Genomic DNA, 144,179 nt, shown 5'->3' with positions numbered 1-144,179 from the left:
ACATTTTTATAATCATACATACTTTCCGGAGATAGACAGCATTTTTATTATTAAAAAGGACCATACAAATTCAATGTTTTCTATTCTGTAAAATGATCAAATAGAATTAGATTCCAATAAGAAGTTTGACTATAATTGCCTAGACTGCTTAAGAGGTTTATTAAGAATTCCAAACACTGCAGAAGTAATGTTCAAACATTTTGTTTCTGCTAATATTGTGATTCTTAAAACAGATAAAAAAGGTAAGTTAAAATATTTTCAAACTCTCTAAAAATTTTGTTTAATTTACTCCACTAAGTATTGAGCCAGCTTCCAGAAAAAAGTAGCTTTTTAGTGACTCTTTCAAAATGGGTTGCCTAAGAAGCCTTTGATATTCCCGAATTTTTGTTAATATTTAGATGTTATAATCCTGAACTTAGCAGACTTTGACCTGGGGCTGCTAAGACCCAGCATTGGTTTGTATCAGCAATGGTTTTGACCCCAGATGAAAATTATTAGAAAAGGCTGATACATCTTCAAATGATGGCAGAAACAGAAGACAGTATTACCAGCATTACCAACATTTTTAAAAAATAAATATTCTTGTAAATATCTCAGGCATTCATTAACAAAAGAAGGCTTTTTGCCATTCCTAGTCTTTTTCTCATATATATGATCCTCAAGAACACATGAAAAATTCTTTTGGCATAGAGAGAATACCAAAAGGAAATTTTGATTTTTTTAAAGATGGCCTATGAAAGATTCATTGCCTATTATGTTGCTGAGAATTCACTTATGGGTTATGTGGGTTCTTTAGCCCGCATTAGATTACTTGTTAGTTTTTATTTGCTTTTAATTACCACTTTGCAAATATGTGACTAAATGAAACTTTAACAAAGGCTCCAGTGAAGCCGTCAATAGAGTAACAATGCAGACATGTCTCTCCTTCCACACATGTGCAAGTCATTACCGAAGCGCTCCAGAATTTATAAAATTACATCTGTCTAGCCAGTTGGGCAATATTTATCTAAAGTATTCATTTCCACCATTTATACCTCACTTAACATGCATATCATGTATATATAATGTCTAGCGTTACAGTGATGAACATTATGAGTGCCCTGTAACAAACTCAGACGGGAGAACACCCAGGCTGCAGGTGGTGAACGAAAGGCAGAATGCCATTCGATGACTAAGCTCGGGGTTCTCAGCCCACTCTCTGTGCTCCACATCAGGGCAGTCACTTCTGGGACTCTGTAGGTCTCGGGCATTTACAGCTGGAATTTGTCTCTGCACATGAAGGAACTAGATGATAAAAATATCTCAAAACCTAGCAATAAAAAATGTATTGTCAAGACTAGAAGTTTAAACAGAAAATCTAGACCTCATTGGTAAATATTTTGGTTCCTGACCATTTTTCTTTTTTGGCATTTTTTTCCCTCTGGACCTCTTATCTGGTTTAAATTTTGTTTATTCCAGACTAGGCCAATGACACGTTCCCTGGCTCTAAAAGGCTTAGCTAGTTCCAGATGCTGTTTCTGTGCACTTCAGTCATTGATGTGTGAGGATGCAGCTTTAGCCACGTGTCTGTTTGTGCACCCGTCTTGCTTTGGTGGTTCTGATCGGGATGCTTTCTTCGTGTATCCATCCCTCATACCAAATTGTTGCCTTGGTGATGAGAAGGGGGTTTGCTCTGTGTGATAAAATAGATCTTCCTCAATTTTGTCGAAAGGTCAATATCTCATTGTGATAAGTTCAGTTCTTATAGAAAGAGAATTTACTTAGGGGGGGAAATTTTTGAGTTTCTCAAAAGTTACCCATCTTTTAAAAAAATTAGATCAGTTGTTTTGAACACTGGCTACACGATAGAGTTATCTGAGAAATGTAAAAGCAAGACCGATGCTAGTGTCTAGTTCAAGACTAAGTAAAATCTCTATTGGTAAACCCTGGACGTAACTATTTTTTACATATCTTAGATGATCTGATATGAAGTATGTATTGAGAAACTATGTTCTAGGTTAACATGGATATGTTCAAAGTCACCTGTGGATTTCATCAGACTATAGATTCCAACTCAGTCCAAGAGCCTGCATTTCGAACAAGCTTCTCGATGTTATCAATACTGCAGGTTCATAAACCACGCTTTCAGTAGCAAGGACCCCGATGAATGTCGTTAACTACTCAAGTATGTGCTTATAATTAATATAGTGAAGAATTTATGAGACAGGTACTGCTTAGATGAATGCCAGGTGTGTTCTTTGGGCTATAATAAACATCGTGGGAGCCTCTTTGTCTGTGGTCACCTGACACCATCATTACTTTTGATGTTGTCCTTGGTAAGTACTTGGTTTCAAATTCTCCTGTTGAATAATTATCATTCACTCCCCCCGCCCCCACCCCCGCCACAAGTGTTCAGGATTTCAAAATGCTTCTAAAAGAGAAAATACAATATGTTGGATTGGATTAATGTCTAAATAGGAAGGCATTGATGTGTGTGAGTGTGTGTGCGCCATGGAGCTTGGTAGGACTTGGCCCTGCTTGAATTCTCTCCACCTGAGGAGCCCCTTCCACTCTCGGCACTGGGGTGACATGGCTGTTCTGTGACTGCGCCGCTCAGGGGAGACTAATCTCAGTCTGTGATGAGCCTCGGTCTTACTACAAATCTTCTTTATTCTTTTAAGTATTACAGATCCCCAAATATCGAAGAATATAAGACGCATTGGAATTATCTGTGACTGTATGAGTGGGCGGTGATAAAAATATGAAACACGGTTAAAAATATCACATGGTTAAAAATTAGGATAATAACTACATCTTAAACTTTAAGTCTAGAGCTACTTTGTTAAAGGGGAAAAACACACAGGTTTGTTAATCAATATTAGGACTCACTACCCATTGAAATTTTTAAATTGAGATTCTTGCCCTGGCTGGTATTGCTCAGTGGATTGAGCACAGGCCTACGAAGCAAAGGGTCACAGGTTTGATTCCCAGTTAGGGTACATGCCTGGGTTTTGGGCCAGGTCCCCAGTAGGGGGCATGCAAGAGGCAAGCACACATTGAAGTTTTTTGCCCTCTCCCCTTCCCCTCTCTCTAAAAAGAAAATAAATCTTGTTAAAAAATTTAAAACAAAATTGAGACTCCTGACCACCCTAACTCAATCTTTTTTTAAAAAATATATTTATTGATTATGCTATTACAGTTGTCCCATTTCCCGCCCCCCCCTCACTTCACTCCATCCTGCCCACCCCCTCCCTCCCACATTCCCCCCCTATAGTTCATGTCCATGGGTCGTCAATCTTGTCCTTCTCTCTGCCATCACATAGGCTTCTCTCCTCTCTGAGCATCCTCGTTACTGTTCCTTGTGTCTCTCTGCTCCTTGCCACTTAGTGCCATGGAAATGATCCCAGCCTTCCCCTCTCCCTGAGTAATAATGGTTAACATTCACAGACTACTTACTCTGTGCCAGCTAATGTCCTAACCCCTTCATAGGTGGGAATCCATGTAGTCTGCCCAGAAATCTCGAGAAGTAGGTATTTTTTCTACTTTACTGAAGAGGAAACAGACACACAGCGGTTAAATGACTTCCCCAAGGAAATACGGCTTGTATTCAAGCCCAGGAGACCTGTAAAAGGGGTAATTACAGCCCTTCCTCATAGCATTACCCTGAGGACTGCATTCAACCCAGACAGCTCCCTGGTAGAACATTCCTTTATTTTCCATCTGTCCCAAGGCATAGTCTGCCACCTGGCCGTTAAGATGAAGGAAATTACCAATATATTTAACAATAGCTAACACTTAATGTAATGTTTGCTATTCAATTCCAGTCAAAACACTTCATGTGCATTAACTCAGTCCTTACAACAGGCCCTTCAAGCCCTTGGAGTTAGCATTATTTTTATCTGCATTGCAGGTGAGGAAACTGAGGTGCAGGGAGGCTGAAGAGCCCCCCAAGCTTACACAGCCGGGGGCAGGTAGTATGGAACCCCAGCTGTCAGGCTGCAGAGCGGGTGCTCTCAGCCCTGTGGCTGCACTTGCCTCGGGGATAATGAGGATAGGCGCACTTTCTCATCTTGCAGGTCAACCCGACTGACTTCTTTCCAAGGGAAAATGCACAGGCCCCCCACACTGCTACTTAGTGATTTATGGATGTTCAATTTCATCTTAGAATTTAGACGTTTCCCACAAGTAGGCCCCAAGGAATTATAAGATGCCGGTATGCATGCTGTGTAGCTTCTTTAAAATTTGGACCACATCTTGAAATATGGATCTAAGGTAAATAAAATCTCTGCAATCTTTGTCAGTCAACCTTGGGACCGATGAGCTGAATAAATATGTTAAATTACCATTTTTATTAGCGATACAAAATGTGACTGGTAACAGTTTGGAAAAGTCAAACAATCGTTGCAATGGGAGTGCCTGCCCATATGGGCAGCCGGGGAACTCACACCAACCCGGGGCCGCCATGCAGCCGCCAAAGCCATGCCACGGGGGGCCAACATGGCTGGTGTGCCCGGGGACCATCCTGGTAGTCAATCCACGTGCTGGCACCCAGCTTCACCTCACAGCTCTACAAAGGTGATGTTAACTGAGACACAAGCAATTAATCAAAGATCCTCTATTTAATTTTTTATCTGCACTCTGGTATGCTAATTTAAATAGGGTATAAACCACACCAGTGTATTGTCATACGCCTGGATGCAATATAGTGAGTTGAACATATTTTGCTGTTTCAATATTTTATTTCAAGAAAAAAAATAAATTTTAAGAAGTCTGAGATTTACTATGAAAGCAAAGTTGATTTAAATTGTATTTAGAAGAAATGAGATCCTTTGCTAAACTAATGAACTAGAACTACTTTTCTTCAAGATATCAGAATCTACATTTGAAAATGTTTGAAAAATTTGTTTTAACTAGTATGCCTTTTCTATCTATAATGACTTATAATCATATATACATTAAGATGATGCAGTTAATTATCCATAATAAACATTGTTTATCTTTGACATTTACCAATTTCAGGATAAAGCTTACTTGAAGAATAATAACCTTAATTGTTCAAAAAAGAATTATCCTTGAAAGAAGATAAAGGGACTAGCCAAAGAACATTATATATATAATATATAATATATATATTCGTAATATATAATATACATTATATATAATATACATTATATATTATATATATAATGTTTATTATGTATATATGTTTTATATATGTAAAACACAGACACAGACAACAGTGCGGGATGGCCAGAGGGAAGGTGGGCGGGGCTCAGAGGAGGCAGGCAGAGTGGAAGGAAAAGGGGACATCTGCAATGGTGTCGACAGTAAAAATAAAGACAAATATTTTTAAAAAGAAGAGAATTATCTTTACTTGCAAATAACTGGTACTATTTAAAAATTTTAAACTAATCAGATGCCGACATCTCAGTATCACAAGTTTGCATGTAAAATACCTAGTGATTTATGTTTTTACAGCAAATCATTGTGCTTCTTTAATGTTAAAGAATAAGCATTTTGTCTCAGCATTTTTCTTGAAGCCTTACTATACTTTGAACCTTGTAACTTATCACTCAGGCAAGTAGCAACTGCTGCTGAATATCATACCATTCATTTATTTACTCATTCCTTTCTCTACAGACTCCTCACATTATGTTGGTGTTATTTGGATTGCTTATATACCACAACCCCATGTGATGCCATAAGCCTATAAATCTGAGCCTTCTGAGTCTTTGACAATTAATATCAAAAGTCTTGCTATACTGAAACTCTCATCACACATAAACTCCATGATAATCAATATAACTGACAGGGTCTGTTTGCAGTGATTAAAATCCACGTTAGGGATTCACGAGATGAAACAGTTCTCTCAGTGAGGTGACGTCGTTCACCTATACCATCTCTGTAAATGGAAGAATAACAGCATTTCTCCCTAATGGCTGCCACATGTAGAGCAAGTAACATATGAAAAGTTCTTAGCATATCTAGCAAGAGCCCCCTGAAATGTTAAAAGTTATTTTTAAAAAGTTGATAGATGTCCCAGGAACTTTCAAATCATGATCCCTAATGTGTCTTAGGAGGAAGCCATCAGGAACCTTGGTGGTTGATATTGGGATGGCTTTTGTTGGTATTATAAATGATGGATTAAATTATCATTAAGAATAGCTTTAAATAATTTAAAATTATCACATAGTATTTACATTATTGCCTAGGTATACTTTTAATGCAGTACCATTTTGAAAAGAGGAGTTGGCAGAGGGAATCAGACTATTATTCATTTATATGTTATGTTCCCACTAAACTTGATTTTTTTTTCTTAACTGATTCCTTATAGACAGTCTAGAGAAGGCAAGAACAAATCTAGAGGGTCAATATAACAAAACTTAATTTTATCACAGGCATTTGAGTTACAGTGAGGTATTCTGATACTCTCATAACTTTATTTTTAATATGAAGTAATGCATTCAAGTTCTTGGAGTTGTTCAGCATAATGATCTGAGTTTCACTGTAATAATTTGCATACTGTACTTCATAGGGCCAAACTAAATAGAAACTGATGTCATGTTTTAAACTTAGGCCACGCCAGGTTTTCCATGTCGCCTCTCAGTGATGTTCTTGCCTTCTCTGAACAAGCTAGGTCCTTAGAACTGCCTTCTTATTGATGTCCTATGTAAACTATTAGAAATATACATTAACTGAAACTATGAATTAAGTGAATTCACATCAGAATCACATACCATGTTTTTATCCATAGGAGTCTGGATGAAGATAACATAATTTTCCTTTGATAAATATTAATGCTTATCAAGTGAAAATTACTTTCATATAAAATTTCAAAGTACATAACAAGTATTCAAATGTTCAAATTACTCTTTACGTCCTCTAGCATACAAGGATTATATGCTAGAGGATATAATTTTACACAATATCAGATTCTAGAAAGTAAGGTATTGAAACACTCAGTGGTTGGGAAAACAAATAAATGAAATCTGGACAGCAGTGAAATGGAGAAAAATAAAGAAATTCTAATTACCTAGCCCAGTTTGTCCAATGAGTGGAGTATGACAGACTCTCACCATAAAATAGTCTCTCACCAGAATAGTGTTATTAATACCAACACTTACAATATTAGCTATCAGAAAAGCAAAAATACCAGCTTCAAGTTTTAGAAGTAATTTTGTTCTCTGTGATTCTGCCTAAGTTTGGGAAACACTGATTCTTGATTCTCTCTAATGACCAAAGAGGATTTCTACTATCATCTGGAATAAGGCCTTATTGCTGAAGTGCACCATATTTTACAATTGTTATTTTTTCCTTTTATACTGCACATCTAAATTTGCCAACTACTCCCATAGTTAGGGAAGAACCTTTATAGATTATTTTAAAAATGTATTTTGGGGAGGCTAACTTTGACTTCGAGTCATTTCTCGTTGGCATGTTGATGAGATTCTTTCAATTTAATGGATCCTTGTAGTCACGCCAGAACTTGTTATTTGAATTCAGTTAAATAATTAAGAAAATTGTATTGGAAAATTTGGGTTGGATGTGGAAAGGATGTGCAACATCCTTTTTCAATATGAATAGACTTTCTAAATAAGACCATATGTTGCTAGCAGACCTCGGGTAGTATTTAAAATCTGTTGGCTATCTATAAACTTTACATTCTAGAAGACAACGTTAAATGCTTTCTTTTAAAACATCAAACTTAAGAAAATTATTACTTTTCATAAAAAAGTACTTTATCAGATCATATTAAGAACTAAACAAAGGGAAAAGAGAGTAAAGGGAAAAGAATGAGAAGTGCTGTGTTGTTTAGCACATACTTCAATAAGCAGAGGATGGATGGAGAGCAATGAAGATGAACTGAAGCCGAAGATGCCTGCAGTTAGGGCTATAATTTGGGGAAGGCTTGCTTGTTCATGTGTGCGGCTGGGTTTCAGAGGCTGGCGGCAGGACTGAAGTATCTATCACTTACTTCTAAGGAAGCCCAGAGCTGAAGAATTTGGGGTGACAAATCAATGAGGGGAAGTCTATTATGAAACGTCAGGGAGACGAAGAACACAGACTCTGCCCATGGAACTAGAGGGAGCATCCAGAGACACAGGAAGCTTGAAAGGGAGTTTGGGCACAAACCCAGTGAATCCCAGTGAAGTGGGCACGAGGCAATTGTTAGGAAGATCCTGAAGAGAACTGGGATGTTTTTTCATGTTCTAACGCTTGAGTGTCTCAGACAGGAAGACAGTGTGGGAGCAGGAAGGGGGAGGGGACGTGATGGAGCAGGTGGTGCTGGGGAGTGCACGTTAGCCTTCCTAAGGCAAAGACTGTCCTCTCAGAAGTTACAGAAAGAGAAGAATATACAGAAAGAGGAGAAACTTATTTACAAGGTGTGAGTACACTTATACTGGGAGGAAACAGTGTCAGTGGGAGGTGTGGGATAAGGTAGCCATCTTACACTTAACTCACATTGAAGCCAACTAAAACAAATGAGCATTTTTATACCTGCATTTTGATGATGTATCATTGAATTGGACATGGGTTTTGAGGCAGAACAATAAAGGTGGGTTTTCTCTTAGCTTTCTCATCTGAACAATTTAGTAAATAGTGATGAAAATGACACAAGCAGCCCTCAAATCATCCAACCCTGGATGTCCCTGAGACCCTTTAAGTGGCTCTGTGGAAACAAAGTCATTTTCATCATAATTTTAAGACATCATATGCCTTTATACTTCTCATTCTCTCATGAGTGTTTAGTGGAATTTTTCAGAAACTACTTATCGTGTGATAACATTATTGCTGTTGGGGATGTGTATTCTTGGGTTCGAATGCCTACCTAACATAACCACTAATTCAGTAAGACAACAATAGTTTATATAAGAGGAACTCTTTGTAGTCCTCTGTTATTTAAACCAAGTTTATGTATGTGAGTGCAGTCTGTAGATTCCTATGTGAAATACATAATTGTTTTGAAAAGGTTTCCTTTTTCTTCTAAAATCTCAACTTCCATTCAAGTTTCCTTGAAAACTATTCAGTAGATATTTGTTGGCACTCTTTCTCATTCACTCTGCGTTCCTTAAATTGTTCTAGTCTCTAATGAAGGAAACCCAGAAATCAGTGCACCCAGACACTGAACTGGGTTGGGCCTAGGATCCAGGCTGACTCTATCATCTTTCTCTCAAGAATTCAGGTTAGGTTACACAAAATATTTTTTAGACAATGTCCCTAGAATTGTAGAATTAGGTTAAGTCGTGGGTAGAGTTGGTTCAGTGTTTACCCACATCCTGTGGTGAACTAAAATGATGAGGAAACTGGAAGTAGGAACCTTGCAGACAAAGGTTTTCTAGAGAGACTGGAGGGACAGGTGAGCAGAGCTGGGCTGGCTGCCTGAGGCTCCAGCCTAGGGAGAGAGCGCTGCCTCCTGACTTCTTGGGCTGGGTTCTGGGAGCTTGCCTTCTTAACATGTGTCTCCCTTCACTTAGGAGAGCTGGTATGGTTTTGGTTCTTAGCAACCAAATAATCCCTAACTTCACCAAGACAGTCTACCCATCAGATAAAACATTCCTTAACTCCCCTCAAACTGTCTGACCAAAATACAGCATTAGACTCCTCTTTGCACTTCAGTCCTATTGTTACTACATTAACATCCTGGGACTCAGGTTTCATTTTACACTTTTCGTAAGCGTTCACAAAAAAAGGTATTGTCTGTCTTTCAGTATAAGGCGTCCACTACTTAAATACACTATCAATAATATACATATCTTTTTAAAATGATTACTTTTGTATATATAGGAAAGAAAAATGGATTATTTCTTAGAAATAAGGAAATAAGGATTCTGGTGTATGTGTGTGTGTAAATATATATATTGTCCATAGTACAGCTTCCTTCTCTTTTCCTGGTTTTCTCTTGCTTCAGTTTTATGCTTTCAAGTCTGCCTAGCTAATGCAGCACTTGCTGGGAAGTTGAGGTATTATCTGTGCAGCTTAAATATTTATGAGTGAAAAGAAACTGCAGGCTGAAGGGTGTGCCGTTTATGAAGGCTTTAATGGATGTAGTTTAGACCCGACGGAAGCCTGTTTGGGGAGCACAACTGCATTTGTTTAATGATACATGAAAATATTCCTCTGCACTTGGCACAGCATCTGCAAGTAATTGGAAAGCGGAAAATGCCAAACCGTGGTTGGTGAGACTTTTACTGCTGGAAGAAAAACTGCTATGATTATAGCAGAAGACTATGTTAGCAAAATAACCGTGCTTCTGGGGCCTACACGCAGGGAATATTATTGCACATGTGTCATGACAATGCAGTCCCTGTCTTATTAAGCGTGGGTTCGGTCCCACGTGGGCAGTGGTGAGCAAATACTGGATGGCATTGGCACTTGGCAGTGACACCTGCAAACACAGACGTCCCCGGCAAATATTGCACTTTTTCTAATTCAGAGCCACTCGGCTTCTAATTAGACTTCTGAGACGCAGTGGGCTGGGGGATATTCACAGCTTCCAATTAGACTTAGGAGAAAAGGGGGAACAAGCATGTAGGGAGATTATTGGGGTGAATTGACACATACTCTACCTACTCCCCCGCAACCCTGTTTTAAAATGTTCTTTTCCCTGAGAGACGAAGATCACCTTAGGCTGAGTGGGTCTCAGTGCTTTGTTTCAAGTGAGGGTAGTTCCTAGCCACAGTTGACTGAATTTGTTCCTTTGCATTTGTGGGTGGGTGGAAAGAGGGTGATGAAAGAGGAAGCAAACTCAGGACCATCCTGCAGTGCACTGAGGGGGAGAAGGGTCAGCTGAGATTCTCTGTGCAGTCTGAAGGGAAGAGATCCCCTCCACAAAAACCCTTTCCTATGGCCCGGGAAAATGAACACTCAAAGTATCTCAGACTAGAAATGCTGGATCAATTCGCGGCACTGTGTCAGCTTCCGGTCTTCTGGACCAAACTGAAGGCATGTAGCTAACTACAAAACATCTATTCTGAAAACAGCCCTTACTTCTCACTGAACAACACTAAAGCTCATCCTAATTATTTAGTAATTAATAATTAATAATTTAATATGTACAAACAATGATTTTGATTTGATCTAACCAAGCATTAAAAAAATCCATGGATTTTAATATATATGTGTGGTATATATGTGTGTGTATATATAAGCACATGCTGTTATTTTCTTTTCCAATTCAATGTTCTAGGCATTAAAAAATAAAATTATGGAAGTCATGCATACACATAGTTTCAAAGGAGTCTACAGAGTTGGAAAAAAACAAACAGTATCTTTCTTTCCCATCCCATAGTAACTCCCCACTCTCCTCTCCTCTCCTCACCTCCAGATGCAGCCATTTAAAACTTCAGTTGCTTCATTTGATATTCACCTCATTGTGTCTAAAAACATGCTAATGCTGCTCTGTGTTGATTCTTTTTATTTTGGCATAATGCTTCCCCCTGTGGAAGAGTAAGATTTATTCCTCCACATGCACCTGTGAAAATGGTAAGGACGACTTTTTTCAGGACTATTGTGACCACAGTGGAAGAGATCGGCCTCATCTCTGAATACAGTGAAGACAGCAGGGGATTTGCAGCCAAGGAGCAGAGGGAAGGGGTCGGTGGATGGAAAAGTACCAAGAGGACACATCAAGAGTAGGGGCAGTCTTGTCACACCAACTTAATTTTTTCTGAAGACAGGCCAGGGTGACCAGATATCAAGAGTGAGGATGAGGAATGCCGTCAGATGTCAAGAGGAGCTCTTGCTAATCTGATTTAGCAGGATTCTTGCTGGAATTTGGGCTATAAAGAGCCTACTGGAAAAGGGCTCAGAGGAGCCTGTCTAAAGGAGAGCCTCTATCAGGCCCCCTGCCCCACTGCATCTGAATAGCCTCCTCTACCCAGATGGCTATGTAATAGTCCTTAGTTCAATCAGTGGTCATTGTTTGCTTTATGATTTCACAAATATTGTCATCATGCACTTTAAGGCTCAGCTGTGTTGAATGGTTTATTATGACTATATTTTCTTTCTTTTACAACATATTGATTTCCCTGAGTTTAATAATTACCTCATTTATTTGTTTTCTATAATCAAATCATTCCCCCAATCTTCTTCATAAGTATAAATCTCCTCATTCAAACATACCAGACTCTCTTTCCTTCCCTCACTCCCTACCTTTTTTCATGCCCCTTTCTTCTTCGTTCTTTTTCCTCTTTTCTTTCTCTTTTCCCTACTCCTCCCTTCTCTTTATTTTCCTTTTCTTTACCCAACAGTAATGTCAGAGTAATGGTGCTGGGGATGACCAGGTGTCCCTAAGCCCTGTGTGGGCACAAAGAACAGGGACACTGGAACCTTGTTTCGTGGCGCCCAGCCCTGTCCTGATGGTTCAACAGGAGCTCAGTCTGCACGTGGTGCTGCACCTGTCCCACGTCATTCCCTCAGACACTTGAGGGTAAGGACCTCAAGCGTCCCTGTGATCAAGCATGTGCCCTGGACTTCTTGGACTCACAAGACCAAGGTGTGATATGAGGCCAAGTGACAAGATGGTCAGAGAAGATGAGCAGAAGAAACACTTGTTCTGTTGGGGCTGACCCATAAACCCTCCCTGGGCTTCCCACTGTGCCTTGACCTTTTGCCAACTTGACCCAGATAACCCTTGGAGGCCAAACGATGGAATTGATGGAGCCACAAGAAGGAAGTGATGTTGGCACCTGATTCTGCTTTCAAATAAGCTAGGTGTCCTCAAGTCCAGAAGTTTAACCAGGGGCCAGTCTGTTTTTCAGAGTGGTAGAAAGGCCTTGGCTATTGGAAGGGGGTCTGAGAAAATCATTATTACAGACTTTCAACTTTACCTAGAATTGGAAGCTTTTCCTTTTCTCCAAAATGCCTTTCTAAGGTAATGACACTACCATTTTTTGAGACTCTTGGAAATTCGGAATTGTTTATCAGATTAACTCTTGGTTTTTCCCACTCTTGGCTTAGAATTTATTTTCCCATGTCCTTTAAGGTGTTTGCTATATCTTTTTTAAAACTTAAAAATCCTATCGCCCCATCATTTCTTCCATCCTTTTTCCATCCCGTGGTTTTATGAAACGAAAGTGGCTTACTGTTATTTTGGTAGGACATGTTTGATATTTGTACCTGGAAGTATTATCCACCTTGCATGATATTCCTACTCTAAAAATAAGAGCTATGTAGTGCCTCTCTTCATGCCTTTGCATTAAATGACTTGCTGGTCTCCAAACTTAATGCCAAGGGTATTCCTATTGTCATCTTCTCATTCTCTCTCACTTCTGACTGTTGATCATCAGTGACTATACATACATAGATAGGGCTTTGGTATTGAAGTTTTTTTTAAGGATCCCATTGTCCATTTTCCCCTTGACTTATGTATACAGTAGTTTCTGGCTGCTTTCTTTGTAACACTGAAACTGTCAGTGGTCTCATGTTTAATGAGCGAGATTAAGTTTCACCTAACAATGCCATTTGCTTGTATGCAGCCCTTCAGATTGCATGGAAGACTATTTACTGAAAATATCTCTCTGCAGCTGAGGGTTTGTTAGTTTAATTATTGTCCCAGGTTTAAAGATAAGGAAACCAAGGCTTAGAGAGGGTAGGGGATATGCTCATCTTTGCAGTGTCCAAAGGACCTAGGTCTTGAACTCAAATCCTTTAATTTCAAATCACATGTCCTTCTACTTAATTGACTCACTTTTTATTGCTCAGCAATATGTCCTTATGTACTTGTTATTTGTCTGGCTAAAACTAGAGTATTCACACAATTGTCAATTTCTATGATCTAGTAGAGTTAATTTTCAGGGAGAGATAGATACAAATCAATGATGAGATAAATAATTTTTAAAAATATCATCAGAGAATTCCAAATGAAGGTAACAGTTTGAAGACATTCACCTTCATTTCTCCCTCCCCAAATTCCACAGACTACTCTGAGTTTTGTTGTTGTTACACTGTTTGGCTTTGTTTTAGAGTCAGTGAGGAGAAAGCCTCTCCCCATGGATGAACTGGGAGCTAAGACTGAATGTGGCCACTGGGGATGGCCTTTATAACTGGCACCACAGCTCTGGGCTTGAATTACAAGAACGATCTAGATATTCCAAGATGAAGAAGAAGCGTATAACTGGAACAGGGAATAGTGTTTGATGCGAAGGAGAAAGCTCTTACAATGTGCTAAGACACAAATAAGAAACGGGAGTGTCAGTGCGGCTGGGGCAGAGGGCAAAGGGAGATGTGCACAAGGAAGTAACGGTCCAGATCAGGAGGACGTTACAAGCGAGAACCAGAAGTTTATCCTAAGTAAATGTAAAGACTCTAAGCATGAGGTCACGAGTCTGTGTGATGATAAGAAGTCACTGGAATATCATATCTACACTGGGGGGTGTATAAATATATAATCTGGTTTAACTTTTTCCAAGAATACTCTGCCTGTTGGGTAGAGATTTGAGTGAAGGGAAACTATTTTCAGAACACAGTTTGGAAATTCTGTCATGAGATCTGCAAGTTGATAGAGTGTTATGGTAAGAAAAAGAGGAATCGAGAATGATGCTTCGGTGTTGGCTTGAGCATCTAGGTAGGTAGTAGTGATATCTACTGATGTATGGAGAAGAAAGCAGAAGCAGCAGGTTTGGGAGCAACAAGAAGGATTTACTCTTTTTTTTGTTTGTTTGTTTTGTTTTGTTTTTAGTTTGTTTTTTGGTTGTGTTGAAATTAAAATGCATATTTCCGACCCAAGGAAGAGAATTGAGTGGACCACTTGGAAATGAGTCTGTAGACTTCGCTCACAGAGAAATAGATTTTCAGATTATATAGATATTATTTTAAGTCATTACTATTGATGAGATAAATTATTTAGAGGAAGAAAATTTACTTGAAACAGAGAAAGGGGCCATTTGGGAATGATTTTAGGAGAAGAATGGAAGGTAAAGTGAAGATGTGATCAAAGACGATTTTTTTCACGTGGTTTTACTATGGAAAGGATCAGAGAAACACAGCAGAAGGTAGGAAAAGTGAGATTGAAGGAGATTTCACACTTTTTTAAAGCAGAGATTTAATGCTTGTTCCTATGTTAACTGAACTGGTAGAGAGGAGGCAGAGATCAAACTTGCAAGAAACAGGAGTTAATCAAGGAGTGAAATTCCTGGAGAAGGAACAGCAGATGGCACCCAGAGCAGACGAGGCTGACAGTTGAGAGGGGCCAGGGGGCTGAGCACATACAAGTATAAATGCGGACGAGCTGGGAGATTTAATGGCAGTAAATGAGCAAGTTTATGTTTGAGTGTTTTTATAACATCATTAAAATATAAGTGAGGTTATGGGGTGAAGAGTATATTTGAGTTACTATCTTCAACCTGAGAATTGGATAATGTTTAGAAGAAGAAAAAAAGCAGCTGAATCAAAATGCATTTCTCAGTATCACTTCAGCATATGCCAGCAATGAAAAATAAAGATTTATGATCCTTGAAATACACATCACTAACCATTAACAACTTTCCACTCAGAGATAAGTCCTGACATATTGCCTCTACTTACTTAACCCTACAGTTTTCATCTCGGGGTTAAAATATTAGCATACTGACGGTATAACCATGTTAAGTTACGATCACCCGTAGAAATATTTTACCTCACCGTACATTTTGTGTACCATGTAAATCAACATTTGCTCCTACTTCTGGCATATCTACAGCATGTAAACACCTTCCATGGCGTGTATAGGCAAGAATACAACAACGATAGAGCTCAATCTCTACTACAGCTCGTGTCAATCATCACTACCAACTTGTAGTTAATAAGTCCTAAGTGCCAGTAGGAGATGCGAAGCTTATAACTGTTTGATCCTATTTGAGGGCCTCTGAGGCATTCCATTAACAAGAAGAGAATAGATGCCTAAGGATATAGGGAATGATTTCCAGGCATCCCATTCACAGTATAGTTGGTTAGGATGCCAAAGCTACATGAAATAGAAGACCCTACAGAGCTTCAAGATTCTGCTAAGTAACATTTGTTTCAATGAAAATAGGCACTTACCCTTTTTTTTTACTGGTAATGTTTGTTTTAAAATGAAAGGGAGCTAAGACAAGTCATGTCTAGGTTTTCTACTAGGGAGGCCTGGTAGCAGAAAGTGATTTATTTTAATGAAAGCACACTATGGTACATAGCATCTCATTTATATTGTAAGGAGATAAATGAAGCCATTCTATTCACTTGTAGGAGACGTAGTCACCTCTATAATCAATTATTTAATAAATGTAGGTGTGGCCTTGTTTTTTCTTACAGATCAGCAGTAATCATCCTCAATGATAACATGCAGATTATCTTTTTGATGAAGTGAGTATGTTAGGTACACAGCTTTAAAATATGGTTCCTGGACATACAGATTTTTGCACCATGTTCAACAAAAATTATCATTTTGAAATTGAAGACCTTAGAAGGGGAAAGAGTTAGATAAACTGAGGCCACACAAAGATGAAATGCTTATGCAACATGAATAAAGAAGACCTTTTTGGATTATCTCCTTAGGCCAATCATTTCCATGCACTTTCATTCCAAGTAATTCTCCATTGCATTTTCTCCTTATCTCGTCACCACCAAGCATCCTTCCGGAAAATAAATAAAAGCAAAAAGAAAAACAAACAGATTGAACACATAACCTTCAGAAAGTCACTGCACAATGCACACACGTTGCTTAGATGCCTGATAAGCATCTCTCATTGACATTTGTCATGGGTTAGCTCGCTGAGTCTAAGTGTGCAGGTGGCCACCCCTTGGGAGCTTATCTTCTCTAATTACGAAGTGCGAGACTTGGAAAGTGTGATCTCAGAGAGTCCTCTGAGCTGTTAGCTTCCATCATGTCAATCACATTACGCAGCGGAGCCCCTGAGCCCTGACGAGATGACACACTGGCTAATCCAGGATTGATTAGGAGTGGGGGGGTGACAGCAGCAATCACACAGTTACAGCACTTGTCATGTCTCATTGCCGTTAGTCCATTCAGCATTTTGAGAGCTGCCACTCACTCCCTTGCAACGTCTTGCATGTGAGTACCACAAGACCTAGGGAATTCAAAAAATGCTGCTTGTATCAGGTGGGACTGTATCAGCACAACAGAGTTTTCCCAAACCGGAGAGGTCAGGCCTGAGGTTAGCAGGCCCCAGGGAGAGGAGAAGGCGCTATCATAATAAATGATATCATCAGCGCCTCGAAATGTTACTCTGCCCATCTAGCTACGGAACTGTGCTAGTCTAGCTACCGAAGCGACAACATCTTTTGAACCTGCCATGTAGATAGATTTAGCCTTGCACAGAGAAGTGAAGCTTGAAATGAGTTTTAAGTACAGACTCATAATTCTTAGAATGGTTATTTAAAATCAAGTACAGAAAATGTTGCTGAGAAGTAGCAGAGGTGAGGGGGGTCTGTCAGTTTTACTGTATACACCCCCATGCTGTTGGATTTCTCTCTCTCTTTTTTTTTTTGCAACATGTGTTTTTGTAACTAAATAACGAAGCTGATAGATGATTGATAGATAGATAGATAGACAGGTAGACAGACAGACAGATAAAACCAAGAAAGCAATCATTGGGAGCATCAGGTGAAGAAAGAAATCACAGAGGAGAAATGGCTTTAAGAACACTCATGTAAAATAGTTACGTTTTCATTAATTTTCTATCAACATCGTTCAGTTCCCTTTCTCACACCTCTCTGAATACCCTCATACCCTCGGGTACTTATAGCTCCCTCTTCTCCTGCAATTCTTTTTAGTTTGATTTAACGGAGGTGAGACCTGCGCACCTTCCTACCCTAGGGGGTGTTTGGAAACATGGTGTATGTGTTGGGAAGGGGTGTTTCCGTCACTGAATGACTACGGCTCGCTGCTGCTGTTTGGCAGTGGGAATGTCAAATGTCTTCCAGGGCATGGGAAAATCCCACAAATGGCAGAGCTGCTGTGGCCTCAATGCCAACTGCATGTCTGTTGAGAAACAGTGTGTAACTTTGTCGTCTTCTTCAATGATGTATTATCATCTATAGAGATCCAAAATGTGATTTAGATAAATATTCCTTTTTTGAAGTAACCTTAGGAATATCTATTACATTAGAACCCAAGAGTATTTTTCTCTATATATAAAATGTGCATCTTTATACCATGGTTATTTTGTATAATTAAAAACAAGTTTTATTGGCAGAGACTAATAAATAGAAACATTAAATCAAGAATAAATTTATAAAACCTACAGGCATTCCCCCATGCTTCCAAATTTTTGATCTTTGTGCTTCACTTAACATAATTCTCCTGTACTAACTATTACCTGTGGGAACCTACCACCTCTGGAGGTAGCATTTCCATTTAGTGCTCACAACTCTAGTTGCTTTTACGCCATGAGACCTGTTGTTCACAGCCACTTGGGAATATGCAAACTGCTCCGGGGCAATGGACTCATTCTCAGTTCTGTTCTCACCTTTCTCTATGGTTCTAAACATAAGAAGGATAGCATGGGAGCAGGAAGAGAGGAGGCACAGGAGGAGAGAAACATTTGGTTCTTTCCTATTACTATTTACAATTTATTTTCTGAAATGGCAGGACCACTGACCTAACATTAAATATAACTTTTAATTTCCTTTGAATAGTTTCTTCTTAATGAGTTCAAAAATCTAGTTCTCATCTATCTCTTTCTTGGTTCAATTAATTCCATTGACATTTGTGGTTAGGCCTCAATGCGTTCGCTTGATTTTTTTTTTTTTTGCTATGAGCTGTACAACTATAATTTGGCATTTACCAAACCGTCATAAATCCCAATTTCGCCATGTAGTAAATATGTAAAATTAATGAAGTGACAGCTTCCCAATGCTCTCACTTTATTTAAGAATTAAGCAGGCTATTTTCATGCAAATTCTGCTGGAGTTCAACAAAGCCAGCGTTGTTTTTTCTTTGTCTGGATGGTGCTATGCCAAATAACTGGCTAGACAAAACTTTTATTTTTATTCCATTTCTTGGCTTTGCAGGAATTCAGTTATAGCATACATCTGTGGTTGAAAATGCTTTTGCTTTTATAATTACAGTTTTCTTGAATTGTGTTGAAACTCATTCTTGACTCAAAGTATCACAATATGCGCTCTTCGGTTTTTCCAGGGGGAAAAGTACATCATTGATCTTGGCCATGATTCTATATATATGAGGAAATTTAAATTTAATGAACTTCACTTGAAAGTATATTTTGTAAACACAGACAACTCTAAAAAATCAGGAATAAATAAATTTAAATTTTACTTAAAAACCCTGCAAGATAAGGATAGCATATATGTGGTCTAGTGAATCGAAGCAGCACAGTTTTACAATGCAATGGATTTGGAACTTGGCCTCTCAGAACCCACACGCTCGGAATCTATCTTGCAGAGTTTTACACTGCTTAAAAATTGTGTCTCCTCTATCTTCACTATCTTGAAAATCCCCAAGCCACTTAGATTTTCCCCACCGAGTGCCCTTAATTCCAAGGCAAGTGTTGGGTGAAAATTTGAATGGGGAGTGAATAAATGATGAATGAGAACAACTAGAGAAACAAAACGTCACTGGGCAACTAGTATGCACGTAATGTGGGGAAAGACACCCAATTCATTACAGAGGCTTAAAAGGATGCCTAGCAAAGATAAATGGTCTAAACTTTGTTAAAGTAAAATCCAACACCTTGGGTCAAGTTCTGAATTTGTGCCTGGGAGTGAAACTGGAAAAGACACCGGTGTTCGTGCTGCCTGTCACATGCCAAACCCAGTAAGCAGAAATAGATATTGAATCTTTACGGGTGCTTTATTCAGTTGGCCGTCAATCTGAGAAGATGGCGGGTTCGCACTCTAAAAAAACCATCTTACATTTTCTTTCCAGGCCAACGTTTTTATAACAGGGAATAAACAAGGTGTGGTGAGGGGTTTTGAAATTCAGGGAGAATTAGGTGAAAGAAACTGCAGCATTCTTGTCCTGGGCAGTTAGCTGTTCCCAGGGTCAGGTGGTCATCTATCTCTCCCTGGAACGCAATGGCCCAGATGCCTCCACTTTTTCCCCAGGCGGTGGTCTTTAGCAGTGCCCCAGGAGGTCAGCTGTCTCTCCCAGGAGCCAGGATGGGCCTTATCTGTAGTTGCTGAAACAATGGCTTTAACATATGCATTACTATTAGGCTTGTAACTATTTACCTTAAACTAAAATTTTCCAACTCTTGAGTCCCCTGTCAGGAGAGATCTTTGGACAAAGTCAGATCCTTAGAGTAATGCTATCCTGTGGATCTTTTTGGTTATGTTGGAAATATTCTACATCTATGCTACCCAATGTTGTAGCCACTAGCCCTGTGTGGCTCTTGGGTGCTTGAAATGTGGTTTGTGTGACTGGGAACTAAATTTGCAGCGTTAACTAAATCCAATTAATTGTAATCTAAATAGACACATATTTGTCACTGCAGTCCTAGAGAGTTCCTTGTATTGGAAAAGATGGATGGAAGCAACAAAAATCCAGCCCAAAGTAACCAGTACTGCAAGTAAGCAGAAGTAACCCTCCTCTATTTCTCGTCGGTCATTCATTCCTTCAGTGAATACATAGTATTTACACAAGTATCACACATCATGTGCAATGTCAAGAGAAATCAGTTATTACATTTGCAAAGACTTAGAAATTGTGCCATCCATAAATATTTCCTGAAAAATGTGCATAATGGATACCTCAGCTAGGAGACAAATCAGCCTAATAAGCAAAGATACAAAGAATTTGCTGCTTCTAATGAAGCAAGCAGCTTCGCAACAATGGTTTTATATATAGTGATGAAACAATGCATATGCCCAATGAGCTTGCTTTATATTTATAACCAGAAGAAAACAAGATTGTAAGAGTTTAAAGTTGTGTTGCATTTTAGATACATGGTATTGGGCAAAATGAAGGCAGATAATTTTCGCAAGTTCCAGCACAAAACTCACTTCTAGGAATATGAAGGGAACTCCATCCCTATTAATTTTTTAATAGAATGAAAACATAACATTCTTTTGAAGTGTTTTCTGGTGCATTTAAAAATTGATTCTAATAACACCAAGTTTAGGAAGGCTGGCATTATTATTGTCACTATTTTTCTGTAGCAAACAATGCAGAGAATTTGTGGAACTCACCCAGTACCATATCGTTAATAAGGGGGGGGGCAGGAATTGAAATGGGTTCTTAGGATTTGAGGGCAGTGCCGTTTCTACTCTATATTCCTGGCCTTCTGTCCATGCTGAGGACGATGGCTAGGATACCCCTAGTGAGAAGATAATGGTGTTGATGCTAACTGTTACTAAGGGCCGTGGGTATTCCTTACTGGAGATCTACATATACCGTATGATTCTCAAATTGGAGTAGCGTCTTGATTGATTGCACAGTATTCCACTTGTCACATGCACTATATTTGAAGTTACAGGTTACAGGCTCCATTTTAAACTTTACGTCACAGCGAAAGGAGTTTTGAAGTACTGTTACATAATTTTTTCCATGCTATACTGTTTCCTCATTTATTCTGGTTTGCAATATCTCCCTTTTTTTTCTTTTTTACTTTCTCATAGTGATTTCTGACAATGATCTTAATAGAGAACTTTCTTGTTGTTTAAAGCTTAGGTATGGTTCAGATTTACAAGTTCTTAAAGTGTTCAAATATAGAATCTATGTCGAATGTTTTTGAAATCCATTCCAATTGGTGAGTTAAATGTCTAAATATATGCTGTTTCTTTAAAAATCAAATATGACTTGAACATATCAGTTATTGATGGGAATTAAAAAATACCAAAGCATATAATTCTCATGATGTCTATTATACTGATAATTATCTTTGTGATGAAGCTTTGTATCTTTACCACTTAGTTTTGATAAGATTTAACATTATTTTGTATTACATCTATTCTGACACAGCTTGCTAATATTAGTGTCATTAGCAAATTGAATTGATATAATTAAGGAATAGAGATTAAGTATTTTGTCATTATACTTAATAATACAATAATTTTCCCTGTAAGAGTTTCCCTGATTTAACATTTTGAAATGATTCTGAGTAGTTTTAAATAACCGTTCATTTCCTAAGATATCTAATCAAATGCAATTGCAAAAAAAAGGTGTATTTGTTGAGAACTTGGAAAATAAGTGTTCTAATTAGGTTTCACATAGGGTTTTATTTATTGAGTGTTCAACGTTCATATAATTATCAAATAATGAGAATATTATATTGCCATTTTCCATAGTGGAAATATTTATTTTGTTCAAAAATATTATCTTGAAAACACTTGAATGTAGATTCACTCTTCAATGGTTTAGAAATCATTAGAACAATATTAGTAAATGGGTTCCTCTGATTTACTTTACAAATGAAAGGCAAGCTTATATTAAGTTTAAAATATTTAATAATTAAAATATTTAACAAATAAATTTTTCCACCCACATCTAAATAGAGAAATAAAATTAAAAATGGGGGAAAAAAGTCCAGGAAAGTCCAGTGCTATGGAGTTGGTAGACTGAATTAGCTTCTATTTTCTCACTATAAATATGTATATAAATGTATGTATATCTTCCAAATATCACAAAATAACTAAACATAAGGATGTATTATAATATAAAGGAATTTCCTGGTGCCTTAAATTAAGAGGGAAGCCATAGGCAGAGAAGACAGTGCAGGAACCTGGGGTGGGGGGAAGATGGACCAGATGCCAACACTCATGGACAGAGCCAGAGCTTCGCTGCCTCCCCAAGGACCGAAAAACGGGTCATAGGCCCATGAAACGTGAGCAGCTAACCGTGAACCCCTTACTGAGACCCAGCACACTGGAAGAAGTACCCAGAGAGTGAGTAGGGAACAAAAGTCTAGAGAATCGCTGTCCTCTGGCTCAGGGCAGTGGCAGGAAAGTGTGTCTATTGTGGGGCTGGGGACATAACAAAAAACAGACGCCTGGAGTACATGACATTGTGCATTAAGAATTTAGAGTACCTCGAGGGAATCCCAAACCTAAAAGATTACCACCACCAAGAAAAGATCGAGCCGAGTTTGGGATCAACCCCCTAAGATACCCTATAGACACAAATGTGCACTGCTTTTCAAGGAAAATTCCTCATCTCAGGTTTTCTGTGACTCCCATAGAGAAATAAAACAAAACAATTAGTCCCTTTCAGGCCCCATAAGCCCCCTTACTTCTCAAACACACATTCATACAAAAACCAGCTGCTAATGAGCTAAAAGGAAAAAAGAGATCCATTCACTCTAAAAAAAAATGTGAGTGGCAGACAAAATAAATAGAAGTATTGGCACTCACCCCAAGAACTTGAGATGGTAGAATAGCCTGAAGGGACTATAAACTTCATGTTTTAAAGTGATCAAAGATATGAAAGAAGAAGTATAAACTATAATGAAAATAAAGCCCATTATGAAAAATAGTGAAAGATTTAGAAAAGTAGCAGACGGAATGTGTAGAAATAAGATAGGTAGTCACTGAAGTTAAGAACTTAGTGTCTGCCTGAATAACTTGCTTTAGGCTGAAGTAGACTATAATAATGTGTGCTGATAGCCAAACGTCTAAGGATGGGCACTTCCCTGCCCCTACACTCTGGGACTGGGGCCGTGTTTCCCCAAGGCCTTCCGCCCAATGGCCACTAGGATCCAGAGGAGACCTCAGCCCCACAGAGTCCGTTTGCCAGATGCATCCGATATCATCAATCATCCTCAAGAGGGAGTCGTGTTTCCTCCCAGCCATCCTGCCAGGCAGAGACCAGCACTTAGCACCATGTGGGGATTAAAACCAGGCTTCCTTAATTGAGACAGGACAGGTCACAGGAGAACTTTGAATAAATCTACTGTGTCCCTAGGAGAGAGTAGAGGGGACCTTGCATTTTGGGACCAAGACCTCTGCTAAAACCATTTCTTCCTAATCATCAGGGTCCAAGAGGGGACAGTGCATTTAGAGTGAACTCTGGTTTTCCCAGATGGCCTTACCCTAGGATAAATGTGGGGCTCATAAGACAGTCTTGGTTTAGGCTTGTTATCCCAGCGATTATCTGAGCAGTGCCTTCCTTGGGTCCCCAAAGTACCCAAGAGTGGTCAATACATCATTTTATTACTCTACCTAAACCTCATTGCACGTCCTCTGAATAAACCGATTTCTTCCCCAAAGGTAACAGGAGTGAGACTATTTAATGAACAATGGAAAGGTTTTCTTGTGGCGTATAACACCAGTTCATCAGTATTTTGAAGGAGAGAAATGTAATGTCATGTAATGTAATTAGAACTAGTTTATAGTCTCATTAATTTCTACAAATATACACATATAGGCAACTATACTCAAAGTAGCTATTATTTAGGTAAAGTTATAAGTTAATAGAAGGTCTCCATAATATTTTTGGCAGTTAGCTGCAGTTACCCTGTTTTACAAATCAGTTGTTCATAACACAACAAGACATGTTGAGAAGGAAAGTTAATATTATCTTCATTCTAATAGATTTGTCCAAGATGTCTTTCTGAGAATAAAGTTTCAACATTACTGCTTGTGGTGATGGTAGCGGAGTAACTTACATTCCCTGTGAGCTTTCTTGTATTTTGTAACATTACTTCTCCTTTTCTCTTCTTGCATTTAACACATATTACTTTTGTGATTAGAAAAATATTACTAGATATTCTATACTCACATTTCTTGTGAGCTTACATCTGGGCCTTTCTCCTTGTGTCTGGCTCCTTTCTAGTCCCACTTCCCATTTGCCATAACTTTTATAAGTGTCTGCCCCACCCATCTGCTGAACTGCCATTCTCCGTGGCCTGCAGCCCACAGGGCTGTCTCCTGGCTTAAGTCTTTGAAGACAGTGTCTGTGCTCATAGCATTAAACATGCTGATGAGCCCTGGTAGTTGGTGGGTTGACAACGTCCTGCCAACATCCATTGGCAGGGCCCGTGCTCTCCATCCTCTCGAATGGCTCCGCTCACCTCCCCACGCCCACAGGAACTGTCATTTGCACCCAGCCCCTGGTGCTACGAAGGGGCTGTTGCTGGCAGAAGTTCACGGGCTGTTTCCAGGCATTAATTTACGATCTATGCATCCATTTTCTTCACTCTGGGTTTGAGCCCTTACTTATCTAGGCAAATTGATTTAAAAAAACCACTATATTGGTTTTTAGCAATTTCTGCTATCTTGCAGTTACCTTCATAATAAAGGGTAAATGTATCTTGGTTTCTTTTCCTAAGTGCTCTCATTTTATTCGTGGCATTTGTTGGGTTTATATACAGAAAGGAGGTGTTTTTTTTTTTTTTTTTTTTTTTTGTGCCTAGGTTTATCTCAACAATAACACTGAATGACCGATAATAGCATTAACCCACAAAGGGTGGGGTTAGGGTCAAGATGCCACCGTTCTTGATCTCATCTGTTATTTTGTGAAATGTTTAGGGACCTGGAAAAGAAATCAAACTATTCTAGAAGAACCAAATCTTTTAGCAGTGCTTCACATTCTACTTAAAAAAACAAAACAAAAAAACTCTTTAGGAAATGCCTTAAAACATTACTAGTTGCTGAAGCAGTTGTTTATCATACTATGAACATAATAACATAAACACATGAGCTCCTTCTCCTTCTGTCCCCAGCTCCTCTTAGAGTACCTGTAGGCACATGGCAGATGTTCCATAAATACTGTTGATGTGAACTCTGGGAAGATACAACTATTTGATGAAGAAACGATATCAGATTTATCATTCCAAATTATCATCTCAATAATTCTCATGAAAAGCTCAGATTTCACAGAACCTTTGAGGTCAGAATAACTTTCAATGTCAAAAATGGGGTGTCAGTATATACTTTCTTCTCCTTTTCCCTCTCTCTTTTTTTCTCTCTCCCCACCCCCCTGCACACCGCCCCCTGTCACAGACACACACACTTTGAAATTCTGGATAAATACTTGAATTTTCTTTTTTTACTCATTCTTATAAAATAGATGTGTATGGAACCAGGAGAGATTCCAGCCACCCCGGATATAGACAGGAACAGGATGGGCAAAGCCCTGCCTTATGTTCTGGCGAAGAGCTTTAGGACGACCTTGGTGTTGAGGTGGAAAATAAAATCGTCCCGTTGAAAGTGATGAGGTAGGTCAAAGCCTCCAAAGCATTTACTATTGCTTCCTCGTGGACTCAAGGTGATGGCTACAAGTGAATGCTTTAACTGTCACCCGCGAGCTAGAATGAGATTACCCCACATACTCCAGTGACTTAATGTATGCCCTTCACGTGAGCTAAATGTGAAAATGAGATCACCCACAAATAGCTGTTTATCATGCTCTACAAGGCAAGAAAATCCATTCCCTATTAATAAAATATCTTAATGAAGGTAAGAATTATTACATTTTTCAGGTTAGCAAATGTTATTTAAATAATGGAATGATGCATTTACAAGCAGGATAACTTGGTAGTCCTATTTACTATGCCTCATAGGTATTCAAACAAATGTTTTGAATAAAATTCTGTCTGGCGTGGGGTTACTTTGTGAGAGCATGATTTTCCCCTACAGTCCTTCAGTACATTTTTAAATACAAAAGTCTGCCTTGCGGGTCTGCAAAATAATCAAAGCAAACAAAAATATTACTCTTTAGGTAACAACCAGATAGAAGAGGCTGTTTGGTGTGAAAAACAGCCCCCTCTATTCCCCAGCGAGGAGAAAAATACCTTTTGCAGGTGTAAGTTAACGTTGCCAATTTTAAATGAAGCTCATTTAAAGGCTGGGTTATATAACACCATTAGTATAATTAGTATAATAGAGCAATTAATACTTCTCCCAGGGTAGACGAATAAATTACTGATGTAAGACTTTGGAAATGCTGTCACTAGGAACCAAGGAACGTGATATACGTTACGTAAGCATATATCTGTGTGCGTGTGTGGGTGAGTGGAAACGTACAGATACGTACATATGCCACCTATGTCACTAGGCAGAGTTCTGCTCGTTCTCATGTGGTGACACATGGACAAGGATGGGGGGACACTCACTACAGTTTATTTCTTCTTGTGAATGGCTATAGTCACCCACCTTTTGAAAGTGAATGTATACTTTGGCTTTATCTGTCTAGTTCCATCATAATCTAAGTTCTTCCCCACCCCACATACATGTGGAGACGGCAAAGGCCAGCTGGCATGGGTGAACACAGCACCAGTGGTATGTGGGCGGGAGGATGCTGTGTCTGAGGCATGCAGACAGTGTGCCCAGTGTGTGGTGTGTGAGTGAGACAGCAGATTGCCGTCCCAATTCGTGCTGTGAGATTTTTGCATCTATTTACAGAGCAAGCATCTGGAAGTAGAAAAAAAAAAAGATACCTAGTTTTTCTAATATAAAATCTCAGAGGAATCATCTGTTTAACAGACAGCCTCTTATAGTAGAAAAATAAGACCCGGCATTTCTGCTTCCCACAGTGGGCCTCTGCACATAGCACAGGTGAGAGAGTGGGCTAGAAGAGTGAGGGGCTGCACAGGCCTGCTGGAAGCCAGCCTAGGAAGGAGAAGTGGCTCTCTCCAAATAAAAGAGAAAGAAAGCAATCAGTAAAACCAGTTGAAAGGTCTCTCCCTGTGGAGATGGTTAGTAGAGAGAAAAGCAGCAACGGTAGTATTAGGAGGGAGTTCACTGGATGAGGTTCGCTAATATTGCAATGATGCCTTAGGAAGGCACAATACCTGGGAAAGATTAATCTGAGCAGCATAATAGCCATGCTGATGACAACTTGGGGACTGAGAACCGTTGTAATACACAGATTGAAATAAATGTGAATTTATTTTTATCCCAAGCTCGCAAAATTATGTTTTGTTCACATATATGCACGACTCACCTAAAACACAATCTGTAACCCCCAAATTAATCTTTTTAAAGACTATTCTTATTTACTAATACTTGTATTCACTTACTGTTTTGACACGGAGACTTTGATTTGGTTTGTTGGTATATTATAGTTATCGTGAATAAAGGCGCCTTGCCTGTTTAGTCTTTTAGAAGGGAGAAGTGTTTGTTGAATGTGTGGCAATAGTTCGAGTATGTTGGTAAAATGAAAGTGAACTCAATCCCTGTTTCTGTTGGCAAAGGGAAAGGAGATCAGAACTCTAATGAAAGGAGTCAAAGAATGAACACAGGCTCAGGAGGAGGCCTGGGACTGGGCTCCGCAGAGGACGAAGGGGAAGTCTGACAATGAACAAGGAGCCCACATTGGCCACCATCTGGTAGCAGTTATTTCCCTTCTCTCACCTTGACATGCTTACCTTTCCCTGTCTGGGCCAATAGAGAGCGTTCTGTTTGACCTGTCTAGTACTCTCTCTTCCGCCTCGTGTTATGACCTGGTTTTCCCTTAGGGACCCACTCTTCTCTACTCTCAGGGTATGTGGCTTGGATGGGACTGAACTCACAGCCTGTCCCAGGGGCCAAACACATAACCTACATTTAGTTACAGGGATTAGTTTAGAAATGGGTCAGACAGCCCAAAACACAGAAGTCGGTTCTAAGACTTTTCCTGGAACCAGTGGGTTTCAGGCCTTCTCTTTCTACTGAGGTCCTTCGACCCGGTTGCATATAAGTCTGGAGCTTTGAAAACTGTGTGGAGAGAGGGTCCTTCAGAACAAAGCCTATGGAACAGAATCAGAGCCAAGATCTAAAAACTCCAAGAAAAACAAATTCCTGCTATAGTGGTTGAAGTTCACCCTGAATATTTCAGTACTTTGGCCCATTCACCTCCCTGTTTTGTTCAAGATACACTGAGTTGTATTTCTGTTACTTGTAACCCCCTAAATTATGCCAGTATACCAGAGAACTGACACACATAATGTAAGGTTAAAATAATAGAAATTTGTCTCTAGGTAAGCAAAAAAAAAATTAAAGACACTGAAAGTTAACAAAAAGCAGGAGGGAAATTAACCCTTGGATGAAGGGAAGACATAGGAAGAACTTCTTAACTTTGCAGTTTTTATTAGTAGTTAGAGGGTTTCCAGGGTATGCCATATAGAGTGACTAAATCTCTGTTGAAAAACCCACAACCTTTCTTATTTTAGGCAATCACCATTTCGGGAAATCGGGGAAAATCCCGGGAAAGATGAAGTCATAGATAGGGCACCTTACAGTCCGTGTATGAACTATGCTGAAACCTCTGGCTGCCCCTGAACCACGCACTGGTGGGGTCGACTTCAGGCAGCTGGCGCAAGAATTGAAACACTGAGGTGAGATTTGAGCTGCTGTCCAAGAGAGTTTGCAATTTGATCCCAACCAAATTAATTGATCATTAAAAGAACAACAACAACAAAACAATACTTTTCAGAACACAATAGAATCCACAATTATTGCCATATAATATTCACATTTACAATACAGAATTTGACCTTCAAATGAAATCACTGTGAAGATACAAGATTTTGAATTCATAGAGAAAGCCTTTAAAGTAGCTATTTAACTATGCTCATGATGGAAAGAAAAGTATGCTTGTAATGACTAGAAAAAGTAACAGAGAAACCTAAATTATAAACAAGAATTCAAATAAATTATGATGAGGGAGTAAGAGTAGGAGTTTATAAAAATAAATAAAAGATGAGCAAATTAGCTAGAAAATGCAGCATCTCTTACAGGACTGGGAAACATATCTTCTTTTTTGGCAACATTTAATTATGATCAGTTTATTCAGGTGATGAGTTTACTTTTGTTATTTCCTTCATTTAATGCACAGTGAGACCAGAGGCATTGAACACTTTAGTCTGTAAATGCACTCCCGACTTCTTAATTACCCTGGTGCAAACTTCACAAGTAAAAGTGAACTCACTGAAGTCAGAACTTGTTTTAATTTTTTATCACTTTCTAAGTTAATCTAAATCCATTTTGTTTTAAAGTAGAAGATAGATAAGTAAATATCTTAAAGTAACACTTGAGGAACTAATTTTAAAATATCCAAAAATATAAAAGGACATAGTGATGATGTAGTTTCTGTCTTATACAGTGTTAAAGCCCTTTTGCAATGTTTCAGAAGAAAACAAACTTTAACAATTCCATGGGAAAGGCAAAGTACCGTGGTTATAAACATAGGCATTAGAATCAAAGTTATAGATTTAAGTCCTGGAGATACTATTCATTAGCTCTCTGAACTTGGGCACACGTCTCAGCTTTTCTGAATTTCACAAAGCTCTTTCTCAAAATGAGAATTTTGACTATTACCTTTACTGATTTCTTTTTTCCTGCGTTAATGCTCATTATTTTCTCATGTTACTTAGAGCTACCTTCACTGCTACTGGAGGCTGTGTAGATTACCATCGCTCATGATATATGCCAGGGATGATTATTTGGGAGTATCTTATTGGCCAGGGATGAACACTATGTTATTCTTTATAAAAGAGGTTGATTTGAAAGTAAAGTAAGGCAAACATTTTTATCACAGTATATATTGCAAGCCACTTCTCTTGTACCATTAGCAATACCTTATTTTATTCTTTGTGGAAAAAATTTCACTGTTTTTTTCATTTCTAGGAGGTATGGCAAAAATGAATCCAGTTTCAGCATGGGGATTTGCAAATGTATACACTTTTTGCCTAGGTTTTATAATTATTAAAAGGATATAGTTCAGTTTGTATAATTCCTCATAATGTTAACCAAATCTCATTCCTTGTGTCCTTGAATATATGCCTTTCTTCTATCAATTTGATAAAAACAACTTATAAATATCCTGGTTCCATTTTCTCTGGGGATTCCCCCAATATGCCTCTACTTTGGAACGACTGACAACATTCTTTTCTCTTGGCGACTAACTTCAGTACGCTGCTACTCCTCCAGCTGCTATGGGGGGTAGAGAGCTGTTCTGTTCCAGAGTATTCAGCAGAGGAAAAGCCAAACACTCATGCCGCCCCCACACCCAGAAATTTTAAAGAAAGAATTATTGCCTAATGAAAATATACAAGCTGCTTGGGATTTCCAAAATCGTAGCCATAATACTGAAATGACATTGCTTCAATTATGTATGAATCATCATTTTTTTTGTAGAGGAGAAAAGGAGATGCACGAACAAGTATAGTACTTTCTCTGTGACATGACCTAATAGCTCAGCAACTCCCACATCCTGTTGGTTTCTGCATTAGAACTCTTCAATAAAATACAATGGACCGTTCATCTCTGCATTCACATTGGGTGATTGTCAACAGGGCCCTTGAGGTTTTCTGAGGCATCTCTGTGTGAGTTGGAAGCATAGGTGGCAATGAAATTGTCTCAGTCGTTAGAAGGGAAGCAAAGGTTGACATTTGATCCTAAGGAATGAATACTTCAACAGATCCCCTGACTATGAATCTGCGCTCCTAGGCTGGCTGAATTTTTGACAGAATGGTAATAATTTTTTAACTCATCGTGACAAAGCATTCCTTACAAAGACATAAAAGCATACAGCAGTAATTTTTAGAATATTTTTGCGTCCATAAGAAACCTCCTGTCTTAAAAACAGAGTTGAAAATATTTGAATCACACACACACACATATATGCACACACACGCATGCACACAGCGTGTGTGTGTTTGTGTATCAGCCAAGCGCGGCATCACGGGATTGTGCATCACCATTTTTTATGAGTTTTATTACTCAAGTATATTTTCTGCTCAATGACAGAAACAAAAATTATTAAAATATAAATAAGATAATTAGCTTACAGAATGGGCCCCAAACTATAAACAGAAGTATAATTATGTAATAAGTATACTCATAATTATAAAACTATAAATGTATATAAAAATCATAATTGTAAAAGTATGTTGCATAATTATAATGACTTGAAAACTAATGGTTTTACTTCCCTGATTATGAAAATTATTCATGCTTATTACCAAAACATTCCAATAATAAAGGATCTTATAAACTACAAGATGAAAACCCCAGTAATCTTTGACGCCTAAAGTAAATCACTGCTAATAATGCGATTCAAGATTCAAGGTAGTGGCGGACTAGGTAGATGTTACCCTCACCTCCTCCCAGGACCAAACTGGAATCACAAGTAAAAACACAGAACCGTCAACCTGAACACCAACTGAAGACCAGCTGAATAGAAGTCTTATAACTAAGGATGTACAGAAGAAGCCACGAGACTGGTCGGAAGGGTGGAGATGCATGAAGGGCTGGCCCTGCTGCCATGGGCAGCAGCTGAGGTTCCAGAGGGATACTTCAGCTGCAGAGGATCCCCCTGAGGAGCAAGGGGTTTCAACCCCATGCTGGGCTCTTCAGCCCGGAGCACCTAAGGCAGGAAGTGTGGCCTTTGTGTGAACTAAGTGCCAGGGTCGGTCGGAAGCTGGGGGCCTGCATTAATTATGCTCCTCATAGTAGGAGATCTGAGACGTGAATCTTAATGGGTGCAGGAGGATGCCTCTCACCTTCGTGCTGGTTGTATCCTGGAAAGTTGTGAAGGCCAGCACGCTCAAAACAAAGTGGCTGAAGTCAAAGCATCATTGGGGAATTGGAGTCTTAGTCGAATCCAATAACAAGGAAGGAGAAACAAGGAACTCCAAGATTGAACATATGATTGTTTATATCAGACAGCAGGTAGTACTCCCCCATTCTGGAGAAAAGTCTGCTGAAGACATTCATAATGGTCCCCATTCAAGCTTATATGGGTGAACTTTACAGAGGATGGAATTCAACAGGTAGCAATTGGCAAGGGCCACTGAAGGGCAGCTATCAATGTGTTAGTTCTGAATGCAATCTAGACCTAACTAACCTACTGGGGAATAATCCTATTCTAAATATTGTCTCTCCTGCCTTCTGGTGGAAACAGGTTCTCTTTTCATTCTTTCACTTGTGGTTTTGGAGCCATCAAAAGATATGGGAGCGGGAGAAAGGTCAGAAGGTTAGCCAAAAGCCCTATGCCAGTTCTGGGGTATAAGTGAATCCATCTGTCCCAGGTAGGGGTGGTAAATGGATCCGCAATCAAGGCTTGAATGGCTCTTCATAGTTACAAAGAGAAAAGTGAGAGCTACCTCTTATCCTGAACAAGCTCTCCAAGTGCTCTCTTTCCCTGCTGAGCCGAAGTCACTTCCACAACGCGAACGCCAGGACCCAGTGTTATATTCATAGGTTTAATTATTTCTAAAAAAACACAAAAACATCTGTGCTCTGCCATTTCACATTATATTAATTGAACTTGACAGCTTCTTGGATGACACATTTTTCTTGTTGTTGTACTTGCATGCTGTGCCCCATGGTGATTATCATAGACATTTTTTCACACAGGGTGGTCCACAGTCATTTAACAGCTAACATCACATTGGGCTCTCTGGTTAAGGAGTCATTAATTAGGTGGACAGAAGATAAATGTATCTGTAACAATGGCAAGGGGCCAAGGCTTGCTACTCCCAAGTGTTCTGAGAAGTCGCTAGAACCTAATCTATCTTCAGAGAATGAGTAACATGGGTTCAAGAGAAGAAAACATTGACATGAAAGAATTCTATTTTAAATAATCATTAAAAATGAAGGGAGGGGGAGTGGGAAGGGGGGGTGGATGAAAGAAAGTGAAGGGATTAGCAAAGTAACACATATGCATAACCCATGACACAGGCACCAGTGTGGCGATGGCCAGAGGGAAGGGGGGCTTGGGTGAGGTGTAGGGAGGTGGTGGGCAGAGGGGGAGGGGCATAGAGGCATCGGTCATAATGTAAACACTAAAGATAAAGAAAAAATAATTTTAAAATGGAGATGATTTACTTATTCAGATGAAATTTTTTTCCAGTACATCTTTCCAGAGAGTTCATAAGCAACAGTCTTGGAATATTCCCAAATTTGTGCTGATACCATTTCCTGGAGAGCCCAGTAAATGTTTTGGGGGATCCCATATTATGGTCGTTTTATTATATTTCAGGATCTAACAGTAATGAAGGTGGTGTTCATAAAATATGCTAGAACTGGCATTCATTTGGGAGAAAATTGGAGGGGCTTTTATGTCTCGGAAATGAAATTCTCTGAAGAAGAACTTATTTCCCTCACATGTTTCTCTTTACTGAGGTTCTTTATATGTCTCAAATAGTTGGCTTTTTATTTTTTAACTGTCAGTGTCTGTGATGTTCTGAATCAATTTTTGTTTGAAGATCAGGGCAGCCATGATTTGATTCATTCTCTATAACGGTTTTCTTTTTTAACATGTCTCTTCCAAATAAGGCTTTCTCATTACCTAGAGTAACTTGTACAGGAGGTGGTGATTATGAAAAAAAGTGAAAAATGTCTGATTGGAATGGTGGCTGGAATGGTGTACAAAATAAGGTTGGGGGGACTTTGTGAATTTGTGTATCCTGTAAACATATTCTTAGTCATCAGCCTTCCTGGAACACATTTTAGAAAATCAAGTTAGGTCACTACAGCGTCAGCTGTTGGGAACATTACGTCACTACCGGGACTGCGTGCCCCAGCAGGGCATGCACAGAGACGCCGGGTCGGGGGGTGGGGGGTAAAAATGCTTCGATTTTTAGGAGTATTTTCTTCTTCTTTACCTTACATTTGAGATACACACTAACACGATGCTGTTCAAATGCACAGCAATCAGACATTTATTCACATGCTGGCTGTGCAGTGTTTGAAACTGGGATGCGTGTTAGTGTCGAGGGTTATGTGTTGTATTGGCCTCTTTGTTTCAACTTCACTGTGTCTTATTTAGCCACCAAAATACAAACTGCGAAGGATTAGCACTTGCGTGCCCAACCCCATGTCTTCTCCAGGCCTCTGAAAACAAAACTACTCAAATTTTTATGGCTTGCCATTTCAGCACTTTTCAATTAACATATATATATATATATATATATTTTCAATTAATACATATATTCAATTTATATATTTTATCAGTGAAGAAGTAATATCAAAAAAGTCATGTTTAAAACTTTTTGAAAAAGAAATCCTAATTCTTTTTTTAAGTACTTCTGCCTTTTCCTTTTGAAGAGTTCCAAGTTTTTAGGCTGCTAATTTTCCTACCGAAGAGATGGCCTGGATTACACTGTCTTTGACTAATAAAGCGCATTTGGAAATCAAAGTGAGCTAGGAGATGGTCCTCAGATATCTTCTGCTTCAGAAACTAGGGAAGCCGTAGTGTTGCAGAAGATTGCAGAGAATCTGGGCGTTAACAGGAAGAAGCAGCTGCTTAAGGTTAAGGTCAATAAGAACTGGATTTTGGGGTACAAATACACACAATAGTCTTTTTACAATTTGTCATATATTCAACAGATATTTGGTGAACTCTCACCATGTTTCAGGCACTACGTAAGCATATATGTTCTCCAGTAATAAAATATGCACCATGGGATGAAAAGGGTTGAAAATCGCTGGTGTAGATGAATGAATGACACAATAAATGTGTAGTAAATCACAAAGATTTCCCTTTCGTTAATTGGGGCATTAAGATAAATTCTTTCTATAAATGTTGCAGATTCATTAACATTTAAGAATTACATTTGTTATTCATTATTTTCCTGAAGTCACTTTCCATTTTAAGTATCATTATGAAGTGTGACATATTTAAGTTTTCATTGTTAGTTTTACAAAACCATAATAGTTTAAAAAGTAAAGATCCTCTGATGAATTTGCCATGAAATTCCTACCAGAGTGACTTTGTTTGAATCTGTTTTGTTTTATATAATTAAAAACATATTTGCTCAGAGTATCAACCTAGGACAGCACATTTAAAAGAAAGGTTTCCCCTTGGGTCACATAAACAGCTATATGGATGGGATATAAATGTACCATCTGGCTTTGTTTCACAGAAGTATGCATATTTTCAATCTCTGACCAGAGTATAATATCCCATGGTTGATATTTAAAATTCTAATGTGTACAGTGCACAATTGTACCCAAGTACAATGACTACTTTCCCCCAACATGGATATCTCTAAGTTAATGGAATGGATTATATCATTAAAATAGAAATCCCACTGCTTTCTTTCCACTCCATCTACCTACATCCCCTGTACCTTTGAGCTCACACTGCTTTTTTGTTTGTTTTCTTGTTTAAATACAGTCAAGGTAGGGATGACTTCAAGTAAGTAAGTGAAGTGAATAGTTTATAACCACTGCGGCTGGTGGTAACTCAGATCTAACACTCAGATCTCAGTGTTAGTAATACTCAGTATCTCCTTTGCAAGGGTGTTTTACTTTTTCTCCATCAGCATAACATCCGGTTACCTTACAATACCTCTATTTATAAACGTCAAACCTCTTTGGGCTCCACATGTCTAAAACTAAAGCCAATGCCTTCCCTCAAATGTATCGAAGCTCTATTTCTTCTATTTTGTGTTCCCCATTCTGATTGGTAGCCCATTCACAATCCCTGGTCACAAAGCTGAACTACGGGAATCATTTATCTTAGTGAGGATGTCACTCTATAAGTTAGCTGCCATAATTGATAAAACCCTCAAACCTAAAGACTTAATTCAATATAACTTATTTTTCACCCTCGTCCCAGTCAGAAACAGGTATTCCTGGCTGGGAAAGCTCCTCCAGTGTTGACTCAGACGTTGAGATATTCTTGTATCTTTGGCCCCCAACTTTTTTCTCTCTCCCTCTGAACAATTACAATGGACACGGAATTGGTCTATGAAATGGAATGATAATAGTGTCAAGATTTCAAGTTTATTTTAAGGAAGAAAGATGATCCACGTGAAACCTTCTTTGCATATAACAGTGTTTACTAAATAGTAGCTACTCATTACAATCAGATTCCTCATCATTTGGTTCCCAGACAGACCAGGAGAAGCCTAAAGATGTGAACTTTTCATCACCTTTGTATCCACGATGGCTGATTGGTAAGACTTAAAGGTTCTTTTGATAGTGGACACAGCACAGTGACCCTTATGCAGGTGAAGGGCAGAGTTCCATGGTTACATGTCTCCAAACAAAAGAAGGCTGCTCTGTGTAAGGCCACACAGGCCCCAGCACCCCAGCACCAAGTGACAGCTACCTGGAAGCTTACAGGTACCAAGAGGGACGGGATAGCTAGGCTTTGAGGGCTCCCTATATAAATATTGTCTAATTTGAATAATTTTGGAGGCTCTGGGGAAGGGCAGCTCTCTCTAGTTTTGGGGTACCTGGTCTAGGGTGCCTGCAGGGTAGCCCCCAGTGTGAGATCTGTCCAGAGGAGTTTTGGGGGGAAGATTCATCTACTCCTCAAGAAGGAGAATTGACTGGTCTCTGGTCAGAACTTCAAAACTGGTCAAGGGGGAAAAAAACTGTATTTAAATGCCTTTTGGAGTCCTTGGTAAAAATAAGTACTTGTTTTATCTTTGTTCAACAGATTGAAATTAATGTCCTGGGAAAATATTGCTATTATCTAACATTATTTCTTAGATCTTGTGCTCTGTATTAATGTTGGGTTTTGGCTATCCTGACATCAATGATGAATTTAAATAGTTATTTCAATGCCTTTTATTACAAATCTATAAAGAGAGAGTGATATATTGCATGAATGTGTTTAATTTTTAGTACCTTTTTAAAACTCAGAAAGTTTTGAAAATAGCGAACTTTCAGGTGTGACCATAAGTTGACTCACATTTCTTTGTATCATGTGAGACACTGTCTCCAGATTCTTGCTTCCATCCTGAGATGGAGGCAACTCATGTACAAAATTATTGTTCAAGTGCATCGAATCCAAAAGAATTCACACCAGGTCTTAATTTACTGTGTATTTTGTTTCAGTGGTCATCAGCATTGCCCACATAGACACTTTCCGGCCTTAGCATCTGTGAAAATGTAATGGACATCCAAGAGGAAAGCTCAGAGTTCGTTTATTTTATTGTGCCCTGTGCATCCATGCCTTGACGATTCACCATTCTTAATCATTCGGGATGCTTTGCACAATTCCACCTGCTCTGCAGTAGAGCTGGCATGGTGCTCTCCTTGGATTCATATGTATCCCTATTATGACTTCCTCAGCTTGAAAGCAGAGAGAAGAGAAACCGTTTTCATCTCTCCCAAAGCCAGACACCTGCTTCCGATGTCTGGTGTGGGTCACACAACTCAGTTATTTTCAGGATTATACACTACGCTGGGAACAATTCTGGCAAAAGACAGTTGCATTTGAAGTACTTGCTTCTGGTTTCACTTTTGTATTCTCCCATCCACTCTCTTATTGCTGTCAGCTCTTTCCCTCATTAGTTTTTTCTTGTTAATTTTCATTATTGAATTACCTACATAAGAAGGAATGCTTTAAAGATTTCCTGGGTTCACACATATATTCTCTGTTCTGGTAATGATGAGATTTAACTGAATAGATATGGGGTTAGATTATGGCCAAGAAAACCTTGATACTACTCAGCAATTTCAAAAAAGCATGGCAAGCTATTAGCAATAATCTTGCATCCACTGGACTTCCCTCTGGTCATCTCTCTGTCCGAATATTTTCTTCTCATATGGCACCAGTTATATTGGAATTAAAGCCCACTCTAATGGCCTCATTTTAACTTAATTATCTCTTTAAAGGCATTCCGAATACAGTCATGTTCTGGGGTACTAGAGGTCAAGACTTCTACATATGAACTTTGAAGAATAACAATTCAGCCCACAAATGATGCCAATATCTACCAGGCATGTATACACCCTGGATCTAACCAGAGAACTTCTCAGACATCATTTCTTATCTTCCCAAATCTAGGAACTTCATTTGGCATTCCATTTGGAAACAGTAAGCATCATCATACTAGGATGCTATATATTATAGTGATTGTTTTTGAACAATATAATGATTGTGCATCTCTACAGAATTCTTTGGGTTTTTTTTATCCATTTTGCTTTGTACATCATTCAAGACAGCAGAATTTTTGGGTACTTTGAAAAATAAGTTCTGGATACTTAGAGAAGCCTTTATCTCTCTAGAGCTAAGCACTTTTACCTCTTTTTCCCTGGAAAGCTGATCCCTCTCATTTCCCTAGCAGAATCAAAATAATAAACAGATATTTTAAACTCCCTTAAAAACAAGTGTGCATGTGTGTGTGTGTGTGTGTGCCCTTTCTGATAGGATTTTCCTTACGTAAGGAAGTTAGCTAGTCTGCTTTCCACTCTGGTCTCATTAAAATGACAGAACAGGGCTGCTTAACCACTCCCCTCGGAAGACTAACAATTTTCTGCCGACTATATTTAGAAATTGACAATTTTCTAAATGAGGCCTCTAATCTTAAGGTAGTTCATGAAGTACTCCTCTTGCTTATTTTAAATATTTTCCTATTCTCTATTCCATCACAACTTTTTTACACTAAGCAACAATTCTCGTACCTGATATTTATTCCCATAACTTTAAGACTATAAACATTTATATCTTTTTATCTGTTAAAAATAAGAAAAGTTATTTGACCTTTTATGTCCCCTCTCAGATTTTAACCAGGTGAATTATTTCAACTCTTTTTTCTTATGTTTTGGATTCTAAAACTTGTCCAAACTGTTTAATCATTCCCTTTGTGAACCAAAACACTATCACACAAAGGTAACAATAAACTTTCAAGGTTACTGAGAGTGACATTTGCTTTGCATGTTTCTTGCTTGTTTGGTTTGTGTTTTATTACTGTATTAATCTTAGATTGATAAATTGAAGAAGATATATATGTTTCTGGGCAGGACACCGGATCTAGACTCCATACTAATTATTTTTGGGAGAATCTCCCAACATAACATAACATTAGTGGGAGTTCTATCCAAACTATTACTTCACCAAGTCACCCCTAGTATGTAGTGCATATCCACTATAACAGTTTTAAGTTTACTTACTTTGGACACCTCATATTTTTATAGACAGATGAGTTCTCATCAATGAATTGTGCAGGAAGAGCATTCTCAAGTGGAAAGCATCCTCAGAGATGCAGTAAGTTTCCTGCATTCCTGCCCCGTCAGCAGAGCTCCTGAGAAAGGAGTCCCTGTAGGTTGTCTGTTCTATTTCTATCAGTTTACATTTTCATGCTGCCTAGGGTATTGCTCAGTTCTGGAAGGACTGGCTTTTCATACTAGTTCTTATTTCCATAATATTGTGACAAATTTAATAGTAGGAGTTAGATATTTTTCATCAACTTCTCCAATTAGAGGATCTTAGGAATGCATTATATTGACTTCAAACTTCTCTTGTTATGGGTTTACTATATTGGATTTCCTGGTACAGAGCTGTTGTCTATTAGAAATGGAAACTCAAAAGGTCAGGAAATATTCCAGCAAGAATTCTGTCCTTTTGAGACGCTACAGTACAGGGTTTTTACAGATTGGGCAACAAAATCAAGGCAGTGGCATTTGTCTAGCAATTTAAATTTGAGAAGAAATCGTTTTGTCATTATTTCACCTCTCAGCTGAAGGAACTACATCGCAGATCACTGAAGTGAACTATTAACTATTATGGCCCTCCCCATAGAAGGGAAGAGCTGAGGTCGGAGACTGTTTCCTGGCTATTTCTAATACCAGCAAATTGAAGCAATTGTGGGAGAGGTAGAAGTATGCTAGGGTTGTTAATGAAGAATTATTATCCACTTTGTTATCTTAGGAATTCAGTCTCAAAAAATGATCATGTTAACCATAATAAGACCTTAACATGTTGACAGGAAGCTACTCCTTCTTAATTTCTCTCTCATGAAGGAAATGAACTGATGATGAGAATGGACTTAGGCCAGTTTTCACAAATAATGCCTTCCAGCCTGAGAGCGAAGGACAGTATTCTGAGGGTGGTATTAAATTACCAGCACGGCTCAGTGCATGGTGCAACTTCCAATCCGTTGTCAAAGAAATTGGTGTAGTGTCAGAACCCCTCAAAACCCTAACACAACAATTTCTCCCTGGAGAAACATACTGTAACTATTACAAGCCACTTTTAAGGTTTATTGATTTGGATATAGGAAGAACATCTAGATGTGAGACATGACAGAGATGAAGCACATTTCTCAGACAAGCATAATAAGCATGCTCCCAAGCCAGGGATCATATAAATATGAAAACAGGGCAACGCCATTGTCATACGTTGTACTGCACTGTGCTGGGTTATAAATACCCGAAAGATAGATGTTGCTTTTGAAGATGTTAGTGCCAATGTAATATTTGCTTTATCTCTGACAGGAAAATAAGACTGATAGTTTTTTGAAAGTCTAGGGATCTGATGATAAATCATGGGACAGCTTAAGGCATCTATAACATCATGATCTCAACTTCAGAAGAATTCAGTAACTACCTGCCAATTTCCCGTATTTGTTTAATCCCTATTTAGTGTCTTCCTAGAGGGTTGGACCTCTTTACTACATTTCCGGGTAAAGGTGACTATTGATTTTTCCTTGGGTAGAATTATCAATATAATTATGCTTGCTTACAGCACTAAAAATTGTGCCAGTGAGTACAGTGTGCTCTTCAAGATTCTCTGTTCAAGAATATGCTACTTCCCCACACAGTTTAAGTAGTGTCAACTCAAAATTACTTACTCAAATGTGAATTCTGTACTAAAATTGGCAAATGAAATGGTGACTTAAAAGCTCTCTTAACAGATAGACAACCACTTCCTAAATCGGGGATACCCATAGTATGTATTTCATTATGTTTCAATATTAAGAATATTAATATTTACTTTTTCAATATATATACTGATAATAATAGAAGAAATTTGATTCATTACTTTACGTATTTGTAAGTTCAAATGAAAATAGCATTACAGATGGAAAAGCATTCCAAAACCCTGGACAAAAAACCTAAAAATTCTAAAGATGCTAATTTACCCAAATAAATCCATATTATAGTGTACTTCTGAATGATATCACAACAGGACTTTGTAGGAAGATAGTTATATTTGAAGAAGAAAGATAGATATCCTAAATAGTTTTGTAAAAATGTAAACAGTGAAGTAGGTATATTTTCCAAGGATCCAAGTTTACTGTGAAATGACAGGAATTAAAAGAGTAATTACATTAAACAGGGGAACCCAGAAAAGAATTCTACAAATTGACTTGTCTATATTGAAAATTTGTCTCAAATAAAGGTAAGATTACAAACCAGAAGGAAAACCATTATTCAGTACATGTTCTTCTAGTTGTTCAGACCATGTAGGAAAGTCTAGATGGATTAAAAGCTAAATTTCAATTCATTTAGAATTGTGGTGTGGTTTAATATACATCAATATGTAAATATTAAGAGTATACAAACATATTTGTGCAGAGGAATATAATTTATAAAAATATTTTGTGGTGAAGACTTTCTAAATAAACACCAAACCCAGAAATCACAGAAAAGATCATTGATATGGCTACATAAATAATTCTCTATTGTAAGTGCTATTATATTCAATGTTGAAAAGTCTTCTACAAATTAACAAAAAATCATAAAAAGAGAGCTGACTCCCAGAATAAAATATGACATAGGTCAACATATTTATAAAAGTATAACGTAACACAATTATTAAGGGAAATTTAAATAAAGAAACACTGAAATGCCAATTTTTTCACTGAGATATTAAAATATCAATTTCAGGATGTAAATATACCACTACCTTGTTAATAATATTATAATTGGAATAGCCATTTTAGTGAACAATTTAGAAGTATCTAGTAAATTTAACATGTTCAAATACATTAACTTAGCAATTTCATTACTGTCTCATAATATTTCTGTTTTCTACATAAAAATCTATATAGCAAAGTCTTAACTCTTGACACACGTGAAAATAATTGTCTGGAAACTGTATTTTCACCTTCAGTGTGTGCTTCCATAAATGACAGTGTGCCCATACAGCGACAGAGTGTGGCTGGTCTCTGTGGGCTGACCTGGAATGCGTGCCACAGTATAGTGGTACGAAAGCAAAAGGACAGTGTATGGGTATAAGAAATACGTTCATTTATGCTAAATAAAACAAACTTAAAATATATAACTATGTATTTTATTTCAAGGAACATGTTAGAAAAGAATAAACAGCCAACTTTTCACTGTGGTTGAGACTGCAATGGTGGCACACGAGAAACATTCAAGATAATGGTCTTGGGAAACTGAACATCTAACTCTACTCATCTATTGTCTGATCTAAGAGTGCATTTAGGCATTTTACAATTTTTCTAAATCAAAAATAAAAGTTTGTTTAAAAACTGATAGAATTATAAGACCTGCAGTAAACTATGTATGTGTCAAAACTAAGGAAAGAAAGCTTTCTAAATTCCAGAAAAAAATTAGAAAATAACAAAGCCACAAAGATAAACATCGGTAGATGGAATAAAAGTAAATTAAATAAATCATTTCCCATTTTAGATAATAAAGAAAAAATTTAACAGTAAACAATAAACTAAGAGTGTGCTTGAGACAAATACCTCAGAGGAAATGGAACAATTTGAACAATGGAATAAGAAATCATTATGAACTCAACTGGCACGTAAACAAAGAGCATAAAGAGACATGATGTTATAAAAATACAAGGGGCATAAGGCATTAGTCACATGTGAAAGACACAAAAATTTAAGCAATACAATATATTTCCGGGAGAGAGAGAGAGAGAGAGAGAAATTGGGAGCGCACATGCAAGGGATGGTCCCATTCACTCTTCACCCAGTACCAGAAAAGCCTGGATCAGATAAGCCCAGACTCATTTGCATTGCTGCCTGGCCAGGAAAAACACTGCTAGGAACAGATTTCCAAACAACATGTGATAAAGCAGGCTTTACAAAACTTTTGTTTTGCTTTGTATCTTGTTGATGTTTCTCACAGAGATAAATTAGGCCGAGGTTGCAACCTGAGTGATTTTGGGCATAAGTTCTGGAGGGGTGGGGCACGAGTAGGTAGGATTTGGATGAAACAGGCCAGGCTGAAGTTACTTTCAAGTTTTGGGGCTTTTCAAGATAGTAATTTTCTGGAACATCCTGTGATTTTGTGTGTCCAAAGCCAATTGCGGCCTCAGAGCTTGTTTTTGCGGGTTTGTAGTCTGTAAGTTTTTGCTTTATTTCTCTGCCCTGAAAGATAGGATGCTGTGGGACAGAGTCTGTGTGTTGAGATCTCTCAGGAAAGAGTTTTGTTAGGCGGTGCTGGATCAGACGCCACTGAGTCTGCCCTAATCCTTGGGTTGCACGAGTTAACCTGGAGCCACAGACAAGCCGCAGCACCCTCACAGCTCCCACATCGAGCACCTGCCTTCTCTAGACTTGCAAGCTCCCCATGTCCCCGGGACAAACCTCAATCAAAGGGCGAATGGAGTCCCAGTGGCACGATTCAGACCTGATTTCTACAGTTTCTCTGCCCTCCTGGGACTAGCAACGTCGCCACCCAAGATGCGAACACAGCCACCTGGCCGTTCCAGGTCTTCACCCTTCTCTGTATGTTCACACAGCCGCTATCTTTATTCTTTTAATTATATACACCTTAAAAGAACACAATCTCCCTATCTCACCTGGGTAACTTACTTCACTGTATAACTCAGTTTTTGAATATATAATCTTTATTATATCTTTTTTTCATTACCATTTAGTCCCCTTATACTCCCCTCTCCTCCTGCAATTACTACCCTGTTGTCTGAGCCCATGATTCCTTTTTCTTTTTTTGCTCAATCCCTCTTCCCCCAACCTCCCCCCACCATTCGTTGTCATCTGTTCTCCACCTATGAGTTTGTCTCTGTTTTGCTTGTTAGCTCATTTTGTTTGTTAGATTCCACATGAGTAATATCATATGGTATTTGTCTTTGACTGGCTTGTTTCATTTAGCATAATGTTCTCCAGGTCCATCCATACTGTTGCAAAGGGTAAAATTTTCTTCTCTTTATGGCCAAGTAGAATTTCATTGTATAAATATCCTATAGTTGTTTTATCCACTCGTCTACTGATGGACACGTGGGCTGCTTTCAGATCTTGAGGTTGTAAATAACGCTGCAATGAACATAGGGGTGCTTATGTTCTTTCGAATTAGTGTTTTGGGTTCCTTCAGATATAATCCCAGAAGTAGGATTGCTGGATGAAAAGGCAGATCCATTTCTAATTTTTTTTGAAGTATCTCCATACTGCTTTCCACGGTGGCTGTACCAGTCTGCACTCCCACCAACAATGCAAAAGGTTTCCCCTTTCTCTACATCACAGGTGGCAAATGTAAGGCCCTCGGGAGGAATCCGGCTCTCCACCTTGTTTTATCTGGCCCTCCACCTTGTTTCTACCCGGTGGCAGCACTGAGCTCTCACTTAACAGTTAAGGAGTAGTTACATTTATACAGCCCTAAAATTACACTCGGCCCTTTGAAGGCGACCGTGAGACCGATGTGGCCCCCGGGGAAAGTGAGTTTGACACCCCTGCTCTACATCCTCACCAGCACCTGTGTGTTGATTTATTGATGATAGATATTCTGACAGGTGTGAGATGACATCACACTGTGGTTTTAATTTGCATCTCTGATGATTAGTGACGTCGAGCACCTTTTCATGTGTCTATTGGCTATCTGTATGTCCTCTTTAATGTATATCTATTTATTTATTTCTAATAAGCATTTAAAATTTTGTTTCTCAATTACAGCTTATATTCAGCATTATTTATAACATAGACTTATAAAAGAAAAGTATAAATATTCGAAGCTGCACATCAAATAGAGACACCCTAGTGTGGGACAAGTGGTGTCGTGCTCACGGAATTCCACGTTACTTTTGACTTGGCCTCAGACAGTTTTACGTTTTAATCAGATTAATTTTCCTCATCACCGAGTCACCTTTGGTGCCATCCCTCCTTCCTGTTACTGGACCAGGTATGTGTAGACCAGGTTCTTATCCTCGCTTAGTTCATCATCTTTAACTGAAATTTCTAGCTGGTTGATTAAGAGACAGAGGGAAGGCTGGCATCTTTTTAACAGGCCCTTTCTCACTGATGACTCTACTTTCCTTTTTAGGACCACTTTAAAAATTTTATTCCAAATTTGGATTACGGACTTGATAAATTTCTCAACAAGTTTTTATCTGTTGCTTCCTAAAATACTTTTTATAAGCCCCTGTTGAATTTTATAGAGGAAAATCAGGGGAAGCCAAAGGTGAGATTGAAAAAAAAATACAACAAAACAGACTACAGTTTTAAAGAAAAGGAAAATTAAAACCCTCCGGCTGACGGACAGTGTGGAAGGTATTTCAGTTCACCGCAAGCATAACAAGTGTGTGCCCCACAAGCCTGTTACGATGCAGATGAAGAAGGAAGTTCAAAGTGACGGGGTACGGGGGTGGGGGGCTCCATTAAGATTTCATAAGTCTGCCACCAAACTAACATCCCAAACACCTGGTGAACTTGCATATTTGAGGAAAGGTGAAAAGAACATCTAAAAAGGAAACAGAAAAACCTTTGATTGCTTGCAGGTGTAGCAACCACACTGTGAAATATGTGTGATTTTAAAAGTGCGCAGAATTCTCAGAGATTAGGTCGTCATTACTTTAATCATTTGGAATAGTCTAGAAGCTCAAAAATTTACTCAAGAAGTTGAGAAAAAATATTTCTTCTTTGAATTATTCTTACTAACTCTTTTAGCTATGTCTTGAGAATCATATGAATTTTGAGCCTGAATATTAAAGCACAAATTAGACAATGTTTTTGTTCTTGTTTATGTATTCTGGACAAAAAAAATTTTAAATTGAGGAAGACATCTACATACATAACATGTATTTAATATATCAATATTGAAGAATGCACAAAAGGTAATGTTTAATTTATTAATGAGGAAAAATCAATGTTTTGGGCTTTTTTGGCTCACATCTAGATATTTCTACAGTCATAAGAACATGGGCATTGGTCACCTTCTGAGAGTAATCCGTATCAGTGAAGTTTTTCCATGTTTATATTGGACCTGCGGTTCAAGGTAATTTCTCATTTCTGATGTGTTTATGCTTTTTATGTGTACAGGGGTGATTGATAACTGTGTTCTTTGAGATAGCTTCAAAATGCACACAGACTTGAACTTCAAGTAGCTGGTGTTCCTCCTAACAACTTATTTTCTCCCCAAATCAATATTTCAAACACAAGGAGAAGAACTCTTCTCTTTAAATATCAACTGTTTGTTTGAATGTCGAGTATAGTGAACTTTTTATCTGTCAAGACCTGTCTAGTCAGGGGCCTGCAAAAATTTACCCTGGCTCCCAATTCTTTATTTGAAGTATCTCATTACATTTCGTATGTATCTACCACCATTACATGTTCAATAACACTTGGAGGGTTTTTTTTTTTTTTTTAGATGGAGAAAGCAATGAAAAGAATCACTACTAAACAGTTGGAAAAACTTATTTGAAGAGTCTACCAAGAGATGTAAAAGGCAATATAACCAACTTGTTTTCAACTTTCTCTCTATAGTTTAGAGAACATTTTTAGATTGGAGTCATCACCCCATGAATCAATGGGTTTACTTATGTCAATAAGCAGTACAATAAATGGTTGTGTTACGTAGCTTACTCACGAACACTCTGCTTCTCATTCTTAAAAAGGAGAGAGCTTTAGGGCTTTTCAAGTTTAAAAGGAAGGTCGTTCTCATGCAACACTATGTTATGACTCTGCATTGTGACTTGGTATAATAATGCAGTGAAGCTTATTTTACATGGTTTTGGGGTCATAGGATGAAAAACATCTCTGATTAAACATTTGAACTTGGAGCTTCAAGTTCAACTTGATTGTGAACTTGATTTTACAACGGGGTATGTGTTTGCTGAGAATTACAATAGAATCTCACATATTACTGGATTACTCTTATTTCAGAGGAAGGGATTTTTTCTTTCTTTGATTTAACAAGTACATTTCTCAGTACATCCAAATGCATGGAGGCAGCCAGAGGGACAGCCCCATGGTATTCTGCTGTATCAAGAGGATCACATCTGTTCTGAGGTTTTTGTAACCTGAGTTGACTGAATGTGGTTGATTATGGAGGTGGAGGTTGGAACAATCTAGCATATGTTAGAAATGCAGGCACCCAATAGAAATATCCAGCCTTATAAAATCATGATTTTGTGTCACTACTGTTATTTTTCAAGTTCCAGTGTAATGGTTAGGAATGTTCTAGCCAAATGGCTTTGTGAACTTTTAAAAATTATTTACATGTAATGTCTCAGGTTCCACTCTTTTTAAATTGGCATCTGCTTTTAAATTGGAAGATATCTTTCTTATAATTGTGAGAATTAAATTTAAGCAACGTAGTATAATGCCTAGCATTTAATAAGAAGTAACACTCCATAAAAGTTTTCATTTTTGTAATAGCTTCTTCTTGTGACTGGTTTTATCATAGCTTTTAAAACTCTCTGAGATCATTTGGTAACTACTTTTATAGGAATCTATGATTCTGGAAGAAGGTTGCTATCATTTATATATTTTGTATACACATAATGTCAAGCATATTCTTGGCACATTATATTTAATAAACATTTGTGCAAGTGAATAATAACCTCAAAATTGCTTTATGCCTACCAGTTCTAGTCCTAGAATTAAAAAGGTTTATATCCCCTGGGGAAGAACTCATTTCAGCACGGATCTGGTCCTTGTGGTCTAGGAATAACTACCACATTAAAAAAAAAAAATAAAGCTATCTGTATTAAAAGAATTGAACATTGTCTCAATGGATAGATAGATTTTTTCAGAATATATTGCATTTGAAAGATAAGACAAAAGTTATTATTCTAGTTCAATGATTCAAACACTCATATGTACAAGAAGTCTTATGCTATACCAGCGGAGTGCGTTACGTGCTAGGCATTACATTAAGTGTCCTCTGCAGAGGCCTGTTGCTGATCCAGGGCTCCTCATCTACACATCCGTAGGAAACGAAACATAGGAAGCATTTTCAACAGGTCTCTTCTAAAAGGGTCGCTGCCTAAGCCACAGACATTCCAACAGCGAGAACTGAGTGAGACCTGGTGACGACACTTACAAGGACCCCTTTTGGATTTTGAGCACTGAATTCTAGGTGTTGTGTCCCCAGGAGAACGAGATTTTTAAAAACCATGTTTTGCTTTTTTAGCCTCTTATTAAGTGCTTCCTGCTTGCTGTTCCACCCTGTCTCCCCCCCACACAACCTCTGTCAATGCCCACAGGGATAATAACTTCAGGCAGAATGCTACACTCACTTCTCTCTGATTTCTTTTTCTCTGGGATCCTGGTCCCTCAAGTCTTCCCTTTCTGGATACCTGGTTGTTTTTCATGCACCCCTTTAAAAAAAATCTAGCTTTCACAGTTTTTCTTGGTTGGAGCCTTAGTTTGCATAAGATACTCCAAATAGCCTGCAGCAGTCCACTGGAAATAAGAATTTTTTTTAAATGTTAAACATAGATTTTATTTATCAGAGCAAGGCATTTAAAACTGGCCTTCCTGGTAAGATTCTGATTTTTTAAGGCCAACGGCTAGGTAAAAGCAGTCATTCTGATTATTGTTCTAGATTCTGGAAAAATAATTTTACCCTTGGCTATGCAGTTTCTCTTACAAGGTATTTTTTTTTCCTCTAAGTTTAGAACACTGCAGACCTTTAGGGAGGGTCCTCATAGTTGAGGAAAAAGTCTAATCTTTGTGCCCCAAATCTGCAACGTCTCAGTTGCATGGGCCTTGCTCTCCAGACGACTTGGTTCTTTGGAGTCTCCAGCACCCTGCATATTCACTCTCCTTCCTGGAAGCTGAAATTCCTCATAGAGGGACACACTTATGCCAATGATCTAGAGGGACACACTTATGCCAATGATCTGGGACCTAGGACATAATTTCATTACCTTCAGTTTATAGGGATACCCATTTTTTTTCTTTTAGTACCTACATTTTTATATGTTTATTTACTTTATACCAACTCCTTGGTATCAGCCTCTAATTTTAATACTGTTTCTGTGAGAGGAATCTGCAGTGTACTTTACAACAGTTTGCCTATAAAGCAGAGTCCTGGAATGCATTCAAATTCAAGATAGGGTGTGGTACCTATTTCAACCTATAAAAGTAATTTGCATCACCAGAAACACAACCTTTGTGGCCTCAACGTCTAGGACCTAGTTTTAGCATTACATTAGACCATGTTGCCCCGTCGTACAACGGAGGCGCTTCCTGCATAGGAACCGTAAAGACACAAATGGGTTTGGGTCTGTTTTTCCACTGTCAGGTTCGGTTGACAGGACATATCCTGTAGCTGCTCCTACCGGGCCAGCGAGGCTGCCACGGGTGCCGCCACGAGTTTTATGTGCACGGTGTGTCTAGAAGCAGGCATGCCACAGCTACGAGGACAAGCGTGCTGGCAAGGGTACCCCTATCCGAGGAAATTCTCCGTTGGGGTGAGATTTGCTCTGTCTCTGGAACCTGGACTTGTCCTCACCCTCCAGTGGTCCAATAATATTTCCCTCTCCATCAGCAATTATTTCCTGTCGAGATCATTTCCCCTATGAATCTCTTAAAGTGACTTTAGGTGGGAATTTGTTCTCCCCTCCTGTTTTTTTTTTTCCTACGTTAATTTGACTAGGGGGTTCTATCAGGACTTCATAAGGTGTAGGTCTGCCTGGCCTTTCCCTCTGATCAGATTAAATGCTGCACTATCTAAGGTTTCCTGAAGCATAGTCCTTTTATCTATTGTTTATAATTCTCTCTTTATCAATCATTGAATCTTTCTTTCCTGCTGCTGAGGGGTTATGAGCCAGATGAAAATTCCACCGTATATCTAGGTTTCGTACTAATTTTCAGACCTCACTGGCTGTAAAATGTGTTCCTGGATCACGTTCTATGATTCTAGGTGCCCCATAATGGCGGCACCTCCAGCTAAGGTTCAGACTGTCGCCTTGGCGCCTGCTCCACCTGCGCCTGCTCGTACATCTACCGTGGCGCAGGCATACTTCTTTTGCAGTCCTGCTGCCGTGGGGCCAATGAAGTCGATTTGGTGTATAAAGTTAAAGGCATCAGGTCTGTGTGTATCTGATGGCAATTTCTTTCTCTGTTGCTCACTAAACTGTTTGTACTCCTCCCAGTTTTGCAAGGCTCTCATTCAAATTCCCTTTCTCATCCCGGCCCTATCGTGCCTAAGTCCCTGAGTGCCCTAATGCCTTGTGCGGATCCAGGCTTACTCCCGGGGGTCTCTCTGCACAGGTCGTCTTTGTTTTAACAGAATACTTGCCCTCCTTTTTAGTTATAATAATGGGCGGCCCTTTGGCTGGATAAACTTCGTAGTCTTGAAATGTACAAGGTAATTTTCTGTCTTTGGGGAAGTTCCTTTGCAGGTAGTTCTCCCCTTGTTAGCTTATCTGCTGTATTATTGAAGATTGTCTCTTTTGAGTCATCTTTTTTGATGAGCAGAGACGTATTACATGTATATTACTTTTCTTACTGAATTCATATAATTCTTCCCAGTAGTCCCTGGAGCAGACATCCTTTCCATTAATTTTGAAATTTGTTTTGGCCCATTTCTGAGACCAAATAGTTATGTCATTTGCTTACTGCGTATGAATCTGTAAAGATACAAATTGTTTTCTTGCTTTCTTTTAATGAGTGTCTCACTGCTGACGCTACTGCTGTGAGTTCATATGGTGTGCTGATTTAGACTCACCAATTGGTCTGAGTCCCGTGGTCCTGGGCCCTGAGAGCTGCAGCTGTCCACTTGGTGTGTCCACTTTCAGTGGTCAAGGAGCCGTCTGTACGCCAGGAATCAGACAGAGAGTCAGACCAGGAGAAGCCCCATTTCCCTGTGGGGGCATGGATTTGCTCCTCCCTCGGACACATGTCCGGCAAGCCTTTCTCTGCTTGGAGAATGTCCTCTGTGAGGAAACCTGGTTGTCCTGCAGCAGTCACACCCCTACTCTGGGTGCCCCACTTCCATGCAGGACCTTCTGGCTCAGCGTCACTCCTGCCACTTCTTCAGGACGGAGTCTCGCCCAGGCCAGCATGGGAATCTGAGATCTGGTCATTACCAGTGAGCGTTACCAGTGAGAGGCTCGGCTGCTTTTAGGGCTTCAAAAAGAAGCCATGCCAGTTTTTCCAAATGGGAATAGTTGCTTCAGGCACATGGGAAATGTCTGGTCCAGAAACCAGCTGGCTTATGTGATTTATCGTGGCTACTCTTGGTCCCTAAGGCCCAAGTGCCATAATCACTGGAATATGTCAGGTTCAATCTAATTTGGTCCCTTTTTCTAGGATAACTTTTGTTGGAATGTATAGTAACTTGAAAGCCTGTTTTGGGGCTCACGCCATTAAAGTCAGAGGCTTTCCTGGTGACACCATACATTAGTCTGAGTATGTGACGTTTATAAGGACTATGTTGTCTCCACTAGCTAAAAAGACCGATTAAATGCTGTGCTTCAGTCTTGTTAGTGGGTTCTTTCAATGCCTGTATTGTATCGTTTGCAGAGTCTGGAACTTTTCTTCCTTCAGATGACCATTTTGTTCCCCAAAGTGTTGCTGATGTATCAGGGCCATGGGGTTTTTTTTTCCTTGTTAATAGTCTGTCCCTTGGCCCTAAGTTCCTCAATTAACTTATCTTTCCCCGTTTTTAGGAGTGCTGGGTCATCATGCAGCATGATGACATCATCTATGTAGGGTACGATTAATGACCCACAGTTTGTCGTGTCTGCTTGTGAGGTCAGCAGTGTGTGAGCTGTAACTGATCCACTGCGGCGTCCTGGAGGCAGTCATGTGATTGGTACTGTGTGCCTTCCCTGCTGAATGTAGTATGTCCTCTAGACTGTGGTGCTACTAGAATAGCAAAGAACATATCTGACATGTCAGTACTCGCAACATATTTTGAGTTCCTGGCTGCTTTTCTGTTAATAACTTCCTCAGCATCTGGAAAGATTCCATCCATTTTTGGTGAGAATTTGTTAAGGTTCCTGTAATGCATAGTTAATCTGAATTGGCCATTTGGTTTAAGAACTGGCCATATGGGCTGTTATAATGATAAGATCTCCCTTTTTCTATGATATCTTCCCTTAAAAGTTCTTGTATTTTTTCTCTTATTTCTTTGCATAGTATATGTAGCTTTGGAGGGTTTAGGAAGGTTAATTGGTTTTACTTTTACTTGTGCTGCATTTACTTTATATATTTTAAGGGTTTTATATGGAATAAACTCCCCTAGTAAGATTGGTAAATTGTCCATTCCTAATTATATCCCACAGTAGGTGCTGTATATTCTCTTACTTTTAGCAATTCTAAATTAGATCTAAGAATAAAGAACTGAATAGCAAAATACTGTGTAATCTTTCCATCTAATCCTTGTACATTAATAGGCAAGACCCTTTCTATCTTAAAGTTATTTGGGATCCCATATCTATAGGGAATTTGACTACTTTTTCTTGATTATTTAAAAGGATTTTAAGTTTGATATAAAGTCTGTTTGTCTATTGTCTGCTGTCCCAAATATTCATCTATATTTGGGTAGAATAAATAAGCCTATATTAACATATAATTATAACATATACCATGGAAATAATTGCTATTATTTTATATTAATAATTTTTCATAAGAACTGATCATTTGGATGTCTAATTTCCCATTTCATCTATTGGGGAAAAAAGAGAGTCAGACTGATCATTCTTTTCTCATTGTGTTTACATGACAAGCTGTAAAATGTGGTCAATGGACTTTCATCAGATTACTGCCACTTTGGCCTTCTGAAAGCTTTTAGGGTTCTATGAACATACACGGTGTAATTGGTTCCCAAGGCGGTCGTGAATGTGGCTACTATGAAAGGACAACCAGTTACACTCACAAACATTTATTTTCATTTGACCCTTTGGTGTCAGCGGATGGTGCACAGGCAGAATTTCTTCTCAGTGGCCATTTCTTAGTGTCTTCACTGGGCAGGGACATTTAAAGGGATGAAAGGGCGGAAACAGTCTAAGCCACAACAAACCTGAATATTCTACCAAGTAACTTTTCCAAACAGTGTCATACCTAATTCTTATGGGTAAAAAATCTAATAAAATTGATTGAAATAATTGCATACCTATCTTTATTTAAGTAATTTTTAAAAAACTTTGCTGTATTTTTATAGGACCATGAAAGATTTGCCTAAACTCAGAAGAATGTATTGGGGCAGATGGAGAAAATTTTAACTATTCTCTTGCTTTTGGCATTAGAAGATAGTTTACAAAACGAAAGCAAACAATGTACAGAAAAACTTACTTAAAGGTAGAAGTGAAATTATCTGGGGTCTGAGTAAGGGTGTGGCCTTATATTGATCATTTTTCACCATATCAGTGGTTTTTTTGAGCTGACTTTTTATCATGATTATCCTCGGAACCCCGAGAACACCACCGCCTAATACTGCAAACGAGTGGTCTCTGACGGGCCTGCAGTTAACTGACTTCTTACACTGTTTGCATGGTTGATTGCTGAAAACCAGGCTTACTTAGAAATTTCTGAATAATATTAATTTACATGCTGCCTTCATTTTAATTGCCTTTCTTCTTCTCTTCATTTCCTCTACATTCTATCAGGTTTACCTTTTCATCCAATTCCCCACGCATTAGAATTACTACTAACTCTTAGTTCCTCATCACAGCAAACCCACATCCTGCCTGGATTTCAAGCACCCTGTGTACATCCTACATGCTGTCAGTCTGTATCTGGTTTTGCTCTCCAGCACATCCACTTGCATCAATCAAGTTGTTCATCTAACGTTCTCAGCTGAAATTTGTACTTACTCCCTTTGTCCCCCATGTTTATGCTATGCATGTCCTTCAGTTAGGGGAGAAGCATTCCTTCCCCTTTTATTTATCTAACTCTGACTCCCTTCCAAATTTCGTTCCATTGAAATTGCCTCCAGTTATCCCGACGTTTATTTACCTTAGCATTCCAACATCTTATAGTATTTTTGGCTCTTCAAAATAAATTGCCCTTTAAGAATTTGCTATTAACTTTGCTAAATATTTCATGTGCTTTGTTTTTACCTCTTCAGGCAGATTTGCATACTTTTGAAGTTTGGGTCCATGTCTGACAATTGCTTTATCTTTTACACATTTCCCTTGCATCTAATGCAGTGATAAGAAAATGATGTGTGCTCAAAATCCTTGTTGATTGATTGAAATAATTGCCTACCATCGAGTTGTTTTTGTCATTAGCTGACAGAATCAAGTTTTAGAGATCCCGCTAAATGCCTGCCTATCAACCTCCCAAAGGCAGGTGCAGATGGAAGTCACCTTCCTGGGAGTCAGACAACTCATTAACTCGAAAGGGACTGCCACCTATTAAAGATTCTCTTTATCGGTTATGATGAATTGCATTCCATTTGATTCATTCTTTTGTATTCAAGCTATATTAGTGATACATCCAGAAATAAGATTACTTTTTAAATGTATTAAAAAACTGTCACTTATTTTCCTAGAGTTGTCAACTTAGTTCACTATTTAAAAGTTTAAAAAAGAAAATCATGTGACATTAGCCCAAAGCAGTTTCTACATAGTGTGGAAGTGGAATGATTTTTAGGAAAACTAAAAAATAATAAGCTATTGAGACAATGATATTTCTTGTTCAAATAAATATCTACATAACAAATTGTCTTAAACAGAATTGGAGCAGTATTCTATTTTCTAAGTATACTTTCATTTCTTTAGATATATGACTTTAAAAAATATACATAAAATAGAGTGGACAAAATGCATTTTAAATGAAAGGAGTATCACGAAATATGGCAATATCTTGTTTTTGATCTTATACCTTTTGGAATATGTGGATGAAATTAAAAATCTAAATTTTATTATGAAACTTTGTGCTTCATAAATATTTTTATACTTTAATGTAAAATATAGCATAAGGAAGATGTACTTTTCATTTAACTTGAATTTTTTTTTTTTGTCATTTGTATTCTCAGTTCTCAAAGATTTGCCTTGTCACTGATTTAAACTTTATTGATCCTTTTAATCCCCAACTGTTTTATTTTTACTCTGGGAATAGTTTAGGTTTTTTTAAATTATATTGTATTGATTTTGCTATTACAGTTGTCCTGATTTCCCCCCTTTGCCCCTCCTCCACTCAGCATTCCCCACTTCCTCAGGCAACCCCCACACCAATGTTCATGTCCGTGGGTCATACATATAAGTTTTTAGGCTACTCCATTTCCTGTACTGTACTTTACATCCCCATGGCTCTTCTGTAACTACTGATTTGTACTTCTTAATCCCCTCACATTTTCACCCATTCTCCCACACCCCCTCTCCCATCTGGCAACCAACAAAACACTCTCTATCCATGATCCTGTCTCTATTCTTGTTTGCTTAGTTTATTTTTTAGATTCAATTGTTGATAGATTTGTTTTTTTTTTTTGCCATTTTATTATTCATAGTTTTGATTTTCTTCTCTTAAACAAGTCCCTTTCACATTTCATATAATAATGGCCTGGTGATGATGAACTCCTTCAGTTTGTTCTTGTCTGGGAAGCTCTTCATCTGCCCTTCGATTCTAAATGATAGCTTTGCTGGGTAGAGCAATCTTGGCTGTAGGTCCCTGCTTCATGACTGAATTTTCTTGCCAATCCCTTCTAGCCTGCAAAGTCTCTTCTCAGAAACCAGCAGTCTTATGGGAACTCCCCTGTAGGTAACTAACTTCTTTTCAATCGCTGCTTTTAAAATCCTCCCATTGTCTTCTTTAATTTTTGGCATTTTAATTATGATGTGTCCTAGAGTAGGCTTCTTTTGCATCCATCTTGTTTGGGACTCTCTGTGCTTCCTGGACTTGCATGTCTATTTCCTTCACCAACTTAGGGAATTTTTCTTTCATTGTTTTTTTTTTTTAAACAGATTTCCAATTTCATGCTCTTTCTCTTTTCCTCCTGGTATCCCATATGATGTGAACATTGGACCTCTTGAAGTTGTCCCAGAGGCTCCTGTTGTTTCCCAGTAAATTGTTCTCTATTTCAGTTAGTGTATCCTTCGTTTCTGAATGGTCTTTTTTATACTGCTAAGGTCCTTACTAAGTTCCTTGGGCATCCTTATCACCAGTGTTTTGAACTCTACATCTGATAGATTATCTCCATTTCGTTTAGCTCTTTTTCTGGAGTTTTGATCTGCTCTTTTAAAGGTGGACCACCTTTCTTTCTCTCCTCATTTTGCCAGCCTTCCTGTGTTTGTTTCAGTGTATTAGGTAGAGTTGCTTTGACTCTGTGTCTTGGTAGTGTGGTCTAATGTAGTAGGTGTCCTATAGGGTCCAGTGTCACAGTCTCCCCTATCACCCAAGCTGGGTATTCGAGATGTGCCCTTCACGTGGGCAGAGTATACACTTCTCTTGTAGTTGAGCCTTGGCTGCTGTTGGCAAATCAATGAGAGGGATTTACCCAGGCCAGTCAGCTTCAGTGATTGGCTCTGACAACTGACCACCAACCTCTACCCTCTGTGGAGGGTCAGCTGTGCAGGGGCAGGGTGGTGGTGCTCTGACATGGTCTATAGTTGTCCACTGGGTAGGCTGGCCCTGGGGTTCCCTGGGTGATACAGGCCAAGATCAGCCCCTTCCTGTGTTTTGCCTGGGGTCACCCTGCCTGAGCTATAAAGCAATCTGAGATGGCTGCTACTTGTGCTGGGCTTAGAGATTCCCAGGTGAAGCCAAGCTGTGAATCTAGGCTGGCTGCTGCTAGTTCCAGGCCTACAGCCACTTAGCAAGAGGTATGGGGGCTGGGGACTCAGTGAAAGTGGCTGTTGCTTGAGAGGATTTAGGAAGTTGTGAAACATGAACAAAGACCAGCCATTTATATGGAAAAGCCGCTTGGGTGGGCCTGTAAATTGGGTGGGGCAGAGTCTCTGGGGATCTCCAAGGCTGGTCAAACAGTGTTAGCCAGGTTAATGGAGTCTCAGATATGGCACCAACTTGCTGGCTCTGTGAGGGGAGGGTTTAGAAAAGGGACAATAGCTTCTGGTCATCTTGATGCCAGACACTTTGGTCTCTCCCTGTCTGCCACTGGTGCCTTTCAAGCTGCCACCCCAGTGCTGGAGCTCAGAGAGTGTGTCACTAGTCTGAGTAGGTGAGACCATGTGTGGGTTCTCTAAGAGGACCTATGGGTCTCCAGCAGCCTCCTTCACCAACTCAATCCCTGCTGGTTTTTGCAGCCAGAAGTTTTGGGGACTTTTCTTCCTGGCACTGGAACCCTGGCCTTGGTGGCCTGGTGTGGGTCTGGGACTCCTCACTCCTGAGACATCCTTCCTGATTTTCATCCATCACATGTGGGTGAGGGACCAGCTCATTGTGCACCTAAGCCCCTCCTACCAGTCTGGATGAATATGGTTTCTTTAATCCTGTTGTTGTGAGACTTCCATTCAACTAGATTTCTGACAATTCTAAGCAATAGTTGTTCTATATTTTAGTTGTAATTTTGAGTTGATTGTGCAAAGAGGCAAGCTGTGTCTGCCTGTGCCACCATCCTGACTGGAAATCTCTTTAGTTTTTGCTCTTTATCTTCTCCTAGACACTTCATTACTCTATATAGAAAGAGGTAGCCCATAGCTTTGGGACTCTGTTTATTTTCTTCCCACACTTTATATTTTTGTGGTCCTCCATTTCTCCTCCCCAACCCCCAACACAGTTCAAACTTGCTCTGCATTTGCTTTGAAAGACTCCAGATATTACATATGGCTAACACACCCACACAGAGGCAGGCACACACACACATACACACTCACTCCCTGAGTAAAAAACACTTCTTGTTTAAGTAGTCCTCAACCATTACTAATACATTTTTCTCTTTTAATTAGGGCTTCATTTAATTCTACTTATAAAAAAATAATAGAAGAATAGAAATTATGGTCCCATTAGATGGGGACTTTTGTGGGTACTTTTTGTACAGAAAGTACCCACAGAAAAAGAGGGTGGTGAATGGAAAGATTAGAAATTGTGTTCAAACTTTCACACTGGCAGATTGTTACACTCTTGATGCGCGAACATTTGGCTTTTCAAGTGAGCTTATCTTACATTCTGGTTTTTGTTGATTTAGAGAAGTCAGAGCCCTTATCTCTTTAGTGTTTGTTTTAAAAGCTGAAGCTTAAATAAAATTTGTAAATTGGCCGATTGGAGTGTGTGTAGATCATAGATGGTATACAGTGAACTGAATGTTTTCATTACAGAAAATATAACTGGGACTTAGATGTGCAAGTGGTGGATTCAAGTTGTGAGGACCTCCAGTCCCCTGTGGAAGAATGTTAAATAATTCCTGCTGTCTTAGAGCTAGTACTTCCTCTTCAAGTGATATGGGTCAGCACAGCTTGATGCTATTTTTGCTTTTGGTTGTGGTCCAAGAATATAAAAAGAGAACATCTGGATTTCTGTCAGTTTCAGCCACGCTGAAAAGCTCTCTGTAGTGTGTGTTTGCTTTTATGGATTCCTACACATTCTCCAAATGCTATTCTCCAAGGAAGCCACATTTCAAGCCTGTGGACTTTATCTCATTAAGTGCTAAGACTAAATCAAATGCCTTTTAAACTCCCATGTGAAGTCCTAGTCCTGTGATTCAAGGAACTTTTCAAAACCCACGTTTCATGCTTGAAGTAGCTTTAATTCCTCCTTTTCCTGGGAATCATGACTTGATTTTGAGAAACACTCTAAAAATCTCTGTGTTCACTGTTTAATGATAATTAACAACTCTTAGGCAGATTATTTTTACAGTCTTTAGAAAAAGAACTACTTTTAAAAAATTAAATGTAATAGCTCTTTAAACAGTTGACATTTCTGAAAGATAAGGTAGCAGTTTCATTCACAGTAGGGGGCTGGCAAATAAGGAGAAATAGTCTTCTAATTAATTATTTAGTCAGTTCATCACAAATTCAAACAGGTAATGAGAAGTCTCCATTTAGGTAAATTTTCTAAAGTCTAATTCTTGGTGAATTTTTTAAAGCTTTTAATTTATCTTTAATCAAGGACAATCATTTAAGGTGAGTATCTGTCACCAATATGACTAATTCCCCCAAAACTGAACAGAAATAACCTTAATGTTAATAATGAAGTCACTTCTAGGACCATCTTTGGTACCTTGTTGACTAAGTCGGTGTGGAACAGAAAAAAACAAGTTTAAATGTTTTATAACAGACTTCCAAATCCCTAAACCCATGGATTGGCAGCTTAAACTTTTAAATATTTTAACATGAACTTAGATCACATTTTAGGTTTTTAACTTTTAAATCTAGGAAGAGCTTGGTTTTAGATTGCTCCATGTACTCGATCCCAGTACTAAATTCATTATTAGCTGTTGGTAAGTGATAAGTAAGTTTTCAGTTTCCTGATATATCCAAATATTTCTATTACCTTAAACAATTTTGCCAACTAATAGGATCACTATCATTTAAACATATCTAACACTGTTACTTATTTACATCTCCTAGAAACAAACTTCATTGTAAAATTTTATTATTCTCACTTTCCTTTCTATTGAAAGCACTCTGTGATCATTATATGTTGTTTTTTTAATTAGTCAGATTGTTGAGGTGTTTCCAAGAGGAGGAAAATATCCCAGTTACGTTGAAACCGGGATTATGAGGTTCTAACTATCAGCACCACACCTGCCCCACGCCAACAACATATGTTAACAGAGGTCCATTGGAATCCTGTGTCACATCTCGGCCTGTCTGGTCCACAGTTTGTAGCCAAAGGTATGGTGAGTGGCTTTGGAGAAGAGCCTTCAAACGGCAGGCTGCTGTTGATGTCTTTGGGCTCACATGCCCCATTTCTGTCTGTGGAGTTCCAAATTGGAGCCAGAGGCCTGTCTACTTGTGCTGAAATGTGAGGAGGCCCAGTTTTTTTATAGCCTCTGAGCCTTCCAGACAAGTGCGACTACCAGCACTCCAAAGAGTGAGGGCCATAAGCCAAATGCAAACAAATTAGGGAGTGAGAGCAGAGGAGCTGCAGCAGTGGGGTCAAGCTGGGTGCAAAATGGTTTAGCATTTTCAGCAATTGGAGAAGAATGTTGCGACAGTGAACTTTCTGTGATAAAATGGACTTGCTCTTTAGCACTTTGTTCCTAGTCCTGGAGGAAATCAGTACAAGAGAAGAGCTTTTACATAAGCAAAGTTGTGGCAAAGATGGCGGGTAGACATGGAAAAGCTTCCCAGTAGGTAAATGTTATATGATGATTTGGTGATGACAAATTTTCTTGGAGAGAGCTAGGCATAACTGATAACAGCAACAAACAATTATTTGAAAGTTAATGTGCTGGGGCCAGAATTAGGAAGCCTACTTCATCAGAATTGGGAGGAATCCTTCGATGGATGACGACTGGCTAAAGAAGATGTGGTGTGTGCAGATGACAGGATCCTCCTCAGCCGTGGGGACAGATGAATCACTGCCATTTGCGACAACATAGATGGACCTGGGGAATACCCTGCTCAGCGAAATCAGTCTGACAGAAAAAGCTAAGAACTATATGATTTCAATCGTAGGTGGGATAGAGAACTAAAACTCACAGACACAGACAGCAGCATGGTGGTTACCAGGAGGAAGGGGAGGAGAGGTAGTAAAGGGTAAAGGAAGCCAAGTACATGGTGACAGAGAGGATCTGACTTTGGGTGGGGGGCACACGATGCAATATACAGAGCACTGTATAACAGAAACGTGCACTGGAAACTTATGTGATCTTATTAACTAATGTCACCCCAATAAATCTGATAAAAAAGAATAATTCAGGCCACACTATTTTGAGAAAAAAAAAGGAAGAATTGAAAATTCTACCAGACTCAGGAAGCCTACTTGACTCTTTGTCTCAATTACAGTATTTATTTTATCGCTTCCCTTCTGAGTGCATGTTTTCTGATTTCGTGTTTCTTTTTACTTCCTGAGGAGTCTCTCCTAACTAGTCTTGCTGTTTTTGTGAAGCACTGCTTGCATGGAATGACATGCCAATGAAGGGCTTCCGTCAAACTTCCATTTCCCTGTTGCACACCCTTTATTCTCTAGTTTGGAGGCACACGTTGTTCTACGATATCTCTGAGAGTTTGTATTCCATAGTGACGGGACTCAGAGGGGACGACCTCAGGGATGGGGTGGAATCATGGGGCACTGGCGGCCATGTGCTTCTTTGGAAGGAAGCTTCTACGACTCAGCCCCAGCTCAGGTTTTTGTTGTTGTAAGTGGGTGTAACAACATGAGAACTCAGACTTCTGGTTTATCATAAAGACATTGTGTGATTTTTAAAACGTTGACAAATTATTATTTTCTCTTTTAAAGAATATTGATGTTCTTAAAAGTGCTACCAACACGACGACGTGACCTAGGTGGTCTGAGGGCGACACTTGGCCTCACGGCCATCAGTTCACTGGTTTGGCTCTTAGACAGACCACCCTCACCTGAATAGATTCTTCCGAAGCATTTGGAAATTTCAGTTTGTCCCAAGAAGATGGCAAATGTCTCTCCTGACCTCAGCTGCTCTTCATACATTCTTTCTAGGAGCATCCTCAATACCTCCGGCAGGCAAACCCTCTCCTTGGGATTCAGGGAGAATCCTAATCCCAGCAATTATCCCTTCTAAATACCCTTCAGTCTCTGCCTCTATTAACATCAGTTTCCATCAGGCTACCATCGTCCCTTGTTTGGCCTCTCACCTAGTGATCTTTTTCTAACAATATCTTATCCTCCCTCTACTTCTTGTCTTAGGTAGACTTTATTATTCCTTTCTTTTCTCAGTACTCCCTCTTCCAGACTTTTATCACATCTATTAACCCTCCAGGGGTATCTAACCTGGTGTCTCTGGGCCACGAATTAAACATACAAACACTAATGAAAGCTGATGAGCAGAATAAAGGTTTCAAGTAAATTTACAGTTTGGTGTTGGGCTGCATTCATAGCTATCCTAGGCAGTACGTAGCCTGCAAGCCGTGGGTTGGACACCCCTGTTCCTCCTTACTAGTGTTAAAAATGGCAGCAGGTATAAATCTCATACTACCAACTCAGTACAAAAGCCCATAGAAGTTCATTTCCTGAGTTTCCTACTTGAGCTCCCACTACGGTGAGGAATTCAACCTCAGGCATCCTGGAGCTCTGCTGTCCCAAGGGTGTTGCCAAGTTTCTGGAGGACTCTGACGAAATGCCAACGTGTGGCACCTCCCAGCCACCTGTCATTTTGGCGTACTGCTGAAACATCTTTGTTTGATGTCCGTATGGTCCTACCTATTCACCAAAAAATCAATTTGCTAGCCTGATTCATCCTAAAACAGGATTAAGCTATATCCTGCTGGTTTTAAAAAGATATTTTTCATCCCCACCTGTCCAACAATAAGGAAAACAATAGTGTGAGTGTGTGTATGTATGTGTGTCTCTGTGTGAGAGTGTATATATACATGTGTGCATGTGGTAAACTTACTCTATGGAATTTGAATTATCTTTAAAACTTTACAGTTAATGGGATGCTTTAAAGTTATACCATTATCTTCTAGGCACTGCCTATGTGTTTGTAAATATTAACTTATTTAATTTTTATAACAAGGTATGAGCTTGTTTCTCTTCCTACCTTCATTTTACATATGTCAGAACTGAGGCACAGAGAAGTCAAGAAACTGACATAAGGTCACAGAAGTCGGAAGGAGCGAAGGCCAGCCCAGGCTCCTGGCGCCGGTGCCCATTCTCCTGCTCAGCAACCGGTTCTCTGGTGGAACAGTTTACTCTGAACAGTGCCATGATGAATTAAATGCCACTCGCTTCTTTTGTTACAGATTCGATTTAGAACCCACTGCTCTTCTAGGAGATTGCTTGAATCTCAAAAGTAGTTAGCAAGTTTTCTGCGTTCACTTCCAGGCCTGGTGGATGATAAGCTTCTTTGTAATGAGTGAATTCATTTCACTCTACTTAGGTGAGAGCTACAGGGAAATATTATGACCCTGTTCCCAAGACTGATCTTTCAATTCAGCTTCATAAATTGCTTGATGTCAGCAGGACATAAATACAATCTGTAGGCTCTGTGGAAGCCAATATGCTGAATCCATTTCCAACAGCCTTTTAGAAAATAATGAACTACACACTTCACTTCTCATTGGTATTTGCAGGCTGGCTCTGAAGGCCACGCCTCCCACCAGCTTGGTGATAAATAATTTCAGAGTCTTTTAGTGTCATTCCAGAATTACAGTAAGAAATCTCAACTCTCTGGGAGATGCCAGTGATGCTGGACCACAGTGTAATAAAAGGCTCAGCAACACCCCTTGGTGTCTGCTGGTGGTGTCTGCTGCACAGGGGCTTCTCTGGATTGTCAGCACACTCCCGCAGCCCTTAGTAGCCTCACCTTCCACAAGTGACACCTACTTTTAATGATACTCAGGGTGACCTCATTTTATTTCTTGCCTCTGTCTCTAAACATTTTTACATACGGCCAATTTAGCACCTTCTAGGCTCACCAGAGAGGTTTTAACTGGCTAAAACTTCCCCATGTGCTAAAGAGTCCATTCATTTCTATTCTCTTACAACTTGCCCATCAAATTACTCCCTTTCTATTGCAATGGTTTTCATTGCTTTACTTTTCATGGTTCCCTTCCTATGGTATACACGCCTATTCACGGAAGCAAACTCCTCCCTTATCTTGTCGTCTGCTCTGCTCTCTTTCTGCTTATGGTTCTGGAAAGTTTGTCAACATTTTCTGCCATGCCTTCCTTTCTTCCATTGGATTTTGATTGCCCTGCAGTCTGAATCTTCTCCTAACGTCTTCAGCGAAACAACTCGTTATGTGGAGCTGCTTCATTTTCAAAGATACTCACAGAAAAATGCTACTTTCTGAATTCCTTCTTTACTTCTTCAATTTTGTCTTTCTATCAAAACTCAACTCAGGCTGACATTTTCATTTCCCATTGTTTCTGAGACATTTCTTTCTAGAGAGCGTGTCCAGTTCAGTGTGTTCAAAATACAGACCCATTCTCAAACCTGCATCCTTTATTTCTCACCTCACCCAGCAGCGTAACAATCTCTCCACCCCCCGCACTAGAGACCTGGGGTTCATCTTCAGTTCCTTCCTCCTCCTAATTGTAAAACCCAGGCATACACAAAAATTTGGTGTTCTAGCTCCCCCCCCCCCTTTTATTTTCCACTCCCTCCATTGAATCATAGCTCTCCTGGATTAAAATAACAGTTTCTTGTAGTGGGTTGAATAGTGACCCCCCCCCCAATTCATGTCCACCTGGAGCCTCAGAAGGTGACTTTATTTAGAAATAGAGTCTTCAGATGTTATTAGCTAAGGATCTCAAGATGAACTCATCCTGAATTTAGGGTGGACCCTCAAATCAATGACTGGTGTCCGTATCAGAAGAGAAGGGAGCACAGAGACACTCACAGAGAAGAATCATATGAAGACAGGGAAAGTTCAGTGCTATCCTGGGTAAGCCAAGGAACCCCAGGGGCCACCAGAAGCTGGAAGAGGCAGGAAAGAGACTTCATAGTCCTGCTGACACCTTGATTTCAGACTTCTAGCCTCTAGAAATGTGAGAGACTATATTTCTCTTCTTCGAAGACACACAGTTTGTGGTACTTAGTTAGAGCATCCCTAGGAACCTGATAAATTTCCTAAGCGGCATCCATAACTTATTTCTAACACCATGATTCTTTACAGAATGCTCAGATGATCAGTTGAATGCTATAGAACTTCTCCCAGGAAAGATGCACAAACATTCAACTCAAAATCTCACAATTTCACAAGTTTTCAAAACCTCCGAGATCTATACCTGTGAGTCTTCTTAGTATCCAGGGGCCAATTAAGAATTCCTTTCCTGCACATAGTAGCCAGAGTTCATTTACTACATTACAATTTGGGTTATGCCATTCTCTGACTTAAAAACATTAACCTGTTCCCTGAACTACAAGGTTCTGTACAATATGACTTCATTCTTATACAATATAGCTCCCTTGCGGAAACATCCTTTGTTCTTATTCCTCCAAATGAATGTGTTTCCAGAGCAAACCATGATTCTGTACCTGGCACATGCTGTGTGTGCTGCTTGCAACTCCCTTACTTCCACTTGCACCCAGCCATCTAATGAATTCCTCGTCGCTTGTGAAGTATTATGTTACTCATCTCATCTGTGAATCAAATGGTCTCATTAGTGCAGTATATGCTGCTTTTGCAAAAGTGATTCAAGTCCTTAACTCTGACATGTTTATGGAGTAGAAGTCACTTTACTCTGAGTGTAAGAACTTTTTACTGTATTGTATTATTTTTAAAAACCTTTATCTAACCAATGTTTCCAGTTCCTTAAAGAAAATAATTCATTATAATTCTACAATATATAATACAGTGCTAAATATACTCTAGTATTGAAATTGTAGGTTTTCATTCTAATTGGTGTAGATTAGAATCTTAGGATCATAACTTGTAGGATTTTTAAGTGGAACAAATGTTTAAACTTAACAAATGTCAATTTTCTTCTCTGTAAACTGGTAAAAATATTTTAAATGCTTAACTCATAGGATTGTTGTGAAGATTAAAGAGAAAAAATACTGTAAATGTTTAGCACAGCACCAGCTATGTAATAGGAATGAACTTTGTAGTAGTTAGATTTAACAATGCTTCTTAGTTTATAAGATTATAGTCAATACCTCTTAGGTAGCAAGTAATACTCCAGCCTTTCCCTTTCCTTACAGTTTATCTGTTGAAGAAACTGGACTTGTTGATCTCATGCTCATGGTCTAGTTCAGTATGGCCCTTTTCTCCGTACTCCCTGAAAATGCCAGCTAGATCCAGAGACTTGGATACCTTTGGCGTGATCATTCAGGGTGTTTGGCGAGAGCTATAGAAAGCATATACTATCTGGTAGTTGCCTGTTTTGTGATGTTAATGTCCACCGATGCTAATGCCCGTATGCGTTAATTCACTGAAGGTTGAAAAATGATGGTGTTCTCACTCTAGCTCTGCTATTTCTATTTATTACTCGGGGTGCTGTTATAACAAGACGTGTCATCATTTAGTGACCCCCATGGCACGGTGCATATGGGAAAAGCAGTATAAATGTTTGGTTTTTAAAAATTTTATGAATAGGCTCCCATAATCCTCTAAAGATGATCAGGTTTTTTTTAAACTAAAATGATGAACCTATGGATTTACACATATTTCATGAGTGTAAGTCCTTTGCAATTATTATCATCATTGAAGCTCAAGTGTCTCATTGTTAGCCAATGGAAGCTTTTTGAAATTGACTCCTAACTCCCTGTGGCCAAACTCAAGTAAGATTTTGCTAGCTGGTATGTTAAAATGTGGCTCATATTGAACATGTCCTGCCCAGACCTGAAATTAGCCATTTTTCTAGGCAACTGTTATTTTAATAATCTCGAAATGCTATTTCAAGATATTTGAACTGGATGCTAGAGACATTTGTTGTTCCTGCATTGGTCATTGTTTCTAGGTCTTTTCAGTGGACCAAGCAAGGAAGCATATACATATACATATACATGCAAAGACAAATTACTTCTATATTTCCAATTCAAAAGTCAAAACTAAGGAAAAAGGCAAAGACGAAGGTATCACACAACCTGACTTCAAATTATACTACAAAGCAACAAAAATCAAAGCAGCATAGTATTAGCAAACAAACAAACCAAAAAAACCCAGATGCACAGACCAATGGAACAGAATTGAGAGCCCAGAAAAAACCCCACATGTGTATGGGCAAATAATTTTTGATGAAGGAGCCAAAAACACACAGTGGAGAAAAGAAAGCCTCTTCAATAAATGGTGCTGGGAAAATTGGAAAACTGCATGCAAAAGAATGACACTAGATTATAGTTTGTCCCCATGTACAAAAATTAATTCAAAATGGGTCAAAGACCTAAACAGTTATTATTAACAAGACAAGTAATAACAAGTGTTGGGGAGGTTGTAGAGAAAAAGGAACCCTCACTCACTGCTGGTGGGAATAGGAGCTGGTACAGCCACTATGCGGTAAACCGTGTGGAGGTTCCGCAAAATATTAAGAATAGAGTTACCACATGAACCAGCAACTCCTCTTCTGAGCATCTACCCTAATATTTTGAAAACACTTATTCACAGAGATAAATGCACCCCTATGTTCACTGTAACATTGTTCACGGTGGCCAAGATATGGAAACAACCAAAGTGTGCTTCAATAGATGATTGGATACAGAAGATGCAGTACGTGCGCACAATGGAACACTACGTGGCCTTAAGAAAAGATGAAATACTGCCATTTGCAACAACATGGATGGACCTTGAGAATATCATGCTAAGTAAAAAAGGCAGTCAAAAAAAGTTTAGAACCAACTGATTTTACTCATATGTGGGATATAAAACTGAAAGTAACAAATGAGCAAACAAAAACTCACAGACACCAGTGTGGTGGTTACCAGAGGAAAGGGGGTGCAAGGTTTGTAACCGGTAAAGGGGGCCTACTATGTGGTGCTGGAAGATGGTGAGACCGTGGGTGGTGGGCGCACAGTGCAATGTACAGATCATGGATCCTAGAGTCGTGCACTCGAAACCTATATGATCTTATTAGCCAATGTCACCCCAATACATTTAATTAGGAAACTAGGGAGGCTTTGTTCTACTTCTTAATGACATTCGTGTCTTTGCTTCTAAACCAAGAATCCTCGTTCTCAAGAGCACACACAAACGCTTACTTGTTCGATCCCCAGATCACACACAGGAGTGGCGTGATGATAACAATCATACCACCGTGAATGTCATTATGAAACATTAATTTTCTGCATATACGGTCCCGACTCTTCCCTCTTTTTATATAGCTGTACTATACCTATGTTATCAGAGCACATAACCATGGCATACTACGCTCACCTCTTAAACTCCATTTAGTTTTCTCTCGATCTCAGTGCTAGTTCCTACGTTGGTATCTCTGTTGATTCTGGTAATCTGAAGCGTGCTTTCTGGTCAACGTTTGAGGAAGTATTCAAGGTAAAGTGGTCCCCATCCCACACACCCCTGGTCTTTCTGTGTCCTTTATGCTTGGAAGTCAATTTTGTTGGATATAACACCCATGGCTCACATTTCCTTTCCTTGGTCTTTTAAAATATGTTTCTGATGTCCTGGCATAACATGTTTACTGCCCAAAAGTCTGATGAAAAATTCTAGAGTTTTTTTTGATGTCCAGAGAAGGTTTTCTTTTTTTTTTCCACTTTTTCTGCAAGACCATTGCTTGTATTAGACTGTGGTGGTGTTGGCACTCAGGGCGCTGCATCGACACGTAAATTAAAATCTTCTGCTTCAGGGACGTTTGCCTGAATTATGGTTTCCATGACTGGCCTGCTTTAGTGTTCCAGGCAGGGGCTGCTTCTGTCCTTATGTTGGCCAACGTCCATTATTTTCTTAATATCTTTGCTTCTGTTTTTTTAGTGCATCTTTAGAATATGCTTTTTGTCTTTAGAGGACTTATTATTCTCTTTTATCTTACTGTAATTTTATACAATATGACCCATCTTTTCTACTATTTATTTTTATGTGAAATTTGTTTTCCTAGATGTTTAAAATTAGGTAGCACTTGAACTTCACAGAGCTCCTATTTGCTCTGCCCTCCACACCCACACATCCTTTTTGGGTAGTGATATAAAAATATATGGTAGCTTGTTTTCTGTGATTTCCTGGCTCTATTCCAATGTTCCAGTAAAACCTTCTTTTCCTTCATTTCAGATATTAGTGTCTGGATCAGTTTTTTACTTCACTCATGCCTTCTCCCTTCGAAAGGAGTCCTGATACCATCATTTTTAAGGCTCGTGATGACCCAGCTCTTCTAGGCTCTTCAGTCCTCCTTACCATCAGCCCCTTGCACTCACTTGCTATGCTCATTTCAGCCCTGCGTTCACTGGGCTGATGTCCTGGTGTTTTCAGGTGCATCGGACACTACCATGTTGCTTCCCTCTGTTTTCCTAAACAGAGATGCTGATGTTATGTAGTTTTTGTCTAAGATTATGGTGCTCATCAGAATACCTCATCACTTAATTTTGTTGTAAATGTTGCCCACATGATTTTGATTTTGCTATGTAGTTTGTGTCTCCTTTATATAGGTGTATTGATTTCCTATTGCTACTGTGACAAACTACAACAAACTTAGTGGCTTCGAACAATGCAAATTCATTCTCCAAGGTCTGGAGGTTCAAAGTCCAGCTGGCTGCGCTGACTGCAGGGCTGTGTTCCTGTTGGGAGCTCTAGGGTAGAATTCAGGTCCTCTCCTTTTCCAACTGCCGGAGGCTGCCCTCCTTCCTGGGTTCGGGCCTCTCTCCATCTTCAGAACAGTCAGTGTAGCATCTCCGTATCTCTTACTCTGGATTTCCTGTCTCCTTCCTTTACCATTACATCGGGCCCACTGGGTAACTCAGGATGATCTCCCATCGCAGAATCCGTAATTTAAACATATCTGCAAAATCCTTTTTGACACATAAAATAGTGTATTCACAGGTTCTGGGGATTAGGACACAGATATCTTTGAGAGAGCCTCTCTTATTCTTTCTACAACAGTGGGCACATCAAGCGAGATTAAAAAAAAAAAAAGATGTTGCCACCATTGTCCCAGAAATCTTCTCCTGAACTGTTAGAGTTTTCTCGCCATAGACAAACACTAATGCTGGATGGAAATATTGGAATAAGATGAGTCTGGAATATTACAATTCTGTCATGCCTCCCTTAAATGAAAATGCTTATCTGGATTAAAGTGTGCTACTTTATTCTATCACATATTACACCAGGAAATATTTTAAACAAAGAGGAGGGGAGTGAGATGCTAGAAATTGTTGGTATTAGTGTATGCGTGTGTTTAAAAGCCCTCGACTATAACACAGCACGATACTTTACAATGAACAGACCCAGAGAAATGAAGCAAGAAGAATGGTTAAAGTTTGCAAATCACTAGCTCCTGACAGTAAAGAATCATCATTTCATCTACCTATAGGTTACAGACGAGCAGCCGTGGAAAAGCTCTGCCTCTGGTGTCTGGTCTGAATTAAAGCTCCTCTGAAGATGGATGTGGAAGTCACTCTGGCTCGCGCGTTCTTTAATTTCTTTGATTAAGGCCTGCACGAAGTCCGTGTAGCTAGAAGGCAGGATGCAGGCTCCCCGAGACCACAAAGTGTAACAGCGGGTTCCAATTACCCTCATGACAGTGTGACCATATGCACACGTGTTCAGCTTTTTTGTTCAAGTTCATGAATTTTTTAAAAAGTGAATTTGTATAAAATATTGAGAAATACTGCAGTCCTCGCAGACATTTGTTTCTGCTAGCTTAAACCTCCTAGTTATGGTTAAATATATGGGGAAAGCAGTCCAAATATGACAGAGACGAAGCTGGCAGAACAGAAATCTTTTTAAAATTTAAATTACAATAAAACAAGTTAAAAAAATTTTTTTTGGAATAAAGATTTTTCAGAAACATTGATTCTTAAGACAATCATTTAGAAACAGTCCAGCAACCCCTAGTAGTTAACTCTCGTGCCAGCAGAGTGAGACTAATGTGACTTGGCGCTCCTGACTCCAGGGACCTGCACCGAATCCCAGGTTGTCTCTGGACACATGGTGTTGAACTTGAGAGAACAAACACACATGCTGAATTGGCCATTTTAACAGCAATCTGAAGTTGAAAGTCATGCTTTTTCTATATTGTTTAACTTGAAGTTAAAAGTAGGCTTTTAATACTATAGTTGTCTCAGTTAATTTGAATTCTAAAGTCTCTTTTTTGAGCCAGTATGCTAGAGATCCACTCATATTATCTACAGTAGTGAGTGAAATATAGCTAGCATGGGTAAGGAGGGATTCCCTAACACTGAAAGTTATTATCTAATAGGTATCTCAATGGAACGTGCCTCAATTTTTTAAGTGGGAATGTAGCAGCTTAGTTTATAAATATGCATCAACTCTTTAAGTTAGTGGCAAAATAACAATAAAATGCATCTTCTGATTTACCAAATGACATTATGGGTAAGTGAAGGACAAATAACGCGCTGCATCAAGAGGGGGAATGTCTACCAAATTTAAAACCAAACCAGCGCTAGTGAGAACAGAGAGTGTGTTTATACAGAAGTCCCACAGTCCCCCTGTCTCATAAGTATTTACTCTTTAAACAAATGTGTAAGTAGGTATTCAAAGACCTAAACTTGTAGCTGCAATTATATTTTATAGAAATAGTGGCAGATGGATACTATTTAAAGTGTCCCCAATGTTAATTATGATTTTTTAGTTTGCATAGTCTGGAAAGGGAGAAATGTAATAATCAGGCCATCTTTCCAGAATTTTTTTAGTTGCTATTCATTTGGAGGCCAGGAAGTGAAAGCGAATTACTGCAAGGCAAACGGATCCCCATTTGTGTGTTTAGGGCTTTGTCCATTTGTACAGTTTCAACCAGCCTGATAGAACATATTAGCATGCTTACTTTTGGTATAAAACTTTGTTAAATTGGATGAAGAATATCGATCAAAGTCCTATCTCAGTTTTATTAGAACATTTCCCTGACCTTTTCATTATTAAGAGAAGAGGAAATTAGTTGTCTCAATGACACTAACCTGTTCTGGGAAGTCTGTTTAAAGGGGTTTCAACAGCCTAGCTGCACGATATGCCACATTCTGAGGGAACACACTTCTGCAGCATCTTCGAATTCTAGCGTACTGAGAAGGGTCAGGCACAGTGCCATTCACAGGGCTGGAAATGTTTCCTGCGTATTTCTCTAAAGTACTGGATTTTTGTTTAGCTTTCATAACTAAAAGGGAATATCATTGAGAACAAATTTCATATTGTAGGTTATTACCAATCACTTAACCTCTTCAAACTCGCAGCTGTCCTAACCCTAAACAGCAGCTAGGATTCCTCCAGCTCCGACTCTATGACCCACAAAGCTCAAAGAAGCTCTGAAAGCTGTGGATGCCCCTCAGTCACCACTGGAGTTACGCCCCAGGAGGGCGAACACTAATGATCTATTTAAAATTCACTGTCAGAAATATTTCAGGTTGATAGAAAAGCATCTAATATTTCATATTGGTGTATTTCAGTAATAGATGATGACTCAACTTCAACTCGTGTGTCAAGCACAATATTTAATATTCTTCTGGGAAGATTATTTCAAATTATAAATCAAAATCCAAATAAACAACTGTGCTTCACTTGAAATCATAAATAACTGTCAAATATAAATGAATGGCTTATTATACAGATGTCAAGTATTGATAGATGGGGGGACCTGCACATTTGTTATTGCTATTTTCAAATCTGTTCATGCTTAGAAGTCTCTCAGTGTGATCAATAAGCATCTTAATAGGGTGGCCAAGACTGTCAGGAAAGATATCGTTTTTCTTTTTTCCCCATCACTAGTCTCATCTACATTCCTTGTTACAAAGTTTTCTATTTCCTATTCATAATATATCTCAACCTGAGCCTTCATCTACTTATATCCTAAAGGCGGAAAAAAAAAAACTACACACAACTTTTGGAATAGCTGCAGTTGTATGTCTAGAGGGCATGAACAGGGAAGAGGGACGGACAAAGTTGGCTGCGTGCTGTCCCTTGTCCAGAACAGTAGGGCAAAGTCCTACTCATTCATGGTGAGGATTTGACACCCCAGCCTCTCAACAGCTCTGTGCTCTCATCGCATTTTACCGCAAAGCAGAGGATACTTACACTTACATTCTGAAAAAAAATTACTGTCTTTGGTAAGAGATATTTCTTCCTCTGGTAAGAGACTTTCTGCATCGGAATTGTTGCATCATCTGTCCAATGTATGCAGTTCTTGATCTCCGTCACCTCCTCCTCTCCAACTTTCATCATGCTCCCACTGGACGAACCCAATAGTTATTTGTATGAGGTAAAGTATCCATGGTAGCATAGGAAAGGTGGTGTTATTATAATATACTTTAACATTTTACATAAAACTCATGGAGAAGGGGTTTTCTCTCCTTCTCTCTCTGTATGTGTGTGTCTAAGAAGGATCTAGAAATGAACCATAAAGAACAGCAGGAAGTAGAAATTCAGAAAGCAAAGGAAACATTTCATACCTCCTCTCCCATACCGGACATGAACGTGAATGGTATCTATCCACCTTTGTTAAAATTTCAGTTTCACGCATGTCACCACAAATCTGCTTTGGGTGTACACTTGTGAACTGGACCATCATTCAGGTCAAAACATTCTCTATTTCAGGCTAGTGGTTTGGAGGGTGGTAGAAACTTAGCTGGCCAAGCTTCACTGCAAGATTCTCAGAGTTCCAGAGAGTAGAAGAGCCTTTTTAGAAATTGGTAAGAGCGACAGCTTGGTGCTTGAGGGAACTTCCACAGGGATTATTTTTCTAGCCTTTCTCTGAGGCTATGTATTTGCACCTTGCCTGTGCTGCGTGTGCAGCTCTGGGTTCCTTGCCACCTCAGGAACCCTCCTCAGACTCCTGACTGCAGGAACGAGGCCTCTGCAGTACACCTAAAACAATGACATGCAGAGAGGAAGTGTGGAGGTTTGAAAGTAGAGAGGGCGGATGTTGGCGTAGACTCTCAGACTGATACTTAGTATTAATAACCCCCAGTATATAAAAATCGAATGTGGTATTTTTAATCTCCTAGGACAGTTACTTTTTTTTTTTTGTAGCTTTGATCTCAATTAAGTATTCTAAAGCAGAATCAATGGCTATGTTTAAACATTTCCCTAGTGCAAAAAACTTCTTACTCTAGGAAATTTCTTCAGGCCAACTCAACTCAACTCCAAAAAAAAAAAAAAAAAAAAAAGCCACAGCAGGGAAGCTTTTACAGGGACTTTTCTCTAGAATAAAAAAATAATTAGCAGGAATTAACTTGCCCCTGAGCCAATCCCAGGATGGATTGTTACTTGTAACATGAAACTGCGCTTTAACTCAACCCAGGATTTTCGAGGTTGGTGGGGTCTACATTAAGCATGGCCCTGCAGGTCTGGCGTTATCTTAATAATGAAGATCCTTCTGAGGAAAAGAGGAGGAGATGGGATAATTATGCTTCTAATTAAGTCTAAGAGCAGAATTAAAGGCACTTTGGCTGGTTTAAGCCATAGCAAACTTCATACCAGCGTTTTTCTCCATAGACAAATCTGTGATCCAGTCCTTTAAATGCAAAGGGAGTAAGGTGAATCACAGATACAATTCTCCCTGCTAGCTGAAAGGAGCGGTCTTTTCTGTTCATTGTAGTGAAACAGTGTGAAGATGGCAAAGTGCAGATGCAAGCTGTTTACTATCTGTGCTTCAGAACTCTTCAATAATTGTATAAATAGAAAAGGGATCATTCCTTCCACATGGACTCAATAGCTAAAGTCAAAACTCCCGACTTGGAAATGAAGCAATGACTTAACACTAAGTAAGAACTCCTTTGCCTTCTCTTTTTCATACATTCCCATTTCTTCTCATTCTCCTCCTTCTTCCTCCTCCTCTCTTAATCCCTATTCTTCCTCTTCCTGCACAGAAGCTGCTGCTCCTTCTTGGACATGAATGGAGAAGAGGATATGAGGGATTATATAGATAGTATATTTTTCTGACTTCTTATGGTCCCAAGCATTCCTTGGCTGATAGCAGAAGTGAGGTGGGCTGGGCTAATTCCTCTGCTTAGTCTCACAAGGCCACAGTGCAGGTGTCAGCAGGGCTGTGTCCCTTTCTGTGGCTCTAGGTGACAATCTGTCTTCGGCTTCCTCCAGTTATTGGCAAATTCAGCTCCACACCTGTCGGTGCGGCCTGTTTTCAGCTTCTAGAGGTTGCCACACATTCCTTTGCTCATAGCCCTGTCTTCAGACATTGGTCGTCCTTCTTCTGCCTCTACTCTCCTGCCTCTTTTTCTGCTACATTGCTCTCATTGGCTCATCTCCCTTCTTTTTCCACCATTTTTTTTTTTCAGTGTGGAGAAGGGTGGAAAGCGAGTGTGAAGGAACAAATGGGAGGTATCTAGCACACAGTGTTACCCCCTTTAAATGACTGTTACGAGAGAAAATTTAAAATCTATGTAAGCGTCCTTCCATTATAAAGGCACATGTGATTATATGGGTCCCACTGACAGCCCAGGGTAACTAATTTTATGTGCAAACCCCCTTTGTCTTCAAAGATAACATACTCACAGGTACAACAGCTGGGTGTGAGGCTCACAGGGACCAAAACCCTGCCTGCTGCTCTAACCTTGTATTGTCAGTTCAATGGTAGGACAGATGCTTTAGGAACCGGATGGGTAGATGAGTTTGTAAACCTTCATGAAAAACCAAGCAGCTTAGTCTGGTCTCCTTCCCAAGTCTGGAACTAACTGAATACCTAAAAGCAGAGCCAGTTTCTATTTTCAAGAACTTTTTATTTTTTTGTCCAATTTAACATACGAATAGTCACTCGAATTCCTCAGATTTTACTCAGCGGTGCGTGACTGACATGGTTTTGGCCTGGAAAAATTGTGGTGTCGTGTTATTAGGTGACCATTACAACCCTAGAAAAGCCTTAACAGCTTTCAGAAATAGTCAATTCGGATAACATTTCTTTTCATACTCCCACCAAACTGAATGTTACAATATGAAGTATGTAAGTAAAACCAATAATCTGCTTTACATAAGATAGAAATCAATTGAACTTTGGAAAATAGTTGTCAAAAGCTTTATGGAAGCTTTAGAGTGATCAGTAGTAAGCTAATGTTTTTGAGAGTATCCATTATTTATACTGGCTTTTTATAAAGGCATTAAATTGTATCATATTTTTTGCAAGTGTTTTAATGGCCACATAAATCTCTCCAATAACTTAATATTTTCTAATCCAGGTCCTTATTCTTGTGCATTTTAAATTGTTTCATTTTTTAATTGCAAAATGCAGACTATATTAAATCTCATTTTCTGACATTGAGGGGTTTTTTTTTACCCTCTTTGAATATTTTGTATTTCTTCATTATGATGCATTTTAAGCTCTGAGATAACTTGCCAAGTGAAATGAGACTTTCTCATTGTTTTCCAAAAAGAAATCAATCAATGTTATCACCAGTTTTATAGGAGAGTACCAATATACCACTATCATTTTTTAAGTTTTGCCAATTAAAAAAAGTCTTTATTTAAATATGATAAGCTCTATATGCAATAAGTTCCTGATCTTTAATCTGGTTTTTATGTCTTTTTTTAAAAATCAGGATTCTTAGAACAGAGATAAGAGCAGCTGGTTTCCTTGAGGAATTTTACATGACTGTCTTTCCTACACTAAAAATAGTGATGCATCCCAATGGAAGCTGCTAGATTCAGGCTTAGAAATGACTAAATTAAACAATGTTTGTCACAATCTGAATTTTTAAAGAACTATCCTTAATATTAAAAATGTGCTTTTTTAAAATGACTATAACCTATACAATGATGTTGGAAGAAATGAGATAATGTCCCTAAAAAGCTTTTGATTTGTATCATGGAAACAATTACATAAAAGAATACTATTATTATTTTGTTTTAAATTCAACTGAAATAAAATTATTACCTAAGGATTTCTTCGTCTGCTTGATTTAAACTTGATAAGCCTAACTTCGTTTCATTTGTTTATTTTCCTCTCAAAATCATAAAATATCTAGAGTAATTTTTGTAGAAAAATAAGCAAAAATAAAGATATCGCTTTTTTCTTTAATTCATTTGCACAGAAAACATTTTTTCTACATGTAAAACACAAATGCAAGTCGATTTATTAACAACTGGAGTGCATTCAATATGCTTTTGAAGTACATTTGCCCTGGCCCTCTCTGCGTGCTCATCGCGGGCTTCCATAAAGTTAAGCATGGGTAGTCACCCTGAATTTGTTTTTTTAATTTACTTTAGAATACTTTTAGACTTAGAGAGAGATCTCAAAGGTAACACATAGAGTTCTATCCACTGAGTACCCTGTTTCCCCTACTGTTAACACACTATGTTAGTCTGGTACATTTATAATAACTAATACACCAATATTGATAGACTGTTAACTAAAGTCCACACTTTATTTACATTCATTTAGTTTTCACCTACCGTCCTCTCTCTTTCCCAACATCCCATCCAGAATAGCACTATACCTTTAGTTGCCATGTCTCTTCAGGCTCCACTTGATTCAGACAGTTTCTCAGGCTTTTCTTGTTTTTGGATAACCTTGACATTTCTGAGGAGTATCAGTCAGGTGTTGTAGAATGTTCATCAGCTTGGATTTGTCTGATGTTTCTTCTCAGGATGAGGCTGAGCTCATGGCTTTTGTGAAGGAAGATTACAGAGCCAAATGCCATTTTCATTGCGTCTTATCAAGGCTAAATACTATAATTTATTAGTATTGATACTAATCTTGATCACCTGACTGAAGTCAGTGTTTGTCAGTATTCTCCTGCTGTTAAGTTATTCTTTCCTCCTTTCCATTCTGTACACATCAGGAGGGAGAGGTGGTAGTTAATGCTGCACGTACTGGGCAGTAGAGCATCCACATAATTTACATGGAATTCTTCCGTAAGGGAGATTTGTCTCTTTTCCCTCATTGATTTATGTATTGAATTATTTCTTTATATTAGTATAGATTCATGGATATTCATTTTATATGTCAGGCTATAATGCAATATTACTTCATTTATTTCATTGATCAAATTCTTCTTTGGCAGGTGAGAACTCTTCCAGGTGACACCCGTATACCTTTGATGTATCCCCTTCATTGTGAGGGCTGTTTTGTTGTTGTTTTGGTGTTGTTTTGGAGGACTTCTTTACTTCTGGGCACTGTGAGATGCTCTAACAGGTCACCATGTATATTCCCTGACCCAGCCCTCAACTCAGTCACTATTCCCAGATGACCTAGCTCCTTTTATAGAACAATGATACTAGAAACCAGGAGCAGAGTGCTGGGTGCCCTGGGGTAGTATTGGTATCTAAGTCTATCCTATAGACAAAATCTCTTGGGACCATTCTCCCACATGTATCTTTGATTAAGCACAAAAATTGTCCCCCTGATGGATGTTTCCAGCTCTGAGAAAAATGTAGGATGTAGGCACACCAGGGTATAATGGTGGCTTTATGATTCCTTGACACTGCCAGTTATGAATATATATTGGTGCATCAAATATATAATGTCCCAATGTCCTCTTCCTTTTCTGAACTACCACATGGGTTATGAAAGTAAGAATGACTAGAATGAAGGGCTAAGATTGCTTGCTGATTAAATACCCAGCTCTCCCAGCTTCTCCCCAGGCACCTCCCTCTGGCGCCTGATACAAGAATATCCACAAAATTTCTGGTGCTAGCCAAACCCACAACAGACTCACTTACAATGGCCATAGTCCACTCCATTTATTTTATCAAACATAAATTGATTGAGCATTGACCTGTTTCAAGCACTATCGAAGCACTTTGAATATAGTTAAACAGAACAGAAAAGGTCCCTATACCATTCGAATGGTGAAGATAGTCAAAAATAACCATGTCAGAGAATTTCAACCAGAGGGAAATATCATTAAAAATAAAACAACAGTGTACTGTATATGTTCGGGAATGGTGACATTTGGATTAAGAGCCTTAGTGGCAGGGAAAATGCAACCAAATAAAAATTTTACAGATGAGAATTCTAGGAAGTAAACAGAGAAAATACAAATAAGTAGATCATTCTTGGTGTGTTAAAGGGATAGATTAAAGATTGGTGGGAACAAAGAAATACAAAAAGTAGTAAGTAAAAGAAAGGGGGCCTGCTAGGAAGGGGGTGACTGCGTGACCCCCCATGTGGCTTTAAGGAAGTTTGGAATCTATTCCAAAGGTGACTGGATCTGGTGCTGCACGGTGAGGAAATTATGACGACATATTTGTAGCTATAAAAATGTATCTGGTGCTTACAGCATGCCATATACTGTATCTAATGACTTTACAAGTATCACTAAGTCATTACGTGAAATAACATTATGAGGTAGGTATTAATAATTCCATTTATATGCGAGGACACCGAGGCTCAAAGAGATTAAGAAAATAAGTGGAGACCATCTCATTAGTAAGTGGTGGAGTCGACATTTAAACTCTACTAAATTTATAGCTATTCCATAGGTTCAAATTAAAAATCAAAAACTATGTCATTAAACAAGTCTAGAAATGTTATGTTTTAAAGAAATATTGCAGAGAGGATATATTTAAGGTGTGATTTCGAATAACGTTAAGGCGATTTTGGCTAGTAGTACCCACAACACTTCAACTCTGCCCTCAGCCTAAACAACTTTACCTACGGGGTCTGTAAGAGGAGTATCTGCAGGAGGGAGCCAGAAGAACAGTTTGTGTTTTTCTGAAGTCCTGTTGAAAAACTAAGCTAGATTGGGTCACGTGGAGTCTAGAACCAAGCACCAGAGCTAATCCTTGCTCTGCCCAGAGACAGAGAGGAAAGCCGTTTTCTGGCTCCAGTTCTTGGAGCTGCCTATGCCCGGCCCTTTCAGGCTGGAAACGGGCAGGATTCAGACTTACTGTGCCATGGTAAGCACGTGGTGGGCGCTGTTAAAGACTTTGTGAAGACGAAAAGAGAGAATAATGACTCTGGCCGTGTGCACTCTTCTTCTTTGAAAATGTTACTCTTAGATAATGGGGCTGAATCAGTACAGCTCTCCTTTAGGGTGCAGAGAGTTGTCTTTAAATCAGACTCATAGCTCAAGGAGCTCGAGTTAACCTTGAACTCCCCATCCAGCTCAGTACATTTAGTAGACTGACTGCACATTAACATATCGAAGACTTCAAGATCAGCAGTAAAGACACTTGTTTAATTGTTTTAACCCATCCTTCCAAAAAAATGGTTTTTAATTAAAAAATTTCCTTTTCTGCATAGCATCATCTATTAACATTTTATAGAAAGGGGGTACTGTGTACTCACATGGAGAAATCTTGCCTTGTATCATGGAGATCAAACCCTAAAAAGAAAGCTAATTCAGGTTCAATGGCGCCTTCTCTAGCCGCTGCCGGCCTGGGGCAGAAAAGGAAATCCCATGGTCTGCCTTCCCAGAGCAAAGCCGTTGTTAGTTGCTGTTGATTGAGAAATATAGTGCGTGCAGCACGAAAATGGATTAAACTGCCACCACTTAGTAACGGTCGTCAGTATTAGGGAGAAGTGGAGGGGTGCGGTCACTGTAAGATCTCTGGTATGGCAGGGCCAGCAGACTTTTCGCTCTGGGACGTGAAGTGGCTTCTGAGAGAATTGGGGAGAGGAAATAACAGGCCTTTGAAGATGGAGAGGAGCAAGCTCACCCGAAACTTAAGGTGGACACTTTCCTGAATTTCATAAAGCACCAAGAATTTTCTTCAATTTCTTAAAGAGTAAAGGAATAATAAAAAAAAAAAGTGGGCAGGACAGTAACTTTTTTTGGAGCTGAGCAAATTAAAACGACAAACATTCATATGACCTACAAGAGCATCAGGAAGAGCGGTCTCCCCCAGCGCGGGTAGAATTGCGTCTCTAGCCATTTTTGGTATGGCAAACCAGAGAAATGGTTCCCAGTAAAAGCAAGACGTGTGGGATTCTGAGTATGAGAAATTACTCTCACAAACTGATAGCTGGGATATACCCTGAGGCTGGTGATGATCTGAAGGAGATTTTTATAGCTTTGTAAACAGAAACTTAATTATTGGCTGTCTCTATAAAGTTAGACTTTCTTGGGCCCTCAATATTTAGATCTAAGAAATATCCTAACTTACAACACAACCAGCAATTTGAAAATAGTCTCATGTCCTCTTACCTCACCTAAATAAAAATCTGATATCCAAACGTTATTTAAATTTATGATATGAAATAAAATAGGGAGTGTTCTTCTGCCTGAGAATGAATAGGTATTTTATATGGAAGAAGATCTTAGAGAAGATTTGTTTTGTACTAAAAGCTCAGACTTTATTTTCCTTTTTGGGAGGCAGTCTATAATTTTTGTTTTCAAAACATTCAAAATATTTTGTTTTTCAAAATAAATACAGTAAACTTATAAGTATGCCAGTCTCTGTTCATTTTCTCTCCATCCTCACACTACTTCTCTATCCTTTTCTTTGACAACTAAGTGTTATAATGTACCTCTCATGGCACTGAAGTGAATGGTTAAGATCACTTTCGGTTACAATTTCCTAATGGTTTATGTCAAAGTATGGAGTGAGTGGCTGTCAATAAAGTTGGTTGAAGTTGAAGTTTAATGTTATTTTTTGACTGTTTTCCAAATACACTGTGGCAATGCCCAGCTTATGACATAGATTACTTTTGCAATATTATTTAATATCAATTCAGTATGTTTCATTTCTCCTAGATTCAGTAGGACTTCTTTGAAGTGAGAGATATCTTTACTGTCAAAGGTACCCACTCTAAACAAACTGTCACATGCATGCCTTCCATCGTGCATCTGCTATGGTGATTGTGAATGACACAGTGACATGTAATATTTTTATAATAATATATATAATTCCATACATACATATATGCATGAATATATTTATATATGTGTGTAAATATATATGTACTTTTTCAGAAAGTGAATTTAACTTTTATGATTTTTTTCAACAGATAGTTACAGGATAATTATTAAGCAACGAGTACATAGAAGTATTGTTTTAGATGCTGAACATTAACAAAGAAGCATGTGGATGAGTTGAGTGAATTGTTCTTTAATGAAACACTTGCAAGCTTTAGGGTCTATATGCATGAGAAAAAGGAGCACTCCTAAATCAAGCATATTGCTTTCAGCCAAAGAAGAATTAGAAGTGAAGGCAGAAGAGGCAGGAGTAATAGCAGCAACAGATTTATCAATGAAGAAAGAATTACTTTTCATTTATATTCCTATGTAAATATTTGAGAGCTTTTTACAGTAAAATGAAGTTCCAGAGTGGACCAAAGGAAAATAACCAAAAGTTGCAGATGTAATCGAAAGAGAAAGCATATCTTTCTATATTAGAAAATGGTTTTGAGCATATGCTTATAGTAAGGAATTGATTTTGATTGGGAGTTTACATCAGCTGTATGGCTGGAAAGCTGTGGGAATTCCAAGCTGCAATGCTAGGAAAAGCGGAGCCCAGTGATGAGCTAGAAAGGATGTTGGGTGAGAAAGGAAACAGACCCCGAACCCTGGCTGCTCTGCTCCTTTGGGATAAGCCTTTGAGCTACACGATGAGGCCATGCATTTAATGCCTGTGGATGCCTGCTAATTTTCCTACACTCCATGCACAGGATTTTGCCCCTTTCCCTAGCCAGTCATTGAGCAACCCCGTGCTCTTTGTCACAACAGGGACCAGGGAAGTGAAAGTATATAAACCTGCAACAACGGTGTGTCAGTAATTGCTATTGTGTACGAAGGACATAACCATAAAATTTTCTATTATATATATTTTTTCTGTTTACAAAGGATATCAGGATAGATTCTGGAAAAATATTGGTGATATTTGAAATTCTAACCGTAAATATTTTTGTATGTTTAAATGTTACATTTTTCCTACCAATTTATGTGGTACAAAATAGCTTTGATTTTTGTTGTTGTTCTTCATTATAAGAATATGACAGGTTTTATAAAGAAATCCTTGTTTTAATATTATTTGTATATTAAAAGTAAATATGCATTTGGTATACTTCATCATAGTACTGTATGCTCTAGGATTTAATCAAAACGCATTATCTTCTCCTCCATGCCTTTGCAAACAATATTAAAAGAGCATTAATTTACCCTACTGGTAGTTATTAGGTACCTACAATTCCAGAGACTGAACTGGTTTCTGATTATTTAGTAATAAACCTAGGCAGGCACAGACCCTGACTTCAAAGTGCTTATAGTCTTTGATAAGAAAGATCTTTAAACAAAACTAAATCTTATCTTACTGAATAGCGCCACCATGTAAACTAGTGGACTATTCAGCAAAGGAAGGATTTGGATGGTATGTGATCAAGTGAGAAAAATATTCTGATATATAGCCATTCTCCTTACGTGCAATATATTTTTTCACTAAATCTGGGTAAGTGAAAACCTAGCTGTAGCCTAAAACTATAACAAATACTTAGGAAGGTAATATATGCCACATGCATGTTGATTGTTTCAAATTAAGCCTTTTGCGGTATTAAAGATCAAATATTAATATGATGTTGGCATCTATTCTGAGTGTCCTATGGGTGCAGAATAAAAGGCACGTGCACACTTAGGAATCTGCACTTGGCTTTGCCGCGGAGGGTTGCACCAACTTCTGTTCTCATACAAACGCAATTAAGGTGTTGCTTGCGATCTGTGAAGCTTTATTGTCTGAGTCTTCCTTACCTGCGGGACCACTTAGCTGCCTTCCACAAGGCAAATGCAAGAGCAGTTCTGCTGACAGTTCCCCGCTGCAAGTCGGAGGGGCTGACGCGGCAGCACCACATCCCACAAACTGCGGGCGTTCTGGCGCTCCTGTCCTCTGCCAGGAGGCCCAGTGGACAGTCTTAAACGCGAGAAGGCATAGCACCGCTGCTTAAATAGCGCTCGTAAACTAAGGAAGAGGTTTGGGGGTGTTTTCTTTTTCTTCCCAGTTTACTCTTTGGTGAATGGCATCTCATGTATGTCCGGGTCTTGATATGTGATAAGTATACAAAATATTGTTTATTAAAATATAATGTTGTTTAAATAACTTGAAAAAGTTTAAGTTAAATAGTTCCCCCAAATCTCAAAACACAGTAATGTACAAATTTGTTAATTATCAGTTCATACTAGTCCCAGAAAATAAATGCATGATACTATCACCTTAGAGATTATGATTCACTGAGAAGGTGCTTTAAGTAACATTTAAAAGTAAAATAATATAAATAATTAATGATGTGGTAAATTTTTATGTATTTTTCAGTACCCCAAAATGCTGATACTAGCCAGCTCTTTTTATTCAAATAATCTGAAAAATTGGCCTGGGAAGTCTAGAATGATACCTTAAATATTATTTTATTTGATAAAACTGCCCCAAGCATTTCATGTCAATTCCGCTCACAAGAATGAAATCTGTAACTGTTAAAATAAAGGAACATAGGAGTTGGTTTCGGTGTGTTTTACTCCTTCAGGTAACTGTCTGTGTCTTTCCGTATTTATCATATATAAAGTGATGAGAATACACAATATTACTCTGAACTTTAATCATGTTACTTTAAGTAAAAAACACACTGTAGAAGTTACCCAAAATGAGCAGGAAAAAATGTTATTTCTCTGTCCTTTAAAATATCCGGACACTGTGTGGTATGGTGCACGTGCATATTGCAATACCCCCAAAGACTGTTGTAATTTGATTAATTCCCCCCCCCCCCAATTCCAATGACTCGCAGGGCGTTAATCCATGATGGCCCTCACTGCCCAGTTTTCAGAACTCACACTAGTACAACGCATCCTGGGCTGCTGTTGTTTAAGTAAGTATCATTTTTCAGAGCGGAGTGCTTAAGTTTCAGGACTCCAGAAAAGAAGTCAATTCTGGTTTTGTAGGAAGATTTACTTCTATACTTAATTACTTCCACCATCTACGCTGTCTCTCTTGAACACAATCAATTTATTTACATGTCAGTGGATACTGCTTTCGGGACTATGAAGTGTGACAGAGAGAAATGAAACGCTGGGAACAAAATGTAAAGGAGGTCGGAGCAGTGATTTTCAACCTCCTTCATCTCACGGCACAGTAAAACTAATTACTAACATTCTGTGGCACACCAAAAAATAGATCTTTTGCCGATCTGACCAAAATAAAAAGGTGTAATTTTGATTCCTTCACACCAGGTGACTATTGCTGTACTGGCTATTGTCATTGTTTTTTTTTTTTTAAATCTGACAATCTAAGGGCAAAGAGGTCAGTGACCCTAAGTAAATCGTAGGCGCCGCATGTTTTAGAAATTCTTGTGGCACAGCAGTTGGAAATCACAGGGAGAGACAAATATAGAACGTAAATGGTAGGTGGCCATGCACAGAAGTTGTATAATCATATTTGTATTTTAGATTTGCTGCCAGAATCTATGACTTGCCTGTGCCCGCAAAAATTACGGACTCTCATTCTCAACTTGCCTGTTTCTGTTGGGTAGAGTACTGCTTAAGAAATGCACAAGCAGAAATGTTTGCCGAAAGGAAAACAGTTCGGTCACTGAGAGGTGGCTACGTGGCATCCTGACTGCTGGTTGGCGGCTGGAGGCGGCACTGGTGTCCTCCATTGTGTGTGCCAGAGTGTTTGGCACACAAAGCTGGAAGGAATCGTGTCGTTCAGAGTGCGGTGCATCAGAATTATACTGGAAATGGAAGAAAGCCATCCTAGGAAAGTATGCACTGAAAAGGAGCAAATGCTTTAGGAAGATCAGTCTGTTTGGAGGATTAATTTTGAGAGAGCCAAAATAGAGGGAATCCTGCTAGGTGATGATTACAACTACTGAGATTTTTAAAAATGATGATGAATGGAACTATAACATTGGTAGTAATGACATCGGGAGACCCTGATGTGGAAGCTGAGGTAGAGAGGGGTTCCATAACTTACCCGCAGACAGACAGCTAGAGGGAGACAGAGTCAGGATTCACACACAGGGTGTCTGAGTCTGGAGCCCTCTATGTCAAATCATTTTTAAGACTAAGGATGGAGATAAAGTGTAGATTCAAGTGAGCTGCATGGGCAGGATTGCTATGAATTGATCACTAAAAGGATGCAGTAAGTGAGGGAGAACCACAGGCTGGTATGTCGATTTGGGAATCATCAGTATCTATTGTACAACTGATGCCGTGAAAGAACAATTGACAGCAGGTGTGGATTAGAAAACACTACATCTGAAAATGGTACCCTAGAAAAGCCCACAGCTTTATGTGGAGATAAAGGGAGCCCATAATGGTGATTAACTCAGAAACAATAGTGTCGCAAAAACCAAGGGAGGATAAAGTTTCAAGGACAGTGCTGTCAAGCAAATTCCAGGGAAAGGATAATAAATGCACAGTGAAAGCTAGCCATTGCTTTTTTTTTTTTTTAAATGCCCATTGCTTTTTGATTCACTAATAAGGAAGTCATTGGTGAGCATGGAAAGAATGATTTCTGGGTGGTAGATGCCTGACTTACTTAAGTCTTAATTAGATCTAGCATAGACTTGAAACTGAACTTCACAATTTATCATGTGGAGAGTAATAGGCTAGAAAAGGAGGGGAGTAACTATGTATCTTGAGTATATGCTAAAAATAGGTATCACCTGGGAAAGCTGACTGAGCTTCTGTTGAGAGAGAGAATGAAATACCAGACAGAGGAGGAAAGGATCTATTAAGTAACAGTTTGAAAAAGAAGAAAAATGTAGATTGAAATAGGAGAAAACAACCGAAGGAGCCCAAGGGGCATGACACCCGCATCATCTGAGAAACCTGTCTTGTTCCGGTTCCTGACACATCGGGTTGGTCACATGGGGTCTTCGCCCAGGGTTTGCCACTTTTTGAAAAATAAGTCCCTTCCCTTTTCATTGTGCAGTGTCACTTTGGAGTCTCCAAACAAGGTCTCTACTGACAGATATTTTTGGTGGAAAAATAGCACTAATTTCCCTTTCTACACGTGCGTGTGTGAATGTGTCTCTGTGTGTGAGTGTGTGTAATTACAGGAAAAGAATCTGAATCATGAAGGTTAGGGTGAAGTGCTGTATTTTCTGACAGAGCCTTTACAAATCCTAATTACTGGAAGCCTGTTTCCAGAGCTAGAAGAGCTGAGCCACCCTGTTCTCTAAATACTCAGATCTGGGAAGCCGTCAGGACCGGAAGCTGGCCTTCAGAGCAGGAATGTATGTAAACACAGAGCTGTGGCTCACAGGAAGGTGCAGTTAAATCAGATCCCAGAGACTGCTCCCACTCTGTCTCTCTGTGTCTTGATTATTTGCAGATGCTTCACATGAAGCTAGAGATGAAACCCAAGAGTGCTCCTCCCAATACAGCCGGGGCAGCTCCCAGCAGCTCCCATTGTCAACAGCTAAACCAAACAAGGAGAAGGAAGGAAGAAATTTAATGCCATCCTGCTTCAAGATACACACAATATTTTTTCTCCCTTAGGGATCCAACCTCAAGACTGAACTTGTAAAAGAGTGACTGAAACATCAAATAGTACAACAGCCCGGAATCATCACTCCAATCAGGAAGGGTTAAAAGTTAGAGTTGTCAGGTCCTTTGACATTATTATAAAATCATGTGCCTGCTGAGCTTCAAATCCTGTTCTTGCCAGAAGTGCATAGTTCTGCCTTTCTTGGCTGTAAAAATGCTAAGATGCCAAAGGCTACGAATTGTCTTATATAAAGTCATGGGAACTTCATAGAATAAAATAAAGAAGAAAAAAAAAGACATTTTAGTCAGTCTTATGATGTCTGTCTGCATGAGTTAAAGGAAAAATTTCTCAGTTTCTCAGCATTCTGCAATGCTGTCAATACAAAGATGTAACCCTATTCTTCTGGAAACTGAGGGATGATTTCTTTTCCCCAAGCTGAGCAATTATGGAAAGTTGCAGGAAGGGAAAACTACTATTGCATTCTAGGAAATCTGCTGGCTGCCATGCTTTGCGTTCAGAGAACAGTGAAGCAAACTGTGGAGAGCATGCTGAAAAAGGCCTGGCACAGGGGCCAGGGCCAAGGCCCATCACACTCCTCCCCCAGGAGCGCCCGCTGCCGGAGCAGTATGGGAGACGGGCCCTGCAGGGGCCCACAGTAACCCTCATAGAGATGCAGTTGGGGTCTGCAGTTTTGCCCAGGCTGGTGTAGAGAGGACTGCTGCGTGAGACTACCCACCTCCTGGATGCTGCAGGAGGGCACAGGTCAACTCTTAAGGGATGGCCAGGGCCTTCCGGGTACAGCTGAGAAGGGAGGTCCCATCTCTCCCCACTGAACCTTTGGACAGAAGGCCAGGGGAGTGGGTGCAGGGGTGGTTGGGAAGGGAGGGAGGAGTGCTGCAGCTGTCAGGTAGGGGAGAGAGGGCCCCGGTTTCCTGTCTCTGCTTCTTCTGTCCAAAACCTGAGGCTATGGCAACAAGAAAAGGGAATGGGAGGAACTGCAAGAGCCCCATCAACCCCACCCCATCCGATAGCCATTACCACTTTAGCTCATGCTTAAATGGAGGAAAGTATGTTTTATATGTCAAATAAAATTTCACAAGGAAGAAAGATGAGTCATCCAGACCAATAAGAGACTGAAAAACACAAAGTAGCTACAAATAATAAGATTGTGCCAAAGAATTGTTAACAAATATGGCTAGTACCAGAAGACTAGGAATTTCAACATTGTGTAGATGGGGGCAGTTACTGTAAAAAATGAAACACTTCCATATTTACAACTTGGTCATCTACGGGTCCTCACACATCATTACTCATGACAGGTCGGGCTTGGAATGAGTGAATCAGACCCTTAAATTATTATGCAATCTCAGTATTGTGTTTTCTAATTATTAGCGTTGAAATCAGTGACTTCGTTATTCAATAGTGGTAATGCATTTCTATCTGGATATTTTCTGATTCGGGGGAAAACTCTGGATATTGTCTTTTACACATAAACTTACTGCTTTTCTCACTGCTACATTCAAACTTTCAAAGCCCTTGAGCTCCTTGGCAGTTATGACTTCACACTGTACTAAGTCCACCACCCACACACACACTCATTTCCATTTGCATGAGCATCTGCACGGTGCTCCATTGCACCTCCACACACACAGTCTGTCTTTCTCTCTCCCTCTCTTAGTTGCAATTGCAGCTCTCCTCCCTAGTGACAGGGTCCCGATTGTGCCTGGGGTGCGGTGATGTACATAGCAAGAGTCACCTGCCCACAGTAGGCAGTGGGCCTTGGGAAATGTACCTTCCCCAGCAGACTGGCAGTCACTACTTTCTCACTGAGAAGAGGCCTTGTTCTGTGTGGGCCCAGTTTCATAAAACTGCGTATTATTAGAGCCTTACACATTTTCATAAACAGCCAAAATCTTTAAGAGGCTATATTGACCGATCAAGTCCAGTGACAGAGTCTGGGGGTGGAAGGAAGGGCCACACCGCTGATCAGTCAAGGTCTCCAAAAGTCCTCCTGAGATCACCAAAGTGGGGGCTAGGGACAGGCCAGCAGAGCTTCCCTCAACTACTTGACTCGGATTATATGGTGAACTAATACATGCTACTTTGACAGTTTTAAGACTTTTCCTAAAAGAAAATATTTCACTTCTATCACACTTTAAGTTATATTGTTCCTATAATTATTAAATAACATATTTTAGTTTTTTCTATAAGATGGATATAAAATATCCAGTTGCAATAGTGCCAAATTTGTTTTCTTTTTGGCAACATATAAATTTTCTTTTTTAATTTGTCGAAGGTAAGATTTCATTAGAAAGAATGTCCTAACATGTACTATTACTGTCAGTATTTCCCACTAGCAAAAGCTATGCCTATACTGGAATGGCTGGGCTTGGAAAACAAGAGGACTGTATTTGGAGATATTTGGAGAAAATTGCAAATTATTTTAAGCGACTATTTATATTCAGATGAAAATAAGCTGAAGAATCTGTACGGGTTTGTCTAATCAGGGCAGAGTCCCACCCCAAACACCCCTACAACTGAAGCTGAGGCCGAGGCAGAAATTGTTCCTGGGGTCACCCACTTAGATACAAGTCCAATTCTCATTTTCTGTGCCCTATGTTTTGATGTTTTCCATCTTCTTTTCTTTGCCCCTGACTGAACCAAGAAATTACTCCTTGGATTACATTTTACTGGATGTGGATATTTAATGAAGAGTGAGGCATTCTAAATAGAATAGTTGTGTGATGCTGTAGATGTGGGTGTGGAGGAGGCAGAAGTCACTGCCGATCACAGTGGCTTCAGAGGGAGAGATGTCACACCTGGGCAGACCAGGACAAACAGCTGGAGGGGCACCTTTACGTGCTAAGTGCCAACCCCGAAACAGATTCGTAAGTGCCATCCCACAAACATGACTAAGGGGGACAGAGTAGAATCATTGCGAAATCTGTTTTCAAGATGAATTTCTGATTTCTGATTCTCAAGAAATTTGACAGCCAAATTTCTAAATCTCGGGACTGGAGCTTCATGGAACAGTGAGGACTGAAAATGCTGTTTGAGCCATCAGCATCGAGGAGATACCTGGAGCTATGAGATGTACGAAATCTCTGAGGCAGTGAACTTAAGGGTGGTCAGTAAATACAGAGTCATGGAGAAATTAGACATGTGGGCTAGTAGGAGGACAGAAGAAATCACATAGAGAAAACCATAAAACTTGAAAAGGATTCAGATTTGTGCAACATCAGAGTCACAAATAAAGACAAAGTTTGAGGAGGAAGTGTCTATTAAGCAGAAAATGATAAAAAATTAAAACACATCTTTGGATTTTGTGAGAAAAATCACTATGAGCTTCCAGCCTCTATGTGCAGTAAGGGGAGTTAGATTATTCATTTACACCACAGAACTTCATTGAACAGCTACTGTGCGCTAGGCATTTTCTGTTGGCGCTTGTCATGTTATTGAGGACCAATGCCTTGGACAATCCTCTGTTCCTGACTTTTCCTGCGTTTCTATCCCTACTGAGTGGGTAATGACTCTGCTCCAAGCTGCTCAGAGATGCCATCATCACCTCACCTCATTCAGTGTAGGAACCCTCAGAAGGAATGACCTGTGGAGATTTCCCTCTTTGCGGCTGCACTTGAGCTGTAGTTGAAAAAATATATCTAGGGATTTTCATTAAATTCCTGTTATTTAGTTGGGAGAGCAATTATGGTGGCCTGTCGGTGAGAGGTTTTCATTTTTGTATGTACCTGTGCAGTAAGCATTCTGGAACAAGGACTGCTGTTCTATATTTCCTACAGTTGCTCATTGGGTCGGGGAATACATGACAAGTAGTGGAACGAGGGGCCAGAATGTCCCTTTAACTCCTGGAGAAAATGCTCTTGGGTACTTCGTAACCTCCAGATCACTGTTCTCAGTTCTCTTAGAGATGACGGAAGGAGGAGAGGGCACAGTCTGAGATCAGAGGGAAGGCTAATGTAAGTGAGATTAGTTCATTAAAATTGTATCTGGTCCTGACTCTTAGGAGACTAAGGCCAGATTCCTCTGCCATGGGGTGTCAAATGATTTGTTCATTGCACACATATTTTTTCTACATTTACCACATTTTAGTTATTGAGGCTAAAGCAAGGAACGAGAGAGAGAAAGTTACTTCTGAAGTGGCTCTTATTTTCCAATATGTGGAGTTTATGTAATAAGGGAGTAAATCGGTTTGGGTATGTTTCAGTACTGTGAAGAGGGAGAGGATAAGGGGAGAGGGTTAGTGGTGTAGGGAGGAGGGTGGAAGTCTGGGAGAGGGGTCCAGAGGAGAGTGGGAGTGGGTAAGGGGAGGGTGGGGAGAAGGGATATGTGGGATGGAGAGAGGGAAGGAGGAAGAGGGTGAAAGGGGAATGGGGAGTATGGTAGGGGAAGTGTTGGGGAAGAGGGAAAAGGGTGGGGCTGGAGGGCAAGAGTACAGGGGGTGTAGGAATGTGGGAGGGGTGGGGATAAGTGTGAAGGAAGGATGGAGAGAGGGAGGAGAAGAAGGTAAAGTGGGGGAAGAAAGGAAAAAGGAAAGAGGGAGAAAGGGGGATGAGGAGGGGAAGAGGGTGGTGAGGAGAAAAGGATAAGGAAGAGTGTAGTGGGAGACTGGGTGTGTGAAGGGGAGAGGGGAAGGGGAAGGGGGCAGGGAGAAGAGAAGAGGGTGAGAAAGATGGACAGGGGAAAGAGTGTGGTGGAGGGGGAGCAGGGGATGGGGGAGGAGAAAGGGGAAGGAGGGAGGGGTAGATGTGAAGAAAGGAGCGGACAGGGAGGGGGAGATGGAAAGAAGTGGAGAGGGAGAAGTAGAGGGGTAGGGGGTAGGATTGGCAGAAAGCCTGAGGGTAAAGGAAGAGGGGAGTGTGGTGAATGATGTGAAGGAGGGGAGGGTAGAATGTGGGAAGGGTAGACCAAAGTGTCAGAAGGAAGGAAAGGGCTAGAAGGGTAATTGGGAAAGGGAGAGAAGGAGAGTTGTAGGGAGAGAGGAGAGTAAGACAGGAAACAGAGAAAAAAAGGAGGGGGGGGTAACGAGAGAGAGCAGAGGAGAGACAGGAAAGAGAGGAGAAGACAGTAAAGAGAAGAGAGGAGATAGCAGAGAGAGAGAGAGAGAGAGAGAGAGAGAGAGAAAAGAGAAACAGGGAGAAAGAAGGAAGAGAAGAGAGGATAGGAGGAGAAGGGTGGAGGGCAAGAGGGAAGGGAAAGGGAAGTGAGGAGGGGAGAAGGGAAGGGAAGCTGGGGAGCGGAGAGGGGGCAGGGAAGAGGAGGAGGTGAGTGAGGGCAGGGAAGAGGGGGAGGGGGAGGGGAGGGAAAGGGTGTGAGTGAAGGGAACCAGGAGAGGATCAGAAGGAGGGGAGGAGTGGTGGAGGGAGTGGGGAGAGCCACAGAGGGAGGGAGAGCTCCAGCTTGTTTCCTTGCAATCCTCAGATGTGATTATTCCCCACGTGGCAGAGGAAGCTTAGGCAGGAGGGATGGACTTTGATTACTCCATTTTGATTGTTTATGAGAGACTCTGGTAAACGGGTGTTTCAGATGCAAGGAGAGATTGTGGTCTGTGAAATAGCAGATAGAAAATATCAAAATTGTGCATGCTCAGAGAGTTGTGGTGGATGCAAGGCCATTCATGAAGAGAGTGGTAACTAGACAGGTCAAGGCTAGACCTCTCAGAGAAGCAATGATTATCTGTTCTACTTTCCGGGCTGAAAATCTTAGGTGAAACCCATTGGGTGGGACTTTGGACAGAAAACATCCAAAGATAACTTCTTAAAGAAATACATACCTATATCAATTTTTATCCAGGATTGCATTAAGGGAGAAAAGGAATTCTATGCATATAGGAGCCCTAGAATTTCAGCACCAACAAGAAGAATTCAAACATCTAATTCCCCAGGATAAACGACTTCTGATTTGAAAATGGAAGTTTGTACCTAATAGCTTAAGAGTGTAGAGAGATTTAATATATTTGTATACCTTCTTCACCATTCAATAACGTTCTGGTTTCCAGGTGAGATTCTCCTAATGAGACGGAGATCCCAAATGCAGAACACTTTGTAGTGGGCAAGGCAGTGCAGTTGGGTGGGCAGAACTTGGCCTTCCACATGCTGATTTTTAAATGTATTGCCGGTATATGTTGTATATCTTACCTTGTCTGCAGAAGACACAGCAACAGGTGCCAGTGATGTAGCGCGAGTACCGTGCAAGTTCCTACCTGCTTGTGCAGACTCCCCACCCTCGGGGCCACGCAAGGAAATGTCCTGGTCACTGAGAGTTCTTATGCTGGTTACTCACCGCAACCTCAGTTTCTTCCTCTAAAAAATATGAAGGTGTATAACATGTACCACAGGTGATTATTTTTTTAATTTTCAAATATCAACTCTGTTCAGACAGACTTTTCACTCAGTAACATTGAGGGTTACTTTGGGGATGACTCCTGACAAATGGGGATGGTAGTGTCACCTCCACAGCGGCAGGATTTAGGACACCTGCATCATCCTTAAACCGGTCCCTCAGGCCACCTGTGATCATCCCTCCTTGGAGCCCAGATCCTGACAAACTTGGATCTGCTTCTATTGCTATAGTTCTGTCTTTCAGGATTTCACGAATAAAGGCAACCATGCCTTGGATACTCTTTTAAGTTTGGCTTTCTTCACTCAGCAGAATGCTCTAAAATTTACCCTGGTCGCCCTGACTGGACTGCTTCCGGTTAGTTGGGCATTGTCCCACAAAGCAAGAAGTCACAGGTTTGATTCCCTGAGAGCACATGCCTGGGTTGAGGGTCAAGTTCAGTCCCCCAGGAAGAGGCAACTGATGTTTCTCTCCCTCTCTTTCTCCCTTTTCCCCTCCCTAAAAATAAGTAAATGAAATCTTTTAACATAGTACCCTTGTTGTTTTGTGCATCAGTATTATAATTCCTCTCTGTGACCCTTCAGGTATTGTTTAGATCAGGAAGTTTCTGTGGATTCTGGCAATCACTTTCTGATTCACAGAAATTGCTGAGATGAGTGGCAATGATGAAGTTATGAAATGATTGTCAGACTCTAGACATTTCCTGTTGAGTTTTAAGGAAAAATACCACATTAAAGAAGTAATATTTGGGGCTAATACACAGAAGTTCCAGTTAAAAATAAAAGGAGAAATTTCAAAATTTAAACACATTCTGGAAAATGAGGCTTCCTTTGATTTAATTAGTGAACACGTTCTCTAGACTGATGTATAGTGTTACACATCTCAATTCTATTTTCATTCTGTATGTGCAGGTAATACCACACTTAGAAATATAAAATCTCCAAGGGTCAGTCTTTATTGTCGCAGACATGGCAATTTATGTTGTTGCAACTCCAGCAATCAAAAAGTCTGTTAATGGCATCATAAAAGTTGACACACCATTTTTTCCCCTACAGAGAAGAAAATTAGGAAGTTGAATTTCAATATAGAAATGGCACTCAGAAAAGTGACCACAGATAAATCTTGAAGCTATTTTCAGAAAGAGGCTTCATTTCCTGTGTCTTATACACTAAAAGTATGTCTCTGAAATTAACTCATTTTTTATGTGGTCAAAATCCAAAGCAATACCCATGTTATAATTTCTCCTGTCCCCAAGTCAAAATGTATTCAATGGCTAGAATTGGGAGACTAAATTTGGAAGGTCTCTTGACCGATACTGCTTTTCTCATTCAAAAGAGAATGTACACCAGCTCAGAACTTGTAATTTAAATTTGGATTTTGCTTCTGAGAAGTTGTGGTTAGGATTTACAGTTTGCAGCCTTGACTCTGAAATGAATCTGGGATTTACTGAGAGCAGTAGACTGCCTCAAATTCTGCTCGGACTTAAGCATGACTTAGCTGAAAACAGCTTCATCAGAACTTGTGGAAGGCCATACTTTTGGTGTGGAAAAATTTTACTCCATCATATACGGCATTCCTGCATACAACATTATTTTGCATGTTAGTTCTGCTGTTACTATGTTATTATTAAAAATTTATGCCCATATTTTGGCGTTCTTAACCCTTTGTATGCTGGTGGTTACTTGAAGAGTCCATCATCATCGTGAGCCAGCTACACATTTGTGGAGTGGCCGCTTCAATGCCCGTGTTTGCCTGTAGTCACATACTCCTCGGTGTGCAGAAGGAAAAGAGCGTTATCAGCAGGCTGGGGAAAGCCTCGTGTTTGCAACCAGGAACGCAGCCAGTACCTATCTGGATGTCAGTACAGGTCCATTTCCCCCGTGTGTAAAGGGACTGTTTGTGAGTGGGCGGTGCCGTGCTTCCTACTGTGAATTGTATGACACACAAACTTCTCTCTCCAGCAGCAGCACGAGGAAACGCCCAGACCCTTCTCTCATTCTGACACAATAGTAGTGCCCCTCCCCGCCCTTATTGGTATGGGGTACAGCCGAAGACCCTTGGTGGGTGCCTGACACCATGGACAGCACCAAACCCTGTATAAACTATGTTTTTCCCATGCATACATATCTGTGATGAAGTTTATATATGAGGGAGAGTAAGAGATTAAAAACAATAATAAACAAATAGATCAATTAAAAGGTGCTCTAGTAAAAGTTGTGTGAATAAGGCCTATCATTCTCTCTGCCTCTGAAAATGCCTCATTGGACTATACTTACCCTTCCACTTAAAGGAAGCACTTTCCAGCTTCTTTTTGGCGAGTCCGAATTGCCAGCATCTTGCACTTTGGGGTCATTATTAAGTAAAATAAGGGTGACTTGAACATAGGCACTGTGCTGCCAGACACAGTACAAGCACTGTGTCACCCAGCCAGCTACTGAGTGACTTGGGGGTGGGGAGCATCTGCAGTGTGGAGCTGCTGGGTGGGGGGGACCCACGTCCTCATCATACTACTCCGGGCAGTGCACAGTTCAAATCTTATGATCAAGTATATCAAACAAGCAAACAAACAAACAAGAAGAGGAGGAAGAACTCATGGGCCCGGACAACAGTGTGGTGACTGCGGGGGAGGGGGGTGGTGGTGGAAGAGGCTATAGGGGAGAGATATGATAATGGGAAAAATACAGTTTAAAAAATAAAATTAAAAAACATGAATCACTTATTTCTGGGAGTTTTCATTTCATATTTTCAGATTATGGTTGACCACATGAATTTCTTAGGTAATTTCCATAACCAATGCCATGGAAACCTTTTTTTTTTTTTTTACCGTGACCAAAGAATATATTTTACATTGCAACCACATACACAACTATATATTTAAATAAAATAAAGTTGTACATAACTTATAGTTAAGCAATTGTTTTATTAAACTTACTTGTCCTTACCATGAGTAATACACTGTTGTTTTTTAGTCTAGTCTATTACATTTTATAAAAAATCCTCCTCATAATTTACTATATTGATCTCACAACCCACTAATGGTTCTCAAAGCACGTATTGGAAAACAGTAATGGTTGCGCCCTGCAATAACTTAGTGGAATCTATGTACATCTGCAAATAGTGGAAATTAGGCTTTTTGAATGTAGTTTCCTTGTAGTATAAAGCTCTGTTCTTTAGAGGAATAGTTAATTTTTATTAACTTTTGTCACATTGAGCCGAATTTTGCATCTACACTGTTATGTAAATATAGCACTAATGGTATAGCCATCAGAAGGCCTGGCTTCAATTTTTGCCTTTCTGATAATTAGCAAATATGCCTTTCTGACCTTGGGTGCTGATTTCAACTACAGGAAGCTCACAAATTCTCTCCCTCTCCTTTTGTGTGTATGAATGTATTTAATATTTATGCATATATATGTCTTTGCATTTTTAAATTTTGTCGTTGCTGTGTTATTTTGATTGCACAAAAAAGTAAAATGAACTGGATTACTTTTAAATTTCTGAGTAGGTTAAAAAACCAAGTATCCTATTACTTGCCATCAGTAAATTATAACCATGTAGTTATTTACAGATGTAGAACCAGAACTAGAAATTGAACTAGAGACAACAGGAAGCAGAATTGCCCAGCACTGTGGGCTTCCCAAGTGCTCTTCCTAAGAGATTTGGGGGCTCATATTTTCTTTAGGATAACCAATCAGAGCTACATCATAATATCTGCTTGATGTCTGCCAGTGTCCCCAATCCTAATCCTACTTCTTACCATGTTTTTTTTGTTGTTTTGTTTTGTTTTAAAGAAGACCCATTTTCTACATCTTCAGTGGGGTCTAAGACTTCTCCGTACAAGACAGTAAAATGTGAACTATTCACCACAATGCTTTCTTCCACTGCATTAATTTTTCAAGAACAAACCACTGGCTAAGAAATACTAAAATGTGCCGCATCTTTAACAGTCCTTAATAATCATCCTTAAAAATAATTCAGATTAAGTGGTAAAATTCAATTGTATGTTTTTAACTGTCCTTTTCGACAAGGGTTATATTTAATTAAATGTAATGTAAAGACCCCTAAGCAAACTTTTTCTTCATCTGTTATTGCAAACCTTAATATTTTTTTCTCCAGAAGTTTTGATGTAAAGCTTTCAATTCTGACTTATACTTTAGAGACATGATAAATAAGATGTCTCTATTGAATTTATTGATTCTTTTTACAAGACATATGTTGTTTGGCCATTTCAGTGGTGCAGTGGTACAACCTTCACGTTTCTGAGCTAGTTACTTAAGCCAGCTTTAGATGGATCCGCTTTATATTAATGTGAACAGAACTCCAAGGCTAAAGAACAATCTTTTCTTTTTAAAGATGTTATTTATTTATTTTTAGAGAGAGGGAAAAGGAGGTAGAAAGAGAGGGAGAGAAACATCAACGTGTGGTTGCCTCTCGCAGGCTCCCTACTGGGGACCCAGACTACAACCCAGGCATGTGCCCTGACTGGGAATCGAACCAATGACCAACGACCCCATGGGCTCGCAGGCGGGCACTCACTCCATGAGCCACACCAGCCAGGGCAACAATAGTATTTTGTGGGGCCAAATGAAGCTAAAAAGAAATAGCTAAATGGTTATGCTTTGCCCTGAGAAATCAGGCTCTTATTCACCTACCTCAGCTTGACCACTTCTTCTTGCCCTTGGTGATGATTATTTCCTTTCAGAATTCATGAGCCTGATCCCTACTTCCTAGAACACCTAGTGGCTGTGGCCCAAGAATTTGGCTCAGCAACAACCTACCATGGCAAAGGGGCCCCTCCCCAGCCCGACAAAGGCCGCAGGCCAAGAGCTTTGGAGCCTGAGGGTTTCTTGCTGCATCGGGCGTGCTTATGCCAGTGACCTTTCTCTACCCCCCACCTCCCTATTTCCCCCACCTCCCCTCTGTCTCCCTGCCCGCCCCTCCCCTGGACCCCAGGCACATACCTCACTGAGCATCACAGGGAAATCCATGTGCACGGGGGAGGGGATCCGGCTCCATCATGCCCAGAGGGATCACGGGATTCGATATGGCTCTTATTCTGGCCTTGGCCTCACCTCTTCTGGGCTCCTGGGGAAGATAGTCTCCTTTGAATGTGTGAGCCGCATTCCCACGTCATAGAATGTGGAGCCAGAGGCTGAAGCTGGCTCAGCAACTGCCACCAATGGGCTACTCCTCCCCGACCCCGGAGGCAAGGGCACGGGCCCCGAGCTTTGGGGCGGCTAGCGTCCATGTCCGCGACACCTGGTAACTTGAAGAGTCTTTTCTTTCTCAGGGTACACAAATAATTTTATTGAAACTGGACAAATAACAGGCCCCCTAGATTGCGGGCCACCCTCCCCAGGCATTTCCCCCACTCTGGAAGCACAGAGCTTGCTCAGTATTCTAAAATGTCATGTTATATCTGCTGAAATCGAACTCTGCCCCAACAGTGTCATGTTCTAGACTATTTCCAGACTTCCACATTTTAGGTATTCTCTCCCTTCGGTCCCTACTCCAGTCTCTTCCCCTAACTGATCCTGAAGCATGGGCGTACGGTAGGGGAAGGGGTGGGGGGGCTCTTCAGAGCTATGGGCACGAGCCTAGGGTTCTGTCCCTGTCCCTCACTGCAGGGTGTCCCTCACTGCAGGGTGGCTGATGGTCATGCCCAGATGACGTTGGCTCAGCAACTGCCTCCCCCGCCACCGCAGCTCCCTCCTCCCCACCCCCACCCCCCGCACCCCTGGCAGGGACACAGGCCAGGACCTTTGGAGCCTGAGGCTCTCTTGCTGTGACAGGGATGCTTAGGTCAGTGACCCTTCCCTCCCCCGCCCCCACTTTCCTGCGCCCACCGCCCCCGACACACACCTCATTGAGCATCATGGGGAGTGGCCCAGAGGGATCAGGGGATCTGGCTCTTCTGCCGAGCTCAGCTTAACCTCTTCTGGGCTCCTGGTGAAAATTGTCTCCTTTGAATGTGTGAGCTGGATCCCCATGTGGAACCACCGGAGCCACCCGAGCCTCTGGCTGAAGCTCTGGCTCGGCAACTACCGCCAGTTGGTCACCCCTCCCCTGCCCACCCAGGCAAGGACAACAGGCCAGGCAGGAGCTTTAGAGCCTGAGGCTTTCTCGCTATGGCAGGGGTACTTAAACCAGTGACCCTTACCACCCCCCCCCCCACCCCGGAACCAACTCCCAGCTCCCAGCTCCCCACTCCCCAGATACACACCTCCCCGCGCAGTACAGGGAGTGGTCTGGAGGGATCAGGGGATCCAGCTCTTGTGCCAGCCTCAGCTTTGCTGCCTTCTGGTGGCCCCTGGTGACTATTGTGACCTTTTAGAATGAGAGAGAGGGGTCGCCACGTCATAGAATGTGGAGCCACACTGCATAAAGCTGGCTCAGCAACTGCTACCATCCGGCCACCCATCCCCCAACTCACCTTCTGTGAAGGGTCTCAGGCCACCTGCTTTGGAGCCATTGGCGCTAAGACTGGGGCTGCTGGTGCAGGGCCTACCCCACAATCCTTTGCTCTCACAGGCCTATCCCTGGGCCACTGCCATTCTAAAATTATTTTTGAGGATTTTTTTTTTTAACGTATTGGTTTTTAGAAAGAGGGAAAGGGAAGGGGAAAGAGAGGGAAAGAAATATCAATTGTTGCCTCTTGTAATTTCATCAGGGACCAAACCTGCAACCCAGGCATGTGCTTTGAGCAGGAATTGAACCTGTGACCTTTTGGTTTGCCGGACAACGCCCAAAAAACTGAGCCACGCCAGTCAGGGACTAAGATTGTTAATACACACACTCACACCTTTCAGTCAGTACGAGTAGAGAAATTCAAGTCCAATTGGAAGAGTGTGTTGAATATTTGTTATTGTTTTGAGGGTAAATGTTTGAATTATTGTCTTCACAGCACTAGTTACATAAAAGCTCTGTTAGACATGAACGTCTGGCAGAGTAGAAGTTAGGTCCTTGCATGATAGGATTTTAGGGGTAGGAAAAAAGATATGTTTCTCTATCTCTTAATCCCACTGTAAAAGTACTTTATTCACTTGTATAGGACATTACCCACTTGTGTATGTCCTATATATTGTGTTTAGTCATGTTTTATTTGTAAAACTGTACAACCCATTATGAAAAAGAATAATGATAACAGAATAATATATAATCAGCACTAAACTAGCCTTTTGGTCAAGGCAATATCTAGACCAAATATCAGAAGTGAAGGGTAATACGGGAAGTGAGAAGTTGTGACAAAAATTCTAAATTGAGCTACTATAACTTTATTTAAACACATCTCAGAATCTACTAAATTCCCTTATCCCTTCCCAAAGATTTCCTTCAGCTAAGAAAGGTACACATAAGACACAACAGCATTTGAGACTCCGCAAGTCTTATGCAAAGCCAGAGTCTATTAATAAAGATTAAAAACTTATTAACAACTTTCACTGCATGCTCTTACTTATGACTATCAATTATAATAAAATAACAGTAATCAATTATCAAACTGATTAGCATGGTATTAATTAGATGATTGTTATGTATCAGTAAGTATGTATTGTTATGTATCATACAGTATCATTAAGGAAGACAAGTTACCTTAGGTAATTTTGTTTTGTTTTTGTTATTTTTTAATTAATATTTGAATACAGTTGTCTCCATTTTCCCATCCCCACTTCCCCCACCCTCCCCACCCCCACCTCCCACCTTCAATCCTAGCCCCATTTGGCTTTGTCCATGGGTCTCTCATTCATGTTCATTTATGACCCTTTCCCTTCTTTCCTACATTATTTCCCTCCCCTCCACCCCTGGTTACTGTCAGCTTGTTCTTAATTTCAATATCTCTGGTTCTATTTTGCTTGCTTGTTTGTTTTGTTAATTAGGTTCCACTTATAAGCGAGATCATATGGTATTGTCTTTCACCACCTGGCTTCATACCTTAGGTAATTTAAACAGAGATTTAGAACAAGGATTTGGAAGCTTAGAAAAATCACTGAAAGTCCTAAGAGGGTGAAAATTGGGATGTAGGTGTGTTGTCACTGGGTTTCAGTTTTGCTGACTCAGTTTTGGTTCTAAGAGTCAGAAATGTATTGCTTCTACTTAAGTTAAGATGCTGTAGGAAAGAGGGGAGGAACCTGACCCCCAGCCTCAAAGTGTGGGTATTGATGGGGGAGGTGTAGTCCAATGGCCAACAAAATTCCCCAGCTGCCACTCCCTCTGCAGCTGCGACAAATGCCATAAGGTGGCAGTATGGTTGGCATGTTTGTGCTTGGTATTTCAAAAACCAACTATGCTTAAAAATATACTAGAAGAAAATTCACTGAACTATTACCAGTGTCTCATCTATGTTGTAAAAGTAAATGAGACTTTTGGTCCGCAAAGTATGTTAATTTTCTTAATGGGATTGCATCCTTACTAGCAACTCCATTTCTTCTGATATATTAAGTTTCCTATTGCTGCACAACAAACTATCACAAACTTAATGGCTTTTAAAACAAGCCACTTATTATCTTAGAGTTTTCCTGAGCCAGGGAGTCTGGGCACAGCCTAACTAGGTCCTCTACTCGGGGTCTCACAAGACCGCAGTCCAGGGGTCATCCAGGGTTGGGATCTCATCTGGAGGCTTGCCTAGGGAAGAATCTACTTGCCAGCTTAGCAGACTGTTGACATAATTAATTTTCTTACAGATGTAAAAGGAATGGGGGCTTGCCTCTTCTAGGCTTCTCAAAATTCAGGAAAAGTCTAATTCTACTTTTAAGCAGTTTACCTGATTAGGTCAGACCCACCTGGGATAATCCATCTTTTTATTAACTGAAACTTTGCTGATGAGAGTCCTTAATTTCATCCTTTAGTCTCTCCAAATGAAGTAACATAGTCTTGGGCGTACTAGCCCATTATGTTCACAGGCCCCGCCCACACTCAAGGAGAGGCGATACAGGCGCATGTGCCATTGGGGAATCATCTAAGAATCTTGCCTGTTGTAATTGCGAAAAAAAGAGACACTGCTTTCCTGGGAACCACCTGACTCACATTGCTGGGCACAGCCTTTCCAGCTGGTTCTCGCGCTGCCCCATCAGAGCATTTATTAGGAGAGTAAATTCCTGAAGCGGGAGGTGAGGGGGTCATGAGAAGTATTACCTTTCTCTACAGCAGGGTGATGATTTGAATCAATACAATTTAATTCCAGACTCTTAGACTATATCATCCCAGGACTAGAAGCTGCTATAGGTTGAATCTTGACATTTCCTCTCATTAGAAAATAAAAAGAAAAGAAAAAATTTAAAGATACAGAACCAGACAATGGGATGTACACTGTCAGAGCTAATTAAAAGTGTAGCTGGAATCAGAGCCTAGGCTTCTGAACCCCTAATTTAGTGGTGTTTTTTATAAGGCCAACCTGTTTTCCCCATGAGGTTATTATGAATAAATTGGTTTATTACCATTAAAACTTTTCCAGTTTCCATATAAGATGTACAATTCCAATCATGTGCCTAATTTATTGTTTTAATTGTACTAATTTCCAAATGAGGTTTTGTGAATATTTATATTACACCAAGCAATGCATATTCAGAGCAAAGCAATACAAAGAAAAGAGGTATCAAAAGCAAGAGAGATGCACCAGTTAGCAGGTCTTCTCCCCCCTTATCCCTGGGGTGTACTCTCTTATCTCTTCTAGGACTTGACACAATGTCACTTTACTATTTAAAAAGAAAACACTCTCCTAATTCTTCCTATCTCCCGATCTCCGGTTCTCCAAGGACTGGACCACTAATTCTGTTGCTGTAGTTGTTTGTTCATTGTCTCTGTTTCCCCGTGGACTACGGGCTGCATGGTGGCAGGGACTGGTGTCTGCTGTGTCCACTGTTGTATCGTTTGTACTTAGAACAGTGACTGGCGCAGACTGAGTGCTCATCCAGTACATGTGGAATGAAAAAATTAGAGAGAGAAAGAATGAATGCATCCTTAGTTGTAAGAGGGCACACTCATCCTGGGAAGCAACAAGGCTCAGAGACTGTGTGGAAAATATGCCCACGTGCCTGGGAAAAGCATGGGAGTTTTGTTATTAAAATGCTGGAAAAGTTTAGGTGGTGACAAAGTTGGGGTGGTCTAGGACTTTAGACTCTCTACTTTAGGTAACTAAAACGGTCGCATTCTCTAATGTGGCTTGATGAGCCGGTTGGAACACCAAACCAATAAGTCCCTCCAATTCTGCTATCCGTGTCCTAGTGAATGACTGGTGAAGAGGAATTTTTGTAGGATAAGATCTTAAGGAATCATACTAGCTACTCACTCCTTTATTATTTTATACATATATGTAATATATATATGTGTATATATATACACATATATATATATATGATAGTTGCTCAGAAAGTTACATCAGCTCTTTAGACAGACAAGAAAACTACTTTGAGTTACTGTAGTACAGGGTTAGATCTTTCCTTTTCTAACAATCAATGTGCATATGAGCCCTTCAGGTTCTATTTCTGTAATTTTTTTTGAGAAATTGACATAGAACCCTGTACATTACTCAGTATCTTCTAAATAATGCTTAACTACCTTTTCTTTAAATTTCTTTTAGTAGTTAGGAGAGACACACACACACCAGCTTCCACAGGAGAACTGACATATTTTGTTCCTCATAATAATGTTATAGAATACATAACAACTCTTCATCTTCGCCTTGGCTGCCAGTGTGTTTAGAACTATTGTTATCTTCTCAGGGTGACCGATTGACCTCGCTTGCCCAGGATTCTTGGGTTTCTTTATGACACAGGACTTCCAATACCAAAATCAGGCAACTTTGGGCTGATGAGTTTTCATTATAAAAGGCATATATACATACTTGTCTTTGAAACTTCAACAATTATAAATTTTAAAAAATGTATTACATAAATATATATTTATAAATTTACAAAATTGGTTAAAAATAAAATGAGTTGTAGGTACACAGTCCAAAGGGCAGATTCTATTTGGCTGGTTGGATTAAGAAACCAGACCTGAGGGTGGGAGAGAGGGACTGAAGGAAAGGGTTTTAAAATCACTGATGTGAAGGAACAGCTAAAGAACAGATGGTCCCTTTATGTCCATATTGAGAGAGGCAGGACATAAACTAAGTGGTGGGGGCGGGGACAGAAAGAAACTGGTAGAGAAAAACAGCAAGGGAAGCTTCTGTTTTCATTATTGGCTAAAGCTCTTTTATTTTAAAATTTTCTTATCAAGATTTTATCTTCCTTGATAATATCTTTATCTATTTTCACATTTTTTTTAGAAGAGTCTTTAAACAGTGTTTAAAATTAATGGATTAGGTAGGAGCAATTTTTTTTTAATGTCTAAACTAAGATACTGATTTAAGAAGTCTTGGCCTAGATATTGTTACTTTAAGGGATAAAGCTCTGAGTAGAGATGTTTTGGTTGGAAACGACCCAGAAAGAATTCCAGCCCCTGCCACATGTTGCAAAGCACCCCCCCACACCCTTGCACCACCACTTTTGCATCCTTTACTGAGCCAACATATTGTTTTTCTGTCCAAGTAGTTCTCAGTAACACCCACAGAATCCCCAGCAGTGACTGCGGCGAGCACAACACCTGGCAAAAAGTCAACTTAATGTGAGCAAATGGCTTCTCAGAATGCATGCCTCGGAATAAAAGTCTTTCTCCACATTCCAAAAGAGAGGAAAGGAAATGAAGAAGCCCCTGGTTATGAAATTAACAAGTCATTAGCCACTAATTCCCAGGCAAAAATAATTAAATAAAACATACATATTTTATAACCCGGTTCCGGCATCACGAAAGGAAGCAAAATTATACTATTCTACCCAGAGAGCATCTGTGCGACAGCAGCAGGTTAATAATTAAAACCAGTTTTTGTGTTTTTTTTTTACAGGAATTTTCCCCATAAGATTCAAGACACATTTGAGGAATCTTTTCTGCACTCCAGGGGCTGTGCTGGCTCCTTTCATCATTCAATTCCACCAGACATAGATGACGTGGCATGTTTTATATTCACTTTGTATCATACCATTATTTTATGCTCTACTACATAAGTTTACCTTGTGACTTAGTTTACCAATCAATGAATGTATCATTTTTGAGAAATCTCATATCATACAGGAGAAGGGAAACTACAAAAGTTGCCAAAACACTTCCACTATTTTGCTCAGTTTCTTAATTCAACAACTTGCACTGTCACATGGAAAATTGGTCACCTAAATGTAGATTTTCATGCACGAGACTTGAGGCCCACAAATCCCATGACTGAAGAATAGGATTGGGAGGCCTCATTTTCAAAAGCACCCCCTGTGGTTTGAGCTGAAATTCCTCATGTGCACTGTTGAATGAATAGCCCCAGTGTGGGCTCCATCTCCACGAGCTGACAGCCCAGCCTTGGCCGTGGCGTAATGTTTTGGGTTTGGTTTTGTTTTTGGGTATTGTCCTTAATCACATTAGAAGCTATTATAATCCCCCAGCCAATCAGACAGCTTGCTCCTGGAGTGGCCATTCCTCCTGGGCGCCTCTACTTGATGAGTAATGGGTTTCCAGGACGTTGAGGGGGTAACATTATTCTCTCAACATAGTTCTTTTTTGTCCAACAATTGATGCCGCCTCTCTGTTTCAACAGAAGTGGAGAACGCACAGGAGAGTGTTCACGTGGTTGGAATAAAAACACTTTTTCCCCATGTGTTTTTACTTCAGATAGTGTTTTGTTTGTTTTGTGCTCTGTGAAAGCAACTCTCTCAGTATCAACCCACTTTTCTATTTTTTAGGCTAGGATGGGAAAAGAACAGGTTAAAAAAATGCACAAGCCGCCCTCATATTGCTCCAAAATGTCATACCCAGTTCTGGGTATTAATAAACCACAGTGGTTTTAAAAATGGACTATGTCATTGGCTGACCCTGGTTTTGAAAACTGGCTTTTCTTCCTACCTGGGAGACTTTTGAAAAGTGACTTAAACTTTCCAAATGGAAGTTTATGCATTTGTAAAGTCTAAACAAATATAATAAGCATCTACATTTTAGCATGTTTTGAAGAGATAAGGAAATAATGAAATTATGAGTTAGTAGTGTGCCTGTCACATAACTGTTGATTAAATCGTTGTCACTATTGTTATTAGAAGATGTTAGAAAAGTACTTTCTTTCTACAGCTAGAAAATTAAGATAACAATTCATACCTTTAGTAAGCATATGCATTATGGTAAAGTTGTATGTTTTTTAAAGGTCACAAAAACACACGTGTAAAGAAAATGTAGAATCCCACATTAATAAAAATACTTTAACTCTAGCAAATCTATTCATATAATATCTGCTGACACTATTTCTATGAATTCCTCATAATAACCAATACTTTTAAAAAGTTCATGAGGCAAACTATTTAATGACATTATGCAGAGTGACCTTTTCAGCATTTTGTCGCAGACACACATGGATACATATGGATACATACTTAAGGGCCTTTCATACAAATAACAGAGTGGGAAGATAAGGAAGCAATTCTCCCTGGTAATTTCTCAAGGGAGCTCAAATTGTAGCCCTCAGAAACGAAACAGAATTCTTTAAGCACAGGAGGACACCTGCAAAGATTGTGACACATAAGACACTGTTCTCTTTGTTCTCTGACGAATGCAAAAAAGTAATCACACCTTTTCTGAGGAGTTCTGACACTCTGAGGGATCAGCACTTGGGGTTCTGCTGCCCACCACTACCCTCTAGGCAAAAGTTCCAGAGGCAAAGGTTTGGCAATAAAGGAAAGGAGTCTTGATTCAAATGCAGTTCAATGCCTATCAAGTCACAGCTTTAATCACTTAAGCCTGTCAATTAAGGCTAAATCTAACACCTGAGTTCTATCTTTTCTCTGTTTTTAATTATCTTGTTTCTATAGGTTAGTTTATAAACTAAAACAACATAATATACAAAAGCTACACAATTTTGGGGGAATGGCAGGCTTCTCTGCCTGAGAGCCTGTTCCCTCTAGGACACTCAAAGAAGAATAACCCTGCCACCTTCTGCCAGGCCAGCCTGATGCTAGGCTGTGTCCAGAGTTCCTTCCCACACCATCCCTTGGGGAATGCGGGTAGCTGCAGCTCGATCACCCAGCCATCCTCAAGGAAGAAGAGCCTAGGAGCCTGAGAGCCCAGGAGCTAGAGTCCAGAGAGAGAGCCAGCCCTCTTTGTATTTCCTCTGGCTCTGGAGTCTCTCAGCTTCTCAGCCAATCCCCTCATAAGCTGCCCACAGTTGCCTCCACAAACTCCTCCTGCAGCCCCTCCCTATCTCCCGGTGATCTGAGTTAGCAGATCTCTCTGAATCGCACATGAAATCATTGGTGCAACCACCAGTTCTGACAGGCTAGATCCATGGTGGCTTCCAACACAGAACGATGCACACGTCTCAGACACAACTCTAACAACATCTGCAGTAATTTCTAAGAGTTATATCCACATCCCCTAAAGCTATCCAAATGAGGGTCCGGAAATTTCATGGCCACTGGTATTTTTTAAAAAGGTCATATGAATGAATATTTGCTACTAAAGAGAGACCCAGACAGCCTCTTTCTGGCCCATTCTTCGAGGCAGACACTGCCTAGGACTAGGGCGTAGAGGTGGTCAGGTGGCAGATACACAGGTTTGACATATAAGATGCAGAAAAATTGGTCAAATGGACACCCCCCTTTATTCTATATATCCTTATTTTTAGAAAAAAACAGTCATTACTCCACTGCTAACACACACACACACACACACACAAACTTTTTCTTCCTACTCCAGGAAAAACTTTGAGCCAGAATTTACCCAGGGCCTGGATAAATTCTTCAGGAAGGCTGATCAGCAAAGCCGCCCAGAGCCACGAAGTCTGGCCCAGATGAAAGCACGCTCCTTTACACTCAGTATCCCCGCTAGTGTTCTGACTGTAGCCCCTGTTTTCTCCCTCCCTCCCAAATAGGGAGTACCTCCGCGATCCTGCAGGTTCCACTCCAGACCACCATCATAACGCCACTGGGGCACTAAAGTGAGTCAGTGTTTTTGCTGGAGGAGGGTCTCGCCTTTAGTTTGTAAAAAACACAACAGCTGTGAAGTGCAATAAAGCACAGCGTGCCTGTACAGGGGCGTGCAAGCAGGGAGACAGCCAGGTCTGGGCCCCAGGCAATCACCTAGGAAACACTGAGATCCAATTATGTAGGATCACGGAGAGGTATGAAAAAATTAGGGGAGTCAAGAGGCAAACGAGTAAGGTCCTGAGCACTTCTGGAACTAGCAAAGTGACCTTAATTAGGCCGGTTTAAGTGTAACTTGGTGTGATTAATCTGAGGTTTTCTCACAGAATGGTATTATTTGGAATGAATCGGCATAATAAATGAGACCATTGCATAAAAATTCAAGCACATCTGAATGTGAAGTTTTACTTGTAAGTCATTTAGCTACTTTACTAAATGGAAGGACTGGGGACACAGAAGAGGTTTAAGTTAATAGGATATTAATTATTCTATAGTTCAGTCATTTTCAACTTCTTTCCTCATTCACAGGGAAAAAAAGGAGAGGGCAGTGTCTGAGGTGTGGGTGCTGGGTTGCCCAAGATACCACAGACCTGTTAAATAGTACAGCCTCTGCCTTGGCGCCCCTTTAAGTCTTCCAAACTCTGCTGCAGTTGCCTGAAGATTTCTCAGATCTCTGGAAATTGAGTTTTTTCACAGGGATTGTAAGACCCAGTTAATACATCTTTCAACTTTCTGGACTGAGGAGTGAGACCATTCCTCAGTCTTTTCTCTCCAGCCAGAGATCATTCGGGCTATATAATAAATTACATTAATAATCCTAATGCTTCACCTGTTCCAGTGTGTCTGCCCTTGACCCCATGACATTGTAGTTCCCCTTATATAGCATATTTTGTTCCCTCTGACTTTGGGCTTGGCCATGTGACTTGTTTTGGCAAATAGATTATGGCAGATGTGACGGTTGCCAAGTCTGCGCTCATGCCTCAGGAGGCCTTGCAAGTTTCAAGTTGCTTTCCTAATCCTCCGCCTTTGCCAGGAGGAAAAATTGCCTCGGATTAGCCAGAGCATCCAGGGAGATGACAGACATGGAGAGGAGCTGCCCCACATGCTCCCAATCTAGGTTAACCATCCCCACGATGTCCCACAGCTGCATGAGCTAACTCGGTTCTCATGTGGCAAACTGCTGAGAACTGTGGCCCTGTGGCCCACAGGATTCTTGGAGTGATAGTTAACCAACCCATTGACCTTCCCAAATTAATCACTTCTGGCACCATGGGGGTGAGGTCAGCACCAAACCCTTCAGGCCTCCTTCCCCTTGGGCCCTCTATGCTCTCCACCCTGCATCAAAACAGGCCCCGTCCTAATCAATCTGCGGAGTTCCTTTTCTCAGCCACGGCATGAAGAAATTCACTTAAAAACAATAGTGGGGGAAAAATACCAAGTCATTTTTAAGATAAAGAATGGAAAACCCATGTGTGGGAATATTCAACTCTGCTGCATTGTCCCTAGACGCCTGAACTGCTATGAAGCTCATATCCAGTGTGTAAAATTATCCAAATATAGCCACTCAAACAAAACAACAAAACAAAACAGACTTAAAACTTGCCATTGAATTAGCAGCCACGCCTCTTAGGATGATACAATGCAGGATAGGTTAAGAGTGACTAAATTGCACTCTTGGCTGAGCATGGAGGTATCTGGAACTAGGCAGAACCAGGTTACTGAAACAAGGCAGCAAATGTGTATGCTGGAGGCCAAGTAAGCTCTCCAAGCATCTTTTCCTTGGCCAAAATGTAGATTGTATCTATTTTCTAAGTTTATTAAGAGGGCTAAGTGAGAAAAATAGATTCAAGGCACAAGTTATAGATAGCCTCCTTTTTATTTTTCTACCTGGACAATGATACATGTCCCATAGGATTCTTGTATACCCTCCTTATATTTGTTCAAACAAGTGATATTGTATTCAGCCTATGTATCCTAAGTAATGAGGACCTGTGTGAAACTTCGCCATAGGAGCCCAGGGAACAGATAATTTTTTGCCCCGATTCTGCATGTCCATGCTCAAAGGATAAACCCCAAGTGTTTCCACTTTGATGTTGGCTTCAAATAAACATGAAAATTCAAAACAACACTCAAGAGAATCCTGTAAAGTTTGCTTTTTCTAGTCAGGGCTTTTTCTCCTTATTTCTCTCTTAAGTTTATAAAGAATGGCTGAGAAGTTAATGCTGCACTTCCTGACCATCTTAACCTGAGAAGTTCATGATTCTCAATTGGCTTTGGACCCAAAGACAGACTTTTTTCTGAACAAAAATCCAAATTGGTGCGATTACCTTGGATATCCACAGTGTGCAAATAAAAACTATGTTGATTGTATAAAAATTAATGAATGTTAGAGTATTTTTAAAGTACATGACCATAACGTTGCTTGTTCTAATAGTTTAAAAATATAGTAAAAGAAATGGGTTACTTTTTTTTTTTAACCTTGGAGCCTTTCCTAATAAGCTAAAAAAAAATACCATGAATAACTGTATTTCAAGATTGTCTCTGCTACATAATCCCTCCTCAGACGCTTTCAGACACTTGGGAATTTTTCAAAGATTAACCTTTGGAAATAGTTGTCTTTTTAGAAAAGAATAAACAAAAGGAAGAAAAAACCCCAAGTATGTGAAGTTTCCCAGAGAAACTCCTTCTAATTTACACTAATGGATATGCAGGTCATATGGAAAATTAAACTCCAAAATCGAAATTTTTAGGGCAAGAGAATTTATGCACACAAATCCTATTACCAGCTAATGGGATTTGTGGGTATCCCTAGTGACCTATTTAGAAAATTTACCCCCTCCCCCCGGCTCAAGATGAATATATTATGTAAAGGAAACCCAAATACACAGTTGGCTTTGTCCCCAGTCCGTGAAGTGATCCCTCCACATGTCAGAGGATGCTGGCAAGCATATCACTTCGCATATCTGACAGTGCAGAATGGCATCTCTGTTTTCCCTTTTAAGTACTTCAAACTTATTTGAAATATTTTTAAATGTTTCTTTTTTCCTTCCTTCCCACCTTCTCTTTCCTTCTTCTCTTCCTCTTTTCCTTCTTCCTATTTCTCCTTCTCTTCCTCCCTCCCCCCTTTCCTCCTCTTTCTCCTTCTCCTTATTCTTGTAGGTAGAAAAAAAAAACAAAGAAGCATTAAAGAATGAATGTTCTTTTTGTCTATGCTGGTAGTGTTGCATTCCTCTTTGTCTAGTACTCCTTTCCCAAACATCTATTCTCTCTGGGATGGTGGCACTAACTGCTCTCATCAGTTCCTCTGGAGACAGAGGACATTGCTCTGACCTTCAAAAGGGCACATTTCTACTTATCAGCCAATGAAACATCCATTTCCTCAAAGCATAAATCTTGAATTCTTTTTCAGAACATACAATCTGGAATAAATAAATACATACATACATAAATAAAGGAATATATAAATAAGCAAAAAAACCCGAATTCACAATTATCTCTCTTTAAATATGTGAGTGTGAAGAACGTTTTTACAGCTAAAGAATTAAACTGTTTGATAATGATGAAATACCAGATGAAAACCTAGACCATCCCATTCTGCTAAAAGGATGTGTGACTATGTATTTTATATGTTGTGATGTTTCATGCCCAAATTTACTAAATAGAGACAATAGTGTATTCATACTACTGTTAATACTTTAGTTACTATTTAGTTAATAGTATTCATACTATTATTAATAATACTTTGCTATGCCTACATTATGAATAAATTTTTAATAGAAGTTAAAATTTTCATTCAAAAATTCTATAGATTACTTGAAAATGACTTTAAATATTTTAAAAATTTAATATAAATTGTTCATTAGAACCAGATGGTAAGTAGTTATAATAATTTTTCCTGGCAAGTTGAAGGTCAAGCTGCCTATATTCTAAATGAGAGAATTTATGGTTCTAAATTAAAACTTTCTAGCAAATCTAATAAAAGTGTGCTTCCTTATCTTGAATTCTAATGTTGGCTAAAGGAAAGAAGGACTCATAGGCTGATGGTTGCTTTCTTGGACCTTGCAGGATATGAAAAGCAATAGGGAGAGAAGCCAAAATGAGAGGACTAAGATTTTGGAATGGCCTAAATTATTTTTCTGAATATTTTTGTGTTTCACTAATAATTTTCTATGTTTATTTCATACGGAACATATTACCATTGAGTTTGACATTTGAAAGATAAACGTTGCCAAGGAAGATACCAGCTAGGTTAGTTTCAGAGCTTTTGATGATGACTTTTGGACCCAACTCAAAGTTCATCCCAGGGCAGCAACATCAGAGCTGGTGACAGTAGGAACGTCATGTAAAAGGACACTGTTGTTGTATGAGCACGTGCCAAGCCAAAATTTCTATTGTGCGCCTACATACAGATGATCAAAACCACCATGTCAGTTCAGCTACAGTACACATATATTTTTCCTTATTTGTAGACCTGTAATTACTTTCATTTAGCTCATACTTTTATCTTAGAAAACAGCCATAACAATTTTTATTGGTTGTGCACATGAGTAGGATTCAGGCATGCTGTTGAATAAATCTTGTCAATCCCATTAAATTAACCTGAAAGCCACACTGAGTAGTAGAAGCCTAGATATACTAGTCTCTTTGACTATGTGTTAGCAAAACCTATCCACCAGGTCCCCGTCCCACTTGTGTGCGTCAAGGACATTTAGGTGTACACGTGGCACAGTTAAATCTCATCTACTTGGTCTCTATTCAATAAGCTCTCCCAACTGTGAACCATTAGAAGGAATCGATTCAAAGGATTTTTGGCAACACACCCGGTGGCCTGGCTCAATCTCTCAGTTCCTCTCGTAAAATTCTAACCTATTTTTCATGTGGCCCAAACAAGAAGCTTCTTGAGATTCACAGCTATTAGTGTCCTATTGCCCTGTCTTAAGGGAAGCATACGGAGTCTAGCCTTAAAGTCATGTCCTTCACTTCTCCCCATTTCTCTCAATTATTTATATAAATAATTGACTCTTTGATTTATTTTTTGTTAAGACTATTTTTTGAGCAATTTTAGGTTCACATCAAAATTTAGGGAAAGCTACAGAGATTTCCCATGTAGCCTCTGCTCCCACATGTATACGGCCTCCCCATTTTCAACATTCCCCACCAGGGTGGTGCATTTGTTACAATTTATGAACCTGCATTGACACATCGTAATCACCCAAAGTCCACGGCTGACATTACTGTTCATTCTGGATGCTGTATATTCTATGGGCTTGCACATATGTATAGTAGCTTGTATACATCCTCATAGTATCATACAGAGTGTTTTCACTGCCCTAAGAATCCTCTGTGCTCCGCCTATTCATCTTTTCCCTTGCCCGACCCCTGGCAACCATTGACCTTTTTACCCTCTCCATAGTTTTGTCTTTTCCAGAATGTCATATAGGGAACGCATACAGTATGTAGTCTTTTCAGATGGGCTCCATTCAGTTCTCTTGATATTATGCATTTAAGGTTCCTCCATGTCTTTTCATAACTTGGTAACTCATTTCTTTCTAACGTGGAATAAAGTGCCATTGTCTATGGTACCATAGTTTCTTTATCCATTCAACCACTGGAGAACATCTTGGTTGCCTCCAAGTTTTGGCAACCACTATAAACATTGTATACAGGTTTTTGTGTGGATATGCTTTGACCTCCTTTGAGGGAAAAACAAGGAGTGCAATTGCTAGATTATATTACATAGCAAGAATATATTTAGTTTTCTAAGAAATTGCCAAACTGTCTTCCAGAATGATACCATTTTAGATTCCTGCCAGCCATGAATGAGTGTTCTTCTACATACTCACTAGCATTTGGTATTATCAGTGTTCTAGATTTTGGCCATGCCAACAGGTATATATAGTGGTATTTCACTGTTGTTTTAACTTGCATTTATCTGATGACATATGATGTCGAGGATCTTTTTATATCTGTAAAAAGATACAAACATCTGTATATTTGTTAGGAAAATTTCTCGAGGTGTACCGAAACCGACCTCCAGAGGAGGATGGGCCCCAGAGACAAACCAGAGGCTGAGAACTCCCAGACGTACATCAGCAGCTTGTTAAGGGAGCTTAGGGACAGAAGCAGCGTCTCAGGCAGTGGCAAGAGGGAAAACCTCGCACCGAAAAGGGATCGGACTTGCTATCTATAGCCAAGGGACATGTGCTAACACGGGGGGCTTGTAACCATGTGGCACATGCTTGTTAGGAGCTATATAAGCCCCGTCCACAAACAACTTGAAATGTCCACTTCCCTATGCAAGAATGCTGGTTTCACGTGATGTGGGCCTACCCAGGGTGAACTGAAGGTCACCTTACTTGTAAAATGGCATAGATCACGTTGAATACCCCAAATCATTTCACCTTACAGTATCCTCTTTCTTGAGGTGTCTGTTAAAGGCTTTGTCTCATTTTTTATTGGGTTGTTTGTTATTGTTGAATTTTGAGAGTGCTTTGTATATTTTGGATAACAGCCCTTGATCAGATGTGTCTTGCGCAAGTATTTTCTTCCAGCCTGTGGTTTGTATTCTCATCTTTTATCATAATTGGACTTAAATATTTATCTTCCAATGAATTTTCTATAAGAGATGGTATTTATGGAATAAAACTCACATATAGGTTGTTGACTACAGCAAACAAAAGAGATGAACTTGATTTTCCTATTTTAAGAAATATTTTTGAGGACCTACTATGCTCATGTTTTTCTTTTTTAAAGATTTTTTTTTTTTTTTTTAGAGAGAGGGAAAGGGAGGGAGAAAGAGAAGGAGAGAAATATCAATGTGTGATTGCTTTTTGTGTGCCCTGTATTGGGGTCCTGGCCCACAACCCAGGCATGTGCTCTGACTGGGAATCGAACTGGTGACCCTTTGGTTCACAGGCCGTGCTCAATCCACTGAGCTACACTAGCCAGGGCTATGCTCATGTTTTATGTTATTCTCCTGGCAGAGATGAAAAAATAAAACCAAGAGGCAAAAACAGTATGGTCCGTGTTACAGTAGAAGTTTCTGTCAGACTATAGCATTCTGTGGGGTCAGGAAGGAAGAGGCATCAAGCTTTCATGGGAGTTCAAGGAAGGATTCACAGGGAAGGTGATGATTACTAAGATGATGGTATTCTAATCATGTCTCTATTAATTTGATTTTCCCCCATTGACCCTGGGTCATCCTTTCTTGTTGGACTCTTGTTATTTCCCTTTGTTTTCAGACCAGAGTTGCTTTTTGTGAAATCCACATACCACCTCCTTCCCTTTTCTTTGAAACCCTGGCCCCTTTTCTCTTTATTAGTGGTTTCATCCCTTGCAGCAGCAGTTTAATGGGCCTGCAGATTTATTATTGTAAATCCATTTTTATATTTTATAACTTAGGAGATGGTTGTTATTTATAAAGGCTTTAGGGTTCATCCAAACAGCTCTGTTATTTTTTAAGCTTTTATAGGCTTAATAGGCAAGTTGAATGCATGTTGAATTCACAACTATTTGTATGCATGTGCTTTGCTTTTCAAAGATTAGTGAGTGCTTTATGTAGGAAAGAAACCTGACAAAGGAAAGCTAATTAGTAAGAAATAGCCTAGAGGAAACAAACCTAGACTTAGTCCTGGCTGCCAACCTAAAAAAGCAAATGTCATTCCACCGCGAAATTTCAGAATGTTCTTTTCTTTTTCTGAGGATCTCAGGATCAAAGGAGCAAATGCTGCAAAGGTAAATATAAATCTGTGTAGCCACAGCAAATATTGTTTGTATAGACTAGACGCAAATAACCACACTGGCGCAAGACTTGGAGACCAATTGTACCCAATTAAAGATGTCTTAATGAGACAGAAGCACGAAAGAAAAGGTACATTGACACAACGTTTGCTTTTAAGTCAGCTGGAGATCATTATATTTGTGGGAGGGGTTCCATATTTTGTCATTTTCTACTAACACTAGATGACTACAGAGTACTTTACAAGCAGAAAAATAAGAAGAACAGTACACTGGCAGCCGCGTAGAGTTGTGTTTTTGAAAACTTCATCAAAATTTCAAGCAAAACTACTCGTACATGTGAATACTCAAAATCTGTCCTTTTTGGGGCAAATGCTTCCTTGTTATTGCATTGTAAGATATTAGATGAGCAGCTTCCTTCCACTCAGTGAAGTCCATAGTTCATCTGCTCGAGGCTGTACTACCATTTAATCTATTGTAAATATTTGGGTAGATTTTGTTCTTTCCTCTTTAATACAGAGAACATTTTTAAATCAATTTTATTCTGTAAAAGATAAGCACGTATTTTAAGAAACAAATTAAATTAAAACAGCTTTATCCTAGTTATTACTATCCCAGCTTTTTCCAGGGTGGCCTCGTTTAAGCGAACAACCTATTCAATGAATTTGACCTTATTTACTGAGTCTTAGAAAAAAAGAGAATCTTGGGGTAATGGAAGCCACTATAATGAATTTTGTCATTCCCTCTCTTAGTCATTCTCGTCTTGGAGTATAATTCACTAGAGTTTTCTCTTTTGGTACCCTTTCTGAGCTTGTCTGTCATGGTAATATCACGGTGCTAATGGAAAAGTGGTTTTTATTCAAGGTCCAACTGAAACAAGTTTGGAACTAGGATATCTTTGGGAGAGGAAGGTGTAACAAACTCGTACATTTTTTATTGTGTTAATCTCAGGGTATGCAATAGCAAAGAGTTTGTTATTTTGGAGAATGTAAATCCTAGTAACTTAGGTTGGGAAGTAAAAGCGGGGAGTATAGGGTGTCTACTTTGACTCTACAGGCAGGGTCAATTCATTTAGATTAAATGGGCAGTGACCTGGTAGTTTCTGGGTTAACAGAGACACTATATATAAATATCTATGTTATGTATAGGTAGATAACGTATGCATAGTGGTAAAAAGCAATCAATATGTCATATTACTCTTGGAAAAATCTGCTTTGGAATGGGATCAAAACAACTCTTCTGATTTGCTCTTTAACTATAGTTTAACCCTTTGAAGCTGCATACTGAGAAAGCATAGTTGATTTCCTCTTGTTTGTACTTCTATTACTGAGCATTAAAAACAATGTGTTTTAAGAATTGTTAATGTGTATTTTATATAACTATCACACCGAATGGGCCATTGTAGTAAAAAGATATGGTGCCAGACACATATTATGTATTGAGTCTGGCGTAATGACTTGTGCTGTCTAGGTACTTAAGAAATGAGATGTGCCCTGGCTGGTGTGGCTCAGTGGTTGAGTGCTGGCTTGCGAATCAGAGAGTCGCCGGTTCGATTCCCAGTCTAGGGCACATGACTGGGTTGTGAGCCAAGTCTCCAGTGGGGAGTGTGCTAAAGACAACCACACATTGATGTTTCTCTCCCTCTCTTTCCCTCTCCCTTCCCCAGTCTAAAAAATAAAGTAAATAAAATCTTAAAAAAAAAAAAAAGAAATGAGATGAGATGGCTCTAGATTGAAAAAAAAATCATAGTAGGGTTTGGCATAAACTTCAAATAAAAAGAAAACTAAAATACTACTCTCCCGAACACAACTTCCCTGAAAATGTTGAAGTTTTGCTTTGCTTAGTTGTTTGGATGCCACTAACAAACACTGACGTGATTATATACTGCCATAAATTCTTGACAATTATTTTTATTATTTATTAGAATTGCCATGTAATTAACTGGTGGTAAATTGTTATCCAGGAAATAGCACATTCTATTCCACATAAAATGTGTAAAATAGGAAGTGGATAAAACTTCTCAGTAGCAAATGGGATAGATCAAAGGAGATTTATAACTTTTAAACATATATTATCAGTATTTGAGATATATTTTAGTAAGATTTCTAAATGCTTTATTTCCCCCTACTTAACAGAACTTTTTACCAAAAAAATCTATTATTTTTAGGTTAAACTAAAAGATAAGAGAAAATTTAAATCAGTGGAACTAACCCTGGTTTTAATTCACTGTTGTTCCCATTCCCTTAAATGAAGGTGCCTGCAGAAATAGCAATATTTTCATAAGAAACTGGAGACCCCAAAATGAAACCACATGTCCTGCTAAGTCTGGTCCTTAAACTCAGGAAATAGCAACGATCTTTGTTGTTGTTTTTTCCTTTTAACTCCTAAAAATTTAGACATGGTTTTGCATTCCATTTTGGCAACTACAAGCAATTCCCATCAATGCCACTTTTTTTTTTTGGTGCCTTTTATCCTTTTTTAATGTTATGGTTGACGTTTCCTCAAATATGTTTTTTTCTGAATGAGAAAATGATATTTTAGTTCAGTTTAGTTTTGTATCTTTCTTCATATAATCAAGCCTACTCTAAGCAGGATTGAAAATATCTTCTCTGTTAAAACTGAGTTTTATGGCTGCTGAAGACTGATCATCATTTTTAATTTTGCAAGCTGTTGTTTATGGGGTACAGTGTGTTATTTCTTGAATATCAATGTACCATAAGTTACTCACATGGAAGTTTTAATAAATAATGAAAATAGCTAGACTTAAAGAATACATCATGTTGCTGCTTCGCTTCGGGAGATCACTTTGCAACCCTCCTTCCTGATAAAATTTCCTAGCTAGTGTTTCTAAACTTCCACGGGACTGACCTACCTCTACCTTTGACAATTTTGTTCGGGACCGTAGCTACTCATTTAACCAGAAAACATGTACTGACTAAAATACAGAATGAGAAATATGGTCCTGGGGCACCTTTATACAGTCTTTCTTTGCTGTGCGCTAGCATTTTTGGCCAATGAGGGGCTTTTCTTTTCCCTTCTCTCGTTCACTCTCTTTCTTTTACATAAACCAACAGGTGGCAAGTGGCAGCCTATTAGAACTTCTTCTGCAAGCTACACTTCTCCTGTTACTAACTACTACCACTGGATTTCAGTATTTAATTTTCCAAACACTTCTTTTTTTTTAAACATTTTAAAATTGTTGTTCAAGTACGGTTGTCTCCATTTTCCACCCTTGTTTGCACGTTTGAAATCAACACTTTAACAATTCAGAAACAACCAAAGCTCCTGGCAGTCACTAATACTGCTTTAGTGCTGTGCAGCTTGCTGTCTGCTCACCACAGACAGCAAGTGCCTGAGTCTGTGCGCCGTGGGTTGCATTATTCTTTCCCTTGTCATGAGTTAGTACAGACAGACACATTAACACACACAGACAAGTATTTCCCCGCGGGAAGGTCGTAGAGTCAGGATCGATCCTAGCACGTTTGATTTTTGAATATTTTGTTTAGGTATCTACTCACGAGCTTCTCCTTTGTCTCTGCAACTCTGTGCTACATTGAGACAGCCTACTGAAATTCAGAAAAGTGGGGGAAAGTAACAGTGTGGTCTACCTTTATAAGTATATTTAAAATGTAAATCCTTTAGACTTCCATTTTCACAACACTTATATGAGCATAATCGTTTTCAATATGACCCTTTTATACCCCATTCATCACAGATCAGATTATAAACCATAGAATTTTAGAACTCTAAGCAAGATTGGCAATTAGGATGATCATTACTCATTCTTATGAGATTGTGCATAAGACATTGAATGTACACAATGCGATAGAAGGCAATTTGGCTTTTATGTCAATAGGGTTACAAAAATAGGGTCTGTGGTATGGAGGGAATTACCTGTTCTTTCTGTGACCTTTGGTTTTTCTTTTGTAAAATAGTCATAATCTTATCTGTTTGCCTTTCTTAGGTTTTTTTTTTTTTTTTTTTTTAGGATAAACCTCTTTGTACAATGCCCTAAACATGTAACCTGCTAGTATAAACTATCCACATAGTAAGATTTCTATAGTAGTTTATTTATAGATAGCATGTTCCTTTCTTATAATTTCACTTCCAGAAAATTATATATTTTTTTAAAATACAATTTTTCTGTATAACAAAAGAAGGCAAATTGACATTTAGTCATGAGCAGAACTGGGGGAATAATAGAGTCTTCAAGCCTCCTAAGAAACTTATCTTGTGTGTTAAATTTACTTTAAAAATTAATGAGGGAGCTGGAGTTTATAGTTAGTCTTCATTAGAACAACTGGTTAGACAAAAAAGGACCAACTGCTCTCTCTCTGTAAGCTTGTTTTTCAGATTTCTTTTCTACAAAACAGATTTGAATCCCTAGCTCTTAAGAGGGGGGAAAAAGGGGAGGGGAACCCTTCCAAGCCACCAGCCGCTCAGGGCTGTGCAAAATGAAATGGAGGTGGGAAGACAAAACCCCTCAAGATGGAGCAGAGGCCATGTAAACAGATGTGAGTGAGTGAATGGAAAAGGTTGAATAGTCGCTTTGTTGCTTGCTTTCTGTTTGTGCCGCAGAGGGTCCTCTCCATACAAGTCTTGCTGGCAGATGATGCAGCGCATGCCTCTTCATGGGTATAGAAAGTACACAGAACCTGGTCTGTGCTGCGCAGACAGGCAGCCTCAGCTCTCCTCTCTGTGTATCCTAATGAATGTTTATTTTCATGAAGGTTTCCTGTCAGACCAAACATTTATGGTAATTATGAAAGAATTGATGAAAAGCCCATGTAATTTTGCTTTGCTTTCTTTCTTTTTTTTTAATCTGTAGATAACCATCAGTCTCTGACTGCATGGTCCAAAGAAAAAACACTCTATGAATTTTAAAAAGTTGCCTTTCTTACTGACAGGTATTAAATGACACTGTAGCTAAAAGCAAAAAGGAAACTATGTTCATAGTAAAAATATTTCTGCAAAGAGGCCCTGTTATGAATGTAAACAATGTGTTGAAATGAGCAACGTAACCTTCACTCTATTCTGAAAGATTTGGGTAGAAAAATACATGCCATTGTTGAAGCACTCTACACATGTCCATTGATTTATTCCATGAGGAACTGTTATTGTTGCCTGCTTGTAAAAGGTCAGAAACCAGAATTTGGAAGCCTGCCCAGGTTCCTTTAAATAACCCCAGGGGCCTGGCATTTTCTGATTCAGGATGCCTCACTGGGTGGTGAGGAGGTGGGCAGTGGTTGAGAGAGGTGTGTGTGTGTTGGGGGGGGGTACCTTTTATTCTACTCTTATTTTGAGTCAAATAAAATCAACACCAGCTTCTAAGGCCAGTAGTAGCCTACAGCAATACAGCATAAAATGTTCCTTCACCAATGTATATGGTCATATTCAGCTCTTCCCCTCCAGCAGATTTTTATTTCATCCAGAGGAGAATAAACGAGTCTCCTGAAAGCTGGTGGATTTACAGCTTGAATTTACAATTCCTCTAGCATGGTGTTAACTTCGCTAATGAAAAGGTTGTGTCTGCAGTGCAGAACTTCTTCACCGACACAATCGTGCAAAAGCAGGCACGGGAGAGAGGAGCTCGACAGGGAGAAGAGCAAGGACCAGGGAAGAAGCCAAGGTCGAGCATGTGCCCCTTTTCTCAAATGGCATTTTACATAATAATGCCATAAAAGGCGTCCGCTTCCAAACTGCAGTCACCTCTGTATAGGCAGAGAGAATTCCCTTGACAGCATCTGGATCCTCTTACAGAACCCAGATGTTTTCCTTCCCCGAGTTCCCTCACTCCCGGAGTGTGTGGAATTCTTCTGGGGGAGAGAGGGAAAGGGGAATGGCCGTGCTGAATGGATCTGGGTTCCCCGATGCATTCCAACACTGGTGCACCTCCTTCTGTGCCCCTGAGAGATCTTTAAAGGGTCTACGTAAGATAGCTTGCTTTAATTTCTTGTTCTGCCACACACTCTGGCTTTGTCGTGAATACGCTAATATGATTTGGGCGCTGAACTGGAAACAATGAAAAGGAAAGAAAAGACAACCGGGGTGGGGGGAGGGAAGAGGAAGGAGGACCAGGAGAGAGAGAGGGTTGCAGGCTGAGTCCCGGAGCCGCTCTTCTCTGGGGGCGCCGCGGGCCTGCCCTGGGGTCCCCCCACCCCTGCCGCCCGAGGCTGCCGCCCTCCTGCACGGGGCCTTGTTCCCCATGTGCGCGGGCGCTGGGCCACCACAGCCCCTTTTGTTCACAGCCTAGTCATCGCTGCCCCTCTCCGAGGCCATATGGTGCGGTGGGGACCAATTCACAAAGACAGGCCGAGAGGGCGAAGGCCGCAAGGGCGGGGGAGGAAAGGAAGTCAGGGGGCTGGGCTGCTGCAAGCCGGTCCACAGCCTGCGTTGCGGGGCACGGGCAGCGGGCTGGAGGGAGATGGCGCAGGGCGGCTGCCTGGGGACCGCTTCTCCTGGGAGAGGGGACTTGGCACAGACGTGCGGCCAGGCTCTTTCCGGGGAGAGGGGGTGGCCTCTGCTTGGGCTCCAGATATGGTGCTGAAAACGCAAGCGGTCCATTGCAGTTGTTGATCTTTGTTATCAATCTTTAAGAGATCGATTTAATTGTGTCACGGTGGTAGAGTCAGCAAAACCACGCCGACTGGGTTTTACCCGCGGGTTCCCATTTCTGCACTGTGGGGAGCGTTGTGTTTTGGGGAGCCACGCTTCTTCTAAGAAAATTGTAACGTGCCCGTTTTTCTCCCGTCCTTGGAAGGTGGACCCCCCAGTAGGTCCCCGTAGGCCACTTTCAGGTCATTTGAGGATCTTTTTCAGGAGTTTATGGCAAATCCCGTCAGGATACAACACACACCTTTTTATGAAAATACGTCGACTCTCCTAATTTATAGGTTTGTGTGTAAAGTTTTTTAGATTTTTAGATTTTAAAGTCAAGGTGGCCTGAATACATCATGCTAATACATTTTGGCACTTTCAGAAAAGTCTATAGTGATTACCGTAAAACATTGGATTCCCCCCCCCCCATTCGTTTTCTATAGGCTACAATGTACTGCTGTATTTATCATGCTTCCTAAGTCAAAAGAGACGGAAGTACAGCTCTGTTGCCACATGAATAGCCTGATGATTTTGTTTATTTCTTCAATAAGTAGTTCAGCAATATGTAGTTCAGGCCACTTCCCAGTATATCATATTTAAGTTTGGCTTGATAATGTTTGATGATAAAATAATGTCACGTGAAAATATTATTTCACAGACAACAAGGCGTGTTTAAATATCTACGTATTACAGGATGACACAAGTCATCGAGTATTTATTTCAGGTTTACTTATTCACCTATTATGAAGAGTACAGCCTGAAACTGCTTTCCACTGAAGTCCAGTCAACCACATTCTAGTGGTTTTACTCCTACCCTCTGACAGGTACTTCCCAGCATGCACTACTGGTTTTCCTAATCTCCTTCTCTCTTACAGTTGAAATGTGCCAGAGCCCCGTCTTTGAGTTTCCTTTCGTCTCTATCTGCACTTACTCCCTTGGAGACCTTGTCCAAATCTCCCGGATTTAAATGCCGCCCGTAGGAGGACAGCACTCACATCCACATCTCCCAGGCTCTTCCTGCGTATCTCTAGCTGCCATCTCAGCACGGCCTGGTGCTTGTCTGACAGGCTTCTCAAACGTGCTGTGTCCACAACAAAATTCCTGATCGCTACCCACTGACCCGGCTTCTCTTATGGCTTCCCAATCTCATCTCATGGCCGCTCTATCCTTCTAGTCCCTTGGGCCCAGAATCTTGAAATTGTTGCTGATTTCTCTTTCTCTCACGGCACACGTCCAGTGCCTCAGCAATCCGTGTTAATTTGACCTTCAAAATACAGCCAGAATCCAGTCACCCTCATACCGTTGCTACCACTGTGGTCAAAGCCACCAGTGTGTCTCTGTTGAGTTGTTGCAATAACCTCATCATGTCTTCCTGGTTCCATTCTCGCCCTTATGCTATATTCTCAAAGAGCAGCCAGGGTAACCCTTGTAATCTTGTCGTGTTTTATTGTGTCCTTCTATGTATACGACCCTGTAAACAATCTGGCCACCCATGACCCCTTTAACTTTGTCTCAACCATAATGACTTCCTTTCTATTCCGCCAATGCACTGATCACACTCCTGCCTTTGTGCCAGCTGTCCTGTCTGTCTAGAATGTTCCTACCCCCTTCCTTCAGTTTTCAATTACACTGCCATCTTCTCGGTAATCACCCCTAACTCTCTAGCTAAAAGTTCAATGCTCCTCTCAGCACATGCCATCCCTCTTTCTTTGACTTTGTAAAATTTATTTTACTTATTTATTTTTAGAGAGAGGGAAAATCTGTGGTTGCCTCTCAGGTGCCCTCCTGCCCCCACCAATGGGGACCTGGCCTGCAACCCAGGCATGTGCCCTGACTGGAAATCCAACCAGCGACCCTTTAGTTCACAGACCAGTGCTCAATCCACTGAGCCACACCAGCCAGGGTTCCCTTTCCTGTTATATTTTTTCCATGGTACTTTTCATTGTATAATTTCCCCCCAAATTTCTGTCCTGTGAGAGTAGCAGCATGAGGCACTGGAGTCACTGACAATATATAAGATGTGTCTTCTTGCGAAGTCTGGATTATAGTCATCATGTCCAGTTACTACTAGAAATAGATCTAGATAGAAATGGTAGCTTTATTTTCATTTTAACTATACACATTTCCCGCAAATATATTTTACACTTGCTACTCTTCTTTTTTCCCAACCATTTCCAAAAAAAAAGGAACTGATACACGTGAGATGCCAGGACCTACTTCTAGACAGCTCCCAAACTGAACTGACTTTAAGATAAAAGGAAATCTATGAACAAAAGAGAAGTTCAAAGTAATATTCCATGGAGAGGAAAGTAACTGATACTTTGAAAATGAAAGCAGCAACCTACCTTAGCCTAAATATTACCCTTCAGCACAGATAAATTAAATGACAAACTTAGAAAGAAAATATCACTCTTGTAACCAAAACACTCAGTATATTCTCGAAATGGTAAGATAGTCATATTCCTATGTTTGCACCTAGACTATTTCTTGTCCTCACTTTCTTTCTTCTGTTGCCACCATGGATTCTAGGAATTCGCTGAGGATAAGTTGTCTACCTAAAGAGTACTTCAAGCATGAAAAGGACATTTGAAACCAACAGAAGCAAACAAAATCACTAGAAGGTACTTTTACTCGGAAGGGCCAAGTCCTGGAAGCAGCGGCATTGGTTAATACCCCAACTTCCATGTTTAGTGGCCCCAATAGCTTAGTCAAGATACTTAGTGACTCTGGGCCTCTGTTTCCTCATCTGTGATATGAGAACAATATCCACCTCAAACCGTTGTAGTGATAGTGATAATTACTGCCTCTAAGATGTGTTCTGCCACACAGAAAATACAAAAAGTACACTTAGTATCAGTATTAATGTAATAAAATATTGAATGGTGTATAACAAGTAGAGGTATGGAAATCACTTTTAGTAACATTTCAACATTTGAAATGTAGAAGTGCATGATAGTTTAAATTTCACGTAATTTGTTCTGGTGGTTTTAGCTACAGAAATAAAAAAGACGTGAGAAACCCTGATTAGTAATGGGAACACCTGGCACCTTGATCGCCACTAAAACATTTCTTCTCAAATAAACCTCAAAATATACAGAATCCCTACTTGATGGCATATAAAGTAGATCCCAACCTAAGGCTAGTCTAATATCCACAACTTCATTTCTTTAATATTTTTAAAAATGAGGATAACCTATCACACTGTGGGTCATGGCTGCTACAGATGAATTTGGAAGGACGGAACCACTCGGTTCTCTGCACATTGCTAAGCAGCACAGGCCCTGAAATAAATGAATGAATTGATGGGAATTATTACTGATAAGAAGAGTGAAACTGATTTCAGAGTAGGGACTCCATCCTTAGACGGTTCCTTCCTTTGCGTGGCTGCTCTATATGCTTGTAGTTATCACCCAGACTTTGCCTGTGCTCCTGCTGTTTTTCACCACTCACCACATCATTTGAAGCAGAGCAGAGCCAGCTCATAAATCTTCCTTGCTGCCTCCCTTCCTCTGGCTGATTTCAGTTCGCTCACTCTCCATCAACTGTCTGAGTAGTCATGGACTAACCCCGGCAAATGGTGGCAGTGAGGATGGCAGACAGACTGAATCCCCAGGCCTTCCGGTTGGGCAGACAGCTACCAGGGCCATCTGACACTGACCAACTCTGTGGGCAAGGGACTTAGCTAGGCATTCTGATTGCCCTTCCCTTGTTTCATATTTGTGTTAACTTCTGAGATTTATATTGCCATCCCCACTCACTGAAATGGAGGTACAGCGATTAAAACATGTCGTCCCAAATCACACACCAATGATAAAAGGAGAGCCAGAATTAAACACACATCTTCTGACTTCAAGTTCAAAGAATTCCACTACAATGAGCCTGATATCAAATAGAGCCAATAGATGATAAAAATCTTATTTTATATAGACCCAATCAGATGTCTCAGTCATTTGGACGGTCTTTGTGGCTTACTGAATATTCCTTTCAGTCAATACATTCGTACATATTATGCTCTCTAAATAAACAAGCAATAAACTGATATATCATGTTAAGAATTTGAGCATTTGGCCATCTTTAATTTCACCTATCTGTAACTGTAATCCAAAGAAAGGTCACTTGAGCTAACTCTTAAAAGTGAAGAAGGGCTTTGCCTGTGCTGAGTCAATGTCTTTTACAATCTGTTTGAGAGAAGTGCCCTCTGAACTTCACCTTGATCCACAGGGACTCTGTCTCTGTCTGTTTTGGGCTCGTGTGAAAACCCGCCTCTCTTACTCTGCGTGCTTACTGGGGACATCACAAACCCCCTTCTGCTATTCTTGAGTCCATCCATTATTAAGGAAGAAATGAGTGAGAAATGTGGCAGAAGAAAATTAGGTGGAGAAATTTGTAGCAGAGGTCAGGGGCTTGGAACACAACAAAGAACGGTGGCTGGGAGAGAGAATCTTCCAGCTCAAATCCAAGGACTGGCATTCCTTAGCAGTAGGACTTCGGGACTCTTTGAACTTTGTTGTCCTTATGCTCAAAATATGTGTCTCAACAGCATTTACCTCAAAGGACTTTTTACAAGGCACAAGGTATACACTTTGTATGAACATGTGACTGAAATATAACAGGTGCTCAATAAGTGTTCATTTTTTTCCTTCCAGGATGTTTATTTTCCCAGAGCACATTCTTTAGACACAGGTCTCCATTTTAGCATTCTTTATCGGACAGGGCTTAGCATGGTGCTCGTCATGTGATGGTCACTCAATAAGTGAAACAACGTAAAAAGGAAAGTAGAGGAACAGATGACTAGAAAAGAGGTGAAAGTCGGAATGCTAGGATATCTTCTGTAGCTAGCTCCGAATCTTCTCACCTTCTGGGCAGTGTCTTCCCCTCAGGGGTGGTGCACTTTAAGTAGAAACATCTCAGCCAGTAAGAGTTTTTTCAACTGGCCCAATACGTGTCCAGCTCCAAAAAGCAGGTTATTTTCTCAAACTGCACATTATATATTTTAAAAATTTATCCAAAAGCAAACCCAGGACCATTTGTGTTATTTCCTGAGAGCCAAGGATTCCCATACTGTAGACTGAGTTTCCTCTCTGTCCCTCTTGCTGCCTTTCAGGCTCAAACGTTTCAGATGTTGGTATATTTATCCTTTCCACAAATATAATTTGAAATTCAAGCCTTATTGGGGATACTCACAAATTAACTGAGGTGAAATAATTGCTTTCATTGTCTTCTGTTTTTCCAAGAGGACTGACACATGCTGAGGTGAGGAAATAGGAGCCCCACACGTGCTTTCCATGAGGAGTATGTTTGTCATACAGCCACTGAGTTAACAGCAAGCATCATCCCCTGGTGCCTGGAGGTAATTTGGAAAATGAGCCAGAGGGGTCGGGGCTGCTATTCCTCAGTCTGCTTTAACAATTGGCAGACTATTTTTAAACCACCTGGGGAGAGATTCAGGTGAGGCAGACACCCCAGAGAATACTGGGGAAACACGTTCACATGGGTCTTTTGCTGTGCTCACTAACATAGTCTAATAACATAATTCCTGTTTCCAATTTTCACAACTAGACTCTTTGGTCGAGTGCCCAAGTCTAATCCTTTCTTACAACCTCCAGATTTCTCCGAGAGGCCACGCACTGGACTTTGTCCTTCACAGTTACTTGCATCCAAGGAAGGTACCGCTGTCCCTGTTTTGTGTTCTGATGAACTCACTGAGGTGTCCCTTTCTCTGACGATTACCCAGATATTTTAATGAGGTCAATGTTACTAGTTGTCTAATTAACTTTTATTTTTCTGGAATTCACACACTGGGAGTTTCCACTGGAACATTGATGGGGTCCAGGACATTCTACACCAAAATTCGGCACTGTGGCATATTAAATATTTTACGCTGAAAGAAATTGAGAAAAGGCAGGTGCTGGAAGGACTCCTTGACCTTCTTCCCTGCAGCAGGTCATAAGACCTTTATGTGAGAAGTACCCTCCGTATACCCAGCTGAGAAAAGTATCCTTTTCTCCAAAGCCTGAGGGACACTGGGAAGGATCTGAACCCACCAGCCTTTCTACATGACCCCTGTTTACTATTCTGAGCTCTGACCTTTGTAGTCTTATAACAATTTCCCCCACCTTTCTACTTGTCATCTAAACCTGGCATAAAAATGTTCAGGTTTAACCATTGTTCACGTCTTCATTCCCTTATGAAGGCTCCTGTGTCACATACAACTTATATTTAAAAATATGTTTTTCTCTTGTTAATCTGTCTTTTGTTACAAAAAGTCAGCCAAGAACCTAGAAAGACAGAAGGAAAAGGTAGTTTTTCTTCCCACACAATGTCACATGGAAAGAACATGCTGTTAGTAAATATAGAATAAACATTGTTTCTGTAAAACTCTATAGTTGAAGAAGTTCAAGACCATATATTGTTCTTTTAATAAAATTTATTTTGAAATTATAAATCAATGGTCAATATTTTAAAGAGACTGAATAAAGTTATTTTTGCAAGAAATATTTTTACCAGAGATCTTACCTTTACTTTGTTTGGACATTCTCATTTCTAGAATCTCTCTGGGAAGTCTGATCCAAAGCCAAGGTTGCAAGCAATTTATTAAGTGTAATAGCTTTTTGAGTCTTGGATTACTCAAAATTGCCCCTAAAATTCTTGAGCAGTTTAGTGTTTGCCACAGAGACCTTTGCTTTAAAGATACTCCCACCAAATGTGGAAGTATAGACTCCATCGCTAACCACCGTTCATGAAAGTAATGTCCAAACCTGGAGCGAAGTTGTTTGAGTTTATTTGAGCCAAACTGATGACAACTGCCAGGGAGCAAAATCTCAATGGACTGAGAAAATTCTCCAGAGAATGGCAGCTTTGCAGCTTATTTATCAATTAGAATCATAGAAGGAGGCCTAAGGAGGGTTACCTGACATTCACTGGTGGTAGATTAGGGGGGAGGGAGAAAGCAAAGCAAGGCCATCTCTGGGACCGGGTAGAAGGTGAGCGGACAAACAGATACTTCTCTTACGCAGGTGGGGGCAGGGCCGTTGGCAGCTCACATCACAGAACGTACAGGTGGCACTAAGGGCACGAGAAACAACGGGGGGGCTCTGAGGTCCCCAGTCTGCTGTGGCGGGTGTGCCCCGAGGGCTCTGGAGAAGGGGCTGACTGGCATCCCAAGGGTACATCATCTTAGTTTCAAAAAGACAATACACAGGCTCACTTAGGGTGAAGATTGGCCTTTGTCAAGGAAGCTACTGGTCTAGGATGTGACTGCTCTCCGTGACTCACTTTCACTCGGAATGTTTATGTTCAGAGCATCCTGTGGGCTTCCTCATGGTCTCTGAGTTTGTAGGACCCACCGTGCGGGCCACCCCTGAGCGTGTCAGGGTTAGTATGCGCCCCTTTTCCCCATCTACACCATGCAAAGAGCAAAATGTCCTTTGGGTGCTTGAATAATTTTACCTATCTAGCATTTATTCCCTTTTATTATGTATCTCTATAGAAGACTTTTAAGAACCTTAATTCCAAAGGAAAGAACAGTTTCTTTTAAGAGGGTGTTAAGAATCCCTTGAGCAGGTGTTTTTCCTCTTGAACACACAGAACAGCATTTGTACACTACACATCTGACAAGAGTTGTTTGTCAAGTGCCTGAGATTTTACCATGTTTTACCTAATGGGCATAATCAGTCGTGTTAAGGGGATTTGAAAATGAAGGTTTGATGAAAGTCACATTAAAAGTTTGTGCCACTTTGGCAAGCGTGCATCTTCTCTCCTACCCACACTGCATGCCGTGAGGCATCATTGAGCCTAATAGAAAAAGTGGTTTTCCTCCTTCTCCCCCACCTTTTGTTTTAAAAGACTTCACAGTTTTAAATATTTCTAATATCATTCTAATTCAAGCAGCTTGGTCAGTGGTGGTAGCTGCCTGGGCTTGCATGCTGGTGATTTTTTGGCTTATGGCAACAGCAAGAAAAATACTGCTAGAAATAAAGCATCTATTTCACTCATTGAGTCTTATCACTAAAGTCTATCTGTCGCAGCTATATTCCAACACGTGATTTTCATTAGTGAATATAATTCAATAATCTGTATATATGTACAATATACAATGGTACAAACATATACTTTTCAAATCTTGCCTATAATGCATTGAAGCTAACTTTAACTCTGGATTAGCATATGCTAGGTTTTCATAACTAAAAGATTTTTATGCCCACTGGCCCCAAATTATTTTTCTCTTAGACATTGAGATAAAAGCCAGACCACCTTCTTCAGATCATTTAGTTGAAGTGACTTCAGCTACAGTCACTTTGGTTCCTTTAGCTTAGACCGAGCAGCCGGCGCGCCTGGCCAGCCACTTCCTCCCGCCGCCCCCCCCCCCCTGCACAGCCCCCCCACCTCCCAGCAACTCCAAACTAACAGCAGATGTAAAAAAATAAAAACCAAAGCATTAGGATGGATTTGTTTCCCGTACAATATAAATCTTTTAGAAATGTTGGAAATGGTGATTCATGAGAAGAATTGTCTTTCATTGGCTTATAGCATTTAATGTTAAAACTGAAGTAGAGCCATTATATTCTTTATAAAACTACAATTTAGTGACTTCTGACCTTTTCTCATCCGGTCCCCAAGCATTTCTCATTCCAATAGGAGGGAGGAAAAAAAAAAAGACCCACATTTCTAAGAATTTCGCTTCTGGAAAGTATCATTTTAAAGAGTTCACTTCCTGGCTCATGGTTTACATGACCTGTCTTCTCTAGCTATTTTTCTCGCCCTCCCCCCACCCCCTCTCCCCTTCATGGCAAGCTGTGTTTTAACTAATGCATTCCGTGCTGCTTCCTGCCTCCTTTGCTTTCTATTTTCATATCCATGGGAATGGAATCTGCTGGAGCTATCATCCCAGTATCCCCACCCACCACTACCATTGACTTAGAGAAGCTCTAGCATAATTAACAAAGTAAAAGACATCATAAAATATTAGCTAAGTTAACCTTTATATTGTGTTTTTGGGTGGGTCTTCTTTGTTTTTGTTTGTTTGTTTGTTTAAGATGCTAATCCCAAAGAAAAATTTATGGTAAGATCTGATTTCCTTTTAGGAACAAAATGCATGGCCCTGCTCTTAAATAAAGAATGTTTTTATTTTATTTTTAATACCAACCTATATTTCTTGTCATTCATTGTTTTCATCCTCCCTCCCCAAATTTTCATTTATAAGTCATATGTATGAAGAACCAGATTTCCATTATTCTATCGGGAAATGGGAAAATCAAGTTTAAGGCAAAAAAAAAACCGAGGAAAAAATTAAGTTAGTGCTGTTAAACTTCAGTTTATAAAATCAATACATCCTCAAAACCTTGGTAACAACGCACGAGAAAATCTAACTGGTAAATGTGAAAAACTTTTTCAGCTGTTTTGTTTTTAGGTAAATAGTATTTCTAAATAATTTCTCTAGCTTGAGAAAATTTCCAATTACACATACTTTCTCCTTAAAAAAATTAATTCAAAAGGAAAAGAACAACCATTTAGCCTTGCAACTACATTCATTATATTTTTATACTATCTGCACTACCATCTCTTTCTTTTCAAATGAGAGTTCTGAAACATCTGTTTCCAATAGGGTGCAAGAGAGTACAATTAACTCTAAACTTTTTACTTTTCGTTAAGTGAAAGAAAATAAACTCTTTCCTCATTCTAGTTTTGTTAATATGTTCATTCTCTTTTCTTTATCTCTGTTTCCTATTATCTATTTCTGCTAATATGTGCGCCTATCTTAACATTTTTCACTCAGATTCCAGAGAAAGTATATGCGTAACTCAGCGTGTTGCCACCTCCCTCCCTGCTTAGGTGTGGTTCCCTGTTTAAGACATCACCAGATTCGATGATCTCTGTACCTCCATCTGGAAAAATGAGTGGTCCTGCTCTTCACAGGCTGCCCCAGGTCCCCATCTTCAGCAGGGGCTTGGATGGACACAGGAGTCCTGCAACCCACATGTGTTGAACAGTGGCGAGGCTGTGGGGGTAAAGGCACATCGTTTATTGGGCCAAAGCAAAGGGTATCACAGGGAAGGAAAGTGGTGGAGATAAGGCTACAGAAGCCACAAAGGCCATAAAGTTCTCACTTGTCTGAAAGTTATTCTAAACCCTAGGGGAGGTTGCTGTTATCACCCCACCTTTGTGCTTTAGAAACAGAGGTTCATGTAGGTTAAGTGTATTTCTTGAACTGTACGTGATGAGTAAGTAAATATTAGTCAGCACAAAAGGCCCATGTGTCTTTCTGCTCAGTTATCATTGTGTCGGGCCTGCAGGATCTACCGACGGAAGGTGCTGTAGAGCAACAGCTCTTTACTGTAGTTGTTTCAATAGAAGCTTCTAACTTCATTCTTCTTTTTAGCAAGCGATTTCAGATATTCAGGATTAGAGTCACATACAATAACAAATGTTCTTATTCTTACATTTTATTCATTCATTTACTTTTTGTTCATAATATCTGTTTTAAAATTTTTCCTTCTTTAACCTATTCTGGATTGATCTAGCCCAGGGGTGTCAAATTCATTTTCCCCAGGGGCCACATCAGCCTTGCAGTTGCCTTCAAAGGGCTGAATGTAATTTCAGCTCCTTAACAGTTGAGGAGTAGTTACATTTAAACAGTCCTAAAATTATTTTGGCCCCTTGAAGGCAACTGCGAGGTTGATGTGGCCCCTGGGGAAAATGAGTTTGACACCCCTGCTCTAGATCAATGTTGTGTTTTCTTTTGTGTATTTGCATCTCTTTTAAAGCTATAATCATAAATTATAAAATTTTTTTTATGTTGTCCTATTAGCTCAAATTCTCGGAGAGCTTATTTGGGTACCATGTTTGTGGAATCTACTGTGTGGTATCTTCTCCTGTGGTTCAAAAGTTCTTACAGCGATCTCCCTTCGAAGGGCTTCCCCTTTTCTCCTGCCCATCATCATTGCTCTGATGGTTCAAGTGTCCTTATGGAGCCACTTTGCATGTTTGTATATTTTTTACTAAGTAGCTCAGAATGACCTCTTTAAAACAACTCTTTATGGTTATTTCTTCAGCGTCAGATCTGACATCAAGCAATACTGTAATTTTAGATAACTTCTATGCAAAGCTTTGATTTTATTTTTCACAGAACTTTTCTCTACGTGGAACCATGAATAGAAACAGCCTGTTTTTATGGGTCGGCAGCTGTTTTTTCTTGTCCTTTGTTCAAGGAGGCTGCACTCATTCCAGTGTTTTGGCTTTTTGCACGGGTCTCAGGTCCTGGTCCATGCCTGCTTTACTGTTTAGGACCTAAAAAACGCAGCCCTTATGATTAAAGTCCTTATCAGATCGGAGATCAGATACCGTGAGTTACCGTGAGTTTTGTGACTTACATAGTAGTTTCTTCTTTCTGGAATCTGGGAATTTTTCTGTCTTTAATACTTACCAATTTCTTCTTATTTTTCTCTTATTTTTCCCTGCCCTTCCCTCCCCCTTCCTTTCTGGCCTCAGCTGCTGCCACCCCCCTACCCCGTGCCAAACACACACATCTCTCTGTCCATGTCTCTCTCTGTCTCTCTCTCAGTTTGTTCTGATTTTCTCTTCTTGTAGGAGGGTCTCAGGTATCAGGACAATATGTTACTGAATACCTTCTGACTCATTTTGACTGGCCTATTTCAATATAATCCCAACATTTATTCTTGTCCTCAGCCTTTGCTTTCTACCATCCATAGCACAAACCGATTCAAGTTTCCTCTTCCTAAACAATACTACCAGCGTGCCAAGCATCCTAAATCTACCTCTGTTATTTTACCTGATCTAATTCATGAGGTCAAGCTTATGATGGAAGTGAGCATGTAGTTCAATGTACCTACCAGAAATGTTTTTAAATAAAGACTATTGCATTCCTTCTTAATGAAAGTATCATTAAGAGGGTAATGTACTAAATAACCATAATTGGAAGGAGAATTATTTATAGCTATCACAGTTGAGATTCTACATCAAAGTAATGATTAGCAATTACTGCTTCTTTGAAGACTGTACTTAAATTTTATTGACTCTTAGACAACTATCTGGAAGCATCTCATTGGTGATATAATGGCCCCCATTTCTAAATCTTTGGGAAATAATAGTCTCAACTCTTTGTTATCTATTCTAAAAGAAAGAAAGAGTGAATTGCCTTATCTAAAATACTTTGGTTTGTCACACATCAAATTGATTGATTTCCTGTTAACACACAAACATGTTTTCTGGTGTGATTTTCTTCTGTCCAAGTTTAAGTTGGGTTCCATTTCCTGGGAACACACACCCTGTTAGGAGAAGGGAGGAAACCTGGTTGTAATCTCTAACGAGAAAGTCAGCCACAGATGGAAAAATGCTTCCCGATAATGTGGTCAATGTGGCATTTACATCCAGTAAGACGAAAATGTTTGATTCTCCTTGACATAGGCTCTTTCTCGTAGGTCATGCCTCTCCAGGCCTGTGGATCATCCAAGGATATCCTACCAAGTCTGGATTCTCAGGGTGCAATCACGACTCATCTAGAGGGGTGTCCAGTTTTATTCACAAAGTTTTAACAGGATATACTTGTGCAGTAGTGAAGTCTTTCTGGTTTATGTATTTAATATTTACAACATTGAGATGATTTGTAAGAGTCTGGCACAACTTTTAGCATCATTTTACGGGTGAAGTAACTTGTCCAAGATCACATACCTGAAAAGCGGAGCAGCCAGGATTTGAGCCCGACACTTGGCTCACTGACCCCTTTTACTTGACATTGGGCTATGCCGTTTACCACTTCCAACCGTCATCCCGCCATGTGAGCAAACTGCACCTGTTCTAGTGAACTCAGCGACTTTCCCTCAGTGTAGACATAGGTCTAGTCTTTGTGAAATATTTCTGATAAACAACTCATTATGACTGATTATATATCTTTTTTGAATAACTATTTTAGTATTTATTATTTCCAAAAGCATTGAAAAAATCTGCTATCCATATCGTTTTTTCAAAAAAATAAATTTCATATTACCATTAATTTATGATGCCAGAGAAAAACTGATTAGAATATTTAGAAATTAATCTATGAATGCAATTAAAAGAGAAAATAAATGGTTAATTGTGTTAATACACCTTCCTCTTTATAACCTGCAGATGTTCACCAAGTAATTGAAGAGATACGTTTTATTTCCCTAGCTGATAAAATGTACTCACCCCTAGTTGTTCTTGTTGCTGCAATGGCTAAAGGCCTTTTATTAATCTGACTGTAGGGGCTGGGAACTGATCAAACAGTACAAGAAACTCCTCCAGCTAAGGAAGGAAACAAGTTGTGCCAGACTCTTTGCCTACACTCCAAATTCTAGAACTGAGTTTCATCATAAACTCTATGATGAAAGCAAGTAACAGTTGCTATATCAAATCAATGTGTTCAAACTGACCAATTATAACCTTTGGAGACATGTGTGTCATAATCACGTAACTTGAGTTACATTAAAAATGATTGAGATCCATGAAATAAACCTTTCGAAATGTGGTCTGCATTAGGTTCTTCCATTTCCCAAAGGTTATTAGAAAAGTGAGGGCTAGAGAAATGATACGCGCGGCAAACCTTTGCGTTTCACACCCCTATTACCCATGTTTGCATTTAAACTGATCATTTCATGGCAGCAGATGGGTAATAGGATGGAAGTTTTCTCTGTAGGGTGGTGGACATATATATTTCCAGACACAACACCAAAGAGTACAAAGCAGCGTTCTTAATGTGATTAACAAAGAGGCTCGGGATCTGCTATCAATCTTCCTTGTTACTGTCACAGCACTTCCCAGGACTGTGAAGAGAAACTTTACAGAGAGCTGAATGCATGTCACTCACACAGATGGGGAAGTGCCTCAGGCATTTTGGCGAAAGTTCCTCTAGTCCATTTTTTGAATGTCTGCCTTGTGAGTCACCACGTCATCCCAGCCTGATATTTTCATCTCGGAAGCTCTCCTACCTTCATGCTGATGTGGCAAACATGGGCTTGGCTGCATTATCGTTCCACAACCATATTTGCTGCATTTGAAAAGTTTATTATTGACAATAAGCTTTGCTGAGATTAATACTAAACTACAAGATGAAAGTTTATTTTAATCGATTTGGGGGCACATTCCCACTCCCCCTTTGATCTAGGGAAAACCCTTTCTCAATTTTATTTTTTTCTATTTGTAGGAAAAAAATAAAGTATATTTCTATCATGAGAGTCTTTTTGTGATGTTCTAATTGATGTATTATTTCAGTAAAAAAAGTGTAAACAATTCATATGAGCTACTATTTGCACTCTTGTTAATTACAAAGGCAGAAGATATAGGATCACCATTCAAATTAGTGTCTAAACTGAGGAGAGGTTTGTTTCCTTACTTATTGTTTATTTTAACGCAATCTTTACTAATACATACTTGGCTTTGGGTAGCCATTAATCTCTGGCTCCATCAGAATCATAATAATAAGGAGTGATTTAAATAAAATGGCTAAGATTTCTTGAAGAAGGTCTTGTAATAATATTGAATGGATTCTTATTTCCAATTTGGAAAGATGGAATTAACAGCTGGGTAGAGGATCTAGTGTTCATTCAGGGAGATGAAAAATGAAAAAACTGAGTTGACAACCAAGATACACTTTTAGGTGAAACAGGGAAGCTGAGGGACACCATTTAACTTAACATTAATTGTAAATATAGAGCAAGAAGATAGAATATTTTCAGAATGTGTGTGGAGTTTGGGCTACAGTTAAGGAGACTTGAAAACGTTTGAAAGGGAAAATATTGAAATTGGGAAGTTCCACTTAGCAGTGATGCGGACCTGCATGGGATTTGGTATCTCGGATTTGCAATGTACCCATTCAACCTCCTTCGTTAGCTCTCTCCAGCAGCGATCAGAGATTGGGAAGAAGATTGAGGGACTGAGGGACGGTTATGATAAAAAATCAAGACCATGGAGATTCTGGGGTCAAACAGAAATATGGAAGAAGGTCAAGTTTCTGGGTTGTTGGTAGACTAAGGACAAGATTCAGCATATGAGAAAATGAGACACCTCAGATGAGTGAATAGAGATCAGGGAAGGAAATTTCAGAAATCATGAACTTGGAAGAGAGAGGGAATGAAATAGTGATGATACCAGATGTGTGGCCTGTTTATGCCATAACTACTGTATCATTATCAAAACTCTTAGACACTGAGAAATCAAGGAATTATGAGGTCAAGTTATGAAGCCACTGTATTTAAATAACATTGGATCTTTATTTTTAAATGTTATACATATTTACAGTTCTAGACCTAATGCCTGATTATGAATTTCACTCAAAGGATATTTTAAGGGCACAAAATTATTCTCAGGCATCTTTTTTTGCCCATCTAAATGCAGAAAACCAGCCTATTCACCCTCTAATAGAGGAGTCTTCCCAAATTACAAGACTTTAGATGTATGGAGATTACTCTTCTTTTTACACAGGAAGGGGCAGGCTCAGGCATTTTGTATGGCTTTTAAAAATAAGAAAGTTACTCCTTCCTTAAATACATATTTTTGGTACCTTGTCTCCTTCCAAAACATGTTGGTTGTTATGTTTGGTTTTTATATTCATTAATGATCATTTGCAAAGTAATTTAGTTTCTCTTCATCTTTTTTTTTCTTTTTCTATTTGCTCTGACAGTGTAATCCTGCTGACATCTTTCATACATAATGAAAACAGCTCTGCCTTTTCTTGGTTTCCGAATTTCTGAATACTATGGCAACGGATGCTAGTTGACTTAGTGAAACTTGAAAATGTCACATTGCTCCTCATTCCTTGATGAATGCACGTTCATGAATACAGCTCGATGCAAAAGCAATTAAAGGAAGTCTTACAAAGCACCATGACCAAAGTCACCCTCAAATGATATTCCCCAGGTGGTGTATTCAGAGCGAAACCTGGCAAGCCATTCCTGATATTCACAAGATAAACCCTTTTGTCTCTGAGGATGATTAGCAATCACTTTAAGAAACATTTTTTATGATGCACAATGATTTCTGTAAATAAATCTTAATTCCAGATCACTGAATTCACTCAGTATATTTTCCCTCCAAAACTAGTGAAATCCATGAAAAACATAAAACAAGCAAGAAACTAATAGACAAATTATTTAACACACACATATTACAACTTAAACTGAAGTTCGTTGACACATATAAAACACAAAGAGACACCCACACAGGCACACACATACCAATTTTAACTTACCTAGTTTTAACCAGAAGTTGCAGTACAAAAACATTTTAAAACGGTTTGCTGTATAATGGCAAATATTTGCTCATCCAGTAGAGACTGGCTCTACCTTTATTTAATAATCTACCTTCAAAATGGCCACTTAGAACTATAATAACCACAGTAATATAGTCACACACCCTGGACAGGGATACATTCTGAAGAAATGCAGAGTCAGGCGATGTTGTCACTGGGCGAACATCGCAGAGTGCACTTTCCCGAACCCAGGTGGTGTAGCCTGCTACACACCGAGGCTGTCCGGTCTCGCCTATTGCTCCTCCGCTGTATGTTTACATAGCGCGTCACTGCACAAAACAACACGAGACTAAATCGCGCGCCAGAGAAAATGATGCGATCAAGAGAGGCAGTACCCACGAGATAGACGAGGCGTCTGCCAGCATAGCAGAGCGTACTGTTTTACCGCAAACTGTTTTTAGAAGCAGAAAGAATAACTCCGAATTAATTAGAAGTGGATAGTATAATAAACGCACAGACCAGTAGTACAATCGTTTAGCATCATCAAATATTGCATGCTGTGTGTGATTGTGTGCCCCATGCTTCTATACAACCGGCAGTGCGGGAGGTTCGTTCCCAACATGGAAATGCCACATCTGAAAGAAGCAGACGCAAAGTAATGATAAATAAACTCGAGCCTTGCTCACGATTATTTATTAACCAAAAACATAATGAACCGTACAATAAAGTACGACTTTAGGGAGAAAGCTATATTTTTATATAACTAATTCGAATGTACCGAAGAATGCCACACAGTTTCAAGCTAGCATTTAAGGTGCCTACACTGGGGAACTCAAAGAAAGTCCAAGGACAGACACAAAGCTTAAAGTGGATCCATAGCAGAAGCTAAAACCACGGAAATTAGTGCAGTTTTAAAGTGCAATCACTGTGTGCAGGAAAATGTCATCAGTGAGGTTCATGTAAGTGAAACTTAAAACAGTTTGAGCTTCCAAAAAGGATGCCTCTGGACCACACGGTCACACAGCTGACTTGCTGGGAAGTTCATTAAAGAGATTGCCAAGACTCACTAGAGAAGCGGTAACAGTGAAGGGGTTAAGAGTGAGAACTCTGAGGTAAGACAGAGTGGATTCAAAGCTCAGCTCTGCAAATTTCTACTATGCAAGCTCAGTAAAAATGTCGTAACTTCCCATGTCCTAATTTCCCCATGATAACAGTAACCAATATCATGGGGGTGTGGTGGGAAGTTTACGTGGGAATGGGGCGAAAGCAAATAGATTATTTACTTGAGCCCATCAATAAAAGCGTTGTCGGGCTGTGTGATACTCTGGGGGTAGTCAGTCAGTGGGGCAGCTGTCAGCACTTGGCACTCCTGATGTTTCCACGAGCTTGTAAAGGAACATAGAAAGCCATCTGTTATATTGGATTGAATGCATTTCAAAAGGTATACCAATATCAGAAAATATGAAGAGAAATGGGTTTGACCATATAGAACTAAATATGAATGGCTAAAATACCATAATCAAGGTGGAAAAAAAATGAAACATAGTAAGAGAATTTACAATAAATAAGACAAAGACATTTGAACATCCTTACTATATAAAACAGGGAAGTCATTTAAAATAAAAATAGATAAGCATATACTTCATAGAATCTGGAATACAAATGAACAAAAAGGTATAAAAATATTTCAGCTTTATTATGAACCAAAGGTAGAAATTAAAATTGCTAGAAAACACATTCACTGAAAATTCCAGGAGACTTGACTTTGGGTGGTAGGCACACAACACGTTATACAGATCATGTAATGTAGAACTGAAACCCACACTGCACTTGAAACCCACACTTTTATTAACCAATGTCACCCCAATAAATTTCATTAAAAAATAATGTCCTTCCCATCTTTTTGTCATTTTTCTAATTAGGAAAGCAAACTTCTACACTTAAAAAAAGGAAGAAAATTACAAATGGCAGAAGTTTAAGACTAAGAACCAATAGAAAGGAAGTTATAAAGCATTCTCATAGCTTATTGGTAGAAATGTGAAACTAACATAAACTTTCTAAATATCAATATGGTAAAACATATTAAAAACCAAAAAAGTGTATCCAATACAAGGCTTTCTATTGTCAAGACTTACAGTTAGAAAATCACCAGCTTCACACTATTCTTTACTATGATTATACATTGAAAAATAATAGAAACAAAATAAGACTACTTTAGGACAGAATTACTTAAATATGAGTATGTGGAAGAAAATTCATGCAGTGAAATATCTGTTAATGATGTAAATCTGTATTTATTGGTATGGAAAGGAATGTATCATCTAGTGTCCAAATGTACAAAGCGGGTTACAAAATTGTGTAAGATCATTTTTCTTTAAAACACATAGAAAGAGAGCAATAAGGAAAATTTACAGAAAGAAAAAGAGGAAAAAAAGAGCAAGAAATAAAAGACAGAAAAAGCAGATAAATGGGCACCAAAATTGGATTGATTAGACATACATAATTTGTGTTTTTTCATTATACTTTTATTTTCAATACTTTTAAAGGGACCTTATATTTGGTTGAAAACAAAATCATTTCCATTAAATAAAATAAAAAAAAATTTGTCAACAGCCTTTCTAGGTAAAATAATCTTCTAGACTGGATCATAGGGCTCTGCTCCAAAGAATCTCAGTGCAGTAGCTGAAAAGTAACAAAGTAACAATAGTGTCTGCTGTTTCTCCCATGAGGCAGCAATCCTTTAAACCACAGTATAGAATGGTTCATCTTCCTGGAATGTCATTTTGCTTAAGGATGTAGAAAAATGAATGAATTTTTTGTGCTGTTAAAATGTTTTTGGAATGTAGAAGCATCTTGTCTCGAAAAAATACATGCTTCTGAATTTTTCTAATGTGTTCATTAGCATGACTTAGAAAAAAATCAATAGTGGGCATTCTTTGAAAACTCATATTTGTAGATGCATTGATAATGAAAAATAAAATTTTAAGTGCTTGCTTTTCCACATACATGCAAACTTGCTTGGGTCAATATATATCGCTAAGGCAGGTTTTTAAAGCAGGCTCAAATGATCAATTTTTCTCATGAAGCAACCATTCGAAACAAAATTACAAATGATTTTTAAAGACTGGCTTAACATAACTGAAAACATTTTAATGGAAAGAAGTTCAACAATTATTACATTTGGTGGATTTCATTTTCAGAGCTAAATTATTTCTGCGTGACAACTAACTGCAGAATATTATGTTTAAAATGGATAAAGAAAGTTGGTTGTGGAGCAGATGAACTATTTGAGATGCTTAGTTCGCTTACATATTTACAAACTACACAAAAATTAGTCACCTTTATTCACCGAGAAAGTGTTTTGACAAGTATTTCTCTGAAATAATAAAATAGATGGAAAGACTAGTGGATCGGAGAGCATTTCCACATGCCAATCAGTTTTCAAGACACTTGTCCTTTGGGTAAGTCTCCCACTCTGAAACCAATTTCATTAGTTTTTAACCACTTTGAAAGCTACTATGAATATTTAATATATAAATGATACATTAACGTTGATGTTGGAATCTAGCCCTTTAAGACCCTACTGGAATCATGTTTGGTCATGAAAATAGGCTGTGTGCGCCCTCTATGACTCTCGCAAATTGTCTAACACCAAGGTGATACTCATGAAGTGCTTGTTGGGTGATTGAGGAAGCGTGGATTGAATAAATAAACTCCTGTGGCCTATGCCCCATCCATTGCAAACTCACCCTGCTCCTCATCCTTGGGCCCCTCACCTTCAGCTTCCGTTACAAGTTAGAAGCCTTGATTGGCACCAGCTTCCTTACTGGTTCAGCATGGAATTTGGTTAAGTTGGTCCTTTTTACTTTGCAGAATGTCATAGAACTAATATTAAACTGTTTTTGTAAATTTGAGGATTGGTAAAGAGTTTTTTTCAGTAGAGGGTTTCTCTTTTGGTCTCTGACATCTTGTTCTATTTCACAATAAGGGTAGCAGGTGAAGTCACGTCATAAGTGGAAGCCCTAAACCGTTCTTGTAAATAGATACTATTCTTGTGCCCACCTTTTTTTTTTTTTTTTTGGCCTTTTCCTAGACAAATCACTTTACCACATGACTTAAAGATCAAAACACCTAATAATCTATGACATTAGGTAAATCATTTAATGATGTTAGGTATCTGTATCAGTAAAAGAAGATTAAGTGTGGCTAGATTACTGAGGTCTTAGGAGAATGAAATTGAATAATGTACTTGAAAATACTTTATAAATTATAAAAGACCACGGTAAGTTGGCAATATCATGTGTTTTCTACCGTTGCAGTTTCTTTTATTCCACGATCTAAGTCTTACTTTTATTGACTTTACACTGTTGTTGTGTAACACCTTATGTGAAAAGCTATTCCACGTTTTACTCATGGATGAGGCTGTAGGCAGGATATGACTTTTCATTCAGAAATACCGAAGGAAACAACCCCACTGTTGTCCAGTCCTGGTTTTTCACTTTAGCAAGTCGCTTATTGAGAATGATTTCAGATGAAAAATGACTGGACTTTTATCAGTTAAGCTTCCACAAAGAATATTTAAAAAGTGGCCCTTTAAAAGATGGTGTGGGTTATTTATAACTTCCTGTATTCCTTTCGCC

The sequence above is a fragment of the Desmodus rotundus genome, chromosome 9 (assembly GCF_022682495.2).
Source record: "Desmodus rotundus isolate HL8 chromosome 9, HLdesRot8A.1, whole genome shotgun sequence".
Classification (NCBI taxonomy): Eukaryota; Metazoa; Chordata; class Mammalia; order Chiroptera; family Phyllostomidae; genus Desmodus; species Desmodus rotundus.
The sequence above is the reverse complement of the archived record's forward strand: the minus strand, read 5'-3'. Positions refer to the sequence as shown.